The sequence below is a fragment of the Myxine glutinosa genome, chromosome 9 (genome assembly GCF_964187855.1).
Source record: "Myxine glutinosa chromosome 9, kmMyxGlut1.1, whole genome shotgun sequence".
In the NCBI taxonomy this organism is placed as follows: Eukaryota; Metazoa; Chordata; class Myxini; order Myxiniformes; family Myxinidae; genus Myxine; species Myxine glutinosa.
In genome coordinates, this window is record NC_136269.1 from 13464398 (window position 1) to 13608576 (window position 144179).

The 144179-nt window shown below is 44.6% G+C and overlaps 2 protein-coding genes and 1 long non-coding RNA gene across 7 annotated transcripts; 1 reads left to right on the plus strand and 2 right to left on the minus strand.

Moving 5' to 3' along the window:
* Positions 1 to 15084: 15084 nt before the first annotated feature.
* On the plus strand, positions 15085 to 18039 carry LOC137435637 (uncharacterized). Of its 2 annotated transcripts, none has more exons than XR_010986125.2 (3): positions 15085 to 15199; positions 17401 to 17549; positions 17920 to 18039. It is a non-coding gene; the product is annotated as an uncharacterized LOC137435637 (long non-coding RNA). The 2 variants fall into 2 exon arrangements; XR_013624500.1 differs by lacking the exon at positions 17920 to 18039 and adding an exon at positions 17702 to 17812.
* On the minus strand, positions 15085 to 106719 carry TATDN3 (TatD DNase domain containing 3). Of its 4 annotated transcripts, XM_068129572.2 has the most exons (11): positions 106558 to 106719; positions 66545 to 66577; positions 66362 to 66435; positions 65981 to 66062; positions 61286 to 61348; positions 39383 to 39492; positions 34201 to 34256; positions 22270 to 22382; positions 21158 to 21238; positions 16729 to 16769; positions 15085 to 15841 (listed from the first exon to the last, which is right to left on the minus strand). In XM_068129572.2, the coding sequence occupies exons 1-11, from the start codon at positions 106606 to 106608 to the stop codon at positions 15664 to 15666; spliced, it is 882 nt and encodes a 293-aa protein (XP_067985673.1). In that variant the 5' UTR covers positions 106609 to 106719; the 3' UTR covers positions 15085 to 15663. The 4 variants fall into 4 exon arrangements, with proteins under 4 accessions (XP_067985673.1, XP_067985676.1, XP_067985677.1 ...); XM_068129575.2 differs by lacking the exon at positions 15085 to 15841 and having other exon boundaries at positions 16521 to 16769; positions 106558 to 106708; XM_068129576.2 differs by lacking the exons at positions 15085 to 15841; positions 16729 to 16769 and adding an exon at positions 17471 to 17537 and having other exon boundaries at positions 106558 to 106708.
* A 519-nt stretch (positions 106720 to 107238) lies between these two features.
* Positions 107239 to 113622, minus strand: LOC137435635 (uncharacterized). Its single transcript, XM_068129570.2, has 4 exons — positions 113356 to 113622; positions 111955 to 112216; positions 109221 to 109328; positions 107239 to 108520 (listed from the first exon to the last, which is right to left on the minus strand). Exons 2-4 carry the CDS (start codon positions 112135 to 112137, stop codon positions 108341 to 108343), a joined length of 471 nt encoding a protein of 156 aa, XP_067985671.1. The 5' UTR covers positions 112138 to 112216; positions 113356 to 113622; the 3' UTR covers positions 107239 to 108340.
* Between the last annotated feature and the right edge of the window lie 30557 nt (positions 113623 to 144179).

Below are 144179 nucleotides of genomic sequence, written 5' to 3' on the forward strand. Positions count from 1 at the left end.
ATTGAGGGTGGATGAGTAAATGATGAATGAGTATAGTTGGAGGGGATGTGAATGAGTGAAGATGGATGATTGAGGGCGGATGAGTGATGGTGAATGAGTGGAGGGGTGGAGGGGCGAAGGGGTGGAGGGGATGTGAATGAGTGAAGGTGGATGATTGAGGGTGAATGAGTGAAATATGAATGAGTGGACGTGGAGGGGATGTGAATGAGTGAAGATGGATGAGTGATGGTGAATGAATAGATTTGGAGGGGATGTGAATGAGTGAAGATGGATGATTGAGGGTGGATGAGATTGAGGATGGATGAGTGGAGGTGGAGGGGATGTGAATGAGTGAAGATGGAGGATTTAGGGCGTATGAGTGATGGTGAATGGGTGGAGTTGGAGGGGAGGGGAGGTGGATGATTGAGGACCCAATGAGTGTGGAGGAGGGAGTGGAGGTGAATGAGTGGAGGAGTTGAAGTGAGGGTGGACGAGTGGAGGTGAATGAGTGAGTGTGAAGAAATGAGGTTGGATGGTTGACATCGGCTTATTGGAGCTGTGGGCCCAACGATGGAGGTTCCAGTTCTCTGGCCCCAAATCAAAGTTTGTAATTTTTCCCTCAAGAGAATAGTCCAGGATACATCAATATCAGTTGGTGGAACCATCCTCAGAGGAGCTTCTGAAGTGGCGTTCCTGGGTGTTGTTTTTGACAAGGGACTTTCGTGGAGCTCCCACACCAAGAAGGTTGCTCGTGGAGCTCCCACACCAAGAAGGTTGCTCGTGGAGCTCCCACACCAAGAAGGTTGCTCGTGGAGCTCCCACACCAAGAAGGTTGCTCGTGGAGCTCCCACACCAAGAAGGTTGCAGTCAAATGCACCAAGGGCCTAAATCTAATTGGATGTCTCACTGGCACTTCCTGGGGAGCTCACCCACCAGGGAAGTCTTTTTCTCATGCACAAAGCCCTTATCCACCCCCATCTTGACTGTGGTCGCCAGGTTTTTCAGAAATGTCAAAAAAGAATTGCAAAAAACTCGAAGCCATTCAGGCCAAAGCTCTGTGTGTCTATGTCGGTGCTTTTGTGAGTCCACCTGTCTCTGCCTTTTTGGTGGACGCCGGTGAGATGCCTCTATCCCTCCGCTGGGAAGGGTCTCGGCTTAAATTGTGGGCTAAATCCATATCCTCTGGGGCCAATCACCCAGTCCCAGGTGTTTCTGCAGACTGTTGGGAGTTCGAGGCACGGAGCAAAAATCGGAATTCCGCTCCCTTCGGGATGGCCTGTAGGTGCGCAGCTTGAGAAATGGGTCTGGACCCCTTACCTATTAAGTCCATCCAGAAAGTTCCAATCTGGCCCCCTGGACTCTTACCATGCCTCAAATCCACCTGGATTTAGGGGGGAAAGTCGACAAGGATAACCTTTCAGCATCCAGGTGAGGCACGAGAGTCTCGACAGGAGGGATGCAGATTTGACCTGGTTCTCGAGGTGCTGCACCTGATCAACATAGATAGTTGGAGAGGATCTGTGATCAATCTGTGCTGGATCCCCGCTCAGGTGGGCATCAGGTGAAACGAGGCCTGCAATCTTGCAGCCAAGTGTGCGATCATATCCAAATGCGTCACCCAAATCCCTTTGGGACCGTCAACTTGTGAATGTGGCCAGGGCCAAGATCGTTAAAAAATGGTAATCCCAGTGGACACCACCACGAAGGGTAGGTTTCTGTTTCAGGGTGAATCCGGAGGTGACTCCCCCTGTTAGGCACCCACGGTTATCCCGCAGAGACCAGGTGGCCCACTCCAGGCTAAGACTTGGGCACTGTCACCTTAATTCGTATCTTCACGTGATGGGGTGTCACCCTACCGGGACCTGCGACACCTGTAGGAAACCTGAAGATCTAACCCACATGATGGACCCAGGTTGCTCCTATTTAAAATCATCATCATTTGAAAAATCGTTTTCTTTTCATCACAGTTATGTCCAGCAGCACAAACAACCATAAGGTGGGTGTGGTGCCATAATGGGTGTGCTCCAATAACATGGGTGTGGTGCAATTAAATCAAAATTGTCTCTTTTTCATACATTTTCGTGCAATAGGTGTGGCCATCCAGGTGCGTGGTGTGTCTGGAGCCTTGCGGCTCTGGAAACGCCATAAAACTGAACAGAAGAAGAAGAAGAGGTTGGATGATTAGAGAGTGAAGGTGAGTGGTTGTGATAGGTGATGGTGGTGGATCTGGAGCATCTACTGTATCATAAGCGTGCGAAGATGTAAATGCTGGGGGAGAGACCATAATTGTGGTGGCCTCACAGGGGCTATAGGTCCCACGTGACTCAGGAATGTTTACTAATCTGAATGTCTGGAGAGGGTTCTTTGGCCGATGGACTCACCTTGTCGTGGTTTGTTACTGTGGACCGTCCGAGGATACCAGGTGAACTCCTCAACCCGCATGGTCATCCATTTAGCCACAGGGTCCTTGGGAATGCGACTCCGCCCAAGAGGTCTTTCCTTCAGTTTCCGACAACGTATAGAATTCCAACAGGTCGTGTCACCTGCTGCAGGATCGTCCATCTAATGAAGGAGCCGAGCGTGAACCTCGATGAACACCTGCGTTTCTGAACCCTCCACTGGGAGCTTTTCGCGCCAATTTTATAACGGCCGTGGTCTTAGTAGCGTCACTACCTGAGTCAAAACGATAGGAGAACAAGTACAAAAAGTTTTAATTAAAACAAAAGCCGCGTCGATGTTACACAATGCCTCGATGCAGCTGTGCCTATAACGTCGATGTTATAGGCACAGGACATTCCTATTGATTCGATTACTTGATGTTATTTTTGTGCAAAGTGAAAATATATCTCGGCAATTTCCCGTGTGTGGCGACGAATTTTTAATATATCTCGGCATTTTCCCGTCTGTTATTTCGGGCGGTGTATGACTGACCATGCCGCGATTTAAAAAAAATATATTGTTGCGGATATGAGGACTGTATTTTTTTTATTGTGTGTATTGGATTGTGGTAAACTGCTGTGTACCATTGGTTGGATATGGCCCCTCTTGCCTCCAGAGTTGTATAAAGGTAAAAAGGGCGTCTTGGTAATTAGTCCATAAAGCATACACGTCAGCCAATAATAGAATACCCCTGTTCGATAGCTTATATCTTATTATGTGTCTTAGGGTAAGGCTGTGTCTCCCATTAACTTAAATACTCCATTGTACCAAGTGAAATAAGAGTAGATCCCCTTTCAGTTCATTTCAATGGCCAACTGCATTTTGGGCGGTTTTCTTCAACCACCATTGGCCACGAGGCAGGGTTGGGGAAGAAAGGCGTGTCTCCACCTCGTCATAGAGGGGAGGAGTGAGCCAGCCCCGAACAACCAACTAAGCACGAGGGGTTTGGTTTGAGAGGGCGGAGGAAGAGCGTTTGGGGGAGGTTCGCAAAGGTTGAGGGGCGGGGCCTATATAACCCGCCGGCGGGGCGTTCCCCAAGGAGTTGAGACAAGGAGGGAGGAAAAGAAAGAGCTGGGTCGTCAGAGAGTTGCGCTTTTACTGAGTCCAAAGAAAGAGCTGGGTCGTCAGAGAGTTGCGCTTTTACCGAGTCCAAAGAAAGAGCTGGGTCGTCAGAGAGTTGCGCTTTTGCTGAGTCCAAAGAAAGAGCTGGGTCGTCAGAGAGTTACGCTTTTACTGAGTCCAAAGAAAGAGCTGGGTCGCCAGAGCAGATGCGCTTTTACTGAGACAAGCAGCTCCGACCCGTGACTCCGCGCACACGACAGGCTCGGTGGCATCAGCGGCCGTCGAGGTCCAGCCCGACGTCCCGTGCGGGATCAAGCTCCAGCCACCTTCGTGCCGTCCTCCCCCCTCCAGCCACACACCTCCTTCCAGCAATCCACTCTGCAATTCCCCGCGTGAGTCAGTGTCTTTGTTTGTTCTGTCCTGGGTAGGTAATTAAGCTTGTATAAGGAATTCACTGTGTCACCTGCGTCTCATGTCCCTGTAAATAATCGTGACTGCTCCTTTTTGCTTGTGTGTAAATAATAATAAACCCCGTTACTCTTCTGTACGTCTTCTTCCTCTTTGCATTCGGTCGCTTTAGAGTTTTCCCGATTGAGTAGCTGTGGTGCGATACGGCCAACGTTGGGTGAATCGGGTTTAGTGGGGAACAACTGTTCGGCCGCGGTTACACCACCGCTCGGTCAAAATAACATCTAATCCGCGGACCGTAACAATATATATATATCGGCATTTTCCCGTCTGTTATTTCGGGCGGTGTATGACTGACCATGCCGCGATTTAAAAAAAAAAAATCTCAATGGACTTGAAGTTACAGGCCTTTGAGAATTCATTTCGTTCTATAAAGGGCAACTTTCATCGGATTTTCTTCACGTTTTTTTTCAACCGAGTCCGAGTCTAAAACTATGTTAGCGACTGTGAAAAATGAAATGATATATCGAATTTGATTTGAAATAAAACTGTGTGAGAGAGGAAGACACCACGCGCCTACAAAACAGGCCTCAAAGCTATGCGAGTTAATAAAATGGTGGATATTTGTTTATATGAAGGCTCTCCCAGAATGGGTGGAGCTATGGTTCCCAGAATGGGTGGAGCTTTGAGGTTTTGTCTTCTCTGCAAGAACAAGAAGAACAAGAAGAACAAGAAGAAGAAGAACAAGAAGAAGAAGAAGAACAACAACAGCAGAGGGCACTCTATGAGCAGCGTCTGCGACGCGGCTAAAAAAATAGGGAAAAATACATCCATAAATATTTTTTCCCCTATTTGTCTGCATATGAAAACATATTTTAAATAGCGAGTTTTGGAACAAACGAATGTGATGGGAATGCGACCAAACTTGGCACAAATGATATTTGGTGCGTTACAACTCACGTTTGTTCATGGCAATAAAAAAACATCGGGGTCTAATGGGGTCTACCGGGGGTCAAAGTAGATCCAGGATCCAGAAAAGAACAAATGATATTGAATGAATTACAGTGGATCTAGATACAGACAAACCCTCAGAAAAGAATGAATGATGTTTGAATGAATTACAGTAGATCTAGATAGAGAAAACCAAACCTCAGAAAAGAATGAATGATGTTCGAATGAATTACAGTGGATCTAGATACAGACAAACAAATCCTCAGAAAAAAAACAACCGAATGATATAGAATGAATTACAGTGGATATAGATGCAAACAAACCTCAGAAAAGAATGAATGATGTTTGAATGAACTACAGTACATCTAGATAGAGAAAACCAAACCTCAGAAAAGCATGAATGATGTTAGAATGAATTAGAGTAGATCGAGATAGACAAACAAATCCTCAGAAAAAAACTGAATGATATTGAATGAATTACAGTGGATCTATATGCAAACAAACCTCAGAAAAGAATGAATGATTTTGAATGAACTACAGTAGATCGAGATAGAGAAAACCAAACCTCAGAAAAGAATGAATGACGTTAGAATGAATTACAGTGGGTCCAGATACAGACAAACAAATCCTCAGAAAAAAACGAATGATATAGAATGAATTACAGTGGATCTCGATGCAAACAAACCTCAGAAAATAATGAATGATATTGAATGAATTACATTGGATCTAGATACAGACAAACCCTCAGAAAAGAATGAATGACATTAGAATGAATTATGGTGGATCTAGATACAGACAAACCCTCAAAAAAGAATGAATGATATTGAATGAATTACAATGGATCTAGATAGACAAACAAATCCTCAGAAGAAAAAAAAACGAATGATATAGAATGAATTACAGTGGATATAGATGCAAACAAACCTCAGAAAAGAATGAATGATTTTGAATTAACTACAGTAGATCTAGATAGAGAAAACCAAACCTCAGAAAAGAATGAATGATGTTAGAATGAATTACAGTAGATCTAGATACAGACAAACAAATCCTCAGAAAAAAACGAATGATATAGAATGAATTACAGTGGATCTCGATGCAAACAAACCTCAGAAAATAATGAATGATATTGAATGAATTACATTGGATCAAGATACAGACAACCCCTCAGAAAATAATGAATGATATTGAATGAATTACATTGGATCTAGATACAGACAAACCCTCAGAAAATAATGAATGATATTGAATGAATTACATTGGATCTAGATACAGACAAACCCTCAGAAAATAATGAATGATATTGAATGAATTACATTGGATCTAGATACAGACAAACCCTCAGAAAATAATGAATGATATTGAATGAATTACATTGGATCTAGATACAGACAAACCCTCAGAAAATAATGAATGATATTGAATGAATTACATTGGATCTAGATACAGACAAACCCTCAGAAAATAATGAATGATATTGAATGAATTACATTGGATCTAGATACAGACAAACCCTCAGAAAATAATGAATGATATTGAATGAATTACAGTAGATTTAGATGCAGACAAACCCTCAGAAAATAATGAATGATATTGAATGAATTACAGTGGATCTCGATGCAAACAAACCTCAGAAAATAATGAATGATGTTAGAATGAATTACAGTAGATTTAGATGCAGACAAACCCTCAGAAAATAATGAATGATATTGAATGAATTACATTGGATCTAGATACAGACAAACCCTCAGAAAAGAATGAATGATGTTCGAATGAATTACAGTAGATGTCGATGCAGACAAACCCTCAGAAAATAATGGATGATATTGAATGAATTACATTGGATCTAGATACAGACAAACCCTCAGAAAATAATGAATGATATTGAATGAATTACAGTGGATCTCGATGCAAACAAACCTCAGAAAATAATGAATGATGTTAGAATGAATTACAGTAGATTTAGATGCAGACAAACAAACCCTCAAACAGGTGCAGCTAACTTTATATCATCTACATTCGAGGTATAAAATCAACTCCAGGTTAAATTAGACAAAATATTAAGGTTAAAATCGACAACCTTGTTGCACCGTGCCCCTGCCTACCTGAGGAACCATGCGGGGCAAGGTCATAGGCCTTTCACACACCTCAAAACGAGAATATGGAGAAGACAAATTTATAATTTTGTCAAAAGGTTAAAGGTCAGCGTCACCTAAAATCAATTTTCACCCAATTGACCTGAAATTTAAATTTACCATTTGAGGTTTGTCATCAAATTTTCAACAAAGCTTTATTATGATGATACGGAGAAGACAAATTAATAATTTTATCAAAAGGTCAAAAGGTTAAAGGTCAGCGCCACAAAAAATTGTCAATTTTCATCCGATTGACCTGAAATTTAAAAAATGTGCATATTGGGTCACGTAATTGGTTCACCAATCAAAAGCTAGAGACCGATTACTTCTTTTTTTTACATCAAAAGGTCAAAGGTCAAGGTTGCATAAAATCGCAAAATTTTCACCCAATTGACCTGAAATTTAAAGAATTTGCATATTGGATCACTGAGTTGGTTCACTAATCAAAAGGTAGAAGCTAATTTTTTTTTCATCAATAGTTCAAAAGTCAAGGCTGCATAAAAATCGTTAATTTAATTTTCATTTTGTATTTTTTGTAACCGTTTTCGTCACGTATGGTTTACATAAGAAGAAGAAGACGTCTCATACAAATGGACACGGACAGGCTTTGCATTTTCAATGCTTTTCTAGTTCGGGTTAAATAGACATATTTGATCAAATTTCAAGTGTATCCGAGGGATATCGATTACGTTGGATCCGAGAAGAAACAAACTACATTGAAGTTGGTCTACAGGTGGACTCAAACACTCAATGGCACACCTATTCAGGTTACAATTTAGCCTCTCCTATACCTTTAAGAACAGGTGAGGTTATTGATGTGGAGGCTTTTTTCAAAAGTCATAGTTTGTAGGGTTATCCTTTATGGTATGGAATAAGCGATGGGAAAGTGATCGATAGACCATAGACTTAGCTTCATCACAGGATATTCTAATAACCTTGTAGGCCTTGGTTTCCATGGTATCAAGCCAAGCAAGATGTGAGGCAGGGGCACCATTCCAGAGTGGAGAGCAGTACTCCAAGCTGTGGATGAAGGCCTTGTAGGTGGATAGGAGCTAAGGTGTGCTAAGGAAGGACGTTGTACGATGAGGATGCCCAGTCGGCGAATTGCTTTGGACATCACAGATATGGTCGCTAGTCTCTGTTCTTTTCACCACATCTTCCAGATGTCTTCCAGGTTTTCAGATTAGACAAAGGTCCGAAGGTTACTTGTATAATTTGAAATATCTGAATTTGGTGCAGTGCAGGGCTGTGCATATTACACATGCATGATGGCCCAAATAGCTTCTTCCTGAGGGCATCTATTTATTACGAGCAAATACAACTCATTGCTTTGCTGACGCGAATACTAAGAGAGGGAAGGTAGAGCAAAAGAGGGCATGGAAAAAGGGGGGTGGGAGGGAGAGAGGTCGGGGAGAGAAAGAGGGAAGAGAGGAGGAGAGCGAGGAAGGGGTAGGGGAGAGGGACAACTCGCTCACACTTTATTGTACCAAAACTATTACCTGTTCCAAGGCAAGACATTTTTGGAGGACAAAACAAAATGGCGGATTAAGACCACGCAGGCTGACCAAAGATGAAGCCCGTTTTTGTATTAATTAAATAAGCCGGTTAATTATCTTCAAAAGGACTGTTTAAATTTAGCCAAACACCCAGTTTTCATTTCTGCACTCTCTTGGAGTTCCCTTAGTGTGCATGCAAGGTTTCGGGCCACTAGGTTTCATGGTTTTGGAGTTATGAAGGAGACACACTGACACACATAGCGACATTTATTATAGATGTATGAGTGAGGGGGATGGGGGAAGCAGTGTTAACTGGAGGTAATTAAAGAGCGAGTAAAGGAAGAGAAGGGAGGACAGTATGATAACTGAATTTAAGGAAGTGTGGGAAGAAGTGAGAATAAAAACAAGTTTAAGAAGAGGCAGGGATGGCTAAGATGGGACAAGACGACATATTTTTGCATGTAATAAATAGATGGAACCAAAGTAAAATCAAACCACTGGTTTATGTTGATGATTCACTGCTTTTCAACTTTCTAGGAAAGGGATTCAGCTGTCTAACCAATCCTCGTCATCAAAACCAAGCAACGTAAACAGATTATTGCTGCAACACTGATGAACTCATTTAGGTTAAAAAAAAAATACAGAACTGAAAATGGTTATTTCACATAAACGGAAATCACAGCATTTATTAACATCGACAAACATCTTTCTATATTCAGCAACGTTTGTCTGGGATGGTGCGTTTGGTGTGAAATTATATAATACTAGCAGAAGTACCCGGCGTTGCCGGGCGGGGGAGGGGAGGGGAAGGGGGGAGGAGAGAGGAAGGGGAGGAGAGAGGAAGGGGAGGAGAGGAGGAGGGAATGGGGGGAGAGAGGGGGGGAGGAGGAGGGCGAGGGGGAGGGAAGGGAGGGGGAGGGAAGGGAGGGGGAGGGGGGAGGGGGAGGGGAGGGAGGGGGGAAGGGGAGGGGTGGAAGGGGAGCAGTCAGAAGTTGAAGCTCTTTTATGGAGAATTTATCTTAAAGGGGAGGGGAGGGGAGGAGGGGGATGGGGAGTGGGAGGGGAGGGGGGGAGTGGGAGGGGAGGGGGGCAGGGTGAGGGGAGGGGGGAGAGGGGGCGAAGGGGAGGGAAGGGGGGAAGGGGAGGGGGGAAGGTGGGGAGAGGGGGAAGGGGAGCAGTCAGAAGTGGAAGCTCTTTTACAGAGAATTTATATCTTAAAGGGGGAGGGAGTGGGGAGGGGTAAGGGGAGGGGGGAAGGGTGGGGAGGGGAGGGGGAGGGGGAGGGGGAGGGGAGGGGGAGGGGGAGGGGGAGGGGAGGGGGAGGGGGAGGGGGAAGGGAGGGGGGAGGCAGGAGAGGAATGGGAGTGTCTCACGATTCTGAGTGAATGTGGCTCACGTTTCTGAGTTAAGTGCGATGCCGATCAGAAAGAAGAAGAAGCCATACTACCAAATTCGTACACTTCTGGAATTGTTTGATTTATTTGTATTAAAATTACTGGTAATTGTTTTGTATTTATTTATGCGAATGTGTACTTGTATGTAACTGGCATTTATTTAAAAAGGCTCCGGCACTATCGAGCGATATATATATATATATTTTAACTCCAAAAAAACGAACTTTTTTTTTCAATTTTTTTTTTTTTTTGCCGAAAACACTCCCAGGCACTCACTGATGAACCTCTGAATGCTTGGTGAAGATCCGTTCAGCCACCTCTGAATAAAACGCGGACGCACACACAGACAACTCGCGTTTATATATATATATAAATCGGGATTTAAATTTCATTCATAAATTGATCCAGACGTCTATTCTCCTTCAAACATTCAAACCGACAGAGGTAGTTATTTATCACAGCATCTGTAGAAGTTTCACCCTTTTACTCAACTCCGTTTCACTGTTATTTGGTGGAGCAAAAAGTCAACTGAGCTTTATAGATATTTAGATACATGTACATACATGCATACATGCTAATTATATACACACATACGTGCTAATATTAGACCTTACTACAGAGGTAAACGAACAGGAGCTTTACTCTGCGCACATTGCCCATCACGTGCAGTGAATTTCACCTCCCTGTGCCTTGTATTTGTTTTTTTTGTTTTTTTAAACGCTTCTGTACACCACCCTTGAGGCTTGATTTTCAAGCCACCGTCTACAATTCCAATAGATTTCGAGTTTGTTTTATCCTCAAACATAAACTGTGGTGAACACACATTCATGTTAAAAGATTGGCCTATACAAGCTACCTTTATGATGGGGACAGACATCTGTACAAACACACAAATGCATAAACTGACTTTTATATATGGTAGATATACGTACATGCTAATTATATACATACATGCTAATTATATACATACATGCTAAATACATATACATGCTAAATACATACATACATGGTAATTATATTCACACATCCTAATTATATACATACATGCTAATTATATACATACATGCTAAATATATACGCTAATTATAAATATATTATAAATGCTAATTATATACATATATTCTAATTATAGACATACATACTACATATATATTTATACATACATACTATATATATATATACATACTATATATATATATATATATACATACTATATATATATATATACATACTATATATATATATATACATACTATATATATATATATATATACATATACATATATATACATACTATATATATATATATATATATATACATACTATATATATATATATACATACTATATATATATATATATACATACTATATATATATATATATATATATATATATATATACATACTATATATATATATATATATATATATATATACATACTATATATATATATATACATACTATATATATATATATACATACTATATATAAATATATATACATACTATATATACACAAAGAATTAAGTTAAGCACCCCCCCCCGTTTTTTTACAACCTCGCACATTACAAGTTTGTTGTCGTCAAAACAGTGTAATATACCCATGATATTGCTATATTTTCTGGAGAAGTGATATTATGGTCACATAAAAACATAACAATCATGCCGTTTTCAATATTTTATTCTGAATAATTTAAGGTGAAATTTTTTGGGAATTTTAGGCATATTTTCACCTCAATTTAAGTATGGAGCTATAGGTCCATCACGGACAGTGTGGATGACGTTTATGTTTTCTAACGTACAGTCATTGTTCTGAGAAGACCTCTAGCGATCTTTGCGTCAATAACGTGTGTAGGACCCACGTGATCGGATCACTGACTCAACCAATCACTTTTTTTCACTTTGATCACTCAATTTCATCAATGGATAATTGCTAATGTCATACCAATCATTATTTGATCTCACATACCTTAGAATATATGCCAATGTATACATATACACAAAGAATATATATTAGGGGGTGCTTACCTTAATTCGTTGTGTAGGGGTGCTTAACTTAATTCTTTGTGTATATATATATATATATATATATATACATACTATATATATATATATATATATACATATATATACATACTATATATATATATATATACATACTATATATATATATATACATACTATATATATATACATACTATATATATATATATATACATACTATATATATACATACTATATATATATATATATATACATACTATATATATACATACTATATATATATATATATATACATACTATATATATACATACTATATATATATATATATATACATACTATATATACATACTATATATATATACATACTATATATATACTATATATACATACTATATATATATACATACTATATATATATATATATATATATATACATACTATATATATATATATATACATACTATATATATATATATATATATATACATACTATATATATATATATATACATACTATATATATATATATATATACAATATATATATATATATATATATACATACTATATATATATATATATATACATACTATATATATATATATATATACATACTATATATATATATATATACATACTATATATATATATATACATACTATATATATATATATATACATACTATATATATATATATATACATACTATATATATATATATATATACATACTATATATATATATATATACATACTATATATATATATATATACATACTATATATATATATATATACATACTATATATATATATATATATACATACTATATATATATATATATACATACTATATATATATATATATACATACTATATATATGTATGTATGTATGTATGTATGTATGTATGTATGTATGTATGTATATATATATATATATATATATATATATATATATATATATATATATATATATATATATCCACTCATTTTTCCTGGATCTGGACTGGACACTTCAGAGGTGAGTGTGCATACCTCGATAGTCCATCTCCTGCCAGCACAATAATTTCCATACCATAACAAAAAAAAGGAGAAAACATTATTGGTGATGCACATGTGTTGCCTGGTGTTGGTTTAGCAGTTAGGGTGCAGGTTGGGATCCGACGATCCTGGGTTTGAATCCCAGTCGATCGCTGAATTAACGCCGAGGGGGAGGGGGGAGGGGGGGGGGTTGACTCAGCCTCACCCTTCCGAGGTCTGCAAATTGAGTACCAGTTGGTGGCAGGAAGGGGATCCGACCAGAAAACATTGCTTGAAAAAAAAAAGGGGACCAGGGTGCCCGAGGAAGATCAACCCCTGCTCTGTGTGGAAAAATGGCCTCTAAAGGTGGTTCTTCCCGTTTCTTCTTCACTCCTTTTTGCATCGTGATAATACATAGGGCTGCCAAAGATAATCTTTAACCTTCCCCCCCACCCCCCCCCCCCCCCCCCTACCCCATAAACGTAACAATACATGTATGTGGTTTTCTTTTTTAAAGAAAGAAAGAAGGCGCATGCAAGCAGAAAGTAAAACTAGATCTACTCCACAAAATTGAGCAAATAAGCAAGAGCAGACCCGGTCTCAGGTGAATGTTCACCCGCTTCGCAGCAGAGGCTTCCTCAGGCCAATAGTCCACGAGCCTCAGCACGTACTGGGTTTTTATTCAACGCTTCCGGTCACGTGTCAGTGCTTGAAGTCAGATGGAGGAATTTTTTTTTATTTTTGCAAACCTCAAGCAAAACAGACATCAAAGCACATCATTGATGGGTTGCTCTGCTCTTTTTGTGTTATTACTTACACGTCATCAGGTGTTGTATGTGTGTGCGCTTGTTGTGTTTCTGGCACACAGTGTCCAGGCGTGTCTGGCTACTTCCGTTTGGTCTGTTTTGGTTCTTTCAGGGAAGGATCAGTATCCCTTTACTCTCCCCATTTTAAAGCAGGAGTCCTCTAACTAATCTGATTTATTTAATTGTATCGGCTTTGTAAGATGACAGTCCAGGCCCAAGGTGCCAAGATCGGTGCTGCACTGCGTTTGTGGAAGATTGGGTTGCAGGAATTACTAGAACGGTATTCAGTAGGGAGCATACCTCCACCTGGTTGGCCATATCACTCAATGGTGAAGAATCACTTTTAAAATTCTATTAGCCGGATCCAAATCCGGATCTTCACCAAAATCTAATCATTTCGTCAGTGTCACATAAACTATATCTCTGCCAAATTTCGTCCGAATCCGTCCACAACTTTTTGAGATATCTTGTTCACAAACAGACAGACAAACAAACGGACAGACAGACAGACATGCAGTAAAAATGCAGTAATATGTTTGTTTGGGTTGCTTTCCAGCCGACCGACGTCTTTCGGTAGCCATCAGGCTTACGGTGAACCTCCATCAGGCTTACGGTGAACCGCCATCAGGCTTACGGTGAACCGCCATAAGGCTTACGGTGAACCTCCATCAGGCTTACGGTGAACTGTCATCAGGCTTACGGTGAACCTCCATCAGGCTTACGGTGAACCTCCATCAGGCTTACGGTGAACCGTCATCAGGCTTACGGTGAACCGTCATCAGGCTTACGGTGAACCGGCATCAGGCTTACGGTGAATCTCCATAAGGCTTACGGTGAACCTCCATCAGGCTTACGGTGAACCGTCATCAGGCTTACGGTGAACCTCCATCAGGCTTACGGTGAACCTCCATCAGGCTTATGGTGAACCTCCATCAGGCTTGCGCTTGACAGTAGGAATGGTGTTCACTGCCTGATGTGCAGAATTAGAATTGTGCCAAATGAAAGGCTTTGAATTTAGACCAAAAGGTTAAATTTTTGTCTCATCTGACCACAACTTTTCTCCACATGCTTGCAGTATCATTTTGATGCTTTTTTGCAAACTCCATACAAGCTTTTAGATGTCTTTTTCAGTAATGGCTTCTTTCTTGCCACCTGTCCGTAGAGGCCAGCTCTGTGAATGGAACGAGATATTGTTGATTGACGAACACTGATCCCATCTCGAACATAGAGCCTTGAAGATCTTTCAGTCGTTGTTGGATTTGCAATAACATCCCGAACCAGTTTCCTGCTTGTCTGCCTGCTGAGTTTGGATGGGCGACCTCATCTGGGTAGAGTCTGGGTGGTATGATACGTCTTCCTCTTCTTAGTGATGGATTTCACCGACTCAAAGGGATAATGAGTGACATTGAAATCTTCTTATAATCTTCTCCTGAAAGGTGCTTCTCCACCACTTTACGTCTGATTTCATTGGAAAACTCCTTCATCTTCATGTTTGCCTTGTTGGTTGACTAAGTGAGTTGCACCTTAAAACCACTTAAATACCTGGGGGGAGCTTAATTTTTAAGGTAAGCCACTGATTACATACAAGTAACACTTGTTTTGTAACTTTTCAAACAAATAATTTACTGCTGTAGTGATTTAGGGTTAATTAGGCAAAGGGCTTGAACACTTATGTAACTGAGAATCATCTGATTTTGTCTGTTAATCTAACTTATTCACATTTGATCTGCATTTTTAGCTTTGTCACTTTGGAGTAGTTTGTGAAGACTCTTTATGTATTAAGTTTGATTTTGAAGGCATAATGAAACAAGGTCAGGTGGCATCAATATGTGAAAGGTTTGGAGGGGGGTGAATACTTTTCCAGGCTTCTGTAATAAACAACATATTTGGGACATGTGGAAAATGGATATTGGACGAACACACAAACATGGTCTAAAACGAGGACGATAGAGAGGGGTGGGGCGTTTAGTGAGAGGTCAATTAATGATGAGTAAGTAATGGCGAATACATGAGATGGTGGTGAGACAGGAAAGCAATTGCAAACATGAGAAAGGACAATGGAGTGAAGTTGAGCAGAAAGCCAGTACTTTGAAGTATGACGCAAGGTTGCTGGATTTGTTCATCCTGGTAGGATTGAAGCAGGGGCAGACAAACCTAAAGAGCAATGGTGCAACATCAGATGAGAAGCGATAGGTAACTCAGAAACCACAGATCTATTTAAAGTGAGGGAAGGATAGTTGCATCCCACATTCTCAATAAGCAATGCCAATGATTTGCAACGTTTTGAACTCTACAGCGTTCCAAAGTGGGACAGAGGGGGCAGCAGACCATAAGAAAAACAATACTCGGTTCTGCTACAAATGAGAACTTTGTTCGGTTTAAGTTCAAAGTTGTGGAGGAAAAACGTTTGACGGTGTAAGTTCAGAGGCGTTGAGGAATAACTTTGCTTGAAGGAAAATACTGTCTGCGACAAAAAGTCAGCCTGATGCAACAAGATGCCACAGGACACTAAAGTATTCTGTCAGAAATAATACCACTTACACCTCCCCGATTCACCGCAGCTTTTACCTTCAAAGAAAATACTTCAAATCCCATAGACTTCAGAAATTGAATAAACATCCTGATGAAGCCCTCAGGAAACTCGTCATTCACCTTACATAAACCCCAAAAGCTGTTTGACAAATCCTACTTTATATTTTATTTTCTAGGCAGACACTGACATTATCACCATAAATGATTGGGAGCTTTGAAGTGTATTATAATTACTAACAACGGTACCCGCCCTATGGGCGGGGCTTCAATTGGGAGGCCCAAATGAAAAGGTAAAACATCGTCAATTGAAGGTTTTTTTTATTTTAAACGATTCATATAAACATCCGTTAAATCATATCAAACAGTATTTGTAGAATTTCAATAAAAGCCAAATCACTGTTCATATCGGTAAATATTATTACATCGTGTTTGGAAAAACTGGAAAATTGGAAAAAAAATTGAAAAACAATATAGCCTATTTTACTCCAGGGGGTCCCAGGAATACCCACCCAAAATTTCGTTGCGATCGGTTCAGCCGTTTTTGCGGTACCTGGGAACAGACAGACAGACATACAGACGTCCAGACATTTGGTGAATTATAGTAAGATATATATATATATCAGACAAGTCCATTTTATAGTCCGCCAACCTATAGTTTTTGCTGGGCCTCCACTTGCCTTTGTCAGGAGCAATTTGCTTCTTGTTTACCTCCTCCCAGATATACCTGGGGGAAGGTGGGCCTATTCTGTCAACCAATCACAAAGCTGTGTTGCGAGACCTTGTGACCATTGACCAGTGACAAGCTTGTGTTGCAAGTGTTTTGTAACTGTTCGAGAGGTGCTGTGCATTGTGTTTGTGTTATCCTTGTCGCCTGTGTCGCTTACGTCCCACCTTGTCTTTGTCCTCCTCCCAGCATCGGTGTCTCTCTGGTGTTTGTGAATGAGAGGTCCGGACACCTGTGATAAGGCCACAGTTTCCTCTGCCAAAGGTGACACCGGGCCACGTTCCCCTATGGGACAATGTGAATGTTCTGGTGTCATCCCCAAATCGTGCCAGGAAACGAATTACGAGAGGCATGGCACACTGGCCAAACGAGGTCACTCATGGTAGAGTCTCCTCTGTCAAAGGTGACACCTTTCCCCACACACACATACCTACATAAAATGAGTTTTGCCATACAGGTATAATGACAAGCGCTCCTGAGGGAGTTTGTGGAGTTGGCCACACCTTGCCGGGGTGGGGTCCGTCTACGTACTGATGTGATGAGAACCATCCAGCAATGTACTCTGCACCAGCATGACTACAACATCGCGCACACCTGTGCACGCAGGTAAACCAATGAGCATGGCAAGAGATGCGTTCTGTACACGCACAGCCATTGGCAACATCTCTCACCCTCCATTTTATATTGACTTTTTGTTTGTTCCTGCTTGGAGTTTATTTATTCACTTGTGTATGCCACCATCTCTACCTGTCCTGCAGTTGCCACAAGGCCTGGGGCACGAAGTTTATTCACAACAGATCAGTGTTCATCGTCAAGGGCTCCAGTCTGTGCCATCATCATCATCATCATCATCATCATCATAAGATTGGTTGGGTGAAATTTATTTATTATTGCTTTGCTTTGTGTTTATTGTTTTTATTATAATTAAAACCGTTTGTAATCTTCAGTGTGGAGGAATTCCCTTTTCTGGCAACAGGGCTGCTTGAGAACAATAACATCCATTACGAGAGCAGGAGGACAGAGCACGAAAGAAAGCCCACACTCTCGTCTTTAACATCAACCAATCAGCTCATTTATTCGGGAACACAGCACACGTGGAGATTGAAGAGGTCAAAAAACCGATGCGACACAATGTGAAGTACACACACACACATATACATACATACATACATACACACACACACACACACACACACACACACATATATATATATATACACACACACACACACACACACACACACACACACACACACACACACACACACACACACACACACACACACACACACACACACACACACACACACACACACACACCTCTTTTCTACCTGATATTTTATACGCCCATTAGAACACCCCAAATCCGCCTCTTTCAACCCGCAACTTCTTTCCTGCAATTCCTAGTTGTGTTCATTTGCTTTATACCGTGTACCCCTCCCTCCTCCCCCTTCCACAGATCTCCCAATGTCCCAGTTCTCTTCTGTTGTTGTGCTTGTGTGCTTCCCTCTCTCTCTCCCCCTCTTGTCTCCCGCTCCCTTCATTGTATGTTTTATGTGTCCGTGCAGGTTTTCATGTTCAATGTGTTCGCTCTTACACGAGCCTCGATTCTGTATCCCCCAAAAAATGTAAAAAAAAAATATATATATATCTCGTAACTCCATAACTTTGATCCAGTGCATTGTATTAATCGATGAAACAAACGTCCTGATTAAACTCCTCTCACACAGAAATCTATTACCCCTCTTGTTCCCCATTCTTTGTGAATACCAAATCGATCTTCGCCAAGATGTCGTGTCCCACTTTTGTACTCGACCATGTTGTGGGTAATCCGGCTTCATTTCCCGGTCACAATATTCCACGAGAAGGCCCTGTGCTGCTCTTTGTGGCAAGCACGACGGGATATTTGTAGAACATGGAGGTATTTATATCCCAAACACAGCAATCCATGGCTATTTTTAATAACAAGGTCAGCTATTGTTCACCTCTTGAGTAAAGCAATCTTTGCAAAAACACCATTTTACGAGTACATCATGAACAATACCATTCAGACATGCATGGTTCCATCTTCGGAAAATGTAGTTCGTCGAAGAGAAGAGAGTTCAAAAACGTCCGAATTATATATTAAAGTAATGGCTTCCCCAGGTACATGAGAGCCTCGTGATGGCTTAACGGTTAAGGTAGCTGGCTTAAGATCACATGGTCCTGAGCCATTTGAGTATCCCGAGTCGAAGTGGCGACTCATCCAGGATCGTGCCCAATAGCCTCGGAAACTGCTTTGGCAGCCCGATGCATCATCACAATAAAATAAAAAATGCTTTACAAAAACAAAATGCATCATTCAGCTCGTCCGGCCAATCCCGGCAGCTCAAAGGCAAGATTTTCATACGACCTTTGACCTTTCATACGACCTTTCAGGGTGGGAAAATAATTAACAGTTTATCTTGAGCCTGGAAAAGAGTCTGAGTGCATTTTGTGTTGTAACCTCCGCAACATGCTCAGTCGGCAGACCCTTGAGCTTGGCGATGTGTTCACAAGAAATGATGAGGTTTCGAGGCTCGTTGCGCACCTGCACATGGTACACAAACAGTAATAATAATCTCTTTTCAACGACGATGGAAAGAGATTTTTTTTTAAAGTCATTACTGTGAGAATTTAGCATGCAATTCCGCAATCAGAAAGACGATCAAACTGTCTCGGTGTGTTTCGAAAATAGCATATGTAGAAATGCTATTTTCATATTATTAATTCGGCCGTGGGAGACGGGCTTTTGCAATCACTTGTCGTTAAATTTGCTTATTATGAGAACGAGCGTGACTGTGCGTGCTCCGCGCACCTCACCACACGTCGTTTCAGAGGGATAGGCATCTTTAACCATTTTGGTGTCTTTTGGGTCTTTTGGAACCTCTGGGCCTTTAAGGGTATTTTAAGTCTTTGGGTTGTTTTGGGTCTTCAGGGCCATTTGGGTCTTCGAGGCCATCTGGGTCTTCAGGGTCTTTTGGATCCTCAGGGCCTTTAAGGGTATTTTAGGTCTTCTGGGGCTTTTGGATCTTTTGGGTATTTTGGGTCTTCAGGGCTCTTGGTGGTCTTAAAGGGCTTGGGGGATTTAAAGGGTCATCAAAGGTCTGAGGGGTCTCAGCAGTCTAAAGGGTCAAAAGGTATATTCCAACAGTACGTAATTATGAGTTCATGGACTGTGTTTTGGGTGTTAATTATATTTGAAGAAGAAGACGTTTTGGTCGCTTATAAACAAACAACCATATACGTTTGCTCTATTATTATGAGAATATTGAGAGCAATAATTAATAATTGGGTCCAAATGTCGAAGCACAATGAGTAAAAACAGGTCTTGTCTGCCCGTCTGCTGCTGCGCAGCAGGAGACGGCCGTGTTTTGTAATCAGTTCCATGTTTCTTTATTTATTTACTATTTGAGCTTCATTGTGTCTGTCCAGGCTATAAATAATTGTTTTACCATTTGAGCTTTTGTCAACAAATTTCCAACAAACTTTTATTATGGGAATATGAAGAACACAAATTTAAAAAATTTAGATTTTTTTTTGTCGGTTGTTTTTGTCAACTTTAGTTTGAGTACAAAGCGGATGTGAACGGGCTTTGCACTTTGAAATGCTTTCTAGTTCGGATAAGGAATTGAACACCATGGAAGACAACATCACACAGCTCAAACGTCTGCACGTCCGTCTTTTTGGTTATGAGAAACATCTTACATTCTGTCTCACATTTACTTTGCTCTCCATGATTGAGAATTTGTTTATTTATCGATTAATTCAGTTTTGCTCGTCATAATTTTCAAGAATATTTCACGATAAACATTTCATAGTGCAGATGATGCTCAACAGCCGCCCTTTGCTGGATATTGAGATTTTGCAACATGAACTACAACAATCCAACAGCCATAAATATCACATCCCAGTTGCTGAGCCGAGTCCTTGTGATATTTACCGCACCCACCTAAGGTGGATGAAGGTTTTGTTTTCATCCCTGTCTGTCTGTTTGTTTGTGAACAAGATATCTCAAAAAAGTCGTCGACGGATTTGGACGAAATTTAGTGGACAGGTTGTGTGTGTGACAAGGACAAAATGATTAGATTTTGGTGAAGATCAGAATCCAGATCTGGCCCATCAGTGGGACACAAAACATAAACTGTTGAGCCTGGTGGAGGTATGCGCTCTACCGGGAGCCATTCTAGTCGTACCTGTTTCTCTGGTCCCAGTGCCGGGGCATCGGTTTCCAAAAGCAGATGCTCGATTGGCAGCTGTTTGACCAACTTTTGTTTCTGCAAAGAAATAGACTTTCACAGTTAGAAACAGTTTAATGTAACTCCATTAAATGGACCATTCACCGACATATTGTGATTTAAATTCAAGTTATTAGGTGTTGTTTCATGAGCTCTTCTGCAGAGTGGATAAATGTACATCATCTCAAGAGAGGTCACCACAAAATAAATTACGAAAAGTTATCTTACAACAGCAGAGATGCTTGCACACATTTATGACATCATCAATCAATCAATCAATTCGGTTTTATTAGAATAAAAGAAAAAAGAAAAAAATGTACATGACTGTAGCCCAAGGACTAATAATGTCAAGTTTACAATATAAATAATTTCACATCGTAACAAATACATTATACAGACAGAAAAATAAATCAATTATCTATTTGCATTGGTTAATCAATAAAAACAGAAGAAATACATTTAAAAGCTTGAAATGCTTCGGTCAATATATGAATGTCAATAATTACCTTCGAAATAACAAAATATTTGTATTAAATAGCCCACACTGACTTAAAAATGGTATAATATATAACATTACAAAAATTAAATATTCAATCAATTAATCAAAGTATTTCAAATTATGCATCTTATTTCAATAATGCATTAAAAATGTATTTACTTTGTGTTAACTTACACATGCTGGTAATAAAAATTAACATCTTTCGAGATTATTACAGAAATTCGGAAAATCAACAAAACAAAACCAAGGAAATTAATTTAAAAGATTAAAATACATTAATCATGCTCCCCAAATTATGCATTTTAGTTCAATAATACAGGAAAATATATTTACTTTGTATTAAATTACACATGCTGTTAATAAAAGTTAAAATCTTTCGAAATTATTGAAGAAATGCAGAAAAACAAAACAAACAGAAAAAAATTCATTTAAAAGATTAAAATACATTAATCATGTTTCAACTAGACGTTTAACAGTTTCACTAGAGCAGGGCCATAATCAAATTAATCAAGTCATTTTGATTTCCACGTAATCAAAAGGGTGATGGCTCCCTGTGAACAAAGTCTCGCACCTGCTCACTGCGAACCACAGATGGCGGGACTGAGAAGAAGTATCCGGCTCGTATACCCTCCATGGCGACCGACACCCGCCCGTCAAAAGCGTGGAGGAGGACACGATCTGCCCCTGAATCGTGTATCGGGAAGACTTTGCAGGTCAATTAATTGGTCCTTTTACAAGTACCCTCAGCAAAAAATGATCTAAAGCTATGCGTGAGTGAGTCGGAACTCTGTCAGAAATGCAGTCAGAAACTGGGATATCATCGGTGGAGAAACAATAAAGGTGTAATGCACCAGCAAACCACAAGTACCAAAAAGGGTGCAATTTCACCCAATGATAAGGGGAAGAAAAAAAAAATTAATGCAAAAGAATGCAGCGATGCTCCTCCAAAAAGTATGTAAACAAGGCAGGGATGGTCACAAGAAATGATTTTGGGTTGTTTTTTTTGTATACAAGATCGAAGCTCGTGTAAGAGCTAGCACATTAAACACACATTAGCACATAAAACACAAAAAAACATAAATGGACACATAAAACATAATAAAGGGAGGAGGAGACAGGATGGGGAGAGAGAGGGAAGCACACAAGCACAACAGTATAGAACAGGGACATCGGGACATCTGTGAAAGGGAGAGGGCTGGGGGTGGGGGGGGGAATGGGAGAGGTATAAAACAAAGTGACACGACGAGGAATTTCAGGAATGAAGTCGGAGTTTGAAAGAGGTGGATATGGGGTGTATTAACGGGGGTAGAAAAGATCAAGGTTTTTGATGGGGGAAGATAAGAGATGGTGGTGAACTGCTGTTTTAAAGACCTGGAGGGAGGTGTGGGATTGAAGGGAGTGAGGGAGTTTGTCGCAGAGGCGGGAGAAAAGCGGAATAAAAGAGTGAAGGTGAGCAGTGAGTCTTGATTTTGGCAGTTTCACCATAAAAGGGTTGCTGGCAGATCTTGTGCGACCTGAAGGAATATTTGGAGGACAGAGCACAGACAGAGCTGGGGGAGCTAGGCCAGAGAGGAGTCGGTAGAAGACAGAAAGACCACCTACCTGCCTGTGGTGAGTGAGTGAAAGGCCCTCGGAGTTAGCTTCATCGCAGGAGATTCCAATGATTCTGTAAGCTTTGGTTTCTTCAGCGTGAAGCCGAGCTAGGTGTAAGGCAGGAGCACCAGCCCAGAGGGGAGAGCAGTATTCCATCAAGCTGTGGATGAAAGCCTTGTATGTGATGAGCTAAGAAGTGCCAAGGAAGGACTTCGCACGACGGAGGATGCCCAGTCGGCGACTGGCTTTGGAGGCAGCTTAGAAATGTGGTTTTCCCAGGTAAGATCATTGCTGATAGTGAGACCCAAAAGCTTGGGTGACAGAACTTCTTCGAGAGGATTGTTGAGAAAGTAGATGGGAGGGTTTTCCAGACGGTCTTTTCGGAAAGACAAAGTGAGAGTGTGGGATTTGTCAGGATTGAAAGACAAGTTCCACTTGTTTGACCAGTTTGTGATTTTGACCAGATGATCATGGGAAACCGTCCCTAAATCTTTATTTGAATAATGGTTGTACCTATAAAAGACACTAAGTGTGTGTATTTACATGTATGTGTGCGTGTGTGCTGTTGGTTGTTATCTCCATATGTGGGTTTCAGAAGGTGGAACTGAGTCCTCCCAGGTCTCAAAGTATCCACCTCCATTTCAGTAAGGGATCATAATTTATGGACCAGTTTGTGAAGTTTTCTTGGTCTCGAAGTTTTGTTCCGAGGGCTGTTTTGAGGATCGTCACCGAGCATCGGACAACTTACAACTGCAGTTTGTTTGTCGCAATATTCCCATGAATGGTTTTTAAGATCTCTGTAAGGTTCTTTTTTATCATTCCTGTTGCTCCAATAATCACTGGGCTATTTTGGTGCTCTTCAGCTTCAAGGATCTTTTCACTTCATTCTTGAGGGCTTGGTATTTGGTCATTTTCTGGATTTCTGCGTTGTTTAGGCCAAAATCGCTGGAGACCGACACCTAAATTAGCAATGCCTTCTTTTCTTTTATGTACCTCAGTTCTATATCCGGACGCATTGCTTTCTTTTCTATGGTCAGGCTTGATGGGATCATTAGGTCATACGTGAACATTACTGCCTTGTTTTCAGTGAATGCTTTTCGTTCATGTTTCCATAAGGTTTCTGTAACTGGGATAATTGAGACTTTCCCAGATGTGCTATTGGATTACTTGACATACTTTGCTGTGTCTTTGGATGTACTGCTGCTCTGACACGAGTTTTTTTTATTTATTACATCCCAATAGCAGGTGGCTTGTACTTTGTTTTTATCCTGTAAAACCTACGCTTGTCCGATTGACTCAGTCCCACCATTTTCTTATAGCCATTGATGTAGTGTCCTTGATCTTGGGCATTTATACTGATTCATTCTCCATCCCAGTTGAGCTGACTTCCAAAGAGCCTTCTTTGTCTACTCCTAATCTGGCCAAATCTTATTATACTTTCCTGCTCTTTTATCGTTTTCCCAGTTGTCAGTGTATATTTGTTGATATTTCATTTTATTTTTATCTTTCTTCTTTTTTGCAATTATTGGGGCTGTACTCATTTTGGTTTCTGGTGTGACATCTTCCATTCACACCAATCTTTGGAATTTTTTTGTTGGGTGGGTTAGGGATACCTTCTCTGGTTTGTTGTCTTTGTTTACAAATTGGATTCGGTAGTCTGTTGCACTTTTCCATGTGTTCAGCCAATCCTGCAGTTATGTGCACTTGGTTGAGCTCCATCAGACTCCATCTTGGCAGGTACATTCTTGGGATGCATTGATTTTTGTAAAACATTTTGTGGATGGTGAGGAGTTTCCTTGTTTTGATATCCAGTTTCCACTCTATCACAATTGATTTTTTTGTTCTAAGTACTGTGATACAGTCACGTGAAAAAGTAAGTACACCCCATGTAAAGTTTTGACTTTTTTAACATATTTCAACATACAGCTATTTGATCTTCATTTCAACAATATTGATAGATAAAGGTGATATAATATAACAAATATCATGAAACATTTACATTTTGTAGTCCATTGTATAATTTAAATAAACATAAATGAAAATTTCAGATGTGGAAAAAGTAAGTACACCCCTACATTTATCACTACTTCAAATACCTAAAATTAGAATGAGGGGCACCAGCTTAGGTGCAAATGATTAGAACATCGTTCGAGAGGATCTTGGAGGAACCTGTCTTATTTAAACCTCAGACACTTAGTTTGGTTTGCTCTTTGTTGTTGGTGTGCGGCGTCACCATGCCTAGATCAAAAGAGCTCTCTGAGGCCTTCAGAAAGAAGGTTATAGATGCCTGCGAGTCTGGGAAGGGATTTAAAAATATCTCCAAACAATTTGAAATCAATCATTTGACTGCCAGGAAGATCATTTACAAGTGGAGAAGATTCCAAACAACTGCCAACTTGTTCAGGCCAGGCCGCCCCAGCAAGTTCAGCCCGAAAGCAGACCGCAAGATGCTGAAAGAAGTCTCTAAGAACCCCAGAATGTCATCACGGGACCTACAGGTAGCTCTTGCCACTGTTGATGTCAAAGTGCACGAGTCTACCATTAGAAAGAGGCTGCACACATTTGATCTACATGGGAGGTGTGCCAGGAGGAAACCTTTGCTGTCCAGAAAGAACATCAGGGCAAGACGAAAGTTTGCCATTGAACACCTAGGCAAAGACCAGCACTTCTGGAACAATGTGCTCTGGACAGATGAGTCAAAGGTAGAGCTATTTGGCCACAGTACCAGAAGACATGTTTGGCGAAAACCAAAGACAGCATTTGACCACAATAACCTGATACCAACTGTAAAGCATGGTGGTGGAAATGTTATGGTTTGGGGCAGCTTTGCTGCATCAGGGCCTGGGCAGCTCACCATCATAGAATCCACTTTGAATTCTTCATTGTACCAGAAGGTGCTTGAGGATAATGTGAGGCCATCTGTCGGAAAGTGGAAGCTCAACTGAAAGTGGACCTTGCAACATGACAATGACCCTAAACATACCAGTAAATCCACCAAGGAATGGCTGAAAAGAAAGAAATGGAGGGTTCTGAAATGGCCAAGTCAAAGCCCGGATCTAAATCCCATCGAGATGTTGTGGGGGGATTTGAAACAAGCTGTGCATGCAAGAAACCCCTCAAACATCGCACAGCTGAAAGAATTCTGCATGGAGGAGTGGGCAAAAATTTCTCCCAGTCAATGTCAGAGACTGGCAGACAGTTATAAGAAACGCCTACTTGAGGTTGTTTCTGCCAAAGGGGGCAATACCACCTATTAGAGCCAAGGGTGTACTTACTTTTTCCACATGCGAAATTTGCATTTATGTATATTTAAATTATACAATGGACTACAAAATGTAAATGTTTCATGATATTTGTTATATTATATCACCTTTATCTATCAATATTGTTGAAATGAAGATCAAATAGTTGTATGTTGAAATATGTTGAAAAAGTCAAAACTTTACATGGGGTGTACTTACATTTTCACGTGACTGTATACTTCATTATTTTGATATTTTTAAATACAATAATTTATATTGCCTTTCATATTTCTCTTTAGCCTTTTTTGTGTTGACATAATAATAATAATAATAATAATTCATTTATTTTGTATAGCGCTTTTCAAGAAGCCCAAAGGCGCATTGACAGAGTGGAAAACATAATGCATAACAATACATGAAAACAACAATTGCAAAAAGACAAGAATCAATAGGGAAATATTTAAAGCAAAAGGAGGGAGAAGGAGAAGAGATAGTCAGGGGTTAAATGCTGTGGGTTGAATGTTGAATGCAGTGTTGAACAGGTGGGTCTTTAGTGATGTTTTGAATGTGGTGAGTGAGGAGGAGTCTCTGATGGTGTGAGGTAGTGAGTTCCAGAGGGTGGGAGCAGCGATGGAGAAGGCCCTGTCCCCCCAAGATCTGAATTTGGTCCGGATGGAGGGGGTCAGGAGGTTGGTACCAGCAGAGCAGAGGTTGCGGGTGGGAGTGTGTCTGGAGAGGTCAGCCAGGTAGGATGGGGCCAGGTTATGGAGGGCTTTGGACATCTATATTATATTCTCCGTAGGTGATTCTGTCTGTCTGTCTGTGATACATCTGTCCGGGGGAGTGGCTACACCCGATCTGCGAGGGGCTTAAAAAAGAAATATCCACCATTTTGTTTACTCGCATAGCTTTGAGGCCTCTTTTGTTAGGCCAGCGGTGTCTTGCTCTCTCTCACAGTTTTATTTCAATTCTAATTCGATATCTCATTTCATTTTTCACATTTGCTAACATGGTTTTAAACTCGGTTGAAAAAAACGGGAATAAAATTCAATGAAAGTTACCGTTCATATAGTGGGGCGGCTTAGCCCAAATATTCAAAAGAATTGTGCATTTTGTGATACAAGCACCAAATTTGGCACACTAGTAGACTATCATATTATGAAAAGATCTGGATATTGGGCCATCTCAGATTCAGAGATTTGATTTTTGCAAGATTTGCAGATTTTGCAAGCTGAGATTGCAACGCCAGGGACGGCCGACTCCTTCCTACGAGCTGCCCACGTCACCCGCACAAGAAGAGCTCATCAAATCACTGCAGCGGCACTGCACATCCTGCAACACCGTGCGTATGAACGCCACTGTATGACATATGCTGATGATGCAGAAGACCTGCCTGAGTTCGAAGACTGGTGTCACCAGAGAGGAGAAGACATTCCCAACTTTCAGTACTGGGCAACTGTGCTGGAACTAGAGATGTTGGTACTGGTCTACGTGCGTTCTCTGCGGCAGGCTTCATTCACGACGTACCTCGATGCCCTGACGGAACTGGTCCCATGGTTCCATGCCTTAGACCACACACACTATGCCAGGTGGGTCCCTGTTCACCTGAGGGACACGGTTGCACTCCCAATGAAGCACCCAGATGTAGCCAGAGAATTCAGGGCTGGCAACTTCACTGTACAGAAGACGAAGAAGGTGTTCTCTTCGATCCCAATCGAATCGAAATCTTGCAAAAATCAAATCTCTGAATCTGAGATGGCCCAATATCCAGATCTTTTCATAATATGATAGTCTACTAGTGTACCAAATTTGGTGCTTGTATCACAAAATGCACAACAGGTTTGCTATGCTGCTACACTAATAGAACAAAATGCATTTTCAATGGCCTGTAACATCAAGGCCATTCCTTGAGTCTCCCTCACGGCTTTATCTCGACTAATTCACCATCACAGTCGCTGGGATGGTTCAAGTCTCAATTTCAGCTGAAGTTGAGAAAATCGGCGACATGTATTCCAACAGCCGTTTTGAATGTGTCGACTGTTATGTCGGCACGGGGAAGGAGAGAGGGGAATGAGAGAGGAGAAGGAGAAAGGAGAGAACGTTCCCAGGACTTCGTTATTTATATTATTACTTGGTAAAAATACCGCGAGTGAATAGTGAAGTTTAGGATCGAACCGAAGTCTAATTATATATTTTTCCATATCCCTGGGGTGTACATACAGACTTTGTTTTAAGCGAGTCAACTCTTTTCCAACCATGGAATTAAACAATACAGTACTTCAAAATGTACATAATAATGTAAACTAACTATGGAATACAATATTTATTGTAACGTTTGGTTTTAATCTATTTTTACTTTGCAAAGCGAAAAGTTATCAATACATTCAAGTTTTAAAATAAAGAAGAGTCATGGGCTCTATAGGCCTACGATCGGCCTCTGCACACTCTATGTCTGTATGATCGGATGTGCATTTTAAGGCTCAAACAACACGTCTTCGATCATGAATTACTTTTTGAACAACTCAAGCAAAGGAAACGAGGTAATGCCTGTTTCGTTCAGAGCGATTATACACTGCCCAAAGAAAATGTGTTTCATAGCTACAGGAACTAAAATCGTGAGATCTTTATTTTTAAATTTTTTTTGTTTTCGCATGAGTTTCCATGTGTGTGTGACCCACTCCCCAGTGTGTGTGTGTGTGTGTGTGTGTGTGTCTGTGAATAAGAGAGACAGAATTGTGAGGAACAGAAATTTAAAAACGAGGTGTGTGTGTGTGTGTGTGTGTGTGTGTGTGTGTGTGTGTGTGTGTGTGTGTGTGTGTGTGAGAGAGAGAGGGAGATAGAGGGAGAGAGAGGGAGAGAGAGGGAGGGAGAGGGAGAGAGAGGGAGAGAGAGGGAGAGAGAGAGGGAGAGAGAGAGAGAGGGAGAGAGAGGGAGAGAGAGAGGGAGAGAGAGAATTGTGAGGAACAGAAATGAAAAAACGAGGTGTGTGTGTGTGGTTAAAGTTCTTGCTTTAGGTGGATGCTTGCTGCCAATTTTTCATTGTTTGGTGCAAAGAGTTTTCAATCATCCATGTAAAGTAGATGTCACCTTTTTTGTCTCTTTGGACATTCCTTATTTGATGTCAGGGTGTATCCATGTCTTTGCTCATCAATGAGGTTGCTCAGTGGGTCGAGGGCCAGGCAAAACAGGAAGGATAAAAGGCCGTCTCCCTGGAAGATTCCTCGATGTGTCGTCCCTCCTGGTATTTCAATCCTTCCTTTGGAATGCGGTAATATCAAGGTGCTATTCCAAAGCTCCATTGCTTTCTCTATCGGTTTGATTATTTTGGGGGTTGATCTTATACATTGTATGCAATGTATCCATTAATGGGGGACACTCTCAAAAGTTTTTTTTGTCGTCTATCGATGCTGTGGATAATTTTGTACATATTGTATCGCACATTTTCGAGTATGGCCTTGTTTAGTCGGTGGTATATCGTTCTATAGCATCCTCTTTTACATTCCTTCTGTTCTGCCGCTCGGCCTCCTTCTTGTGTTAGGTGATGGGTATATAATTTCTGTGATGATTCCTGTCAGGGGTTTGTACATTGTTGGCAGACATGCTATTGGTCTATACTTGAGGTAATTGGTCTCTTCAGACTTTGGGATGAGGAAGGTGTTGCCGACTGTGAGCCACTCATCCAAAGTCCCCTCCCCTTGGATTAGATTGTTGAATGCTCGAGCATAGTGATTGTGGAGAGCATTCAGTTGCTTTAACCAGAAGTTTGGAATTCCATCTAGGCCTGGGCTTTTAAAGTTTGGCATTTTTGCTTGTTGTTTTTATTTTTTCTTCAATAAATATCACTGGAGGCATTTCCTTTAGATGTTTTTTTTTTCTTCCAAGTTTTGGATCCAATCCACCTCCTTGTTGTGTTATTTTGGGTCCTTATATATTCATTTCCAGAAATTTTCAAGTTTATCTTTCTCAGGGGGATTTGACACGTTTTGCTTTTGTGTCCCTGGTTCGTGGTAGAATCTTTGAGTTATTTTCAAAGATGCGGTTCTGTTTTATCCCTTTGTTGACTTTGTCAGCTTTTTTTTTTAACCTTCTTGCAATCATTGCTATTTTGAGTTTCCTTTCAACAGCCATAATATCTCTAGGTGTTCATTTCCAATTTTGTATTTTTTTTTTATTCTCCTCATTAGCTTTGGGCTTCAATTTCCCCTTATAAATTGCTGTATTTGTCCCATTTCTTTTCTCAGTTGCTTCATTTGTGCCTCTGGCCTCTGTTTCCATGATGGTGCCTGATATCTGTCTATATGGGCTGATTTGCTCTTCTTGCGGGGTTGTTTTTGTGGGGGTTTTTTCTGGTATGAGCAGTGCTGCTGCAAAGCCTGTGATGTTCAGTTTCTTTATTGGAGATGATTTTGGGACCAATCCATTGGGTGCTTTGTCAGTTCGCCCAACCAGCATTTTTCTCTGTCGGTTGTTTTCTATCTTGTATAGTTGTGGTATTTCCCCGAATGGTGTCACTCTCATCTCCACTATTTTGTTTGCCAGCTCTTCCTCCAGTCTTCGCTGGTCCTAATTATGTTCATCCTCCTTCTCTCCTTCACCTCTCTGTTCCCCTCCATCCTTCTGCCTGTTATCATCTGACATTCTCGATTTCATTCCCACCAACTGTATAGGTGTTTTCACTCGGTCCACAACTGGAAGTCTGGTCTGTTCCCCTTCCCCATTCTGGTGGTTCTGTGTCTCCTCCCCCTCTGTCTCACATCACCTTCACCGATGGGTCCCAATGGTGCTCCGCATTCCAAACCCTTGCTTCATCGTGCAGCCCCTCCCTGTGATCCATTGCTGCCATTCATTGTGGCCACTTTTCCACCATCCCTCCTCTGTGCACCCCATGGCGAGTGTTCAGCTCCCATTCTCTTCATATATTTGTTGTCGTTGATGTGCCATTGATGCAACTCTTTCAAATTTGTTCGATGGCACAGTCTCTGCCCTGGTGGTCAATGTGGTCTTCTTCAGCTGATCCATGAATTTAGCTTCCATACCAGCCATCCCTCAGCTCCACCAGCCATCCCCCACTGTTCATGTCTTGAATACACTTTACAGTAGTAAATGGCCTCCTCCTCTGTGCTCCAACATTTGATTTTTTTTATTTTCCTCTTGATGAGCTTCGTTTTCGAGACAGGTAGCACCTCCACAGCCTCTTGGATTGGTGCAAGTCGCTGTCCCCTTGTGAGTTGGTCTTTCTTCTCCCTCGACGAGGTGCAGGCTTCATTCTTTGCAGCGAGCATTCCACCTGCTCAGTACCACCGCACAGACTGAGTATATGGGGTCTGTGTCCCATAATTCCTTTTATTTTCCTATATTTCCAACACACGTTTCATTTGGTGAAGACTTTTCCCTTCCCCCAGCCCTTCCCCACCCCCTTTCTCACCCGCCCAGCTTCGTTGAAGACTTTTCCCCTTAAACTGCCCTTCCCCCACCCACCCTAGGTTCATGAGAATAAGTTTCTCACCTCCGGGAATTATGATCTTTTGAGGCTGCTCACAGCATGTCCAATACGCGCCCCTGCCCCAGTGCCCCACCCTCCCTCAGTTCATCGGGAGAAGTTTCTCATCTCAGGAATTATTAATCGTTCGAGGCTGCTTGCAGTACGTCCGATACGGTGAAACCCGCAAGGCCTCGTTCAGGGTTGAAAATTTTCAAGCCTGTTGCATCCGTTGGCGAGGCGTTTTCCCTCCCAGCCATATATTCATCATATCCTCCAGAGCCACGTTCCGCTTTTTTTTTCTTTTCTTGTATACAAGATCGAGGCTCGTGAAAGAGATAAAGAGCTTTAGAGAGTCATCTTCAGAGCATGCAGGTCTTCAATCCACAATTGCCTCCAATTGGATTTCATCTCCAATGTTTGACTAGCCTCTGTGTCCTCAAATTACCAGCCACATTGTCCTCGACTCTCCCATTGACTGCCCGGGCTCCATACGGTCCTCCGGTGACACGAACAGACTCGGAGCATCGACTCAGGAGCACATAGGCCTGCAATCCACCAGCGCCTCATATCTGGCCTCACCTCCACACCCCAATGTGTGTATAGAGCAAAGATGGAGTCATCAGTATCGATGAACCTGGATAGGATTTGGGTTTCAACTGCTACTCCACTGCCATCAAACCACATCCAGGCTCAACCAAGTGAGCCTTACAGAAAATTTTCTGCAATAATTCACTTCTGCTAGACAGATATATAAAGAAAGAGAAATAAAGAGTAAAAAATACAAAAGCAAACAAGTCAGGAGACGACGATGGTTCACGAGCGAGGACGAGGATTCAATGACAAAGGACGGACTATAACCGAAACAGACCCGGACAGGCCAGGCCCGGAAATATCAAAACGAAGGTTACTGACCTTGAAATGAGATAGAAAATAATGTATAATCAGTTATGAGGTTAGTTAGCGACACAATACCGAAAATTCGGTGAAAAATGAAATGAAAAAAATATATATATGAAAAAATTAAAATAGAAAAATATGAAAAATGAAAAATCGAGCTCCGTGGGGCTGGACACATGACATTGGCCTAACCAAATACCAAAACCCCTGTCAGATTCCACCAAGCCCCTCGGAGAAGATGTAGCTTGAACTCGATTACCCCCTAAAAAGACATCTTTTTCGGGCGTGGCTCCGCCCACAATGGGCGCAATGCGCCCACTCTCGGCAGGACACAACCAGATAATGATATCAACCTCCCACCCAAGTTTCATCAAGATCGGATGATACCATCGGATAGTTATGCTGCGGACAGACAGACACACACATGACGAATATGGTGGTCACTTGATAACTCGTGAACCAAATAAAAAGCAAGAATTAGAACGAATAAAGAAAAATAGGGGCAATACCTCTGGGCGCTCAACTGGTAGAATAAAGCAGTACACTACACCGACTAAAGGTATTTTAAACAGTACCACGGTATTTTAAACCAATTTAAATGGTTGCTCGAAGACAGGACAGCATGTGCAATCATACCAACATAATTATAAGACTTTAAACAAACAAACAAAAAAAAATACCTATTTTGGAATTTTTCTAATGCCTTGAACAAACATTGGCACATCATGGGTGGTGAAGGTTGTCGTCAAGTTTAATATTGAAGTTGTGCATGGCATCTCTGAGAAAAAAGCAAATACCTATTTTGTGGGGCAACTCCCCCCCCCCACCAATAGACTCCCTGAGACCCCCAATTTTTAATGCCGTGAACATATTTTAGTCACAACATACCAAATATTATTTGTGCCAAGTTTGGGCACAATCCCTTCAGCGGCATTGGAAAAGAAGTTGCGAGCGTTTACAGACTGACGGACGGACGAAGCGCCATCACATACGTTCCAGGTGAGCTAAAAATGTGAAAAAGTAAAAATAAATGTTCGAGGAACAAAGATGTAGGGAAGGACCCGGATAGATCGATTTCAGCAGTTACTCTCCAGGCACAAACACAGCAATAGGTACAAGCTATCAGAGGTGTGTCGACCTTCTCTCCACACATTCCCATAACCTTCTTTATCTCTCCTTCTGTTCCTTTTCTGAATTTTCATTTTTTCACTTAAGCCACCAACCCTTTCCCCATTCCCACCACCCCCTTATGTATGTAATACATAGATGGCCATTTTTCTATTCTCACCTTGATCCTTCAGGAGTTGAATTGTCGGCCTGCCTGCAGACCGAGAATGCACATTTCTGATGGAGAGATAAACAAGAATATTTCGAAATAATACCTAATAACAAGGAGTATTGTATAACTAATACCATTGTACTCCACTTTATGGTGCTGCGAAAACTCAAAAGTTAGACTTGGTGCATTGTGAAAGGATGACTTCATTTTTACAGTGACTCAATTAGTAGAGGAGCTTGTATGTAATTACATGTAAGACAAGAACATTAAGAAACAGAGAACACTTTATGCAATTCTCAAAGTTATGACGAAACAATAGACAAATCAACAGAGTAATACGGGATTTGAAGCTGGGCTTTCGGTTCAGGAGTAAGGTGTTTAGGTGGCAATGCAAATGTTTCAATCCAGCCTGCCCCTCATGTGGTAACCGGAAAGTGAACCTCGATGTAGCGGTAACAATCCTCTGGTACGTCATGTGACACGACTCCAGCACTCGTTAAGTAACGTGTTTTGCAATGCTGGGATTTCCACAGCTGCTGGTGCCAAAGATGCTCGGTTTCATTGGCACACACATTGGCACTGCTGCTGACGGCACAAATCTCACTTCCCCCCACCCCCCGATTGCTTTTCCCTCGCCTTCCTTTCCCTCTCCACTTTCATTCCAAGCTTGAAGCCTCATTGAATGCTCACACGTTTTATTAGATCATTACCAAACCAATAAATGAGATAAAATATTAACAACATAACTGGAACGACACTCCGTACAGCACACACCTCCACCAGGCTGAACAGCTTACGTTTTTTTTATCCACTGATAATCCGGATCTGAATTTGGACCTGAATCTAAATCCAGTCGGCTGGTTCTTCTCATCTACGCAACTCGTCCACCAAGTTTGTCAAAACGTTTAGGCCCCATCGTTTTTGGCCCTATCTCTCAATGGAGAAGAATCATTAAAAAATTCCACGATCTGGATCCGTATCCAGATCTTCACCAAAATCTAATCAATTTGTCCTCGTCACACTCTCAAGCTGTCCACCACATTTCATGCAATTCCGTCCATGACTTTTTGAGATATCCTGCTCACAGACAAACAGACAGACAGACAAGGGTGAAAACATAACCTGTGTCCACCTTTGGTGGCAGGGGTAACTAGAGCAATGCGACTGTCGCCAATATGCCTCCGCATCGTCCCACAACGGGTAGATGCCCTCGTTCACTGTCCTAAAAATAATCAAGTTTGATTTAAATCCCTGCAGCTGTTTTCAAGTATCACATTTTCACCAGCCATGACAGGTTTCACATCGACCGGTGAAGCAGTTTCGGAGAAGGGATTTTTTTAAAATATCGGCTTTCAAGCCTTAATATGGCTGCCACACCATGTAACATATGACCTTTAAAATGTACACTCTGCATATGTATGGGTAGAGGATCACGTTTGTGAAGTTTCGTGTTGATCGGAGAAAGTTCGTTTTTATATCCAAAATGGCTGCCAAACCACGTGACCTACGACATCATTTTCAAACTATATGCAACAATGGTGTTAGATATTTGTAAAATTTCGCATCGATAGGGTAAGCGGTTTCAGAGATATAATTATTTAATATTTTCCTTCAATCCAATATGGTTTCCACACCATGTGACCAATGACGTTTTCGTGGTCATCATTTAATCGCTATGCGGAGCCAATGACATGTATAAAGTTTCGAGTCAATCAATTTGGTGGTTTGGGAAAGGATGTTTTAAAAAGATTTTAGGTCAAGTCCAATATGGCTGCCAAACCATGTGACCTATTATGTCATAAGTTTCGTATTTCAATACAAATGTGTCATAGATCATGTGCATGCAATTTCAGAATTTTAGGATAAGGCATTCTATTAAAACATTTTTGGCTGGTATATCACTTCACCTATGATGTCGTCATTATCATGCTTTTGTTCCCCATTGAGAGTACTTGACAATGTGCCAAGTTTCAAATTTTTCCATTCAGCGGTTTCCGAGAAATAATTTTTTAATTATTTGCGTTGAATCCAAGATGGCTGCCATAGCACGTGACTTATGACGTCACAATTATCATAAAAACATTCTGCATGGGTGTCACTCCTACCCTGAAAGTTTAGTCTCAATCGGACATATGGTTGCTGAGAAAAACGAGGTTTAGCCCGTACGGACGGACGGACAGACAACCCGAAAACATAATACCTCCGACCACCTTCGGGGGCGGAGGCATAAAAGTAAAAACAGGTTGACCTGCCCACTATTCCCCAAAAAGACGACCAGCTGGGCCTCTGAACAGTTCAACAAAACTCATGTTAAGGTCAGGATCACCGATGTCTGTCGTACGTAAGATTTATGGACATGCTCCTCCGTGAGCTTTAGATCAGTGTTAAAAACGAAAAAGCCATAATAACAGCTTACACGCAACTTCAGCGATTCTTTTTTTTTCTTTTTTTTTTAATCCTCCAAAGCAAGGCGTGGTGGGGATGGTGCAATGTAAATTCACTCCATGTAAAAAAAAACATTTGGACAAGGATTAATCATTCTTATAACCATCTGCTACGCCGTTGGAGCATGACGCAACAGCTTCCTGCGATGACGCAAGAATGCAGTCACAGGCAGAATACGAGCCAAAAGAACAATTCTCATGGGAAAAGTCAGGAACAGGAAGAGATAAACTTCAAAAGTATTTTTTTATTTTGGTCAAAATTGGGCTAAGGGAACGTGAGGGGAGACAACAAAGAGGTCACAAGGAAGAATGTGGGAATCAAGAGTCAGAAGAGTTTGGCAAAGAGGTTTGGGGGGTTGTGGGGGGAAAGGATGAAGTGGAAAAATGTATTTGAGAAAGGAAAGGCAAGGGGGATTTTTTTTTATTTTTTTTTGGTATACAGAGTCGAGGCTCGTGAAAGAGCTAACATTTATCAAACAAACAAATCAAACAAACAAGCAAGCAAACAAAGTATATAAAAAGGGGAGCGGTCGACAAGATGGGGAGAGAAGGGGAGGAAGCACACAAACACAACATTTGAGAGCAGGGACATCGGGAGATGTGTGGGAGGGAGAGGACTTGGGGGGAAGCAGGATCGGTATAAAATGCAAGGACACCAAGGACTTCCAGGAAAGAAGTTGGTATTTCAAAAAAGTGGATTTGGGGTGAAATTAGCGGGGGTAGAAAAGATCAAGGCTTTGGATTGGGGAGGATAAGAGATGGTGGTGAACAGCTGTTTTAAAGACCTGGAGGGTGGAGTGGGATTGAAGAGAGTGAGGGAGTTTGTTCCAGAGGCGGGAGAAAAGAGGAATGAAGGAGTGAAGGTGAGCAGAGTCTTGATTTTGGCAGTTTAACCATAAGAGGGTTGCAGGCAGATCTTGTGCGACCTGTAGGAATATTTGGGGGACAGAGCCCAGAGAGGGCTGGGGGAGCAAGGCCGGAGAGGAGTCGGTAGAAGACGGAAAGACCACCAACCTGCCTGCGGTGAGTGAGTGAAAGGCCCGCGGAGATAGCGTCATCGCGGGAGATTCCAATGATTCTGAACGCTTTGGTTTCAACAGCATGAAGACGAGCTAGGTGTGAGGCAGGAGCACCAGCCCAGAGGGGAGAGCAGTATTCCATTGAGCTGCAGATGCGGATGATGCGGATGATGTTAAATAAACTTGTAGCGGCATAATTTTGCTTTTCATGTGCTAATATGTAAATATGCTTGACCGCGGGTTGATCTTGGGTTTTCAGTACTGGGTGCAAACGGAAGTGACGATGGAGTTTGGGTTGGTCACATGGATTGATAAAGGATTGACACGGATTCCTAATGCTTCGGATGTCTTTTCCTTAAACGCTAGAATCTCAAAATGTGTAATCACAAAGTTGCCATGTTTAATGGTCCAATCATTTCAAATTTAAGTACGGAATTTATCCAAGATTTTTTTATGTCTCCGCTGAAGAAGTCGCCGGAGGTATTATGTTTTCAGGTTGTCCGTCCGTCCGTCCGTGATAGGTTTTCGTTGTCACGACAACTTGAGAACGGCTGAAGGGATCCAAGTCAAACTTGGTGCATGTATGCATAATGAGGTAAAGATTAGCTGATTAGATTTTGGGGTCACGAGGTCAAAGGTCAGAGGTCATGTTAAGTTAAAATCCTGTTCCCACGATAACTTGTGAACCAGTGATGGGATATTGACTAAACTTGGCATAAGTATACATCATGATGCAAAGATGAAATGATTAGATTTTGGGGTCACGAGGTCAAAGGTCAGAGGTCATGTTAAGTTAAAATCCTGTTCCCACGATAACTTGTGAACCAGTGATGGGATATTGACTAAACTTGGCATAAGTATATATCATGATGCAAAGATGAAATGATTAGATTTTGGAAGGAGGGTATGCAAAGGATGCAAAGTGCAAAGATGCAAAGGGATGCAAAGGAAGGAGGGTATGGAGAGTGCAAAAAGAGTGGAGAAAAAGGGAATGGAGATTCGGAGGAAGTAGAAGAGGGGGGGGGATTTGGAATGTTGGGGTGGAAGGACGACAAATATTCCACCAATTTTGAATACTAGGACGTGCCCGTACGTGGGTGCCCGTACGTGCGTGCAAAAAAACATGCGTGCAAACAACAACAAAAAAAAACTTTGAAACCACGTGGCAGTAACGACCACAGAACCCCCCCCTCTATTTACATGAAATGGTTTGGTCCATTCGCAACGACCACAGAACCCCCCCCCTCTATTTACATGAAATGGTTTGGTCCATTCGCAAAGCCAAAGCGAACGGCGAACGGCTAAATCGCCATAGCTCGGTAACTACTTGTCCGATTAATATGAAACCTTGAAAAGGCACATCCTCGGGTCCCCAGCAATATACCTGGCAAGTTTCAAGTATATCGGACCCGTGGTTGTCGAGAAACAGCGGTCACAGACACACAGACACACATACAGAGATTACTGGAATTATAGATAGATGTAATAAGACATGATAAATAGATGACCCCAAACTCCAAAACCTTCCAGATTTGTACAATCGATGCGCACCTGTTGGTGTCAGGCGTCCAATAGAAAACCTATCTGAAGGTGCAGAAATACAAACCAGCTGTTATGGGTACCTCCCCTCCAACCAATCCAACTCCAATCCAACCCCCATCCCACACCCTCCCCCCACCCCCGACCTCTTACCCACCGACTCGGGATACATTAAAAATGCAAACTCACACTGGGAGGTTCAACCGCTTTGCAAGCTCAAGTTGCTGGCACAACACATCTCTCTGCTGGTTCCTTTTCTCCTCCGAGTCAGCGACGTGTGGAGTGAAGTCGAGCCCCACCTGACAGCACAATACAACACACAAAATAATCATTAGACTCTGCCATCACACGTGGCTCCAAGGTCTGAATGATGTATCAAAACTCGAATATGGCCATTGCAATGCGTTACAGATGCAGGCCTCATAAACTGTGGGCGATAAGCACACCAAAGGCATATTTAAATGCTTAGCAGATTGCGTCTGTTTGCACAGGCTCCAAATCAGCATTCGTCCAACGATGAAGGATGCCATATCTATCGGATTATAATGTTACAAATTCACGAATAAGCGATTATCGGTGCAAGTACACAGAGGCGTTCAAAATGCTCATGGAACGAGATAACCACAATAGTCAAGAAGACTTTACTTTTCAATACACAGGTTGATATAACTCAGAAGAAAAATACTTTATCAATACCATTTGTTTGTATCCTGGGAAATGGCATTTTCTTGGGCATTTGTGAGCATCACGTTCTGAGAACATTGAATATTGATCGATTTGAATACTGATCGATATCCCTCATAAATATTGATCGAAAAATCCCAACTTCATATCGACACATCAAGCCCTCTCAGCACAGCAGCGGACAGATGAGATGGCATGCTACTTCGGCACAAAATCTACCAATCCATTCAATTAATCTACCAATCCATTCAATCAATGAAACAAACCATTCAATCAATTAACCAATCCATTCAATCAATCTACCAATCGATTCAATCAATCGACCAAACCATTCAATCAATCTACAAATCCAATCAATCTACCAATCCATTCAATCAATTAACCAATCCATTCAATCAATCTACCAATCCATTCAATCAATCGACCAATCCATTCAATCAATCTACCAATCCATTCAACAATCTACCAATCCATTCAATCTACCAATCCATTCAACCAATCTACCAATCCATTCAATCAATTAACCAATCCATTCAATCAATGTAACAATCCATTCAATCAATGTAACAAACCATTCAATCAATCTACCAATCCATTCAACCAATCTACCAATCCATTCAATCAATTAACCAATCCATTCAATCAATCTACCAATCCATTCAATCAATCTACCAATCCATTCAATCAATCTACCAATCCATTCAATCAATGAAACAAACCATTCAATCAATGTAACAATCCATTCAATCAATCTACCAATCCATTCAATTAATCTACCAAACCATTCAATCAATCTACCAATCCATTCAATCAATTAACCAATCCATTCAATCAATCTACCAATCCATTCAATCAATCGACCAATCCATTCAATCAATTAACCAATCCATTCAATCAATCTACCAATCCATTCAATCAATCAACCAATCCATTCAATCAATCTACCAATCCATTCAATCAATCGACCAATCCATTCAATCAATTAACCAATCCATTCAATCAATCTACCAATCCATTCAATCAATCAACCAATCCATTCAATCAACTACCAATCCATTCAATCAATCTACCAATCCATTCAATCAATCTACCAATCCATTCAATCAATTAACCAATCCATTCAATCAATCTACCAATCCATTCAACCAATCCATTCAATCAATCTACCAATCCATTCAATCAATCTACCAATCCATTCAATCAATCTACCAATCCATTCAATCAATCTACCAATCCATTCAATCAATCTACCAATCCATTCAACCAATCTACCAATCCATTCACCCAATCTACCAATCCATTCAATCAATCTACCAATCCATTCAATCGATCTACCAATCCATTCAATCAATCTACAAATCCATTCAATTAATCTACCAAACCATTCAATCAATTAACCAATCCATTCAATCAATCTACCAATCCATTCAACCAATCTACCAATCCATTCAATCAATCTACCAATCCATTCAATCAATTATCCAATCCATTCAATCAATCTACCAATCCATTCAACCAATCTACCAATCCATTCAATCAATCTACCAATCCATTCAATCAATCTACCAATCCATTCAATCAATCTACCAATCCATTCAATCAATGTACCAATCCATTCAACCAATCTACCAATCCATTCACCCAATCTACCAATCCATTCAATCAATCTACCAATCCATTCAATCAATCTACCAATCCATTCAATCAATGTAACAAACCATTCAATCAATCTACAAATCTATTCAATTAATCGACCAAACCATTCAATCAATGAAACAAACCATTCAATCAATTAACCAATCCATTCAATCAATCTACCAATCCATTCAATCAATCGACCAAACCATTCAATCAATCTACAAATCCAATCAATCTACCAATCCATTCAATCAATTAACCAATCCATTCAATCAATCTACCAATCCATTCAATCAATCGACCAATCCATTCAATCAATCTACCAATCCATTCAACAATCTACCAATCCATTCAATCAATCTACCAATCCATTCAACCAATCTACCAATCCATTCAATCAATTAACCAATCCATTCAATCAATGTAACAATCCATTCAATCAATGTAACAAACCATTCAATCAATCTACCAATCCATTCAACCAATCTACCAATCCATTCAATCAATTAACGAATCCATTCAATCAATCTACCAATCCATTCAACCAATCTACCAATCCATTCAATCAATCTACCAATCCATTCAATCAATCTACCAATCCATTCAATCAATCTACCAATCCATTCAATCAATGAAACAAACCATTCAATCAATGTAACAATCCATTCAATCAATCTACCAATCCATTCAATTAATCTACCAAACCATTCAATCAATCTACCAATCCATTCAATCAATTAACCAATCCATTCAATCAATCTACCAATCCATTCAATCAATCGACCAATCCATTCAATCAATTAACCAATCCATTCAATCAATCTACAAATCCATTCAATCAATCAACCAATCCATTCAATCAATCTACCAATCCATTCAATCAATCGACCAATCCATTCAATCAATTAACCAATCCATTCAATCAACTACCAATCCATTCAATCAATCAACCACTCCATTCAATCAACTACCAATCCATTCAATCAATCTACCAATCCATTCAATCAATCTACCAATCCATTCAATCAATTAACCAATCCATTCAATCAATCTACCAATACATTCAACCAATCTACCAATCCATTCAATCAATCTACCAATCCATTCAATCAATCTACCAATCCATTCAATCAATCTACCAATCCATTCAATCAAGCTACCAATCCATTCAATCAATCTACCAATCCATTCAACCAATCTACCAATCCATTCACCCAATCTACCAATCCATTCAATCAATCTACCAATCCATTCAATCGATCTACCAATCCATTCAATCAATCTACAAATCCATTCAATTAATCTACCAAACCATTCAATCAATTAACCAATCCATTCAATCAATCTACCAATCCATTCAACCAATCTACCAATCCATTCAATCAATCTACCAATCCATTCAATCAATTATCCAATCCATTCATTCAATCTACCAATCCATTCAACCAATCTACCAATCCATTCAATCAATCTACCAATCCATTAAATCAATCTACCAATCCATTCAATCAATCTACCAATCCATTCAATCAATGTACCAATCCATTCAACCAATCTACCAATCCATTCACCCAATCTACCAATCCATTCAATCAATCTACCAATCCATTCAATCAATGTAACAAACCATTCAATCAATCTACAAATCTATTCAATGAATCGACCAAACCATTCAATCAATTAACCAATCCATTCAATCAATCTACCAATCCATTCAATTAATCTACCAATCCATTCAATCAATCTACAAATCCATTCAATTAATCTACCAAACCATTCAATCAATTAACCAATCCATTCAATCAATCTACCAATCCATTCCATCAAGCTACCAATCCATTCAACCAAGCTACCAATCCATTCAATTAATCTACCAAACCATTCAATCAATCTACAAATCCATTCAATTAATCTACCAAACCATTCTAACCAATCCATTCAATCAATCAACCAATCCATTCAACCAATCTACCAATCCATTCAACCAATCCATTCAATCAATTAACCAATCCATTCAATCAATTAACCAATACATTCCATTAATCTACCAAGCCATTCAATCAATTAACCAATCCATTCAATCAATCTACCAATCCATTCAATTAATCTACCAAACCATTCAATCAATCTACAAATCCATTCAATCAATCTAACAATCCATTCAATCAATTAACCAATCCATTCAATCAATGTAACAAACCATTCAATTAATCTACCAAACCATTCAATCAATTAACCAATCAATTCAATCAATCTACCAATCCATTCAACCAATCCATTCAATCAATTAACCAATCCATTCAATCAATTAACCAATACATTCCATTAATCTACCAAGCCATTCAATCAATTAACCAATCCATTCAATCAATCTACCAAACCATTCAATCAATCTACAAATCCATTCAATCAATCTAACAATCCATTCAATCAATTAACCAATCCATTCAATCAATCTACCAATCCATTCAACCAATCTACCAATCCATTCAATCAATCTACCAAACCATTCAATCAATTAACCAATCCATTCAATCAATCTACCAATCCATTCAATCAATTAACCAATCCATTCAATCAATCTACCAATCCATTCAATCAATCTACCAATCCATTCAACCAATCTACCAATCCATTCAATTTACCAATCCATTCAATCAATCTACCAATCCATTCAATCAATCTACCAATCCATTCAATCAATGTAACAAACCATTCAATCAATCTACCAATCCATTCAATCAATCTACCAATCCATTCAATCAATGTAACAAACCATTCAATCAATCTACCAATCCATTCAATCAATCTACCAATCTATTCAATCAATCTACCAATCCATTCAACCAATCTACCAATCCATTCACCCAATCTACCAATCCATTCAATCAACCAATCCATTCAATCAATGTAACAAACCATTCAATCAATCTACCAATCCATTCAATCAATCTACCAATCCATTCAATCAATGTAACAAACCATTCAATCAATCTACCAATCCATTCAATCAATCTACCAATCTATTCAATTAATCTACCAATCCATTCAACCAATCTACCAATCCATTCACCCAATCTACCAATCCATTCAATCAATCTACCAATCCATTCAATCAATCTACCAATCCATTCAATCAATGTAACAATCCATTCAATCAATGTAACAATCCATTCAATCAATGTAACAAACCATTCAATCAATCTACCAATCCATTCAACCAATCTACCAATCCATTCAATCAATGTAACAAACCATTCAATCAATCTACCAATCCATTCAACCAATCTACCAATCCATTCAATCAATTAACCAATCCATTCAATCAATCTACCAATCCATTCAACCAATCTACCAATCCATTCAATCAATCTACCAATCCATTCAATCAATCTACCAATCCATTCAATCAATGAAACAAACCATTCAATCAATGTAACAATCCATTCAATCAATCTACCAATCCATTCAATTAATCTACCAAACCATTCAATCAATCTACCAATCCATTCAATCAATTAACCAATCCATTCAATCAATCTACCAATCCATTCAATCAATCGACCAATCCATTCAATCAATTAACCAATCCATTCAATCAATCTACCAATCCATTCAATCAATCAACCAATCCATTCAATCAATCTACCAATCCATTCAATCAATCGACCAATCCATTCAATCAATTAACCAATCCATTCAATCAATCTACCAATCCATTCAATCAATCAACCAATCCATTCAATCAACTACCAATCCATTCAATCAATCTACCAATCCATTCAATCAATCTACCAATCCATTCAATCAATTAACCAATCCATTCAATCAATCTACCAATCCATTCAACCAATCCATTCAATCAATCTACCAATCCATTCAATCAATCTACCAATCCATTCAATCAATCTACCAATCCATTCAATCAATCTACCAATCCATTCAATCAATCTACCAATCCATTCAACCAATCTACCAATCCATTCACCCAATCTACCAATCCATTCAATCAATCTACCAATCCATTCAATCAATCTACAAATCCATTCAATTAATCTACCAAACCATTCAATCAATTAACCAATCCATTCAATCAATCTACCAATCCATTCAACCAATCTACCAATCCATTCAATCAATCTACCAATCCATTCAATCAATTATCCAATCCATTCAATCAATCTACCAATCCATTCAACCAATCTACCAATCCATTCAATCAATCTACCAATCCATTCAATCAATCTACCAATCCATTCAATCAATCTACCAATCCATTCAATCAATGTACCAATCCATTCAACCAATCTACCAATCCATTCACCCAATCTACCAATCCATTCAATCAATCTACCAATCCATTCAATCAATCTACCAATCCATTCAATCAATGTAACAAACCATTCAATCAATCTACAAATCTATTCAATTAATCGACCAAACCATTCAATCAATGAAACAAACCATTCAATCAATTAACCAATCCATTCAATCAATCTACCAATCCATTCAATCAATCGACCAAACCATTCAATCAATCTACAAATCCAATCAATCTACCAATCCATTCAATCAATTAACCAATCCATTCAATCAATCTACCAATCCATTCAATCAATCGACCAATCCATTCAATCAATCTACCAATCCATTCAACAATCTACCAATCCATTCAATCAATCTACCAATCCATTCAACCAATCTACCAATCCATTCAATCAATTAACCAATCCATTCAATCAATGTAACAATCCATTCAATCAATGTAACAAACCATTCAATCAATCTACCAATCCATTCAACCAATCTACCAATCCATTCAATCAATTAACGAATCCATTCAATCAATCTACCAATCCATTCAACCAATCTACCAATCCATTCAATCAATCTACCAATCCATTCAATCAATCTACCAATCCATTCAATCAATCTACCAATCCATTCAATCAATGAAACAAACCATTCAATCAATGTAACAATCCATTCAATCAATCTACCAATCCATTCAATTAATCTACCAAACCATTCAATCAATCTACCAATCCATTCAATCAATTAACCAATCCATTCAATCAATCTACCAATCCATTCAATCAATCGACCAATCCATTCAATCAATTAACCAATCCATTCAATCAATCTACAAATCCATTCAATCAATCAACCAATCCATTCAATCAATCTACCAATCCATTCAATCAATCGACCAATCCATTCAATCAATTAACCAATCCATTCAATCAACTACCAATCCATTCAATCAATCAACCACTCCATTCAATCAACTACCAATCCATTCAATCAATCTACCAATCCATTCAATCAATCTACCAATCCATTCAATCAATTAACCAATCCATTCAATCAATCTACCAATACATTCAACCAATCTACCAATCCATTCAATCAATCTACCAATCCATTCAATCAATCTACCAATCCATTCAATCAATCTACCAATCCATTCAATCAAGCTACCAATCCATTCAATCAATCTACCAATCCATTCAACCAATCTACCAATCCATTCACCCAATCTACCAATCCATTCAATCAATCTACCAATCCATTCAATCGATCTACCAATCCATTCAATCAATCTACAAATCCATTCAATTAATCTACCAAACCATTCAATCAATTAACCAATCCATTCAATCAATCTACCAATCCATTCAACCAATCTACCAATCCATTCAATCAATCTACCAATCCATTCAATCAATTATCCAATCCATTCAATCAATCTACCAATCCATTCAACCAATCTACCAATCCATTCAATCAATCTACCAATCCATTAAATCAATCTACCAATCCATTCAATCAATCTACCAATCCATTCAATCAATGTACCAATCCATTCAACCAATCTACCAATCCATTCACCCAATCTACCAATCCATTCAATCAATCTACCAATCCATTCAATCAATGTAACAAACCATTCAATCAATCTACAAATCTATTCAATGAATCGACCAAACCATTCAATCAATTAACCAATCCATTCAATCAATCTACCAATCCATTCAATTAATCTACCAATCCATTCAATCAATCTACAAATCCATTCAATTAATCTACCAAACCATTCAATCAATTAACCAATCCATTCAATCAATCTACCAATCCATTCCATCAAGCTACCAATCCATTCAACCAAGCTACCAATCCATTCAATTAATCTACCAAACCATTCAATCAATCTACAAATCCATTCAATTAATCTACCAAACCATTCTAACCAATCCATTCAATCAATCAACCAATCCATTCAACCAATCTACCAATCCATTCAACCAATCCATTCAATCAATTAACCAATCCATTCAATCAATTAACCAATACATTCCATTAATCTACCAAGCCATTCAATCAATTAACCAATCCATTCAATCAATCTACCAATCCATTCAATTAATCTACCAAACCATTCAATCAATCTACAAATCCATTCAATCAATCTAACAATCCATTCAATCAATTAACCAATCCATTCAATCAATGTAACAAACCATTCAATTAATCTACCAAACCATTCAATCAATTAACCAATCAATTCAATCAATCTACCAATCCATTCAACCAATCCATTCAATCAATTAACCAATCCATTCAATCAATTAACCAATACATTCCATTAATCTACCAAGCCATTCAATCAATTAACCAATCCATTCAATCAATCTACCAAACCATTCAATCAATTAACCAATCCATTCAATCAATCTACCAATCCATTCAACCAATCTACCAATCCATTCAATCAATCTACCAAACCATTCAATCAATTAACCAATCCATTCAATCAATCTACCAATCCATTCAATCAATTAACCAATCCATTCAATCAATCTACCAATCCATTCAATCAATCTACCAATCCATTCAACCAATCTACCAATCCATTCAATTTACCAATCCATTCAATCAATCTACCAATCCATTCAATCAATCTACCAATCCATTCAATCAATGTAACAAACCATTCAATCAATCTACCAATCCATTCAATCAATCTACCAATCCATTCAATCAATGTAACAAACCATTCAATCAATCTACCAATCCATTCAATCAATCTACCAATCTATTCAATCAATCTACCAATCCATTCAACCAATCTACCAATCCATTCACCCAATCTACCAATCCATTCAATCAACCAATCCATTCAATCAATGTAACAAACCATTCAATCAATCTACCAATCCATTCAATCAATCTACCAATCCATTCAATCAATGTAACAAACCATTCAATCAATCTACCAATCCATTCAATCAATCTACCAATCTATTCAATTAATCTACCAATCCATTCAACCAATCTACCAATCCATTCACCCAATCTACCAATCCATTCAATCAATCTACCAATCCATTCAATCAATCTACCAATCCATTCAATCAATGTAACAATCCATTCAATCAATGTAACAAACCATTCAATCAATGTAACAAACCATTCAATCAATCTACCAATCCATTCAATCAATCTACCAATCCATTCAATCAATCTACCAATCCATTCAATCAATCTACCAATCCATTCAATCAATCAACCAATCCATTCAATCAATGTAACAATCCATTCAATCAATCTACCAATCCATTCAATCAATCTACCAATCCATTCAATCAATCAACCAATCCATTCAATCAATCAACCAATCCATTCAACCAATCTACCAATCCATTCACCCAATCTACCAATCCATTCAATCAATCTACCAATCCATTCAATCAATGTAACAATCCATTCAATCAATGTAACAAACCATTCAATCAATCTACCAATCCATTCAATCAATCTACCAATCCATTCAATCAATCTACCAATCCATTCAATCAATCTACCAATCCATTCAATCAATCTACCAATCCATTCAATCAATCAATCTTGCCCCTCTGCTCTTCCCGTGCTTTGTCCCTCCCCTGGGTCTCTGCAGGGCTCACACGGTGCACCATGAACCCTCTTTGGTGAAACTACCAAAATCTAGGCCCTAGGATCACTACTCACTTCCACAAATTTTTTCCCACCTGTGGAATGACCTTATTCTTCAACCTTATTCTTCCCTCCAGGTCTTCAAAATAACTGTCCACCACCATCGCAGATCATCCCTGATCCAGAAGCATGACCTTTAATACCCTCGTTAACCCCCTCTCCGTCCCACCTCCCCTCAACCCCATCCCATCCCACCCAAAACCCCTTCTCCAACGAATTTTCTTGTTTTTCCTCCTTGGAGTTTCGTTCTCCATGGATGCGTGTTTTGCGTCCAGTTTTTGTCTGTTACGTCCTGATCCGTTCAGTGTACGTACTCGCTCTTTCATGAGCCTCGACTATAGTCCAGTAGCCACCATTCACAATCACTATTGTGGACCCGGAAATTGTTGGTACTGTAAGGTATTTTTTGATCGATTCATGAACTATATTGTTTTCCTAGATGCGTAATCAATGAGATTCCAGATTGGTATCTTTGGGCAACTCTCCGAATTTGCATAAATCCAAGATGGCTGCCGCCCGATATGGGTTAAATCGAAAAATGGACATAACTTTTGATTGGAACATGCCAGAAGGATGATTCCATTGTCTAGGTGGGGTTTTTTGAGTGTGGCAGATTCATTTCTCATGTTAAAACAAAGTTTTGATAAAGCTTAGCAACAAAAATACAATATGGTTATCGTGTGATGGGGAGAACATGGAAAACGGAAATAACGTATGACTGGAACATGCTGGAAGGAGGATTCTGGCATCCATTTGTTTGAGAAATCTAATGCGGGTTTCACTGCCATATATTTCATTGTTGATTGAAATAATATAGAGTGCTATTGCAATGAATTGACATGTTCATTTCCGACAAACGGTGCACAGCAATAAATTACAAATGAATGTGCACAACCAGCAATAGAAAAGTTACATGAGAAGCCAATGATGGACTGAGCACATCATTAGATGCACATCATGTTATCAATCGGGCTTGATTCCTCCTTGTCTTCTTCCTCCTCTTCCTCCCCATGCTCTTGTTCTCCTGTGTTGGTCTTGGTTAGAGGGTTGCGACACTCATCGGAAGCAGAGCAGTGGCCGTAACGGGAGCTGGGTAGATTAGCCTTGAAGCAGCTGCTGTTGGCCTGCACGCATGCCTTCCCCTCAGCTCTGCACTGGCAACTAACAACATCCGTCAACTCTGGAGGTGCTGGAGGTTCTGTGGTGGTGACTGGATATGGCACACCACTCATGATTTCCCAGCAAAAGCTGGTGGTCTGAAGGTGAGAGGCACTTTGCTTGTCTGCTGCCATCCAGGGCATCATCTGCAGATGAACCCTCAGCATATGATACCAGAGGTTTTCATCCGTTGGAGGCAGTGCTTTCATTTGAGGAGGCTTGCCCATCTTCATCAAGTAAATTGCGTTCATCACGGCATTCATACTCATGCTGTTGGGCAGACCAGAAGAACTCTGTTCCTGTCGCATGCAACTCTGCTTCTGTCATAGTCTCCTCACCCAGAAAGTTGTTCAGTTTGGGAAAGTCTGCAGCCATGAGTTTTTCCAACACGGTGACTTTCACCTTTGATATACGGATAGGAAACAGTGTCACAACCGGTCAGCGCTTGCATGCCAAGAAGCTGCCTCGACTTCTCTCCTAGCTTCTTCGCAATTTGGGTGAAGCTGAGCATGCTTCCAGCCCACCTCTCCATTAGAACTAGGCTTGCGATGCTGTACTTCCATACAAAGTAGATGAGAATGACAAACGCATCTGTGTTGTTACATATTTATGTGAATTACTATTCCGGGCTTTGCTTATCAATGTGTAGTCGATTAAAGGTTGTTGTGATTAAAGGGTCAGGAGCCCTTCTGAGAAAAAGGAGACCGGAAACGGAAGAAGAAAAGACACGAGGTCCTGGAGACGCGACGATTCTTCTTCTTCCTCGCCAAGCTCGGACGCGAGCAGTATCGATTGAGCAACGTAAGAGAATCGGCGTTTCAAAGCCCGTCTGGCGAGAGGAGTTACCGGGACGTGTAACTACCCTTTGACACGTCAAGTCACTGTGGGTTCGTGCACGGAACCAAGCAGCTGGCACGGTTCGCCTCGCCGTCTACAAGGCCGCGTACGGGTCGCACCTGGGGCCGCGCGCGCTGGGCAAGCCGCGTGTTGCTTTGCCTGCTTTACATTATCCGCTTTGCTTGGCCAGGAGGTGCGCGCTGCAGCCGTTGTTCCCGGTACGGGACGTGCCCGGTGAAAGCACATCAGGAAGGGTCCGTTCAACCGCCCACGGGCGGAGATCGAACTACAGGAGTACGGAGACATTGTGAGAGACATTGACCACGGAGGGAGTCGGGAGTGGGGCTCACGTGAGGCATGTACAAGATGGCCATCTTAAAGTTAATGTAGATGAGGTTACATCTTTGCACTATTGATTGCTGATTGTTGATGGTTGATTGCTCGGGGAATATATCATTGATTATTCCGGATCCTTGGTGTGGGGTTTTTTTCTTGGTTGGAATTCATATTGATTGCGTTACGAAAGCGCATACATAATAAATCTTTCTGGCGGAGTTCCTTTCACGGTCCGGGGGTCACCGAGACCAGGTAGTCACCGGGAGGACCACGTAACAGTTGTCACTGAGGATATGAACGACATGCTTTCCTTCACGATCAGCCTTCAGAACGTAGGTCTCCATGAGGACGTCAGCCTCTTCACGGTGAGAAGCCCCTCGTCCTCACCAATCGTCAACGTCTTTGTCCTGAGGTCACATGTGCAGAGCAGGCGTGAGTCTTCTTTTATTGACTTTGCTCTTCATGATGACATCTCTAGCAGGAAGAGGAGAAGTCAGTGTCAGGTTGTAGGTCATGCTTGAAGCAGTACCGTCTCGTCAGGCCCTCTCATGATCTTTATGGGAGATACCGCAATACCGGTCAAAGGTAACGAGCACAGTAGCAATCTTGCTGTATTGCATGAGTCGTCTGCTCATACTTGCAGCTATAGTTGAGACGGTACCTTTGCAGGGCCAAAAATGTGGGATAGAAGCTGCTGTGCATCCACAATCACTACATCTGGCTCCCTTGGCTTGCATGTGATGGGGAGTTACCTGACAAGATTCGACTTGTTGCCTATGCGGAGGAAGCCATGCTCATCTAAAACCGCTGGTGGTACTCCGCACAGGTCGTAGGAGAAGATAGATAAACGGTTGATGTTTCACTTCTGGCCAAGGACTAACAGGCGGCTGAACAGAGCTTCAATGTCATTTGCCGTCTTAGACCCGATCTTGTCACCCTTTTTCAGGACTTCAAGTGTTTTCATTTTCTTCATGATAAGGTTGTGAAAACCTTCTGGGAGGGATTCTTTGAAACTGTGTGTCATGGCTTGTCTGATCACCAAAGCGTCAGCAACATTGATCGACTCATCAGCAACCTTGCCATTTACAATGTTGAACAGCTCTGTTGACTGTCGATAGGAGATGCAAGTGCTTTAACAGCTCATCTGCCATCCCTTTTCAATCATCACTATCCAGCTTTCGTCATTTTGTGCCCTCTTCTTTATGTATGTGCCTTGAGGTAGATGCAGCCTTCTCCTCCTCAGCCTGGTACATGGCATCGAAGGCATGGGTGACTCTCTGGTAGAGGGGGTACGGCACAATCCAGCAAGCCACATGCTCGGCAGAGAGCATCAGCCCAACGAGGCCACCCTTTGACTTCCCATAGTGAATATAGGTTTGGTCCCCGAATTGATCCAGGGAGATCTGACTTGGTGAAGATCCGAATTCGGATCTGGATCCAAGAATTGTTTTTGTGATTCTTCACCACTGAGATAGGGCAAAAAACGACATATAGCAAGATATCTCAAAAAGTTGTGGACGGATTTGGATGAAATTTGGTGGAGAGGTTGGGTATGTGACAAGGACAAAATTATTAGATTTAGGTGCAGGTCCGAATCCGGATCCGGATCCGAGAATTTTTTTAAAGTGATTCTTCACGATTGGGAGATATGGCTAAAACCGAGAATAACACGAAATCTCAAAAAGTTTGGGACGGATTCGGACGAAACTTCGTGGACAAGTTGGATGTTCAACAAGGACGAATGGAGTCAATTTTGGTGAAGATCCGAATCCGAATCCAGATATGAGAGTTCATTTTAATCGTTTAAATGATTTTTCACCATCGAGTGGCCACGGTGTGTGTACCCTGGTTAGAATAGGTACACCGTATCCCTGCGTGTCGTAAGAGGCGACTAAGAGGGTTGGCGTCAGGAAGGGCATCCGGCCATAAAAACATTGCCTCAAAAAGAACCATGACAATTACAACTACATATGGGCAGGGTACAGCCCGAAGTGGAGATTGGTTTCTGAGGTTTGGGACATGGAATGTAGGGACAATGACAGGGAGATCAGGAGAAGTGGTGGAAGTATTGGTCAGAAGAAGATTGGACATATGTTGTGTGCAACAGACGAGATGGAAGGGAAGTGGTGTGAGAATGGTGAAGGGTAGGCAGGGACAGAAATACAAGTTTGTGTGGCAAGGGTGCCCGGAGGGCGTGAATGGTGTTGGTGTCCTGTTTTCTGAGGAGTTTGTAGACAGTGTGGTGAGTGTGACTAGAGTGAGTGATAGGTTGATGATGGTGAAAATGATGATTGGAAAGCTCTTGGTGAACGTCATCTCGGGATATGCTCCGCAGGTTGGTCGGAGCGATGAAGAGAAGGACAAGTTCTGGTGTGTGATAGAGAAGCTCATGGAAAACGTGAAAGATGAGGAAGTTGTTGTGGAAAGATGAGGAAAGATGAGGATGAGGTGGAGTATGAATGGTTTTGAGGGAGTTCATGGGGGTTATGGATATGGTGTGAGAAATGGAGAAGGTGAAAGGATTTTGGAGTTTGCTGATGGAGCTGATTTGTTGATTTGTAATACTCAGTTCCAGAAAGGGGATAATAAGCTTGTTACATACATATCAGGTGGGTCGACGACAACTGTTGACTACCTGATGGTGCGTAGGCGAGATAGGGGGCACCTCCGGGACACAAAGGAGATCCCGGGGGAGGAGGCTGTTTCACAGCACCACTTGGTTGTCTGCGACATAAGGGTGAAAGGTGCGAGGAGAGCTCGGCGGGTGAAGTACCAACCGAGAATGAAGGTGTGGAGGTTGAAAGAGGTGACAGTAAGGGAGGCATTAAAAGAGAGCCTGAGTAAGGTAGAGGATGATGTGGTTGAGCTTAAACGTGGTTGGATGTCAATGAAAGATAGTCTGTTGGGAGCCGTTGGTGAGGTATGTGGATGGACAAAAGGACCAGCGAGGCACTCGGAAACATGGTGGTGGGATGACAAAGTTGGAAAGAGGATTGACGAGAAGAGGAAGAAGTTCAAGGAGTGGCAGAAGGCGAAGGGTACGGGAGCAGAAAAAGCAGAGCATGAAAGTTATAAGGCAGCCAAGAAGGCTGCAAAGAAAGAGGTAGCAAAGGCGCAGGAGACATGCAGGAAAATGTTCGGAGAACGCTTGGATTCGGAAGAGGGTCAGAGAGTGGTATTCAGGATTGCAAAGCAGATAGCGAAAGAGGTGTGATGTGATGGGGGTGAGTTGCTTGAAGGATGAAGTGGGACAAATCGTTGTGGACCCAGATGGAATTAAAGGAAGATCGAAAAGATATATGGAAATGCTGTTGAATACAGAGAATGAATGGGATGGCAACATAGAGAGTAACCCAGTTTTAGGACTGGCAGAGAAGATAACTGAGAAGGAAGTTGAGGAACCGATAAAAGCAATGAAGAGTAGAAAAGCGGGAGGGCCGACGGGAGTTGCGTGAGATATGTTGAAGGCAGCAGGAAGTTGGGGTGTGAAGAGAATGACAGAGATCTGTAATCTGGTGGTGAAAGAAGGCCGCATTCCAGTGGATTGGGAGCTGAGTACCCTCGTCCCTCTATACAAGGGGAAAGGTGACCCTCTGGAGTGTGGCTCATACCGAGCGATAAAGTTATTGGAGCATGGAATGAAGGTATTGGAAAGGGTGTTGGAGAGGAGGATAAGGAAGAAGGTGAAGATCGACGAAATGCAGTTTGGATTCATGCCAGGAAGAGGAATGACAGACGCGCTCTTTATTGTGAGGCAGTTGCAGGAGAAGTACATGGAGAAGAGGGAGAGGTTGTTTCTTGGGTTTGTTGATCTGGAGAAAGCATTCGATAGGGTTCCACGCGAAGTATTGACATGGGCATTGAGGAAGTTAGAAGTGGAGGAATGGTTGATCAGAGTTGTGATGGCAATGTACAAAAGAGCGCGCACAGCTGTAAGGACGAAGGACGGGAACAGTGGTTAGTTTGAGGTGAAGGTGGGAGTGCATCAGGGGTCCACTACTATTTGTAGCTGTGATGGAGGTGCTGGCTCAGAACGTAAAGGAGGGTTTACTGTGGGAGTTGTTGTATGCAGATGATCTGGTGTTGATTGCGGAAAGTATGGATGGACTGAAGGAAAAGATGAACAAGTGGAAGGAATGTATGGAGACAAAAGGTCTGAAGGTGAATATCGGAAAGACGAAGGTGATGGCAAGTGGTAAAGCATGTGGTGAGGTGGAAAGAACTGGGACGTGGCCATGTGCTGTGTGCAGGAAGGGTGTCGGAGTGAACTCCATTCAATGTACAATGTGCGCTGAGTGGGTTCATCAAAAATGTAGTGGTCTGAGAGGGTCATTAACCAGTGTGGCAGCTGCATTCAAATGCAAGGTGTGCACAGAGGGAGCTGCAGATGGAGGAAATGTTGAGTTGGATCTTGGAGACGGCGTGAAGCTGGAAGGTGTGAAAACATTTTGCTACCTCAGAGACATGCTGAATGGAGAAGGTGGATCAGACTCGGCAACGGTTGCTGGAGTGAGATGTGCATGGAAGCAGTTTCGGGAAATGAGTGGTGTGCTGATGAGGAGGGGAGTGTCGTTGAAGCTGAAGGGAAAGGTGTATGCTGCATGTGTGAGAAGTGTTATGATTTATGGGAGCGAGACATGGGTCATGAATGTAGAGCAGCAACGAAGGCTGGAAAGGGTGGAAATGCGAATGGTTCGGTGGATGTGCGGAGTGTCGTTGAGAGAGAGGAAGACAAATGATGAATTGCGAAAGATGATGGGAATAGAGCCTGTGATTGATGCTGTGAAGAGGAACAGGTTGAGATGGTTTGGTCATGTGTTGAGGAAGGATGAAAGTGACTGGTTGGGAAGAGTGATGGAAATGAATGTAGAAGGAAGTAGAGGACGGGGAAGACTGAGAAAGACTTGGCTAAAGATGGTGGAAGAAGAAATGCAGGCAAGGGGGTTAACAAGGAGAGATGCAGAAAATAGGGCAAAATGGAGAAGATTGTCATGGGGACCGCAAGGCTAACCCCCGCTCTAGCAGGGAAAATGGCCTTGAAATGCATGTTGTTGTTGTTGTTGTTGTTGAGTGGCCAGAAACGGCCAAAAACGATATATAGCTTGATATTTCAAAACGTTGTGGACGACTTGTACCAAAACCTGGTGGATGAGTTGAGTGAGAGACAAGAACAAGCTCATTCGATTTTGCTTCAGGTCCGAAACCAGATCAGGCCCATCAGTGGATACAAAACGCAACCTATTCAGCATGGCAGGGGTATGCTCTCTACCTAGCGCTGGTCAAGTTTTACATGTTTTTGTACAAAAGCTATTTTGGATATCTACTGTGAAAAACTAAGAAGTGCTGACATTTCACGACTTACCCTTCCTCAGAGGACTTGCTCCCTTTTTATTAGCTCAGACTTTAATATAATTTACTAAGAAGGATTACCGAATGAATTGGAGAATTACATCAACAAATATTTACTTTTGGTATTCCCCAAATGCAGTCTGGACCTGAGTTGCTGTTTTGTCATGGTTTACACCAATCATAATACAAACAATTATTTTGCACAAATGTATTAGTAATATATGTGATTATGAATGATCGTTTTAAGGCCATTTTTCCCCGTTGTCCTTGCGGGCCCCATGACAATCATGGTTCCCTTTTTGAGGCAATGTTTTTATGGCCGGATATAAAATGGCCGCCCTTCCTGACGCCAACCCTTGGTCGCCTCTTACGATGCGCAGGGATACGGTGTACCTATTCTAAGTCGGGGTACACACCGTGATCATTCATCCCAGCAAGCTGGTACTCAATTTGCCGACCTCGGAAGGATGACAGTCTGAGTCAACCCCCCTGGCGTTAATTCAGCGATCGACCGGGATTCGAACCCAGGATCCTAGGATCCCAAGCAGGCACCTTAACCGCGAAGCCAACACCAGGCTGTGATTATACATTTCATGTATACATGATTATACATGATTATACATACATGATTATACATTTCATAAAAAAATTGAAGTTGAAGATTTAAGTTGAAAAAATATATTTTTTATTTTTTTATTTGAAGAAATACCCTTAGGACATACCGACGGGAGAGATATGTGCATTCCAGAAGTTTGGTACGATTTCACAAAAGTTTGAGAAAGTAGTTCAGTGACAACACAGGACAGGACAGACGCTGCACAAATATATATACGTATACATTATTATATAGATACACATATTATATGTGACATATATTAGTGTATATTATATACACGCATATACTTTATATAAAATACACACATATTATACATGACATGTTGTACTGCATGTTATGTGCACACATGTTGTACAGTTACACACAGTTGTACACACACACACACAACCAGTGATAATTGGAGCAACAGGAATGATAAAGAAGAACCTCACTGAGATTTTAAGAACCATCCCCGGGAATATTACCACAAATGGACTTATTACCACAAATGGACTACAACTGGAGGCAATCTGGGGTTCGGTGACGATTCTTGAAAAGTGAACATGCTACAAAACTCTGAAAAAGTTGAACAGCTTAGTCCATGAACCGTGATCCCTTACTGAAGAGGAGGTGGATACTTTAGGTCCTGTGAGGACTCCGTTCCACCTTCTGAAACCCGCAAATGGAGATAACGACACACACACACACACACACACACACACACACACACACACACACACACACACACACACACACACACACACACACACACACACACACACACACCCCCCTTCCACGCAGAAGGCGCTCTGCCTCTGAAGCAAGGAGGACGGTCGGTGAAGGAGACCGATTCATGGCTAGAACACAAACATACAAATGATAATGGGCAGAAGGACGAAGAGGTAACAGAAGGACAGGGGAGAGGAGGAGGGGGAGGATGGCAAGGAACAACGTGATCTGGGAGAGGAGTTGGCTAATAAAATAGAGGAGGTGCGATTGATACCAACTGAAGAAAGACCATGACTAATTCAACTACATAATAATGAACACACAAAAGCACTAATCAGCAGAACAAACAAATCTTTAAAAATTATACCGAAATCAGCCACACTGAAAGAAATAAACATAATGAATTTTGCAGCAGCACTGTTCATTCAGAAAAAAGTAACAACAAAACAACGAAAGAACAGAACAGGTTCAACAAATAAAAAACATAAGCATCACCATGGAAGCAACTACTGGAGAGACGGAGGGATATACTTAGAAAGGAGACAGGCCAAATACAGCAATTCCAAAGAGGAAATCAAAGCCCAAAACTAAAGAGGAGAATCCAGAAAATAAAATACAAATATAAAATTGAAGACAAAGACCTAGAGGTAATGGTATCTGAAAACAAACTGAAAATCGAAATGATAGCAAGGAAAATAAATTCAAAAAACTACGAAGATAACATGAGGAGAAAACAAGGCCAGATGTTTGAAAATAATAACGTACACTGTGATTCGATAGCGAAGGATTTCTTTAAAGGCTGTTGCATAAACAACCCAAAGGAAATCCTCAAATAAGGATACCTCAAGGTTGAAGAAACCCTCAGGAGCCGATGCTATGCTGGGAAACCAATCAGATTAGAGATACGAGGAGGCGTCCAAAAGCAAGAACAGGTAATGAGCACTTAATTTTAAATGGCGCTTGTTTTATGTCGCATGGGGAACACGTGCTTTCAGATGAAGGAGAAATAAAATGATTTTTGCGTAAAATTCATAAGATTCTCATTGAGCATTTTTTTTGTAAATGTGTTAATTTGTGCAGTAAATGTTTGGAAACTTTCCGAGAATGGTGAAAGTGTGGAATTACAAAAGTGAAATATGAGTGCGAAAGTACAACTAAAATATTCTGGATGTCATGAAAGAGTGAAATATTTGTCCAATCACTGTGCGGCCGCTGAGAGTATGTTTCATAATGTACAATCATTTCTCAATTACGGAAGTATTGTTCTATCAACCTCTGGCATTTGCGGCACGTTCATGACATCTTGCATGGTGATAATCATCCTCTTCTTAACCAACTTCCATGAAGAGCACCTTTTGGAAACTCAAAGGCTGGTGTTTACGACTGGGGGTGAGGGATGCTCCCTTGAGTTGAAGGAAAGTTTTAAGGAAAAACTTAAGGAATATTCATGTATGTAATCCTTAAGGGGAAACGTCAGGACACAGTTAAGTAAATCCTCAAGCCTTTCCTGAAGTAAGGGTGCTTTATGCAACCGGGCCAATGACCTTGAGAGGAAAACTTTTTTCCTAACTCACCAAAAATTACAGCGAACCTTATTGGTAAAATACATAACAGCATGCCACCTCGGTTTTCTTATGTCAAACAAAATACTATTCAGATATTATGTGGCAAATCATAACGCTTTCAAATCAAATGAAGAATTTTAAAATTGAAAGTGCTACGAAGATAATTATTTTATTATGTTCAAATTGATAGACTTCTGATGGGAGAAATAATGCAAATACATAAACTTTCCATCTCCAAAAGATCCTTTGCCCAAATGAAAGCCACACGTCGGAAACCAGATCAAAATGGCGGCTACTATGACAAAAACGTTCCCTTTAACCCTGGTGTTGGGCTAGCGGCTAGGGTGCCGGCTTAGGATCCTAGGATCCTGGGTTCGAATCCCGGTCAATCGCTGAATTAACGCCAGGGGGGTTGACTCAGCCTGTCATCCTTCCGAGGTCGGCTAATTGAGTACCAGTTCACTGGTAATTCCCTGCTTGTCGTTAAAGGTGGCAAAAAGGGTTGGCGTTAGGAAGGGCATCCGGCCGTAAAACATTGCTTCAAAAAGGGGACCGAAAAACAACAACAACCACAGTTCCCGAAAAAGGCCAATCCCCGCTTGCGGGGGAAAATGGCCTCTAAAGGTGGTTTTTTTTTAATACAGGGGAAGGCAACCTAAGGCCCAATAACCAAATTCGACCCACAGAGAGATTCCGTCTGGCCCGCATAGACGCATTCGGTTCGGACTTCAGACCCAAGTAACAATCGGCTTTCACTTCCTTTGTATTACGATCGCATTGCCACACACAAAAATACAGGCACACAGCTCGAACTGGCACACCAACATGAAAACCATACCATTCCATGTTTCCATGTTTAAACTGTGTACAAACCTCACTTTTGGCAATTAACCAGAAATTAAAAATAAACTCTTCTAACCTTTTCATGACTACTCGATTTTATCGTTCTAGCCCGCACTCGCACATCCCTATAACGATCTGGCCTACCACTAGAAAAAGGTTGCCGACCACTGCCTTAATGCACCCACTTCTTCAAAAAATAAAACACAAAACAGAAAAAAAATAGATTATCAAATATCAGAAAATGGCATCTTCTTAAATGACAGCAACATACTATTTTATGACACTTTTCCTTCAAAATGCATCATTGAGCGGAAAGCATATAACCGAGTAGCCAAGTTCTGATACCTCCCCGATAGCCAGTAGTTTGTGCTGGTTTTCTTCTATCACCGCGAGGGCATCCTGCAGGTCCTGAAAGGCACGTGTCGATCCATCATCATGAGATCATTATTTGTTTTGGGATACGAGCACAGACTGAAGCAACGTAACACGCTTGCCATATACACTCTTGCCATCAGTTAGGTCATCTGATCAAGATCGGATTATTTAGACTTCAGTGAAACGTTAGACTGGCTGAATGCGCAAGCGCAGTCCAAGATCCGCCCCTTGCCCAATCGAGGTAGTGACATGCAACCGACCAAGCCAATGTTAGATGAGTAGTGGGCATACGTCAAATGACGTATAGTATGATGAGAGATTGCTGAAGGAACAGTCATGTCATGTTTTTTGTTTTTTTTACATCAATTTGATTAAGGATTGAAACATTATATTGTGACGTTAACCTTCCACGTGTGGAAATAATGCTGTACCCCACAAATTTTGCGGAAATTCACCTGGGGGTTCGGAAACACACACACACCTGGAGGAACAAACAAAGAAACTCGCATCTCTACATCTTGTTAGACGTCGCCTCTGGATAACTCCAAGTGGACGGCGTGTCTCGAGAGACCACGGATGCCATCTACAACCCTTAACTCGGGCCGGACATTCATATTCTTAGTATGCCGGTGAGTTAAGTGTGGCAGACGGAGAACTGTGCAAGCGACTATGCGCCGGTTAAATTAATTGGCTGAGCAAACCAACGCTGTGTGCCAGCCACATTATATGGCCTACCATTACAACTCGAGTCTCGGACCAATTGAGTCTTCCTCACTGGAATGTGGCAAAACAGTTCAGTGGATGCGATCATTGACAATCTGGAGTTAGCAATTCATGACGGACACAACTAGCTATAAATCGTTATTGGAATGCTGCACATAGTTGGGAAGAATATTGTGTCGACAATAAAGAACCAACAAGTATCTTTTGAAAGAGTAAAATGTTGTAATGTACTGGTATGACAGCCAAAATCAAAGTTTCTGCTTCTTCATTCAGCGAGCCATCACCTTGTCATGGTGTCCCATATTCTGACTGATCCTTGCTGAGCCGTACATTTCCCGTGGTATACACTTATACCACTCTGTTTCAATGTCCTTTCCATGTGTCTGTAATTACTTTACTGCTTTCACATTCATTCCTTTTCTGTTTCTCCACCTCGTCCTCTCTGCTACATTGCTGGTGTGTTGACCAACCTCTCAACCCCCTGTTGTTCAGCTCTCCCATGAGCCTTGATCTCTTCATTTTAGAACAGGGGTTCTTAACCTTTCTAGTGTCGCGCCCCCTTTAGCAATTGTTGCTTGTCTCCACACCCCCCTCCACCTACATCTGACGAAGCCGCTCGTTGGGGAGAGCGCGAGAGGGGTTTCCCCTCTCGCAGGGGGGGGGGGGGTTTGGGGATCCCCTCGCAGGGGGTCCCCCCCAGGAAATTTTTGAATTCTAGGTGCTCTGTGGTGCATTCTGAGGGGTTTGTTCGTCGATATTGAAGCCAGCCAGGGCTGGGCCCTGGGCCCTGGCTATTGACTTCGATTCCAGTTAATAATCTGTCGAAAGAAAAAAAGAAGTGTTAGTTGAGACTGAAACAAACTAGGAATTATATAAGGCGCTATCTTTTCGGTTAATTAATTTTTTTCAGTAGGGGGATTATAATTTCCGTTTGGGGTTATTTAGACGTTTATACTGCCGGCCCGCGCCCCCTCTGAAAATTGCTCACGCCCCCCTTGGGGGGCGCGCCCCACAGGTTAAGAACCGCTGTTTTAGAAAATGCAGAATTTCTCATCTTTTGCTGGTTATCTTTGTCCCTGTATTGATGGATTTTTGTGTTTTGAAACAACAGGTAATTTCTTGCCGTTGCCAAAGGTGAGAACTATTATTTTGGAGGTGCTCCTAATCGAACGTTTTGATGCGAAATGCCAACAGATAAATCATCAAATATAACAGATGTTCTTATGTGTCATTGACAAGCGGATACCGAAAAATCAGGAAATACAAATATAAATAAACATCCGTGTGCCCAACAACCAAAACCTCTGATGCAAGAAAGTACACACTTTCCCAAATCATAGCATGTACTGCACAAACTAGATTGGAACGTTCCCTTTCACAGGGTTTGCAAAGCAAACGTTTAAAATTAATGCAGGACAACTTGGGGAGTACAGACACAAACAGCAACGGTTATCTTGGCGTCAAACAGTTCACTGGCAAAACGACAATTCAGACATTAATTCCAAAAACGAAAGTTTGTTTTTAGTGAAAATTTGGTTAACCTTCTGGATATCGGATTTGTCACAGTTTTTTTTTTTGAGATCGGGGATGATATGCTGGTATTTGAAGTCGATCAATAAATACTTGCACAACAGAAGTTAGCAACATTTTCAATGGCAAAACCATCAATGAGGGGAAATGCAAGGATATATATATATATATATATATATATATAAGGATATATATATATATATATAAGGATATATATATATATATATATAAGGATATATATATATATATATATATATAAGGATATATATATATATAAGGATATATATATATATATATATATATATAAGGATATATATATATATAAGGATATATATATATATATATAAGGATATATATATATATATATATATATATAAGGATATATATATATATATATATATATATATATATATAAGGATATATATATATATATATATATATCAGGATATATATATAAGGATATATATATATATATATATATATCAGGATATATATATATATATATATATATATCAGGATATATATATATATATATATATATATATATAAGGATATATATATATATATATATATATAAGGATATATATATATATATATATATATAAGGATATATATATATATATATATATATATCAGGATATATATATATATATATATATAAGGATATATATATATATATATATAAGGATATATATATATATATATATATAAGGATATATATATATATATATATATATATAAGGATATATATATATATATATATATAAGGATATATATATATATATATAAGGATATATATATATATATATATATATATATATATATATAAGGATATATATATATATATATATATATATATATATATATATATATATATATATATATATATATATATATATATATATATAGCACACACCCATTGCTGACAGTATATATAATCAAGCACACGGCCATGCAATCTCCATAGACAAACATTGGCAGCAGAATGGACCATACTGAAGAGCTCAGTGACTTTCAACGTGGCATCGTCATAGGATGCCACCTTTCCAACAAGTCAGTTCATCAAATTTCTGCCCTGCTCGAGATGCCCCGGTCAACTGTAAGTGCTGTTATTGTGAAGTGGAAACGTCTAGGAGCAACAACAGCTCAGCCGCGAAGTGGTAGGCCACACATGCTCACAGAACGGGACAGCCGAGGGCTGAAGCACGTGGCACGTAAAATCGTCCGTCCTCGGTTGCAACACTCACTACCGAGTATCCAAACTGCCTCTGGAAGCAACGTCAGGACAACTGTTCGTCGGGAGCTTCATGAAATGGGTTTCCATGGCCGAGCAGCCGCACACAAGCCTAAGATCACCATGCGCAACGCCAAGTGTCGGCTGGAGTGGTGTAAAGCTCGCTGCCATTGGACTCTGGAGCAGTGGAAACGCGTTCTCTGGAGTGATCAATCGCGCTTCACCATCTGGCAGTCCGACGGACAAATCTGGGTTTGGCAGATGCCAGGAGAACGCTACCTGCCCGAATGCATAGTGCCAACTGTAGAGTTTGGTGGAGGAGGAATAATGGTCCGGGGCTGTTTTTCATGGTTCAGGCTCGGCCCCTTCGTTCCAGTGAAGGGAAATCTCAACGCTACAGCATACGATGACATTCTAGACGATTATGTGCTTCCAACTTTGTGGCAACAGTTTGGGGAAGGCCCTTTCCCGTTTCAACATGACAATGCCCCCGTGCACAAAATGAGGTCCATGCAGAAATGGTTTGTCGAGATCGGTGTGGAAGACCTTGACTCGCCCGCACAGAGCCCTGACCTCAACCCCATCAAACACCTTTGGGATTAATTGCAACGCGACTGTGAGCCAGGCCTAATCTCCCAACATCAGTGTCCGACCTAATGCTCTTGTGGCTTAATGGGAAGCAAATCCCCACAGCAATGTTCCAGCATCTAGTGGAAAGCCTTCCCTGAAGAGTGGAGGCTGTTATAGCAGCAAAGGGGGGACCAACTCTATATTAATGCCCATGATTTTGGAATGAGATGTTCAACGAGAACATGTGGGTGTGATGTTCAGGTGTCCACATACTTTTGGCCATGTAGTGTAAATATATGTAGTGTATATAAATAAATAAATAAATATATATATATGCGTGTGTGTGTGTGTGTGTGTGTGTGTGTGTGTGTGTGTGTGTGTAGCATTTCACAGTGTGGGGGGGGGGGGGGGGGGAGGGAGAGGAGGCGGCAGGGTGGGTGGAGGTGATACTGTGTAAGAAGGCAGAGGAATTTCAATGTAACAAATCATGGATTCTATTTTAATCACCAAATGTATGATGACTATCTGATGATAATTCCCATCATGTCCCCCATGTCATCATGAAAGTCTTCGGATTCCTCTTTATGATACTTACAGGTTGGACTTACCAGCGGGTCAGCACTGCGTAACTTTCCCTCAGAGCCCTGCACCGGATGAACGCCGAGACATGGGTAGACAAATCGAGGATACCTGTCACATGACACGATGCACGCAAAGCATAACTCACACTCACGCATTGTGGCAAAGAATTGCACATGACGGAAAAGATTTGTGGGTACAGCTGCAACAACAAGATGAAAAATGCTGCTTTTATTCCCTTTTCTTTAATCATCACATGATAACACTTCTGCTTTTGCTAATCAAAAAATAACTAATGCAACATTGTTTGCATTTTTTTTGGGCTTGCATTTTTACTCTTCTTTTTTAAACTACTTTGATCGAAGCTCATGCAATGGTACAACAAGCATTCAAAAACGACGTCCGTTTACCTTTCCGAAAGCTCCAGCATCCTAGAAAACTCTCCAAAGTGTTCGGTTACACCAACCAATGCCTGGATTCCAACCTGGAAGATAATACTCTGGAGTCTAGATTCTAGAACGTTTTGTACTGAGAAATTGTTACGACGATCAAACTATTGCATTGCAATTTGAAAATGATTATAAAAGTCGAACCTTCTTTGCTTCTTTTATAACTTCATCGACATCCTGGAGGAAACAAGTAAGAGCTTTACATACATACTGCATCTATTAATAAAGCTCCATAAACAATACTGACATTAAAAGGAAAAGGAAATAAACATGGATGGCAACATAACTTTATAGATACCAATCTGCAATAAAAAAAACAGTTCCAATAACGAATAACCAGTGGAAAAAGATAACTAAGGTACAGATATGATATTTGGTCCATCACATGACCAAAGCACTCCCTCCAAATGTATGCAAATCTTACTATAATGCAGCTATCGCGTATGTATGTACGTGAGTGTAAATGTATATATGTATGTAGGTAGCCGAAATACCGCCCCCTGGTGGTCTGTGTGCTCGTCCAGAAGTAGCTCGGAAACTGAAGCTAGAATTCAATCATAAAGATATATATGCATACAAAATAATTTAATTTCAAACTAATTAAATAATGCAACTACCACCGAAAATATTGAAATGAGCTGTTTGAGAAAAACAATACTTTAGTGCCAGTCAGACAGGTCCTTCAGCTAGTAGTACCACATATACCAACCTCAAGTAGGGAATTCAGCCAGGGTGGCAACAGACAATGGCTTACTAATTTGAAAATAAAACTTTTTAAAATAAAATTTTAAACATGGACAGGCCAATCGGCTTTCTTTATGTCTATATACCGATGCAATGCATTTTGAGAAGCTGTACTACCTGCTAGCACTGCATCATTAAATAAATATTAAATAATATACATACCGTCATGTCTGAAGCTCCCGTTAAAACAGGAACCTCAGCACCGAGTTAGACTCGGGAGATGGACCGAACGATCTTTTATTAGTTATTGCACTGCGTTAATTTAATTAATTCTAACTTTACTATTCACCAAGGAGCTTCAATTGGGCCAAAATAATGGCGGCACATGGACACGGAAACAGATATCTCTGAAACACGTTTTCTTACCTTTTAAAGGATTTATTTGTCAAGTAAACAGGGAAAAGGGTAACAAAACGCCAGAAACAAAAACAGAATGAACCATGCGAGTCAAATGGACACAAAGAGGTAAATGGAAATATTCAAACTTATGTACAATGATTGGAAATAAAACAATTCCTAACCCACTAAGCACCACAGATCACACTCATGCAACAAAACAAATGTAGGTGAGACGACTCTTATCTGATGTGCAGGGTGGTCACCAGACTCAAAATAGACTGTTTCAGGAACTAGTTGCAAGATGATAGCTCCCAAGAGCCAAAATGAGCACAATGAAAATGGCATTTGGTGTGGAATGTAAGCAATGATCCACCTCTTCAACCAGGCCTTGTTGACCCATTTGTCCTTGGGGGTACCCTTCGTCCTCTTCCTCCACGATCCACCAACACAGGTTGAACCCAGTTTGGGTCAATCAGAAAGACAATGCCACATTGAGTTTGCCTGTCCTCCTTCCACACAAAGCTTTTGCGATATCCTCTCTCAACAATAAGGTCTCTTCTTCCTGATCCCTCCTTCCACAAGCTTGGTGTCTCATTATCCTCCTCCTGAGCGGAGTCCTCTGCTCTGGCCATCCTGCCCATGGGGGCGGCGCCTACAAAAATAATTGCAGGATGGCACTTCCGTCTCCAGAACACATTATGCCACCATTGCTGACACACACTGGCCAGACAGATGTGTCTCTCTCATAAAAAAAGTTCTCGCCTTCTAGCCCCGCTTACCACGAGGTGTTCACATCCACATATTAAGGTCCTCCCTGTCTATAAATTGCATATGCTGCCTCCTCAGCATCACGTGTAACAAACAACCTAACCTGACAGGTCCCTGTTACATGTCAATCTAACAGCTACTTGAAACACATGGATCATACTACACTTATCATGGTTTAGCTATGGATCCTTCCCCCCACGTAACAATATCATCCAGTGCTACAAACTACTGAGGCTGGCAGGATAGTTCTGGAGATAGTATATTCTATTAGGAGTTGTCGAGACTAGCTTTAATTCCCATACACAGCATAACCCACCATTCTGCTTCACGGCCAGGGCGTTACATCATGAGTATGTCACCCTTTGGAGACGTTAATCCAACTGGTTCTCTAGTATTTGCTCATGGATGTTAAAATCCCACAGTACCTTTCAAAAAAGGAATAGGCCATCATGTACTGGCACCCTGACCAAGATCCAAATTCCTGCCCTGGTTGAATGCTGCTTCGGCTGGAGCATGATGTGAGGACTGTTCTGCGGACATCATTCTTACCTGGAAACATTCATGGCCGGTCATACGAACACCTAAAGCCCCCAACCCCTCCATCTCCCCAAAAGGGTAAGGGAACAACAACAACATCCATAAAGTACAAATATCAATAAACACATTTACTGATAGTTCATGCTTGTTAAATGCAACTTTGTTCACTCTTGTGTATTTAAAACACCTTTTTTCCAAGCTAAAAAGTACTAAAGATAAGAGAAGTCCAGGGATTGATTCAACAAGCTCGACAAACTTTCAAAAGCGAAGACACAAATTATCATGGAGTGTTAGAGGCTTTGATTGAAGGAGACTTATGAGAATGAGCACATGTACAAACAGGTTCCTGAATCACAATCGATGTGAGATGGTGTATATGGTATTTAAAGGAGTGAAATCAATTACCTCGATTCTACAATCGTGTAGCTCTTGGTTTACATCACATCAAGGTCTCTACCCTGAGCCAAAGTCCTTTACGAAGTTGCTGCGACACAAACAAAATCGTGGCTTTGGTGTTTGCGGCCATATTGTCTTCGCACTACGCTCCCTTTGCTAGCAGGTAAACATATCTGGTGCATTGCATAACCACATACTTTACAAGCTGATGATCCGTCTGCTGGTGACAAACTAGTGCACAGTTTCCATTTTCATATGGCTGAGCTAATGCAACAGATGCAATGACTCAAACACGTTGCGACAAGCAAAGCGAGGCACAAGGGGGTTTTGGACGACATTGTTCTCACATAGTCCTTGAACACGAATCAACAACAAATTAGTTACAGCCATTACTAGTTTTTCCTTTAGACAGGTACACTCACCGGCCACCACCTAATTGTTCAATGCTCATCATTCTTTATTATAAACCAGCAGACATATGCATCAAGGATGGGTGATTGGATGGGACGGTGTTTGATAGGATGGGAGAGACATATAACAACTAGAACAACACTCAGTAGAGAGCAAACCTCCGCCAGGCTGACAGTCTATGTTTTGCATCCCACTGATAGGCCGGATCTTCATTCGGACCTGAACCAAAATCGAATCGGCTTTTCTCGTCACCTAACCAACTCGTCCCCCAAGTTTAGTCAAAACTCGTCCACAACTTTTTTAAGTATCATGTTATTTATCACGTTTCGCCCGATTTCTCAATGGTGAAGAATCACTTAAAAATTAAATAATTCTTGTATCCGAATCCATATTCAGATCTTCACCAAAATCGAACCTATTAGTCATTGTTACACACCCAACATGTCCACTAAGTTTCGTCCAAATCTGTCCACACCTTTTTGAGATATCCTGCTATCTATCGGTTTTAGCGCTATCACTCAATGGTGAAGAATCACGAAAAATTCCAGTAGCCACGTCCGGATTCGAATTCGAATCTTCACCAAAATTTAACCAATTCTTCCTTGTCACATATGCAACCACTCCACCAAATTTCATCCCAATCCGTCCATAAATTTTTGAGATATCTTGTTCACAGACAAACAGATGAAAAAAATCGGTCAGAGACCGAGGAATTGCCGGAATATACTTTTTTTTTTAATCGGCCATTTTGGACAAATATGGCGGCCGAACCACGTGACCGATTACGTCATCATTATTTGTTTACTATCATCTATTTTGTCATCATTATGTAAACTAATAATTCCTAGATTATGCTCAATAAATTTCATCTTGATCGGATGAAGTTTTGTACTTGTCGAATTATGATGTCATAATGGATGCACCTATGACATCATCATTAACATATTTAATTCCCCATGGAGAGTTCTTTACAATGAGCCATGTCTCAATTTTTTCTATTCAGCGCTTTCCGAGATATAGAGGTGCAAAGTTTTTCGGTTTTTCCAAGATGGCGGCCGAACCACGTGACCGATGACGTCATCAATTGGGCACAGTCTATTCCAGGGCATGACAAATATGTGTGTAAAGTTTGGTGATTCTACGTGCAACGGTGTAGACATAGTGCTGCGCACAGACAAACAGACAGACAAAAAAATCGGTCAGAGACCGAGGACTTGCCGGAATTTACTTTTTTATCGGCCATTTAGGACACATATGGCGGCCGAACCACGTGACCGATGATGTCATCATTAACATATTTTATTCCCCATGGAGAGTTCTTTACAATGAGCCATGTCTCAATTTTTTCTATTCAGCACTTTCGGAGATATGGAGGTGCAAAGTCTTTCGGTTTTTCCAAGATGGCGGCCAAACCACGTGACCTATGACGTCATCATTAACATATGTTATTCCACATGGAGAGTTCTTTACAATGAGCCATGTCTCAATTTTTTCTATTCAGCACTTTCAGAGATATGGAGGTGCAAAGTCTTTCGGTTTTTCCAAGATGGCGGCCAAACCACGTGACTGATGACGTCATCATTAACATATTTTATTCCCCATGGAGAGTTATTACAATGAGCCGTCTCAATTTTTTCTGTTCAGCACTTTCGGAGATATAGAGGTGCAAAATTTGTCAAAGATGGCAGCCGAACCACGTGACCGATGACGTCATCAATTGGGCACAGTATATTAGAGGGCAAGACAAATACGTGTGAAAAGTTTGGCGATTCTACGTGCAACGGTGTAGACGTAGTGCTGCAAACAGACAAACAGAGAAACGAACAGATCAACATACTTGCCGGAAAACCGGCAAGTAACAAAGACAAACAGACCAACCGATCAACATACTTGCCGGAATCTTTTCCGGCAAATAACAAACAGGGGTAAAAACATAATCTCCATCCACCTGCGGTGGCGGAGGTAACAACAATCCTGTGATACTTGGGGTTGAAGCGCCACCCACCAGGATGCCATGACGTCATCAGGCCTGGTTGATACTGTCACGCGAATCCCTCCGGTTAACACCAGGGACCACGGCCGGCGTGGTCATAGCTCGTGGTGTAGCTGACGGCGGCCACCCGGCGGTGCCCCGTTCTGGCTTCTTCCAAAGTCATTGTAAGGGAAGGGGATTTAATTAGTGTGCGCTAAAGGGCCTATCTAAGTGTTTATATGGTGTGCATTGCCATAAGGGACAAAGGTTTGATTAACAGGTGTGACACACAAGGGCTGGGAAGGAGAAAATAATAAAAGGGTTTATTGTAATAAGGATCGGGACAGGGAAACGCGACGATAAATCTAATTCCTAAATTGGGATCCCACACACCAGACTCAACAACAGGACACAGGGATGAATGAACAAAAGAAATTGTCGTGTAATTGTGAATGTAGGGTGCGGTCTTATCTGTCCGTCGTCTTGCAGTGTATCGTCCAATGCTGCTCCAAACTCCGGTGCGGAGTAAACCCTCCATCCGCCTCGCACGCTTCGCTAGGCCCGAGCCAACGCCCTCGCCGTTTGCACACGAGGTCCCGCCCGTTCACAGCACCGAGCCTCGCTCCCGCACCACGCAGATGGTGAACCAACGCCCACCAGGACCTCTCAAGACCAAGAAGAAGCGCAAGAGCTTCAAGCACAGAGAGATGTCGTGCAGCGCAAGACAGCCAGAGACATGCAGCGCAAGAGGCAGAGAGTGCAAGGGCTAGAGCTCCTGAAATGTCGTGCAGCGCACTTTTATAACCTGGGCGGTGACGTCAGCCTTGGCGCGCCACCAACCAGTGCCTTCCACCGAACCTTCCAGCTCCTTACCTCCAATCACACGTTACCTGTGGCGTGGTCATAGCTCGTGGTGTAGCTGACGGCGGCCACCCGGCGGTGCCCCGTTCTGGCTTCTTCCAAAGTCGTTGTAAGGGAAGGGGATTTAATTACTGTGTGCGCTAAAGGGCCTATCTAAGTGTTTATAGGGTGTGCATTGCCGTAAGGGACAAAGGTTTGATTAACAGGTGTGACACACAAGGGCTGTTATCTCTAATCCCACCAACTACCTAGCACACGAACATCCTGGTGTGTTCACAGGTATACTCCTTAACCGACAAACCGGACTAAACACACAGAACTTATTACAGGGCAGATTCCTATCGTGACAGACAAAGCATGTTACCTATTCAGATCTACCGGACTCCAGATATTGCTCTACCCCACCGCCATAACAATACCTTGGAAAAAGTGCACTAGCGGCTTGACGGAATGGAAGAAAAGGAGTTGGAATGGAAGCAAATTTAGATGCCGTAAACAGAAATTTACGACAATCATTCCTACGATGCTGGATGATGTGCAAAGTAGAGCGCGTGGAGATACGAAACCAGACAGACATATACCAGCATATTATTGATTTAGATTATAATTGCTGTGTATGATAGTGAGGGTATATCCATCTAATTTATAGTCTCGTGAAATGATGACATTGAAAAACGTCATTAAAATTCTACTAAAATTCAGCAAATCTCTGTGTATATATGTGCAGGTAGTGGACAAACAATGGAAACACCAATGTAAAGTCATTTAATAGGGCGTTGAGCCACCACGTGTGGTCAGTACGGCCTGTATGCGCCGTGGCATAAGGTTTACTAACATATGGAAATCTGCAGGAGGGATGCGACACCATTCTTCCACGAGAAAATCAATTAACTCAAACGTGTTGGATGGAGGTGGAAAACACCGTCTACGGTGTCGTTTCAGAATATCCCATAAATGATTGATTGGGTTCAGATCTGGTGACTGAGAAGGCCATGACATATGGATAACATCAGTGTGATGCTCATCAAACCATTGGGCGACCACGTGCTATGTGGATGAGGGCATGAGGGGGGTTTCCTCTTGCAGCCATGCTAGCCATATTATGGGAAACCAGGCCTGTGCAGCATCTTTATACATGACCCTAAGCATGCAGCAATGTTATTTACTGAATTAACAGATTTACCACACCTCTGTGGAAGCCATTGCTTGGTATCTCATTTACCCAGGTGTTTCCATTTTTTTTGTCCACTACCTGTATGTCTATGTATAAACATTTGAACCTTGTGGAATCGAAAAATTATTGGCCGATTGCCCTCAAATTTTGCCCAGGGTCACATCATAGACTTAAAATAAATCTCCTTTCCCCTTCCCCCTCCCTCCCCCCAAAACCCTCCCGATGAAGGTGGGGAGATGACTTGCAGTTTTCGTCCATACATGGTAACCACTGTCCCCTACCAGATTGGGGGGGAAGGGGGGTGTGGAGGCGGGGGGGGGGGGGGGGGAGGGGGGAGGGGTATCGAGGGTAGGGAAATGATGACATACATGGATAGCATAGTGCAGGTGATTCACTGATACTATATTTAAATCCCAGAGGGATCGGGTATTACTCGTGCTATAAAGTAAGAATTACCGATTTGTTCACCAGAGCTGAGATAATGGCCTAAAACTAGAGGTACGCACACTCCACTCTAAGCTGTCTAGCCTGGGTTTCATTCACAAACCAGTTATAAACTGTCAGTCCAGTGCATCACAGGCAGGGTGATTCATCAATGTGTGTGTCGTCCCTTGGATGGACGTGGTGTCCCTCACCCTTTACCAGCATTCGTTGGTGGACATTAAAGATCCCATCGTGTCTTTCGCAAAGAGTAGGCGAGTTATCGCCGGCACCATGGCCAAATAGCAAATTCCTGCCCTAAATTGTCATCAGGTCACATCAGACCTGGCCAGCCAGTTTGTGAAGACTCGGGCCAAGCTTCCCCCGGCCGACCCCACAAGAAAGGTGGGACAATGCTGGCCGTTAATGAAGAAGATCCATTTGTTCACCATCGTCTCCGACATTTTTGGCGGATCTGAATCACACTTGGCATGAATACTCAGGTTCCCCATGCGGTTGTCCTAAGTGGTCGACGACATGATCCCATGGATGTTTTCATAAGAAAGATTCAACCGCTCAATGAATGCCATGACGGTGTAGTGCACAGTTGTATAAATTTTCTCATAGTAGCAAAGAGTTTAAACAGCAGCATCGAATGGAAGAAAAGTGTCACCCGAGTTCAGCAAGGAACAAAGCCATAGAAAAGGCAAAGATTTAAAGCAAAATATATATTTTTAAGTATGCAACATTTATATGGTAATGTTTATGGGTTTTATTCGTAATGAACGTGTTTAATGTGACAATTTGGCCTCTGCACTGCCTTCAATCGATACTTGAAAATATTCATGGCTCTGGTTGTTGTATACATTCTTTACGACTCTTAGGTGGTGTAATACGTTAACACTTGTATACTGATGATTTGGTATGGAATGGATTGTATATTATATACGACTCTGTTTGTTGAGGCAAGATGTTTATTTTAAACTAGCCGAAACCCGTGGAACATCCACGGAAGGGAGGATGTGGTGTATGGATAGAGTGTACCATTATGGATGGCATGGGGGATTTGCTTGTCCGAGTAAGAGTTAGGAAGAAAGATGAGAATGAAGAGTGCGTATATGAACAACGATCGCCGACACCGGCACAAATGCATGCTCTGGATTGTCCACTCAGTGGACGGCTTGCTTTCGCCTTCGCCTGTCCAATCGGCGGACGGCTTGCTTCGCCTTCGCCCAGCAGACGCCAATACGATGGCGTCGTAAGATGGCGTCATATCGGCAGTTAATCGGATGCTTTTGGGCCCCAAAGTCGGCTAATTCAGATTTTTCGAGTATGGTTGTACGTGATAAACAAAGAGCGCGGTTCGTAGATCGTAAATCCATTAGTGCCGTGGGCATCGGGTCACTGGGTGCGGCGTAAAAGGGATGACAAAGTCGAGTCCTTACGCTATTATTATATAGATGTTGAATGGAAAACAAAGGTGACAAGTTATAATATTGTTACAGCCGCAGGTGTGTTCCAGTTGCCCGGTTCAAGTCCTGCGGATCATGTCAAAACGACGGCAACCGCCAGCCAAGTTTACAGCTCCAAGCAAGTTCCCGGGCCTGTTTGTCATATTATACTGCTCATGGGGCCACAAAATTAACCAGGTCCACACCGATAGACGCCTGTGACAAATCCAATTCGGCTGAGCAAACCATTAGGTCATGAGCGCGGTATGGAGTGGTTTGAACCGGTTTACCACCAACCACCAACCAGCCTGAACCACCAAACGAAGCAGCCAGGACAAGCAGTGTGTTTTATAACAAGCAAATGGCTCAGGAGAAGGAAACAAGAATGAAACAATCGCAATAATATATAATGCAACCGACTGGTAATAGAACAATCTTCTTACCACTCCTGGTATATGTGCCCTCAGTACCAAACGGATGATCAGTAAATTCCTTAATTATGCTAATCTCAAAGGCCTTCAGGCCTTTAAGGAGATAGACATGGGCTTTGACAGGACTGAAGAGACTTGTTCGTGCAAACCTGGAGGTATCGTTGTGCAGGACTTCCGTGGCAGTACAGTTCCATGGCAGGGTGAACTGCTCCACCATGGCAGGGTGAATTAGCTCCATCACCTCTGTGCTGAGAAGAGGGAATACCTCTGTTCTGGCGGAGCGAGGTTTGGTTCACCAGGAGCAGGCAAGAATCCCACTTTCCTCTGCACCGGTTCCAGGGAACTCTGAGCTGATTTCTGTGAAGCTCTCGTTTTCTCTCGGCACACTGCCTTATATTGCTTCAGACCAGTAGGCGGCTCAACCAGGTGTAACGTCTGCACGTCGAGACGTAACGCCAAAAAACCACAAGTGTAATGGTTCCTCCACGAGCCCCCTCTCCTCCCCTCCCCATGGTGAATCAACCGCCATTAACCACGGGTTAACGGCATCTATTTATTTTCTTGCCCGGCTTATATTTATCTATTCATTTGCACAACATTAGCTCCATGAGAGTTCTTGGTGTAAAGTCCTTACTCTTCAAACTTCCCAATTGGAAAAATGAATCACATGGATTCAAGTCCAGCGGCACCTGTCTGTAAAGTTGAGAGGAATGATGCAATGTTAAAAAATGTCGTGGAGAAACTCAAGAATAACTCTCTCAGTACGAGTAGTAGAAGAATCCCGCACAAACCATCGCGCATTTGTGTCCAAGTCCTCAACCCATGATTCAAACTTGGTAAAAGTTCGATTTGAAGCATGGCAACATAGTGGCCTGAACTAACAGTCTCTTCTATGAAGACAGGACCAGTAGGACCATGTGTTTCTTTATGTAGGTGCCATGTCAAAAACTGTGCCAAATAGTTATTTAATCACAAGGTTCTCCTGATGTATGATTTGATGTTATGGGAATAACAATCATTGCTTTGCAATCTCCAAATAAATGACACATAAGTGACAAATAAGTGAATAAAACAAATAAATAACAAACAAAAATATTGGCACCCTTGCACTTTTTTCAAATAATGCACCATTTCTTCCAGAAAATTGTTGAAATTAAAGAATATTTTCTTATCCACATATGTATTTATTTGGTTTGCAGTGGAACAAAACAAAAAAAAAAAGCTGAAAAAAATAATTAATCTTAGCTTATTCCACACAGAAATCCAAAAATGGCTCGGACCATATTATTGGCACCTTTTAGAAGTCGTTAGAAATAATTAGATTTCAAGCAGGTGATTTTCCTTTACTTGGGAATTATACTCATCTATGGTGAGTTGCAGGTGCCTGTAATATAAAAATCACTCATTCAACCAGTTTGAACAGAGAAATGGAGTCATTCTGCTGTTTTGTGTCACTGTGTGCACTGCAATGAGCATGGAGAAAAGAAAGAAAACCAGAGAATTGTCTGAGGAGGTCCGACACAAGATTGTAGCCAAGCATGGACAATCTCAAATCTATAGGTCCATCTCCAGAGACCTTGATGTTCCTGTGTCCACCATACGCAATGTTATCAGGAACTTTAAGGCCCATGGCACTGTAGCCAACCTCCCTGGACGTGGCCACAAGAAAAAACTTTCTTGAAGACTAGCAGAAGTACCCGGTATTGCCGGGCGGGGGAGGGGAGGGGGAAGAGGAGGGGAGGGGAACGGGGGAGAGGGGAGGAGAGGGGGGGGAAGTACCCGGCATTCCGTGTATAAACGTGAGGGAGAAGAGGGGGGAGGGGGAGGGGAGAAGAGGGGGGAGGGGGAGGGGGAGGGGGAGGGGGAGGGGGAGGGATGGGAGAGGAGAGGGGTGGGAGGGGGAGGGGGAGGGTGAGGGGGAGGGGGAGGGGAGGGATGGGAGAGGAGAGGGGTGGGGGAGGGGAGGAGGGAGGGGGAGGGGGAGGGGAGGGATGGGAGAGGAGAGGGGTGGGGGAGGGGAGGGGGGAGGGGGAGGGGGAGGGGGAGTGGGAGGGAAGGGGGGAGGGGGAGGGGAAGGGGGGAGGAGGTGGGAGGGGGAGGGGGAAGGGGGGGAAGGGGAAGGGGTAGGGGGGAGGGGAAGGGGGAGGGGAAAAGGGAGGGGAAAAAAGGAGGGGGAGGGGGAAAAGGGAGGGGGAGGGGGAAAATAGAGGGGAGGGGGAAAAGGGAGGGGGAGGGGGAAAAGGGAGGGGGGAAAGGGAGGGGGAGGGGAGGGGGAGGGGAGAAGGGGAGGGGGTAGGTTGGAGGGGGAAGGGAGGGGGAGGAGAGGGGGGAGGGGGAATGGGAGGGCCAGTCAACAATGACGTTGCAGTTCTCATGGTCGGAGAGCAGCACAACAATCGCGACATTGTCCTGAATCTTCGCAACAGCACGAAGCGGATTTGGAGACTCACCGATCCTGTGACGCCCTCCAGTACCGGCGTTGCCGGGTGGGGGAAGGGAGACCCGTACATTCCCAACCCATACATTCGCCCTCTCGACTCGAGCTCACTCGGACAAAAGCCTCGCACAAATTACACCGTGAAGGCCCAATGGCCATGTCTATGCCACAAATCAAGTACGTGAGCGAGTCGGGCGCACTGAATTGAAAATATATAGAACGCTCATACTCCATGAAAAGTGAAGCCAACTGGCGGCGGGGATGGAATAACTCACATTATTTCAACCTGAGAGGTGTTTCACCTCGCTCCGGTGGATTTACCTGCCGATGCGCTTATTACTTGGATTTGTCCCAATGGAGCAAGGTGATTAAGAGGTCAAAGGATACCAGAGTCAACGACTCTGAAGTTCAGCTGCATCTTAGCTCAGCCACAGCTAAATACAACACAAACTATACATGAATAGGCTAACAACGGCACGTTAACATTTTTTTTTTTTCTTTACTTTAAACACTTATCGCAGACTCATGCGGCACACTCAATTGATTGTGCTTATTCGGAACATCACGTGATCGCTCTGAGCGAATCAGCGCGCTGCTCTGCCACCGGTCAGAATCCGTGTATAATATTCCTCGCTGAAAAAAAATCTATGTGAAACATGCTACTATCTATGCTAAATCATGCTAAATGCTAATCATGCTAAAATCTATGCTACTTGCTGTGAGTTTATGGCGGCAAGGAACATCACGTGATCGCGTCACGAACATCATTCGTGATCACGTCATCACGTGATCGTGATCGTCATCAATGAGCGCGAATGAGCGAATCAGCGCGCTGCTCTGCCACCGATTCAGATTCCGTGTATAATATTCCTCGCTGAAAAAAAATATGGATCGAAAGATGAAAGAAAAAAAAACCTATGTGGTGTGAATGGCAATGTTCCTCGCTGAAATGTGAAAAAACACAATCGCTTTTCGCTCTGAAATACGTGCGAACGTGTAACTGAGTTAATGGTGGCAAGGAACATCACGTGATCGCTCTGAGCGAATCAGCGCGCTGCTCTGCCACCGGTCAGATTCCGTGCATAATATTCCTCGCTGAAATGCGCTGAGGTAAAAATATGGTAAAAAAATATTATGAAATAAATTTTTAGGTCGGCCATGTTCTTCCCAGGCTCAATGGCCATGCCTGTGCCAAATATCAAGTACGTGAGCCTCTCAGTTTAGGAGTCTATCGGTAACATTACACACACACACACACACACACATACACAAACTGTGTTTTATATACACAAAGAATTAAGTTAAGCACCCCCCCAGTTTTTTTACAACCTCGCACATTACAAGTTTGTTGTCGTCAAAACAGTGTAATATACCCATGATATTGCTATATTTTCTGGAGAAGTGATATTATGGTCACATAAAAACATAACAATCATGCCGTTTTCAATATTTTATTCTGAATAATTTAAGGTGAAATTGTTTGGGAATTTTAGGCATATTTTCACCTCAATTTAAGTATGGAGCTATAGGTCCATCACGGACAGTGTGGATGACGTTTATGTTTTCTAACGTACAGTCATTGTTCTGAGAAGACCTCTAGCGATCTTTGCGTCAATAACGTGTGTAGGACCCACGTGATCGGATCACTGACTCAACCAATCACTTTTTTTCACTTTGATCACTCAATTTCATCAATGGATAATTGCTAATGTCATACCAATCATTATTTGATCTCACATACCTTAGAATATATGCCAATGTATACATATACACAAAGAATATATATTAGGGGGTGCTTACCTTAATTCGTTGTGTAGGGGTGCTTAACTTAATTCTTTGTGTATATATATAGATTGCAGCGGAGGATTGTTCGAATGGTGTCGAAAGCTCCTCGATCAACTGCCAAACTGATTCAATCTGACCTTCAGACACAAGGTACGACAGTTTCAACTCCCACCATCTGTCGCCAACTCAATGAAAGGGGTTTCTATGGTAGGAGACCCAGGAGGACCCCACTGCTGAGAGAGACATAAGAAAGCCTGACTGGAGTTTTCTAAAACACACCTGAACAAGCCAAAATCTTTCTGGGAGAATGTCCTATGGCCAGATGAGACCAAATTAGAGCTTTCAGGTAACGCACATAATCTCTATGTTTACAGAAAACAAAATGAAGCCTTTAAAGAAAAGAATACCTTCCCCACAGTCAAACATGAAAGAAGTTCAGTGATGTTTTGGGGTTGCTGTGCTGCCTCTGGCAATGGCTGCATTGAATGTGTGCATGGCATCATGAAATCAGGAGATTATCAAGGCATTTTGGAGTGCAATTTTCAACCCAGTGTCAGAAAACTGGATCTCTGTAGAAGGTCAAGGGTCTTGCAGCAGGACATTGACCCCAAACACACTTCAAAAAGCACCCAGGGATGGTTCAAGACAAAATGCTGGACTGTTCTGAAGTGGCCAGCAATGAGTCCAGATCTAAATCCCATTGAACACCTGTGGGGAGATGTGAAAACAGCAGTTGGGAGAAGGTACCCTTCAAATCTGGGAGAAATTGAGCAGTTTGCACAAGAAGAGTGGGCCAAACTACCAGTAGAGAGGTGGAGGAAGCTCTTTCATGGATATCGGAAGTGCTTGACGGAAGTTATTTTGTCCAAAGGCAACTACCAAATATTAAGTCTAGGGTGTCAATAATTTTGTCAATGTCATTTCTTTTTATTTTCTAATTTAAAAGGATATATTAAGGTCTGAATCAATAAAAAAAAAGGTTCTGTAATATTAACAGTGAAATAAAGAATTCTGGAGATGAAATACTTTGGTCAATTTCAACTTATTTTTAGAAAACATTGTGAGTTATTTGAAAAAAGTGCAAGGGTGCTAATATTTTTGGCCACGACTGTACACTGGTGTTGGCAGCAGAGAAGGAACCACAGGACTGCTCAAACCGGATGGTTTTCAAAGAATCATCAAATGTATCAAATGGTTTAATCAATTATTCATTCAGCGTTTAATGAACCCTAAACTGGGCATGAGAAAACCTCCCACCATGAAATAAAGGTCAACTAAGTGAATTGTATTTTTGATGTATTTGTAGAACACGTTTGAATTTTTAGTTATCATAAGGCAAAGCAGGGAAAAATGGCCTCTAAAGGTGGTTCTATAAGGCAAAAAAAAAAAGCAGTCCTTTTATTTCTTTGTTAATTGTCCACTACTTTCTCAGACCAGAAACTTTTCAGTGCAACATCATTTGTGCTATCACCATGCCAAAAAACGACCACAGCGTGCTCTTAAATGGAGGAGGGAAAGAGTGAGAGTGAGAGTGTGAGGGAGAGCGAGAGTGTGAGGGAGAGGGAGAGTGTGAGGGAGAGGGAGAGTGTGGGGGAGAGCGAGAGTGTGGGGGAGAGCGAGAGTGTGGGGGAGAGCGAGAGTGTGGGGGAGAGCGAGAGCGTGGGGGAGAGCGAGAGCGTGGGGGAGAGCGAGAGCGTGGGGGAGAGCGAGAGCGTGGGGGAGAGCGAGAGCGTGGGGGAGAGCGAGAGTGTGGGGGAGAGCGAGAGTGTGGGGGAGAGCGAGAGTGTGGGGGAGAGCGAGAGTGTGAGGGAGAGGGAGAGTGTGGGGACAGCGAGAGTGTGGGGGAGAGCGAGAGTGTGGGGGAGAGCGAGAGTGTGGGGGAGAGCCAGAGTGTGGGGGAGAGCCAGAGTGTGGGGGAGAGCCAGAGTGTGGGGGAGAGCCAGAGTGTGGGGGAGAGCCAGAGTGTGGGGGAGAGCCAGAGTGTGGGGGAGGGCCAGAGTGTGGGGGAGGGCCAGAGTGTGGGGGAGGGCCAGAGTGTGGGGGAGGGCCAGAGTGTGGGGGAGGGCCAGAGTGTGGGGGAGGGCCAGAGTGTGGGGGAGGGCCAGAGTGTGGGGGAGGACCAGAGTGTGGAGGAGGGCCAGAGTGTGGAGGAGGGCCAGAGTGTGGAGGAGGGCCAGAGTGTGGAGGAGGGCCAGAGTGTGGAGGAGGGCCAGAGTGTGGAGGAGGGCCAGAGTGTGGAGGAGGGCCAGAGTGTGGAGGAGGACCAGAGTGTGGAGGAGGGCCAGAGTGTGGAGGAGGGCCAGAGTGTGGAGGAGGGCCAGAGTGTGGGGGAGGGCCAGAGTGTGGGGGCGAGAGCCAGAGTGGGGGCGAGAGCCAGAGTGGGGGCGAGAGACAGAGTGGGGGAGAGAGACAGAGTGGGGGAGAGACAGAGTGGGGGAGAGACAGAGTGGGGGAGAGACAGAGTGGGGGAGAGACAGAGTGGGGGAGAGACAGAGTGGGGGAGAGACAGAGTGGGGGAGAGACAGAGTGGGGGAGAGACAGAGTGGGGGAGAGACAGAGTGGGGGAGAGAGAGGGAGGGGGAGAGAGAAAATCCTAACAGCAGAGATGATGGATAAAAGAGAGAGATCAAAACCTGGGAAAATAAGGCATGGACAAAAAAAAAAAAAAACCACCTTTAGAGGCCATTTTTCCCCGCAAGCGGGGGTTGGCCTTTTTCGGGAACTGTGGTTGTTGTTGTTTTTCGGTCCCCTTTTTGAAGCAATGTTTTACGGCCGGATGCCCTTCCTGACGCCATCCCTTTTTGCCGCCTTTAACGACAAGCAGGGAATTACCAGCGAACTGGTACTCAATTTGCCGACCTCGGAAGGATGACAGGCTGAGTCAACCCCCCTGGCGTTAATTCAGCGATTGACCGGGATTCGAACCCAGGATCCTAGGATCCTAAGCCGGCACCCTAGCTGCTAGCCCAACACCAGGGACTAAGGGATGGACAAGATGGATATTAAATGAAATTCTCAGGAAGAGAAAACTAGAAATTTGGAAGGAGTAGGGATTGAAATGGGGTTAATGAGGGTAGAAAAGATCATGGTTTTGGATTGGGGATGGTCTGAGTGGCGGTGAACAGTTGTCTTGAAGACCTGGAGGGAAGAATGAGATTAACGAAAATGTGGAAGTCCATTCCACAGATGGGAAAAAGGAGAACAAATGAGTGAAGGTGAGCAGTAATCCTGGATTTAGGTAGTTTAACCAGAAGTGCGTTGATGGTGGACCATGTATCCCTGTAGAGACCTGGGGGAGTGAGAGGGACAAAGCATGTAAAGAGCAGAAGGGGCAAGACCAGAAAGGAAGCGGAAGAAGACAGAGACCACCGACCTGTCTTGGTGACTTGCTGGAGGTTCTCCTGGAGAGCAGAACTCCTCATATTCAGAATCATCACTAAGTACGAGCAGAGAGGTTATGCGAGAGTGTCACAAAACACTCGATATAACTGACAAAACTCAAAACATTTTTCAATCTTGATTTGTTTTTAATTCCTTCGACATTTTTAATGCTATATAAAGAAAACAAAATACACCTCAGACAAGAGGTAACAAAATAATTATACTTTTATGGAATAAATAAATAAAAACGTTTTGCAATTCAGGTACAGTATGTACAAGCAGGATAACGACAGGTTTTTTTTATTTTATTTAAAGTACATCCGATACACTTAGCCCATTTGGTCTTCACACTCACAACGTCCTGGTAATACAAATCTTTCTTCAGAATGTTCCCACCACCACGCAACATGGCGGATTTGAAGGAATCGTCGTCTTGAAACCATTTCTCACGTAGCTGAGACTTCAGACGTCGGAAGAAATAAAAGTTACTCGGGGCTAAATCTGGTCTATTGGATAGCAAATTCTACTGTTTAATTTCACAATGGCGAATGATGGCCTGTGCAACTTTGGCCCGGTCAACCGGCACATCGTCGTGCAGCAGAAAACACCATAGGTCACATCCTCAGGTATTTTCCACGAATGGCTTCCTGCAGCCAGGCCAGCAAGTCAGGTAATATTGACCAACTAGCCGAAACCCGTGGAACATCCACGGAAGGGAGGATGTGGTGTATGGATAGAGTGTACCATTATGGATGGCATAGGGGATTTGCTTGTCCGAGTAAGAGTTAGGAAGAAAGATGAGAATGAAGAGTGCGTATATGAACAACGTATTTATTGCAATCTACTTAAATGACAACGCTACGATATACTTTTGAAAAATGAATGGATTCGTAATAGGAATCGGCATAGCACCACTCTGGGATTGTCCACTCAGTGGACGGCTTGCTGTCGCCTTCGACTGTCCAATCAGCGGACGGCTTGCTTCGCCTTCACCCAGCAGACGCCAATACGATGGCGTCGTAAGATGGCGTCGTATCGGCAGTTAATCGGATGCTTTTGGGCCCCAACGTCGGCTAATTCAGATTTTTCGAGTATGGCTGTACGTGATAAACAAAGAGTGCGGTTCGTAGATCGTAAATCCATTAGTGCCGTGGGCATTGGGTCACTGGGGTGCGGCGTAAAAGGGGATAACAAAGTCGAGTCCTTACGCTATTATTATATAGATTATCGTAGATTTTGCAGCATGTAATCGATTAGCAACACCCCTTTTGTATCGCGGAAGATGCTGGCCATACTATTTCCGGCAGAAGACTGGGTGCATAACTTCATCCAGGGGTGGAGCTGCCCGGTGATTCCACACACACCGATTCAGTCTTGGTCTTCGGGTCCGAGTAGCGAACCCACGTCATATCACCAGTAACCAGACATGACAAAAACCTCTACAGGATCAGCATTATATAAAAGCCCTATTGTATTTATTTCTCTGTCACACAGGAAGTGAGCTCACGTTCACGGAAGTGACATCGCATCCGTCACCGAAAGGGAGCACATGCAATATCAGTGTTAGCGTCATTCGCCATTTTGTTTCCACCCAGGAAACGTGAATCAATGCCGTCGTCTGAAACTTCGACTGCACGCATCTGAATTTAGGTTGATTGCATGATCATTCCGGTTGTTTTCACAATTATAATGATAGAATGGAGATGTTAGTCATTTATATTTGAGGTAAAAATATATACAGGTGAGTAATTTTACTCACCGTCATTTTAAATTTCGTTTTTACCTTTATAATAAAAAATTTATTTCGAAAATAATTATACTTTATCCACGAAAATAAGCAAAAGTAAATCCACAAGCCTGTGAGTTTTATTATTTACAACTGTGCTGTGTTTGTGGTGATGAGGAGGTGGGGTGGAGGTCGACGGGTGGGCGCTCTTGGCTTTACACTAGTACGTATACATTGCCTATAGAAAGTCTACATCACCTTTAAAATTTATCACCTTTTGTTACCTTATATCCTGGAATTAAATTACATTAAATCAGACTTTTTCCACCTTTATTTATACATTATAAACCACAACTTCCGAGTAAAAAGCAAATTCTACAAATTTCAGAAAATTAACATTACAAAACTAGATTATCTTGGTTGAAAAGTGTCCACCCCCTTATAATAGCAATTGTAGATGAGCTCAGGTGTGACCAATCACCTTCAAAAATCACACACCAAGTTAATCGGCCTCCACCTGTGTTAAATTGTCATGATTCTGATTATTTCAGAATAAAATCAGCTGTTCCTGTCGGTTTTCTCTGCTGGGTAGTGCATTTCACAGTATAGACTCAACCATGAGCACCAAGGAGCTTTCAAAAGACATCTGGTATAAAGTTGTGAAAAGGCACAGATTAGGGGATGGGTATAAAATTATTTCAAAGGCCTTGAATATCCTTTGGAGCACAGTCAAGAAATCATGAAGAAGTGGAAGGTGTAGGGTACCAACAAAACCCTACCTAGATCAGGCTGTCCCTCCAAACTGGATGACCAATCAAGGAGGAGACTAATCAGAGAGGCCACCAAGAGGCCAATGGCAACTTTGAAAGGCCTTTATGGCAAAGACTGGTCACTGTGTGCATGTGACAACAATATCCCAAGCACTTCACAAGTCTGGCAAGAAGGAAGCCATTACTCAAAAAAGCCCACCTTGAGGTATGTTTGAGGTATGCGAAAAAAAAAAAAACACCAGAGATTCTGAACCCACGTGGCAAAACGTTTTGTGGTCTGACAAAACAGCCATTCCATGTCAAATCATCAAAGAATCTGCCGTCATCTCTCAGATTTTTGTAAAACTTTGGGAACCAATTGGGACCCATGAAAAACGGCAAGAACTCAAATATTTTTGCTAACAGCCTCTTAATTAGTGAGATACAGACTAACGAACTTTGGACTAATTAGCGCGACGTCGCGAATTCAAATGGCCATATCTCTAAAAGTATAACACCTAGAGAGCTGGTTTTGGTGTCATTTTAAAGGTATTTTCATGCCCTATGAATTTGTCTGGGCAACATTTTCCTACCTCCAACCACAAAAAAGTTATCACAAAATATAAACTTCAATTGTGAATCCCCAAAAAATGTATCCTTCAAATTTCCTCAAATTCATCCCAGAGGTACCTTATGATGTCAAGAAGCTTCCACATAAATTTTGTGATGGGCACTCCAATAGTTTCTGATATGAGCAATAATGTACATGTACGTACGTATGGCATATAGGTTCGAAAATCAGCATTTGTAATGTATTATACAATCAATAAGTGAGTTCAAGTACACAGTGTTCACTAACCTGACTTAGGTTCACTAACCAGTGTCACCGATTTTCTTGGTTTTGGATTTCACATATTTATCTGCAGCAAGTCTCTTTTTTGGAATAGGTGATTCTCCAATCAATCCCAAAGACTCATTCAGTGTATTCAGTTCCATTTCAGGAGAATGAAATTCAAACTCCCCTGAACTGCCTGGTATTGGTGATTCACCTCCACCATCATTGTCCTCACTACTGCTAATAGCGCTGCTGGTCACTGGTAATGGAATTTCACTCTGAGTCTCTACCACACCTGGTTGTCTTTTTGCCAGTTTCTTACGACACTGGGTACAGATTTTCTGTGCACTTTGCAGTTTGAGGCTTGGATGAGCGGCTATGGCTTTTTGGCTAACAGCTCTCAAGCCAGACGACTTTGGTTTTTCATGAGCTCCAAAGGGATTGCAGCAGGATTTCTGCTTCAAGATGAACTTTTCCTTGGCAGTCGTCATTTTTCTGCAGCTCCTTCAGAAGTGAACTGCCAATTTCTGTTGGTGGCAGGCCTAAGCATTACACTAAGCCAACTTGGACTTTCCCTGGGGATCTTAGACTGTGAAAGTTGCATCACCTCGACTTACCCACATGGGAAATCCCAGTTGGAATTCCCCAGATGAGAATTCCCCTCAGGCCCAGTTGAAAGTGAAAGTATATGATACTTCAAAGCAATTGATGGTTGTTCCCTGTGTTCCCTGTCATGGCTAGGTTAGAATGATTGTATAATACATTACAAATGCTGATTTTCGAACCTATATGCCATACGTACATGTACATTATTGCTCATATCTCAGAAACTATTGGAGTGCCCATCACAAAACTTATGTGGAAGCTTCTTGACATCATAAGGTACATCTGGGATGAATTTGAGGAAATTTGAAGGATACACTTATTTTGGATTCACGATTGAAGTTTATATTTTGTGATAACTTTTTTGTGATTGGAGGTAGGAAAATGTTGCCCAGACAAATTTATAGGGCATGAAAATACCTTTAAAATGACACCAAAACCAGCTCTCTAGGCGTTATACTTTTAGAGATATGGCCATTTGAATTCGCGACATCGCGCTAATTAGTCCAAAGTTCGTTAACCTGTATCTCACTAATTAAGAGGCTGTTAGCAAAAATATTTGAGTTCTAGCTGTTTTCCATGGGTCCCAATTGGTTCCCAAAGTTTTACAAAAATCTGAGAGATGACGGCAGATTCTTTGATGATTTGACATGGAATGACCCAAAACATAGATGGAACTTTTTGGCTTAAAATGCAAAATGTTACATTTGGCACAAACCCAACACAGCACATCAACCAAAGAACACCATCCCTACTATGAAGCATGGTGTTATGCATGTTATGCAGCATCATGTTATGGGGATGTTTTTCATCAACAGGGAATGGGGTACCTGTCAGGATAGAAGGGAAAATGGATGGAGGAAAATACAGAGAAATCCTAAAAGAAAACCTGCTGCCCTCTGCAAGAAAGCTGAATTTAGGACGGAAGTTCACCTTTTAGCATGACAACGACCCGAAGCACACAGCCAAAGCTTCACTGGAGCGGCTAAGGAACAAAAAGATAAATGTCCTTGAGTGGCCCAGTCAGGGCCCCGACCTAAATCCAATCGAAAATCTGTGGTATGACTTGAAGATTGCTGTCCATTAACACTCCCCACGCAACTTGACTGAGCTTGAACAGTTTTGTACAGAAGAATGGGCAAATATTGCCCAATCAAGGTGTGCCAAGTTGGTAGAGACCTATTCCAACAGACTCACACCTGTAATTTCTGTCAAAGGTGCTTCCACAAAGTATTAACTCAGGCTGGTGGACACTTATGTATCCAACGAAGATATTCCAGTTCTGTATTATTAATTAATTTTATGAAATTTGTCGAATTTGCTTTTCACTCGGAAGTTGTGGGTTACGATGTGTTAATAAAGGTGCAAAAAGTCTAATTGAAAGCAAATTCCAGGATGTAAGGTAACAAAAGGTGAAAATTTTGAAAGGGGTGTAGACTTTCTGTAGACTGTGTATGTACGAGTATTTGTGTATATTTGTATGTTTTTATGTGTGTATATGAAATGCCAAACTTTTTGAACCCCCTTTGTTACATTTGTAAAACCTTCAATCTTTTCCTATTTTGGATTGAAGATCGAATTAGTCACCATCATGGAATTAAGTTTAAATGCATGTTTTTCGAGTGTTTACGTCTTTCAAAGTGAAGAAAAACAAACTTTAAAACCTCAGAATACATTGAAAATTTGCAAGCTATTAGACTTTTAACAGATGAAGATAAAAAATACACAGTTTTCCCCCCTCAAGTGAATTTTCCCCTCTCCCATCCCATCCCTCACATCCACACACTGTCAAATGACCACCGAACACCACGACTCCAACCTTTGAAAGTCTGAATTCTTTTACGTTTTTGCATCAAAATTTCACTCTTAGTAACTTCTACACTTCCTTAGCATATTATTAAGTGGTAAAATTAAACAAAAATAAATGAAGAGTTAATTAATCAAATGGTTCATAAGTAGAGTTGTACTTTAATTTAATAGGAAGTGAAGAACTGTTGTGCATCAATGAATATTCTATTTAAGCGTTCATCTTGTATTCTCTATGAACTTTATGAGCGACCATCTTTCATCTGGTTGTTGTTTGCAAAGATTGCATCATCCAGTGACGTGTGTCTAAAGCAAACTATTGCATCATACGAAAATGCCACGTTACAAGACTGTGCAATACCGAGAGGAGACAATAACCTGGTGGTAAAATCGATTCACAAGGTATGATCTGATCGACGTTTAAACTGTAAGAAACCTGTAATTCTTTTTTCTAAATATGGAAGGCTTAAAGAAATATGGAATTGTACAGAATAAAAGATAATCTTCAGTTCAGATTAAAAATTTAAAAAACGTGATATTAACGGAGAAGGTAAAACAACCAATTTGATGAACAACAATATAATTATCGTTATCTTTAAGGAAGATGCAAATTTAGTGTTTTTAGCTTATCTGTTGAAAAAGATTCGAGGGTCAAACTTATTTAGAACAACCGCAAACGTTCTGGACTACATTTAGGTGAGTTACACAAACTGAGTAAATGGGGCAAAATAAAATACTGTTACGTCGGTGGGGTAGTGATATGTAGAGCCAGATAGATCTGAATAGGTAACGTGCTTCGTCTGTCGCGGTAAGGAATCTGCCCTGTAATAAGTTTCATGTGTAGGCGTTTTATCGGGTAAGAGTATACCTGTGAACATACCAGGATGTTCGGGTGTTAAGTAGCATAGGGATTAAAAGATAACACCCCTGTGTGTCACACCTGGTAGCCAAACCTTTGTCCCTTTTGGCAATGCACTGATTTATACACTTAGTTAGGCTCTTTATTGCAACACTAAATAACTTCCTTCCCTGACATGACTTTGGAAGACGAACAGGCAAGGGGGCCGGCTCGGGGTGCCGCCGCCTGGACCGCGGCCAGCTTCATCTCCGCTGGGCCCTGCGTAGCACGCTACACGCACGAGTTATGCCCATGCTACACGCACGAGCTATAACCACGCCCAGGAGGACTGTGATTGGTTGGTGCGGAAGGCGCGAGGAGGGTCGGTAAACGGCGGGAGGCTGCGAGGCTCTGGTTGGGTGCTGCGCCGAGGCTGACGTCACCGCCAGAGGTTATAAAAAGAGCGCGCCGATCTCTGCGCACAGATTCCTGGCCCTGGCAGTCCCGGTGCGATCCCAAGTTGAGGAGAGTCCTGTCCTTGGTTGAGTGAGGACCTTGATTCGAGAGTCCTGTCCCTGGTGGAGTGAGGAGCTTTATTGAGAGTCCTGTCCCTGGTGGAGTGAGGAGCTTTATTCAGATTCCTGGCCCTGGCAGTCCCGGTGCAATCCCAAGTTGAGCAGATTCCTGACCCTGGCAGTCCCGGTGCGATCCCGAGTTGAGCGAAGTCCTGTCCCTGGTCGAGTGGAGAGTTACAGCTTCAGCAGCTTTAGTCCCGGCCGGCAGCCCGAGTCAAGTCCGATCCCGAGTTGAGTCGAGTCCGAGCCCGAGTGGAGTTCGCTTGCTTCGTGCAGCCCTGCATTGGACCTTCGGTGCACGGACCTCATGGGGGTCGACGAGGAGCCTGGAGTGGGCGCTGGCCCGGGCCTTCGCGGTGCTGGAGCGAGGGGCCTCTTGGTGTGCAGCCGAGATTGAAGACGACAAGACCAGATAAGACCGAGCTCCACATTTCACAATTACATAACGGACGTGTTATTTTGGTTATTCTTTTCCCTCGTCTGTATTTGAAGTCAGTGTGTGGGATCCCAATCTAGGATTTAGTACATTTTGTTATCGGCACGTGCTTTTCCTGGCCTTGCCTTTATTTGTAATAAACCCTTATCTTATTTTCCATTCCCTGTTAAACCTGTGTTCGCTTGAGATCATTAATTCCCCGCAGGATCGAAGCCGCGGTCGGTGCGCTCCAGGTAAGCTTTTACCACAGCTCCCACTTTCCCTCTTCCTCCCACGTCTATAGTCAAGTCCGTGTTTGGCCGTCGCCTCAATTAAAGCTGTTTTCGGTCCATCCACGAGCCTCTGGTATCAACTGGAGGCTACGCACGACAATACTACACAGGAGACTCCAGTTCAGCCAAACAACATTCCGCTTAACAACGTTCGGCCGGATTCAATTTTGCATTTCACTCAACTCTGTGTGGAACATGAACATTAACAGACTACACAGGCCCTGTCCTGCTCGTGCATTGACTTGCTTGTGTTCTAAACACTTCCGCCATGCCGAATGCTTTTCCACTGGTGACTGTCGTGCTTTAGGGGTAAGCCTTAGTGCCATCCACCTCCACATCCATCTCAACTATTTGTGCTGAACAGCAAATGTCGTTTATTATTTTTATGTTCCTCCCAGGTTGTCAATTTTTGTTTTAAGCAGACAGTGTTTGTACCATGAATAATTATAGTAGGTAACGAAAAGCTCCAGATTATTTCATAGGAGCTATTGTTAGAGTCGCCCGGTCATCCCAGTCGCCTGGTCCGAGCCTGAGGAGGCACGTCAAAGTGACCGCAACGATCAACCGTTTCGGCGATCCACACTGCTGGATCTCACATCTAAAAGCCGTGTTATCCTGCAGATTGGGGAATCTGAACCAGGTCATTACACCAATCGGCACCACCTGTCTGGATCTAATTAGGCCGAACAACCCAAGACACGTGATGCGGTCTTCTATGCGAGGTGGAGAACCGCCACCACATTAATCCCTCAACAGGTCTCTTGTAATCACCAAATGAAGCGAACACCAACAGCGAGAATTCACCTCTGAAACCAGGTGTATTTAACAATGCCCAATCAAGGGCCAAGGGGAGGAAAACAGAAAGAAGCAATGCACGTATGTAATAATATAATAATGACACGTCAGGAGACGACGATGGTTCACGAGCGAGCGGTATTCAATGACAAAAGACGGACTATAACCGAAACAGGCCCGGACAGGCCAGGTCCGGAAATGTCAAAACAAAGGTTACTGACCTTGAAATGATGGTTAGTTAGCTACACAATAAAGAAAATTCGGTGAAAAATGAAATGAAAAAAAAAAAAATGAAAATGAAAAATCGAGCTCCGTGGGGCTAGACACATGACATTGGCCTAACCAAATATCGAAACCCCTATCAGATTCCACCAAACCCCTCGGAGAAGATGTAGCTCGAACTTGATTACCCCCTAAAAAGACAGCTTTTTCGGGTGTGGCTCCGCCCACAATGGGCGCAATGCACCCACTCTAGGCAGGACACAACTAGATCATGATATCAACCTCCCACCCAAGTTTCATTAAGATTGGATGATATCATCGGGTAGTTATGCTGCAGACAGACAAACACACACACAGACAGACAGACGCACACACATGACGAATATAGTGGTCACTTGATAACTCGTGAACCAATAACCCCTTTTGACCCGCAAAATGATATGCACCCACTATGCCAAACAAACAAACGAGATATCCTTTAAAATAACTATTTCCTAAAGGCCTCAGACACTCCATGATAGAAAGAGCAAGTGGGAATGACTGAACAATAGAGAGTTCGGACAAATCTGTGCGGAGCTTGGCAGGGGGGATCAGGTCCCGTGCAACTCGGCAGGAGGCTGGGCAATCTCTTGTGCCACTGGATGCAAAGAGAGAGAGAGAGAGAAGCGTGGCTTCGGCCTCGGCGAGGTGAGACTCAGGCATTCAGGATGATCGATCCAGCACAGCCTACCTCCACTCAGATCAGGGCAATCGCCTCCCCTTTCCGTGTCACCCCCCACTTTTTGCCCTCAGGCCCATGCATCACCGACAATGTGCCATGCCCCTTCAACATTGAACGCTGTCCAGTCTGGTTGGTAGGATGAGCCTGTCTGTGACCTTTCTCACTGAACTGCTCATAACCGCCTAACAGTCTTGACATTTTACCTGACATTAGAGGGCAGAAGGGTAAAAGTGGGGTCAAAAGGTTTGATAACTCTAAACACATACATTGGGAAAGGGAGACCTCATTTACGAGACATAAGCAACGTATATCTACTCGTAATATCACAATTAATTACTTTATGCTTATGCTAGACATTCACTTTAAGGAAATAACTGCTCTATTCTAGAAGCACTATTATCCAGAGGAGCCATTTCCACAACATCACCCCCACGTTCCTCCTTCAGAATCTCCATATTCTGCACAAAAAAGGGGGAGCAATATTGGGAATGACTCCATTATCACACAAGACTACTCCCCACCCAAGTCTGATATCCCACCTGTACAAAAAATTCAAAACAGTATTCAATCCTAATCGAATGTGTCGCTCCGCTGATACTACTCATTCATCCACTAATGCACGTAACTTAACAGTACTTTTCACAAGAACAATTTTCAATTTTCACAAGAAAATGTGGACAGGCTGTGTGTGAAAAGACACACACAAGACATTCACAAGGGTGAATTTATTAGAATTTGGTGAAGGTCCGGATCCAGATACAGCTACGTGAATTTCAAAATGATTCTTCACCATTGAGAGGTAGGGCCAAAAACGATATATTAATATGGCATGATATCTCAAACAGTTATCGACAGGTTCGGACGAAACATGGTGGATAAGTCGGTTAGGTGACAAGAACAGACCGATTAGATTTTGGTTCAGGTCCGAATCCAGATCCGGCCCATCAGTGGGATACAAAATGTAAACCGTTCAGTCTGGTGGAGGTATGCGCTCTACAGAGTGCTGTTCTAGTTTATTTTGAAACCCGATGGGCAGAAGATCTGACGGAGGCGCTGTTGATAACTCCACGTCTGCTCAAGATGATGATCAACAGGGAAAGAAACGAGCATCTCCAACACGGCAAATACAGGACCACAAATGACCATCTGCGGACAATGTACAATGCTTCTCTAGCCATGAATTCCCTGATTAGTAGGAACCAACCACTAACACTGCCTTGGCTTCCCACTACATCACACTTTTCGGGGAGGAATTAGTGAACCCCAAAATTAAATAAAACTAGAATAACATTCTTCGACGTCACGGCGTCATAATAATTGACCTCGATCCCAAAATCAAATAAATTCATCTTTGCATCATTAAGACATACTTGTACCAACTGTGGTCAGAATTCCATCACTGGTTCACACGTTATTCGTGGTAATATATTTTTTACCGAACATGACCTCTGGCCTTTGACCTCATGACCCCAAAATCTAATCAGGTCACCCTCACCTCATTGTACCGCCACCAAGTTTGACTAAGATCCCTTCAGCCGTTCTTAAATTATCACTAACGAAATGATTGTAACTTAACATGACCTTTGACCTTTGGCCTCTTGACGCCAAAACCTAATCAGTTTATCTTTGCATATTGTACATACTTGTACCAAGTTTGGTCAGAATCCCATCACTGGTTAACAAGTTATTGCGGTAACGAAAAACCTATCACGGACGGATGGACGGATGGACAGCTAGACGGAAAACCTGAAAACATAATGCCTCCGGCGGCTTCGTTGGTGGAAGCATAAATTTTTTGCAAAATGTCCCTCCACACCTCCTCCCCACAGCTCCAAATAGCAAAATAGCTGTATACAAATATATTCAATTAGGTATACACTATTATACGAGTAACATGGAATTTGATCACCCGTTAAATATAAAAACATTTAACAACTTTCACCCTAAATATTCCCCCAACTTAAAAAGTCTTCATAATAATTGAATTTGCATTTTGTACGTTTCTAATACTCTATCAAATAAAATATTTTCATATCCATCCAATTTTCGACAAAAACATGAACTATTTTGTGTCACACGAAATGAATTTGGTTGAGTGTTAGCAGGTTATGTCATAAATGAGGTACAAAAGTACTTCTAACCACTTAAACAGCAATTGTATCCAAATATACCATTTTGTAACAAGCATGGTTTCCATATAGGCCATTTACCATTTGTTTCTGTGGATTTTCATGAACCAATGATTTAAAATGTATGATCACAGAGTGAATGTGGGGATAAGGTTATACTTTAAGTTGGACAGCCAAGTCACAGTTGGACAGCCAAGAAATCGAGAAAATGACCAAATACCAGGACCTCAAGAATGAAGTGAAAAGATCCTGGAAGCTGAAGAGCGCAAAAATTGTACCAGTGATAATTGGGGTAACGGGAATGATAAAGAAGAACCTCACAGATATCTTAAAAACCATCCCTGGGAACATTACCACAAATGAACTACAGTTGGAGGCTGTATGGAGCTCAGTGAAAATCCTGAGAAAGATCCCTTGGAACAAAAGTCTGAGAATTACGCAACTTCACAATTTCGCCCATGAATCGCAATCTTTCACCGAAACGGGTGTGGATACTTCCGAGTCCTGGGAAGACTCCGTTCACCCTCTAAAATCCAAATTATGGAGATAACAACCTACGATACACAAACTTTATTCCAATTCTTTCCTTTTATCAAACTGCGAAAATGATGAGTGACGTCGAGACACTTTTGAAACGTTTCATCGTTGATAGTTACGAAGGTTTGGAACGAAAGACAGAAAGAGTAAATTTTTACTAATCCACCCCAACTTCCCATTGTAAACATAATTCAGCACATTAATGAATAAGAAGCCAAACAATGATTCCCCAAAAAAGTATACAGTTGTGGCCAAAAATATTGGCACCCATGAACTTTTTTCAAATAACGCACCATTTCTTCCAGATAATTGTTGAATTTTAAAAATATTTTTGTATCCACATATGGATTTCTTTGGTTTGCAGTGGAACAAAACAAAAAAAGCTGAAAAAAATTACTAAATCTTGCATAAATACACAGAAATCCTACAATAGACCGGACAATATTATTGGCACATTTTAGAAGTTGTTAGAAATAAACATATTTCAACCAGGTGATTCTCCTTTACTTTGGGAATGAACCAAGTTCCCAATGAGTCCAGATCTAAATCCCATCGAACACCTGTGGGGACATCTGAAAACAGCAGTTGGGAGAAGGTACCCATCAAATCTGGGAGAACTGGAGCAGTTTGCACAAGAAGAGTGGGACAAACTGCCAGTAGAGAGGTGTAGGAAGCTCATTCATGGCTACAGGAAGCGCTTGACTGGAGTTATTTTGTCCAAATTCTGTGCTCCCAAATATTAAGTTGAGGGTGTCAATAATTTTGTCAATGCCATTTCTTTTTATTTTCTGATTTAAAAGGATTTGTTAAGTTCTGAATCAAAAACAAAGGTTCTGTAATAAACAGTGAAATGAACAACTGTGGAGACAAAATACTTTCGCGAATTTCAACTCATTTTTGGTGAAAATTGTGAGATTTGAAAAAAGTGCAAGGGTGCCAATATTTTTGGCCACGACTGTACATGCTTTGGTTCACTCACACGCACGCACACGTAACAAACAGCTCACGCACATATAAAACAATGGTGATGATTAACCTCCCGGTATGCATTGCCAACGGCATACGGAGGTAGCACCTTCTTTTTTTTCTTTTCTTTTTTTTCCCAGGTAGCACCTTTCACCATTTTGAGCTTGAAATGTACATCATGTTCACTTACTCTACTTATTCTCGAACATTCTCAGTGGAAAATAATGTAAAATTGCACTCGAAACGTTTTACATACCTACTGCATATACATGTACCCCGGCTGTTCATTTGATGTTTTATTCATTTGTTGGAGTTTCCATGTAAAGGGAAATAAAGCTGATTGCCAAGCCAGACAGGATGATGCTCAGGTAACACACTTGACACTGAGCTGTGTATTCCAGGTTCGATTCCCAACATGACAACATAAACTGCAGGATTGGTGCTTACAAGGTAGGGTGCTGCATCCGTCCCTCAAATGGATGTTAAGCAGGATGTCCTATCTGTTCGCAGAAGTTGGTGAATGGGCTGGCAGGACAGCCTAGAGGTACTTGCACTCACCTCTGAGCTACACTACAGGGCCAAAAGTATGCAGACACCCCTTCTAATTAGTGGATTTGTCCGTTTCAGCCACATCCATTGCTGACAGGTATATATAATGAAGCACACAGCCATGAAATCTCTACAGACAAACATTATCAGTAGAATCACCCGTACTGAAGAGCTCAGCGATTTTCAACGTAGCACCGTTAAAGGATGCCCCCTTTCCAACAAGTCAGTTCGTCAAATTTCTGCCCCGCTAGAGTTGCCCCGGTCAACTGAAAGTGCTGTTATTGTGAAGTGGAAACGTCTAGGAACAACAACAGCTCAGTCGTGAAGTGGTAGGCCACACCAGCTCACAGAACGGGACTGCCGAGTGCTGAAGCACGTAGCGCGTAAAAATTGTCTGTCCTCGGTTGCAACACTCACTACCGAGATCCAAACTGCCTCTGGAAGCAATTTCAGCACAACAACTGTTTGTTGGGAGCTTCATGAAATGGGTTTCTATGGCTGAGCAACCGCACACAAGCCTAAGATCACCATGTGCAATGCCAAGCATCGGCTGGAGTGGTGTAAAGCTCGCCGACATTGGACTCTGGAGCAGTGGAAACGCGTCCTCTGGAGTGATGAATCACGCTTCACCATCTAGCAGTCCGACGGACAAATCTGGGTTTGGCGGATACCAGGAAAACGCTACCTGCCCGAATGCATAGTGCCAACTGTAAAGTTTGGTGGAAGAGGAATAATGGTCTGGGGCTGTTTTTCATGGTTCTGGCTCGGCCCCTTAGTTCTTGTGAAGGGAAATCTTAACACTACAGCATACAATGACATTCTAGACGAATGTGTGCTTCCAACTTTGTGGCAACAGTTTGGGGAATGCCCTTTCCTGCTTCAGCATGACAATGCCCCCATGCACAAAGCAAAGTCCATACAGAAATGGTTTGTCAAGATCGGTGTGGAAGAACTTGACCGGCCTGCACAGAGCCCTGACCTCAACCCCATCGAACACCTTTGGGATGAATTGGAATGCCAACTGCGAGCAAGGCCTAATCGCCCAACATCAGTGCCCAACCTCACGAATGCTCTTGTGGCTGAATGGAAGCAAATCCCCGCAGCAATGTTCCAATATCTAGTTAGTCTGTGGGCTGAGTAGGGTTTACATGCACCCCCCCCACAACTTAACTTCCCGGGTATGTCCATGTACCCCCCCCCCCCCCCCACCCTAGGGGTTAGGAAAAACCATGTTAACAGAAAAAAAAACTCATTCCCAAGGTACCTCCCACGCATATTTTGATGTTACCCCCCCTGTGTCAGTGATTTCCGAAAATTAGGGGTAGGTGAAATTCAAATGGCCATAACTTTTTACCTAGTCATCCTATGGTTGCATATGACCCCTCAAAATGTTTGTCCTGGGACACTCTTTACAATGATGTGTTATATGCAAATGAGATCACTAATGAGGTCACCAGAGGTCAAACTATGACGGAATGAGTTTTTTTTCTGTTAACATGGTTTTTCCTAACCCCTAGGGTGGGGGGTACATGGACATACCCGGGAAGTTAAGTTGTGGGGGGGGTGCATGTAAACCCTACTCAGCCCACGGACTAAGTGGAAAGCCTTCCTAGAAGAGCAGAGGCTGTTATAGCAGCAATGGGGGGGACCAACTCCATATTGATCTCCATGATTTTGGAATGAGATGTTCGACAAGCACATACGGGTGTGATGTTTGGGTGTCCACATACTTTTGGCCATGCAGTGTATCTAGCCCGGGTTTGAATCTCAACCCAGTCATAAACTGTCATCCTCATGTCTCACAGGTAAGGTGCAGCATCAATGTGTGTGACATCCCTTGGATTGACATCAAACCGAAAGACCCCTCTACTAGCATTAGTCAGTCGATATTAAAGATCCCATGTTGTCCTTCACAAAGAGTAGGTGAGTTATCGATGACATTACCATTTCCTGCTGTAAACTACAGGCGTGCACCGAGGATGTCGTGGCACAGCCGTGCTCCCAACAATGATAACAAGCCAAGGAGAAGGAGATAGGAGAGTCGTTGCTTGCAGGGGTTGAGGATGTACTCGTATCAATATAGGCGATATCTAATAATCTATCTATAATTCCAGTAATCTCTGTATGTCTGTGTGTATGTCTGTGTGTATGTCTGTGTGTATGTCTGTTTGTCTGTGACCGCTGTTTCTCGACAACCACGGGTCCGATATACTTGAAACTTGCCAGGTATATTGCTGGGGACCCGAGGATGTGCCTTTTCAAGGTTTCATATTAATCGGAGAAGTAGTTACCGAGCTATGTCCAAAAAACGATTCAACCAATCAGAGAGCAGCGAGCTATCACGTGTGCCGAACGTGGCGAACAGACTCTGCCTCGGACGGCACATTTGAGAGCGTATTCATTTATTTCACGTTGGCAAACTATGTTGGCGTTAAACTATGTTTTAAAACTAATTAAAACTAATTTGCGATTCATCGTAACTGTGATATGCGACCTTCCGGACAGTCAAATGAGGACGTCACGTCCGGACTTACGGATAGTCATAGTGACGACGTGAACGTGGCGAGCAGACGCTGTAAGGTACGATCGATTGTAGTACACGTTTATAATAACTCTGCCGATACAGGCCCGATTAACTGCAGCGCCATCCGAGCTGCGGCGTCGGGACGATACATTCATTGTACGGTCACATCACGCACTTACGGGCATGCCCATGGGCCCATGGGCACGCCCATGCATGCATGGGCGAAGACATTTTTTTTTTTTTTTTTGGCAAGGAACGGGCACCCACGTACGGGCACGTCCTAGTAATAATAAAAGGGTGTGTGTGTGTGTGTGCGTGTGCGTGTGCGTGTGCGTGTGTGTGTGCGTGTGTGTGTGTGTGTGTATGTGTGTGTGTGTGTGTGTGTGTGTGTGTGTGTGTGTGTGTGTGTGTGTGTGTGTGTGTGTGTGTGTGTGTGTGTGTGTGTGTGTGTGTGTGTGTGTGTGTCCTCCATAACTCCAAAACCATAAAATCTAGCAGCCCCAAACTTTGCATGCAAACTTATCAAACTCCAAGGGAGTGCATAAATGAAAACTGTGTGTTTGGATGTGTTTAAAAACCCTTTTGAAGATGGTTGACGGCCTTATTTGATGAAAACAAAAACAGGCGTTATACCTGGTCAGTCCGCTATCCCTCACAGGGGTCTTGTTCTTTTCGGCCTACTCGAAAAACGCCTTTCCTTGGAACAGGCCGCAACAGTTTCTGCACTATCAAATGCTCAAAATGTTTTGTTTTTTTTCCTTTCCTCACTCACATCATCGAATGTCTGATCTTCATACCTACGAATAGCTGTATACATTGCTTTTGTAGGTGCTATAGTTACCAAATTAAGAGCTTCGAATGATTTTATGCATTCTTCGATGCAATTTTCCACAATGGCCTCTCAGACGAATTTAAGTACACAATCGAAGTTCTGATATTTTAAAAGGGAGCGGGAAATCTACATAGGATGTTCATCGTGTGATAATATGAATAAGATATGTATGTAATATAGTATGTAATAACAACATCAATCTACATATGAAGATAAGAGATGAAATCTACACCAAATCTTATCTTCCCCCAATCCAAAACCTTGATCTCTCCTACCCCCGTTAATTCACACCAGATTCCACTTCTTTAGAAATACTGACTTCTTTTCTTCCTGGACGTTCTAGCAGTGTCCATGCGTTTTATGCCTCTACCACCTCCCCCCCCCCCCCCCCATCACCCTGTCTTCCCAGGCCCTCTCCCGACCACAGATCTTCCATTGTCCCTGCTCTCTGCAGTTGTACTTGTGGTTTTCTTTTTGGTTTTTTTTGCGATTGATGTTAGCTCTTACACGAGCCTCGATCTTGTATACAAAAAAATAATAATAATAATAATAATATTGGATTATGGATTACAAAAAATAACAGCTCCTTTGTGCACCGCTGTTATGTCTGGATGTACAAAGAGCAAAAAAAGCAAGCTGTTCCTTATCAACCAATGTATGTAAGCCACGGCGATAGTCACGAACGGTGTAATTAACTTTTCAATCAGGCAATCTCTTTTATTATTAGAAATGAAAGACTCCTGTGCCTTGTGCACAGTGCGGTGCCTTGTGTGGTGCCTCACCTGCTAAAAATGTTTTATTTTCACCCTTTCTGTACGATCTACCTTAATTATATTAATATACCAATGAAAATATACATTTATAAAAACCAACGTCGAGTGCTTAAACCACTTGGCTTCCATGGTGATACGGCGGCTCGCTACTCCATGGGGACATCCCAGGAGTAATAAGGCAAAATAAATTGGAGGATTGAACCAACGGGACAAGCATGACATCCGAGAGGTATGTACAATCACTCGAAGCCATCTCGCCTAGGTTTGAAGAAACTGTCATCAGGCAGGGTGATTGCCTGATTGTCATCTGGTTTGAAGAAACTGTCATCATGCCTGATTCACAGGCAGGGTGATTCATCAATGTCTGCGCTGTCCCTCAGATGGACGTTAAACTAGGCGTCACATGTGCCGGATTTTCAACCCTTCCCCCCCCCCCCCCTCCCTCTCCTTCTCCCACCCCTCTCCTCCCACCCCTCTCCTCTCCTTCTCCCACCCTTCTCCTTCTCCCACCCTTCTCCTTCTCCCACCCTTCTCCTTCTCCCACCCTTCTCCTTCTCCCACCCTTCTCCTTCTCCCACCCTTCTCCTTCTCCCACCCTTCTCCTTCTCCCACCCCTCTCCTTCTCCCACCCCTCTCCTTCTCCCACCCCTCTCCTTCTCCCACCCCTCTCCTTCTCCCACCCCTCTCCTCTCCTTCTCCCACCCCTCTCCTTCTCCCACCCCTCTCCTTCTCCCACCCCTCTCCTTCTCCCACCCCTTTCCTTCTCCCACCCCACTCCTTCTCCCACCCCTCTCCTTCTCCCACCCCTCTCCTTCTCCCTCCCCTCTCCTTCTCCCTCCCCTCTCCTTCTCCTTCTCCCTCCCCTCCCCCTTCCTTCCTCTCCCCCACCTTCCACCCCAGGGCTTGGGAGGGGGAGTGGTTGATGACTTCGGGCTTTGATGGGGAAATGGTTGATGATTTTGGGCTTGGGAGGGGGAGTGGTTGATGACTTGGGGTTTGTTTGTGAGGGGGAGTGGTTGATGACTTCGGGCTTGGATGGGGAAGTGGTTGATGACTTGGGGTTTGGGAGGGGTTGTGGTTGATGACTTGGGGTTTGGGAGGGGTTGTGGTTGATGACTTGGGGTTTGGGAGGGGTAGTGCCAGTGGTTGATGACTTGGGGTTTGGGAGGGGTAGTGCCAGTGGTTGATGACTTGGAGTTTGGGAGGGGGGAGTGGTTAATAACTTGAGGTTTGGGAGGGGGAATGGTTGATAACTTGGGGTTTGGGAGGGGTAGTGGTTGATAACTTGGGGTTTGGGAGGGGGAGTGGTTGATGACTTGGCGGTTGGGAGGGGAGTGGTTGATGACTTGGGGTTTGGGAGGGGTAGTGGTTGATAACTTGGGGTTTGGGAGGGGGAGTGGTTGATGACTTGGCGGTTGGGAGGGGAGTGGTTGATGACTTGGGGTTTGGGAGGGGGAGTGGTTGATGACTTGGCGGTTGGGGGGGGAGTGGTTGATGACTTGGCGGTTGGGAGGGGAGTGGTTGATGACTTGGCGGTTGGGAGGGGAGTGGTTGATGACTTGGGGTTTGGGAGGGGGAGTGGTTGATGACTTGGCGGTTGGGAGGGGAGTGGTTGATGACTTGGCGGTTGGGATGGGAGTGGTTGATGACTTGGCGGTTGGGAGGGGAGTGGTTGATGACTTGGCGGTTGGGAGGGGAGTGGTTGATGACTTGGCGGTTGGGAGGGGAGTGGTTGATGACTTGGCGGTTGGGAAGGGAGTGGTTGATGACTTGGGGTTTGGAAGGGGGAGTGGTTGATGACTTGGGGTTTGGGAGGGGTAGTGGTTGATGACTTGGGGTTTGGGAGGGGGAGTGGTTGATGACTTGGGGTTTGGGAGGGGTAGTGGTTGATGACTTGGGGTTTGGGAAGGGGAGAGGTTGATGACTTGGGGTTTGGGAGGGGTAGTGGTTGATGACTTGGGGTTTGGGAAGGGAGTGGTTGATGACTTGGTGGTTGGGAAGGGAGTGGTTGATGACTTGGGGTTTGGGAGGGGGAGTGGTTGATGACTTGGGGTTTGGGAGGGGAGTGGTTGATGACTTGGCGGTTGGGAAGGGAGTGGTTGATGACTTGGGGTTTGGGAGGGGGAGTGGTTGATGACTTGGGGTTTGGGAGAGGGAGTGGTTGATGACTTGGGGTTTAGGAGGGGGAGTGGTTGATGACTTGGGGTTTGGGAGGGGGAGTGGTTGATGACTTGGTGGTTGGGAAGGGAGTGGTTGATGACTTGGGGTTTGGGAGGGGGAGTGGTTGATGACTTGGGGTTTGGGAGGGGTAGTGGTTGATGACTTGGGGTTTGGGAGGGGGAGTGGTTGATGACTTGGGGTTTGGGAGGGGTAGTGGTTGATGACTTGGGGTTTGGGAGGGGTAGTGGTTGATGACTTGGGGTTTGGGAGGGGGAGTGGTTGATGACTTGGGGTTTGGGAGGGGTAGTGGTTGATGACGGGGTTTGGGAAGGGAGTGGTTGATGACTTGGGGTTTGGGAGGGGAGTGGTTGATGACTTGGCGGTTGGGAAGGGAGTGGTTGATGACTTGGGGATTGGGAGGGGGAGTGGTTGATGACTTGGGGTTTGGGAGAGGGAGTGGTTGATGACTTGGGGTTTGGGAGGGGGAGTGGTTGATGACTTGGGGTTTGGGAGGGGGAGTGGTTGATGACTTGGCGGTTGGGAAGGGAGTGGTTGATGACTTGGGGTTTGGGAGGGGGAGTGGTTGATGACTTGGGGTTTGGGAGGGGGAGTGGTTGATGACTTGGGGTTTGGGAGAGGGAGTGGTTGATGACTTGGGGTTTAGGAGGGGGAGTGGTTGATGACTTGGGGTTTGGGAGGGGGAGTGGTTGATGACTTGGGGTTTGGGAGGGGGAGTGGTTGATGACTTGGCGGTTGGGAAGGGAGTGGTTGATGACTTGGGGTTTGGGAGGGGGAGTGGTTGATGACTTGGGGTTTGGGAGGGGTAGTGGTTGATGACTTGGGGTTTGGGAGGAGTCGTGCCAGTGGTTGATGACTTGGAGTTTGGGAGGGGGAGTGGTTAATAACGAGGTTTGGGAGGGGGAGTGGTTAATAACTTGAGGTTTGGGAGGGGAGTGGTTAATGACTTGAGGTTTGGGAGGGGGAGTGGTTGATGACTTGGGGTTTGGGAGGGGGAGTGGTTAATAACTTGAGGTTTGGGAGGGGGAGTGGTTGATAACTTGGGGTTTGGGAGGGGGAGTGGTTGATGACTTGGGGTTTGGGAGGGGGAGTGGTTAATAACTTGGGGTTTGGGAGGGGGAGTGGTTGATGACTTGGCGGTTGGGAAGGGAGTGGTTGATGACTTGGAGTTTGGGAAGGGAGTGGTTGATGACTTGGGGTTTGGGAGGGGGAGTGGTTGATGACTTGGGGTTTGGGAGAGGGAGTGGTTGATGACTTGGGGTTTGGGAGGGGGAGTGGTTGATGACTTGGGGTTTGGGAGGGGGAGTGGTTGATGACTTGGCGGTTGGGAAGGGAGTGGTTGATGACTTGGGGTTTGGGAGGGGGAGTGGTTGATGACTTGGGGTTTGGGAGGGGTAGTGGTTGATGACTTGGGGTTTGGGAGGGGGAGTGGTTGATGACTTGGGGTTTGGGAGGGGGAGTGGTTGATGACTTGGGGTTAGGGGTAGTGGTTGATGACTTGGGGTTTGGGAGGGGTAGTGGTTGATGACGGGGTTTGGGAGGGGGAGTGGTTGATGACGGGGTTTGGGAGGGGTAGTGGTTGATGACTTGGGGTTTGGGAAGGGAGTGGTTGATGACTTGGGGTTTGGGAGGGGAGTGGTTGATGACTTGGCGGTTGGGAAGGGAGTGGTTGATGACTTGGGGTTTGGGAGGGGGAGTGGTTGATGACTTGGGGTTTGGGAGAGGGAGTGGTTGATGACTTGGGGTTTGGGAGGGGGAGTGGTTGATGACTTGGGGTTTGGGAGGGGGAGTGGTTGATGACTTGGTGGTTGGGAAGGGAGTGGTTGATGACTTGGGGTTTGGGAGGGGGAGTGGTTGATGACTTGGGGTTTGGGAGGGGGAGTGGTTGATGACTTGGGGTTTGGGAGGGGGAGTGGTTGATGACTTGGGGTTTGGGAGGGGGAGTGGTTGATGACTTGGGGTTTGGGAAGGGGGAGTGGTTGATGACTTGGGGTTTGGGAGGGGTAGTGGTTGATGACTTGGGGTTTGGGAGGGGTAGTGGTTGATGACTTGGGGTTTGGGAGGGGTAGTGCCAGTGGTTGATGACTTGGAGTTTGGGAAGGGGAGTGGTTAATAACGAGGTTTGGGAGGGGGAGTGGTTGATGACGGGGTTTGGGAGGGGGAGTGGTTAATAACTTGAGGTTTGGGAGGGGGAGTGGTTGATAACTTGGGGTTTGGGAGGGGGAGTGGTTGATGACTTGGGGTTTGGGAGGGGGAGTGGTTAATAACTTGGGGTTTGGGAGGGGGAGTGGTTGATGACTTGGAGCTTGGGAGGGAAAGATGATGACTTGATGTCACATTTATGTTACGCGACTCCCTGCTGGTGAATTGTAAAAGCCAATGGGAAAACCTGTTGGTATATTGAACCTCTTGTCTCGATATTTCAAAGTCTTTAATGGTTTCATCGTGTGCGTGCCTCATGCTGAATATAACTAACACACACACAGCCAAAACACACTCACACTGTGGCAACAAAATCACGGCCATGCCTCAAATGACGACCAAGCTTCATCTTCCAGTGAAAAGGAATCAGAGCGAATGAAAAACCCATTATCTCGCTCAGTTTGCTCATAAACGACGGATCCAAATGTACCCGGTCAACTGGTGGAGTGGAATTCCATCAAGGGCCTATAGGTATAAATGTAGGCCCAGTTTACGGGACTCCACGATATGTGCAGTAAAAGTTTCATTTACACTCAGGTATATATACATGATAACAAGCTCTATTTTAGATAGCAAACAACACCTGCGGAGATGTTACCAACACACCGCCTCAAACTGCAGCCTAATCACAAACGAACAACGCGACGCCAACTTCTTCTGGCAAAAAAGGTCGGCGACGCTGGAATGAAAAATATAAATCTTCATCGCAAACACCTCAACACAACCGACCGATTACCGCAACTCGTGCCTTTCCTGTATGTACGATGTAGTAGCGTACTCACTTCGTTGAACTCTGGAGCCGCGATATGACAGTGACAATCTACGTGGGCCATTGCGTTTAATAAAGCTACAAACGGCAAAATAACTCCTTTTTGTCCGAATTTTATTTGACAATACGCTGAGAGTTAACATAGAATGAAATGCACTTTGTTAGAGATGTTTTAAATTAAAAAAAAAAAATCGCAAATCGCTTTGGGGGGAGGCGGGGTCACTTTAGTACAGACGCGACCTACACCGCCATGGTGATGATATGCTGCACTATTACACAACCGCTAGGGGCGCTCACGTTTTCACAATACATTATTTATTTATTACATAAAGGTTTTTTTGGGGGGTTTTTTGTATACTGAATCGAGGCTCGTGAAAGAGCTAACGTTATACTAAAACCTAAAAGATGTATTTTGATATACAAAAAAAAACCTTACTTTCGATTTCAGTGCACTTCCAACCAATTTCCATTCCTTGAGGGACTACAATGATTATCAAAATCAATGGAAGAGAATGTTAAATTGGTTTCGTTTCCAAGGATTCCAAGTGGGAGGGCCATAACTTAGTAACCCCAATGCCTCCCAATACACGAGTGAAGGCAAACACGAGATCACAAGGAAAGTAGCATTGTACTTTTCAAGAAGCAGCCGTGATGTCGGCCTACTTGCTGCTTCAACAGTGACGCAACAACAGGCCGTGGTGAACCAGGCAGCCAAAACCACCTTGACTTTTATTCACAGCTTATGGCGTAGACAATGAATGTGTAAGCACTGTAGCATTCTGTAACAGCTCATGATGCAAAAATGGCAGCGTGTAGCAGCTGGAAAATAACGGTTTAAAAAAAACTGAATAACACCATGGATAAACGTTCCATACTCTGCCAATACAATATCTCGAGAGAGAAACTTGCGGGGAATAGTACGTTTGTAATTATACAATTGCATCGTTTGAGTGTGTGGGTTATTTCTCAGATTACAATGAGGGGAAGTATCATAAAGATTACAGAATGCATATATACTTCAATATAAGCATTTGTTTTGCATTCATCAAATCATCCACCCCTTGGAGCGCATTGCAAGGCCTACAATGGTGGGGATTTATGACCACAAACAAGTTCATGTGCCGAGAAAGAACAAGACAATCGATGTACACGGGACAACACAAGCACAAAATGGCGGCGAGGTGGTGGACGCTTTGATTTTTGGTCATTCTATATACTCTGCACATATAAACCATTCTGTCCCCAGCTGCGGCTTACGAGAAACATTTATTTTCCTTACAAAAACTAAGGAAGGTATATATACTAAATAGGCCAAAAGAGGCCCGCCAGCATCCACAAATGGAATGATTCGAGGAAGATGTTCACCGCACCTCGTCGGTCGCTTTCATTCGTCACATTCATCGCATTTACTCAACGAGTCCGGTGCAATATCCTTACTCCATCTCCGATGAAGAAAGAACGGTAGGAGCAGCGGAGAGGAGGAGAGAGGGCATGGAAGAAATGTAAACGCCTGAGGCCTGGTAGAGGCCTAGGGCGTTAGCCACTTTGCAAGTGCAAGACGGAGCACCTCGTAACGTTTGCTGATCAAATGAAAGGAAAAATTCGATCCCGACATGTCAGGAGGAAAGGAGTGAAAAACGCCGAATAAGTGAAGTCGCACAAGGCTAGGGAAACAGCACGAGCGATAGGAGGGCCTTCTTCTTGTCCTTCTTCTTCTACTTCTTCTTCTTCAACCGCGCTCCACCTCGGAAGGTCTTGCAAACCGTGGCCGATCGATCCCAAAGAGCACAATGTCATCACTGCTGTGAGCAGGCCCTCTGTTCCGGACTTCCGCAAGGCTTGTTGGAGCCGGGAGCCTGGACGATGATGCTCGGTCGCCGCGTGTTGAGAAGCTCGACGAGCCTTTGCCGCTCGAGCCGCATGGCTTCAAAACGAGCCTTCAGCTCAGCATTGCGACTTTCCAACATGGCCGACTCCTGCGCGGGCAACACGAACATGGGATAAACAGCTTGAAGGAAGATTTCACATTTTAAAAACGAATCACTGGTAATATCACATGATTAGCAAAGTCATCGCTTACGTCGGTTATGGTACCATTTAGCCACCAGATCACAATTTCATCAAATGTCTTACAAAACATGTGTCATTGGCCAGGAATCGCCGTACAATTTGAGCGTTATGTTCAACCAAAAGTAATTTATAGCAACAATTTAATTTTAATTTATCAACCCAAAAAAATTTCGGAGTATTCTCCACTTATAGTTCACAAGCACGAGTTTCCGGCATTACCCACTGATGTTCTAATCCTGTTGGCACTTTGAAGAAATAAATTAGAGGTTTTTTTTCTATTTTTTGTGGGTACCTAAAGCACCAACACCCAATAAGGAAAATATATGTTTAATATTATAATATTACACACACACACTAATCGGGGATAAATTCAATATTACCGTTTACATACCTACAAAGGCTCAGGCACCATGGAGTGATTTCTAAAAATCCCAAAAACAAAAAAAACGTCTTTTTTCAAAAAATTTAAAAAAAAATTTTTTTGCCCCAAACATTCCCAGGCACTCACTGATAAACCTCTGAAAGTTTGACGAAGATCCGTTCGGCCATCTCTGAGAAATATGGCAACGCACAGACCAACGTCTCTCGTAATAGAGATTAACGCACCTCGAGCAAAGACTGTGACCTCTCTTTCCTCTTGCTCCGACATTTTGCAGCCGCGATCTTGTTCCTTTCCCTTCGTCGCCTTTTTCGTTCTTCTTCATCAGAAGAAACCTGCAGAGATGAAACTGCGTTGAGTCTTTTTCCCAAAAAAAAAGCCCCCCAAAAACCATCACAACGTTCAAGATACAGTTTAAAGTGAATGAATCCAGAAAATCGACCGTATAGTTCAATAAGGGACCTGCAGGTATTCACCCTCACCTCTGAGCTGCCTCGACGAGGTTTGAATCCAGACACAGGTATAAACCAGCACTCTGGTGTTTCACACTCAGGACGAAGCCTCAATGCATGTTCCGTCCCTCAAAAGAACGTTAAGCCGGAGGACCGTCTACCAGTACCGGTCGTCGGTGGATGTTAAAGATCCCAGTCTAAAGTCTTTAGCGGAGAGTAGGTGAGTTACCACCGGCACTCTGAACAAATTTCAAATTCCTGCCCAAATCACCTTTCGACCATTGCCAGGCCTGGCCAGCCTGTTCTGGAAAGACGGGCCAGAACCGTCCACCCGGCCAAACCCACAAAAAGGTTGGAATAATTGGTAGCGTGAAAAAAAAAGAGGAAAATTATGTCATGTAAATGTTTTTTTTCCCCCAAAAGCTACATAATCCATCCGTGAGGGGAGTTTCCAGCAAAATGATGCAATTATGTTGGAAATGTTATGCCTCCTATTCCCATGGAGATGTATTCAAGAAACTTGCTAATCCATAATGTTTGAGACAGAGCTCCAAGCCAGGTGTTGGCTTCACGGTTATGGTGGCTGGCTTGAGATCCTATAGTGTCCTGAGTTTGAGGTCCATCCCTTTAATTAACACCAGGTTGGTTGACTCAGCCTGTCATCCTTCCCAGGTCGGCAAAATGAGTACCAGGTGACTGGTAAGAGAGATTGCATCAGCGGCAGCTGCGCCCCAAGAAAATGATGCAACCAGCAGCCGCAGGCCATACACGGACCACCGCCACGCAGAGGTCTGACCACCACCACACAGAGGTCTGACCACCACCAATCAGTGGTCTGACCACCACCACGCAAAGGTCTGACCACCACCACGCAAAGGTCTGACCACCACCACGCAAAGGTCTGACAACCACCACCACGCAAAGGTCTGACCACCACCATGCAGAGGTCTGACCACCACCACGCAGAGGTCTGACCACCACCATGCAGAGGCCTGACCACCACCACGCAGAGGTCACACCACCACCACGCAGAGGTCTGACCACCACCACGCAGAGGTCTGACCACCACCATGCAGAGGTCTCACTACCACCATGCAGAGGTCTGACTACCACCATGCAGAGGTCTGACCAACACCACGCAGAGGTCTGACCACCACCATGCAGAGGTCTGACCACCACCATGCAGAGGTCTGACCACCACCACGCAGAGGTCTGACCACCACCACGCAGACGTCTGACCACCACCACGCAGAGGTCTGACCACCACCACGTAGAGGTCTGACTGCAGACTGACAAGTCTTAGTACAAAAAACCTGTAACCTGTGTGTAAAGTGTACTGTTGCGCACCTTTTGACACGAGTAAAGGTAGACCTTTTGCACAATGACCCAAGCTTAAATAAATCCTCTTGTATCTATTACACCACCTTGGTGTTTGCTTAATGGCTACAGGTGGGTAGCTTCAGATCTTAGGGTCCTGAGTTTGAGCCCCTGTCACCCCTTTAATTAACACCAGGTGGGTTGACTCAGCCTGTCATCCTTCCCAGGTCGGCAAAATGAGCATCAGCTGACCGGTTACTGGTTGGCATTTTGATGCCCAAGTTGTACACACAGGCGGTGTGTAGTCTCAGAGTCGCTGGTTCGCACACCTACTGGAAGTAAAGACCAATTTAACCACAAACTATTCAGTCAATTCCGTCCAAAGTATAATTACCTTTTCGCCCATTTCCTTCACCTGGAAACCTCAATAGACTTCACAATTACTGATCATTATGCTGTCAAAGGACATTCCCAGCAAACTCCCGAAATATTCCACACTCCATTGGGAACGAATTCCCTTTCAACAGCCCGGTGGAACAACCGTACTACAAAAACAGGTACATATCTATGGACCTTTCCGCACCTGTTACGTTGCGATAAGATTATTCTCTTAAATCTTACAACATGTGAGCGGTTTAGTTATTTATTTATTTCATCATAGCTTTCTAGAAATTTCCATACTCCTCTCTGGAAGCTTCTTTTTTTTTTTCCCAAGTGACAGAAAGTCCAAAAGCTTCCGTATGAATTGTAGGGATGCTCACATGGTCCTCCTCAGGTGCTCAAGGTGTACACGTCATTGGAACGCAGTAACATGGAGTACGGCACTCATCTAAAGCCTATGTCTCCCGCAACTCGACTCAGCCTCCCACCACGTGGTGAGGTACACGTGGTGGGAGGGCATGAGTTAACACAGTTATCCCGAAATGACATGAGTTAACACATGAGTTAACACATGTTAACACATACCCTATTAACATGAAATACAATACTTATTTAAAGAGTCAAAAGAGCAGATTTAACTTTTTCCCACGCATTGTAAAAATATCAAAGCTTTGATAGAACTCAGACCTCCAGGTAAAGGGTATGAGAGCGCCATTAGGTGGGAGAGTGAAGAGGAAGAGCAGAGAATGAGGAAGAGCAGAGAATGAGGAAGAGCAGAGAATGAGGAAGAGCAGGTGGGGAATGAGCTCACATTCGTGTCTGCTCCGGATGAGAAGGTGGGCGCAGCACCGGGACTGACAGGTGAGTAGCAGACACTGGCCGCCTTGCCAAGGGGCGCGGGTTCTCCGCTTGGAGAGGAGACTCCGGGCGAGGTCCACATCCCTAGACCCACCAGGTCGCAGAAGGGCAATGATCGCGGCGGTTGGATCATCATGGCGCCTCCAGGATGGTGGAGAAAGGGGATGGAACCGACCGCGACAGCCAGGGTTGCAGTCGAACGGGATCCCGCGGTACTGTGGGCGGACAAGGATTGGAGTGGTCAGATGGTGGTCAGATGGTGGTGGGATGGTGGTGGGATGGTGGTGGGATGGTGGTGGGATGGTGGTGAGATGGTGGTGGGATGGTGGTGGGATGGTTGTGAATGGTGGTGGGGTGGTGGTGGGATGGTGGTGGGATGGTGGTGGGGGTGGTGGGATGGTGGTGGGGGTGGTGGTGGGAGTGGTGGGATGGTGGTGGGATGGTGGTGGTGGTGGTGGGGGTGGTGGGATGGTGGGATGGTAGTGGGGGTGGTGGGATGGTGGTGGGGGTGGTGGGATGGTGGTAGGCGTGGTGGTAGGGGTGGTGGGGTGGGGGTGCGGGTGGTGCGGGTGGTGGGATCGTGGTGGGATCGTGGTGCGGGTGGTAGTGGTTGTGGTAGGGGTGGTGGGATGGTGGTGGGATGGTGGCGTGGGTGGCGGTGGGATAGTGGTGGAGGTGGTGGGATGGTGGTGCGGGTGGTGGTGGGATAGTGGTGTGGGTGGTGGGATGGTGGTGGGGGGATGGTGGTACGGGTAGTGGTGGGATGGTGGTGCAGGTGGTGGTGGGATGGTGGTAGGAGTGGTGGGATGGTGGTGGGATGGTGGTAGGGGTGGTGGGATAGTGGTGGGATGGTGGTGGGATGGTGGTTGGATGGTGGTGCCGGTGGTGGTGCGGGTGGTGCGGGTGGTGGTGGGATAGTGGTGCCGGTGGTGGAGGTGGTGGGGGTGGTGCGGGTGGTGGGGGTGGTGGGGTGGTGGGGGTTCGAGAGAGACGTAGGATGATATGATGCAGGAACAAGGGCTATTCGCACACCGTGTTTAGTCGCACCCGTTTAATTCGCACATAATCATGAACGACCTCGATTGATAACAAAACCATTCGGTGTGAAGTTATTTGGTGCCGAATGAAATAACGATACAAGATGGAAATAACGATGGATGGGCCAATCAAAGAGCGCGAACATCGATCGCCGAGCACGAGGACACGGCGCGTGTGTATTTATAGCTCAGGCGCGCGCCCGTCGTACCGGAGAGAAATCTCCATGGAAATCCCAGCACGGGCGGTCGGGGTTCGGAGCGTGCGGAGCCGTGCTTTCGCGCTGGTACGACGACATAAGCACAGACACGCGGCTTACCTGGTTGTGGTTGCGGTGATGGGGTGCGACGACGTCGAAGGTTCGGAGGCTGATGCTGGTAGTGAGGGTGAATCCCCTGCAGGTCCTGGTCCTGGTGCTGGTGCTGGTGCTGGTCCTGGTCCTGGTCCTGGTCCTGGTCCTGGTCCTGGTGCTGGTAGTGCTACCTGAGCTGGTGCTGGTGAGCCGCCCAAGTCAGCACCTCCGCGTGCTGCCGTTGTGTTCTATGTGACGAGAGACAGCGCGAGCCGCTTGCATCACCCGCTTTATAAGCTCAGCCCATCGCAATTGACGTCACCAGCGGCTGGCTGCGGGAAGCGGGATTCCCTCCCTTGCCCCGCCCTCTGCGGTCGCTCTCAACCGAGGCATCCCGACCGTGAACCCATTCATTGTTTCTTTACCTTTAATCCCATCCACCCCTAGTACCTCCTTAATCCCTCGTCCCCCACCCGTGACACCCTGTCGGTCTCTCCCCAAAGGCATTAATAACATCAGCAGCCACAACAACAACAACAACAACAACAACAACAACAACAGACAACAAAAGCGTTGATATGGATATTTGGGTTAAAGGAAAATGTGCTACCTCTACCTGTACAAACCGTGACGTTAATTGGGAATTAAGTGATCACCTGCACAAATGATAACGATGTGGGAATGGAATGAGGCAGAGACTACAATGGTCGACCCCGAGACCCCGAGACCCCGAGACCCGGAGACCCGGCGACCCCGAGACTCCTCACCCGCACTCCACAGGAGGAATCTCCATGTAATATCCTCGATGGATGGAGCATGGATTGATGGACTGATGGATTGATGGACTGATGGATTGATGGACTGATGGATTGATGGACTGATGGATTGATGGACTGATGGATTGATGGACTTATGGATTGATGGACTGATGGACTGATGGATTGATGGACTGATGGATTGATGGACTGATGGATTGATGGACGGATGGATTGATGGACTGATGGATTGATGGACTGATGGATTGATGGACTGATGGATTGATGGACTGATGGATTGATTACTATTGCTCCTGTTTTTTGGGATATTGAAACAAAACCAGAGAGACTAATCACCACTCTTGTACACAGGGATCCTCCTTGTCCTGTCATTTGTGTCCAACGGTCCGATTAAACGTGTCACGTGTCGACCATCGATTCGACGTCGTAATAAATAATGTTTGAACTCGCAATCACCGCCACGTTCGATTAAGGGTACAAACCCCATAATAATGGTCCCACTCACTGTACTGATTCATAGAGTGGGGAAGGAGTGGGAATTCCGTACGTCGTGCTCCATAATTGTCTCTCTATATTTAACGTAAGAGCCGTCGGTGCGTTTCCGGTGTTCCCCGACAATGTGAGGCAACGCAGTGAATGTGGGAGAAGGGTTGAACCCCACCAGCTTAACCCACCCCGTCTCCTGGGTTGTTGCTAAAAGCAAACGGCAACAAGGGCACTCCCGCTCGTGTCTATGGCAACTCGGCACAACGGCTTTCCGCTTTTAACGCACTGACGTCACACAAAGCGCACCACTAACGGTGGCCATGACAACGCGTGCTGTGTTTGCCTCGCGCGCCTGGCTGGCCTCCAGACGCTCAGCGCGGAATTCCCCCCGCCCCGCTCAAGAGGGCCTTGTTCCGCCCCACTTTGCCACTAGCTCCACCCCTCACGCCGGCGGCCTTGGCCCTGATCCGCGCAGCGCGGCAAGGGCTCCGCCCCCACCGTCCGTTTCCATGGCGCTGCCAAACAAACGTCACCACCGGAACCTCGTGTCATTATCACGTGATCCGTAAACAGCGCCGCCGTCGCCAGGGAGATTTCATGACGTTGTATCGGGGATTCCTGTCCCTCCCCCGCACCCCCGCCCCTTGGAGTCCCGGGGATGCCACGATAAAGAAACGGAAGAAGAGGGAGGACAAATAAATAGAGATTACAAGGATGTAAACAAAGATAAAAACACCGAGACGGACGACGACTGCAGTGTTTGCACCAACAAAGAGACAGACAGCGTGGAGACAGACACATGATAAAATGGACACGGAACACGTGAGTTTGTGAAATTCGACCTCGATAATTGATATAACGTTACCCTTGCCATAATATAAGGGTTTTATAAGAACCTCGCTATTGTAAATACCGCACCCCTACCCCTACCCCTGCCTCACCGTTACGCCCAGCCCTACACTACCGTTACCCCCAGCCCTACACTACCGTTACCCCCAGCCCTAAACTACCGTTACCCCCAGCCCGACCCCACCCTTATCCCCACCCCTACACAACCATTTCCCCCACCCCTACACTACCGTTACCCCCACCCCTACACTACCGTTACCCGCAGCCCTACCCTACTCTTACCCCACCCCTACACTACCGTTACTTCCACCCCTATCCCACCCTTAACCCTCACCCTTACCCTCACCACTACACTACCGTAACTCATCCACTCCTACCCCTCGCCAACGTTACCCCTACCCTACCGTTACCCCCAACCCCTACCCCCACCCACCGTTACCCCACCCCTACCTCCAATCTTACCCCGCCCTTACCCTCACCCATAACCAATCCTTACTCCCACCCCTACCCAACCCTTACCTCCACCCCTAACGCACCCTTACCACCTTCCCTTATGCTCACCACTACCTCCACTCCTTCCCCCACCCCTACCCACCCCTACCCACCCTTACTCTCACCCCTACTTCCACTCCTACCCACACCCCTACCCCACCCTTGCCCTCATCCCTCCCCCCTGGTTAACGACAGTTACCTTGAATACATCGTTGGATTATTCGCTGTTTCAATGCGTTTGTTCATCGACCCAGTATCGACCATCGACCCTAGTTGGCCACACCCTCGCTCATTTCTCAGACTGTTTTGATGTTCAGCCAAAGTTGGGCTTATACCTACATGGCTACATACATATACCTACATGACTACATACATATACCTACATGACTACATACATATACCTACATACATATACCTACATGGCGACATACATATACCTACATGGCTACATATACATACACCTACATGGCGACATACATATACCTACATGGCTACATACATATACCTACATGGCTACATACATATACCTACATGGCTACATACATATACCTACATGGCTACATAGATATACCTACATGGCTACATACCTACACCTACATGGCTACATACCTACACATACATGGCTACATACATATACCTACATGGCTACATACATATACCTACATGGCTACATACATATACCTACATGGCTACATACCTACACCTACATGGCTACATACATATACCTACATGGCTACATACATATACCTACATGGCTACATACATATACCTACATGGCTACATACCTACACCTACATGGCTACATACATATACCTACATGACTACATACATATACCAACATGGCTACATACCTACACCTACATGGCTACATACATATACCTACATGGCTACATACATATACCTACATGGCTACATACATATACCTACATGGCTACATACATATACCTACATGGCTACATATATATACCTACATGGCTACATACATATACCTACATGGCTACATACATATACCTACATGACTACATATATATATGATATAGCCTTTGCCGACATAGGCTGAACAAACAAGACTCAAACATCGCGTTGAGTCATGAAGTCTCAATATGCTTTTAACACCTCCTTGTAAACTCTCAAGTCTACGAAGAGGTGATGGTGAAGGCACGTGACTACCTGGTGCAGGTAGCGGGACGCTTCCCACGAACTAACGCCTGGATCGAGTTCATTCGAGGTCTCGCGCGTCGCATTCCTGGAGATTTCATCATCATCGGGGATTTGACCACGTGACATCGGAACGAACATCATTAGTGTGGGTCAAGGGACCACGTGACGTCGATCTCAATTGGTCCAGGACGAGCGGCACCCAAACGGTTTGGAGTTCAAATTTCATCAAAACTAAATAAATAAACTCAACGTGACTCAAACTGAAAACCACGTGGTCTACTTGAACTCCATTGTTTGAGCTCCGGCCCGAAGTGACGACGAACGAACGTTACCATTTGTAGGCAAAATGAAATTCCGTTTCATAAACACAAACTTTTCATCACAACGAGTGTTCGCCGAGTCCTTCAAATTACAAGGAACTATCGCAGGAGCCATTAGGCCTATCTTGTTCCACCCTGCCTGACCCACCATACCTGGCCCACCCCTACCTCACAATATCTGCATTGCCCACCCTGCCTTTCCCACCATATCTGACCCACCATACCTGGCCCACCCCTACCTCACAATATCTGCATTGCCCACCCTGCCTGACCCACCATACCTGGGCCACCCCTACCTCACAATACCTGCATTGCCCACCCTGCCTTTCCCACCATATCTGACCCACCATACCTGGCCCACCCCTACCTCACAATATCTGCATTGCCCACCCTGCCTTTCCCACCATATCTGACCCACCATACCTGGCCCACCCCTACCTCACAATATCTGCATTGCCCACCCTGCCTTTCCCACCATACCTAGCCCACCCCTACCTCACAATATCTGCATTGCCCACCCTGCCTTTCCCACCATATCTGACCCACCATACCTGGCCCACACCTACCTCACAATACTTGCATTGCCCATCCTGCCTGACCCACCATACCTGACCCACCCTGCCTACCTCACAATACGTGCCCCACCATACCTTTCCCACCTTGCCTAGCCCACCATACCTAGCCCACCTTGCCTAGCCCACCATACCAGGCCTACCATACCTGGCCTACCTTGTCCAGCCCACCATACCAGGTGCAATTTTCCTGGTCCATTAGCTTTTTCCCACCATACCTGCCTAGCCCATCACGCCTGCGTTTCGGATAGGTGCACGGTGCACCTGTAATTATTTGTGCTATGTTGTGTAGGTTGTTTCGACAACGAAACTGAACTTGATTTTGGAAATGAAAACATCCCCAGAGGAGAAATGAAGAAGAGGAAGAGGGATGAGAGGTGAGGGAGGGGAAAATAATGGGATGTAAGGAGGGGAGAGTGAGGGTCTGAGGTGCGAGGTGTTTATGCTTTTACATAAAGGGGTCTGGTGGACCCTCCTCATCAAAACCTTCTCGAATCGATATGAAGGTCAGCACACCTGGGGTGGCAGCATAGCTCACAGGTATAGCCATGCGTATTCACTTTGAGCTGTCCATTCCGGGTTCGATTCCTGGCCTGACTATAATGTCCCCGAAGTGATATATGCAGGTAGGTGGTTGCATGAAGGAGTACCCCATCCACCTAATGGATTCCGAGCTGTTTAAGCCAGGGGACTTTGTTGGTGAACATTAAATATCCCACGGTGTCCTTCGTGAGGAGTCGACGAGTTATCGCCGGCACTATGAACAAATTCAAAATGTCCGTGTGTCCATCAAGGTCTCGAGTATTCCGTGTTAAAACCACCACAATTCATGGTATTTAAATACCGGGACGTGTTAGTGTGTCATCATTCAAAATGATGATCTGCTTCATACTGATTAGCAACCACACAAACATGATTCATGTATGTGCTTCTCGTCAACCTTCAGACGCACATTAGACTTAGTTATGAAAGTAAAGGTCAAGGATCATGCAGGTGTATTCATATTTATTAAGTGTAATAAACAAAGTTTTGGTGAATTGATAAAACCAGCACGAGTTATACTGTGGGGTTCATAAAGACATACATTTGTCTTTTATTGTGGGGTGCTGGGCACACACACGTTAAACAAAGGTAGGCCACAACGCTTTGGGTTTAACTTGAGCTCTTTATTGGTTGCTCACTCATCAGCACTGACTTGCTCGGGGCTGCGAGCCCGCGTGTATATCCGGAGGCCACCCCTCACCTGGGGCGTGGCCGACACCCACTGGTGCTCGGAATTATGTCACTGCGCCAGCGAGTCATCGTGTCCGCCACACGCGCCCCCCCCCCCCCCCCCCAGAATTCCCGCGCACCTGAAGGGTCAGTTTGCGGGGCAAACGGATGACCCGGCCGAAGCGCCCTCTGGCGGCTGGCGGCGGCTAGGATGCCGGGATGCCATCTGGGATGCCTCTGGCGGCATCTGGGATGGGTGCAGGGCAGGGGGGTGGCGTGACGGCGGGGTTGGGCGGTGCCGGGGGCCCGTCCGCCGGGGGGTGGCCCCGACGCAGGGGCATGGCCGCTGGCGGGGGGTGGTCCAAGTCGAGGTGGGCCGGCTTGAGGCGGTCCACGGAGACGCGGTCAGGAGTACCGCCGATGTCGAGGGTGAAATGCTTCGCCCCGGTCTCCAGCACGCAGAAGGGCCCGTCGTACGGGGGCCGCAGCGGTGTCCGGTGGGCATCGTGGCGGACTAACACGTACTCCGCCGTGCGAAGCTCCGGGGGGACGTGCGTTGGCGGGCAACCGTGGTGCGCCGTCGGCACCGGGGCGAACCTCCGGGCGGTCTCCTGCAGGGCGGAGCGCTGCTGCGCCGCGCACCATGGTGCCGTGGAGTCGGGGAGGAACTCGCCCGGCACCCGCAGCGGTTGTCCGAAGACCAACTCCGCCGCGGATGCGCGCAGGTCGTCCTTGGGCGCCGTCCTGAGGCCCAGCAGGACCCAGGGGAGCCTGTCGACCCAGCCGCCGTCGCGGAGGCTGGCCCGGAGCGCGGCCTTCATGGCGCGATGGAAGCACTCGCACAGGCCGTTGGCCTGTAGGTGGTAGGCCGTGGTGCGGTGCAGCTGGACGCCAAGCCCCCGCGCTACCGCCCCCAGAGCTCTGAGGTGAACTGGGGCCGCGGTCGGACGAGATGTCCGAGGGGGCGCCGAACCGGGCAACCCAAGTGGCGATGAACGCCTGCGCGACGTCCACCGCCGTCGTTGCTGCCAAAGGCACGGCCTCCGGCCACCGGGTGGTGCGGTCCACCATTGTGAGGATGTGGGTAAAACCCCGCGAGGGGGGCAGAGGTCCCACCAAGTCCACGTGAACGTGGTCGAACCGACGTTCGGGCACCGTAAACGGGGCCAGCGGGGCCTGGGTGTGGCGGTGAACCTTCGCGCGCTGGCACGCGAGGCACGTCCTGGCCCAATCGCGGACGGCCTTCCGGAGGCCATGCCAGACGAACTTGTCGGCGACCAGCTTTTGGGAGGCCTTCGTGCCCGGGTGGGACAGGCCGTGGATGGCGTCAAAAACCCGCCGGCGGGCACGATGGGGGCGAGGCCGGCCGAGGGAGACGTCGCACAAGAGGGCCGCGCCCGCGCCGTCGAACGGTACCTCGGTGACACGGAGGCCTGTGACGGCGGTCCGAAAAGCCTGGACGGCGGGGTCGGCGGACTGGTCCGCCGCCATCTGGGCATAGTCGATCCCGAGGTGGACCGCGTGGGCGATGGACCGGGAAAGGCAATCCGCCACTGGGTTGTCCTTCCCCGCGACATGCCGGATGTCCGTCGTGTACTCGGACACGGCCGAGAGGTGACGCTGCTGCCGGGCCGACCACGGCTCGGCGACCTTGGCCATAGTGAAAACCAGGGGCTTGTGGTCGACGAAGGCCATGAACGGGCGGCCCTCGAGCAGATGGCGGAAGTGCCGGACCGCCAGGTGGAGCCCGAGCAGCTCGTGGTCGAAGGTACTGTACCGGGTTCGTGCGGGCGGAGCTGCCGGCTAAAAAACGCCAGCGGCTGCCAAGCTCCCTTCACCCATTGCTCGTGCACCGCGCCCACCGCGTAATCCGACGCGTCGGTGGTGAGGGCGATCGGTGCATCGGGCGCCGGGTGCGCGAGCATGGTGGCGTTAGCCAAGGCGAGCTTCGCGCCCGCGAACGCCGCGTCCACCGGCTCGGTCCAGGCAACGTCGCCTTTGCCCGGCTTCCCCCGGAGGGCCTCGTGCAGGGGGCGCAGGAGCTGGGCGATGCGGGGCAGGAACCGGTGATAAAAGTTCACCATGCCCAGGAACTCCTGGAGCCCCTTGATCGTGCGGGGGCGTGGAAAACCCCTGACCGCCTACACCTTGGCCGGTAAGGGGATGGCCCCGTGCCTGGTGACGCGGTGCCCCAAAAAGTCGATTTCGGTGACGCCGAACCGGCACTTGGCGGGGTTGATGATCAGGCCATGTCGGCCCAGGCGTTCGAAGAGCGTGCGGAGATGGCGGAGGTGCTCCTCACGGGACGCGCTTGCGACGAGGATGTCATCCAGGTAGACGTACACGAAGTCCAAGTCGCGCAAGACGCTGTCCATAAGCCGCTGGAATGCCTGGGCCGCATTCTTCAACCCGAAGGGCATCCGCAGAAACTCGAAGAGGCCGAATGGTGTGATGATGGCCGTCTTCGGTATGTCCTCCGGCCTGACGGGGACCTGGTGGTATCTGCGGATGAGGTCCACCTTGGAGAAGAGGGACATTTTCGCCAACTGGGCAGAAAAGTCCTGGATGTGAGGGACCGGGTAGCGGTCGGGGGTGGTAGCATCGTTGAGGCGGCGGTAGTCTCTGCACGGCCGCCACCCGCCGCTGGGCTTGGGCACAATGTGCAGCGGCGATGCCCATGCGCTGTTGGAGCGCCGGACGATGCCCAGTCGCTCCAGCATGGCGAACTCCCCCTGCGCCACGGCGAGCTTCGCCGGGTCGAGGCGGCACGCCCGGGCGTAGACTGGTGGCCCGACGGTGGGGATGTGATGCTCCACCGCGTACTTGACAGCCACCGCCAAGAAAGTGGGCCGCGTGAGGGCCGGGAAACTGGTGAGGAGGCGGGTGAACTCGTCCGCTGCCGGAAGCGTGCAGACCAACCTCGCCGGGACCGAACCGCTCAGCAAGCCACTTGGCGAGCCGCTCGGTGAGCCGCCCAGGGAGCTGCTCAACGAACTGCTCAGCGCGCAAGCAAGCGAGCTGAAGGTTTCAGCTTGGACAAGGCGTCTGTGCCTCACGTCCACCAGCAGCCCATGCGCACAGAGGAAGTCCGCTCCGAGTAGGCCCATGGGGACACTAGCAGTAACGAACGTCCACTCAAAGCGCTGCCCCCCGAACCGCAGTGAGAGACAATGCTTTCCGAACGTGCAGATGGACGTGCCGTTGGCGGCAAGCAAAGCGGGGCCCCGGCCCTCAGCTTGCTTGTCGGACGCGGAGGCAGGGAGGATGCTCACCTGTGCTCCCGTGTCGCACAGGAAGCGACGACCTGAGGAGGTGTCTGTTATGAACAGAAGGCTGCCCGTATGGCCGACGCTCATGGCAGGAAGCGAGCGCCGGCCTGGCCATTTCCCGACCTGCCAAAAGTACAAGGCGGGCGGCAGGACCTGGCCTTGTGGCCAAACCTGGTATGGAACTGGCACCAGGTCTGGCCCGGTGGTGGTTGTCGCGCCGGTCGTGACGACGGTGGTGGGCGGGGCATGGCGGCGGCCACGCGCGGATCCGCCAAACCTACGCCGTGTTCGGGAGGATCCGAACGCCATGCCACGTGGCGATCCACCAAACCTACGCCGTATTCGGGAGGGTCCGAACGCCATGCTACGTGGCGATCCGAACCACTCACGCCGTGCGCGGCGCCAGGATCCACGACGGCCGTGCTATATGCCGGCCGTGCGTCGTGGGCTGCGAAAAACTTGTCCGCCTCTTTGGCCAGGGCGCGCGGTTCCGTAATGGTCGAACCGGCGAGCGTGAGCCGCACCTGTACAGGTAGCTGGTGGAGGAAGAGCGCACGGAAGAGGAAATCCGCGTGGCCGTCGCCGAGCAGGGACAGCATGTAATCCATGCGGGCGGACGGTCGTGTGTCGCCGAGTACGGGAAGGTCCAAAAGACGGTCCGCGCGGTCGGCCTCTGTGAGGCCAAATGTGTCGAGGAGAAGCCGCTTGAGCGCCGCGTACTTGCTCTCGTCCGGCGGTTGCCGGAGGAAGGACATGACTCGAGCGGCCGTGCCGGACCCGAGGGCAGCAACCACGTAAAGGTACCTCGTGTCGTCCGCCGTGACGCCCCGGAGCTGGAACTGGGCCTGGGCCTGTAGAAACCAGGCGTCGGCTTGCGTTTCCCAGAACTCCGGGAGCTTGATCGCTACAGCGTTGATGGCCATGGCACGTTCGAGGAACAGCAGCGGCTGAACCAGTGGGGTCACCAGTGGGGTCACCAGTGTGGGGTGCTGGGCACACACACGTTAAACAAAGGTAGGCCACAACGCTTTGGGTTTAACTTGAGCTCTTTATTGGTTGCTCACTCATCAGCACTGACTTGCTCGGGGCTGCGAGCCCGCGTGTATATCCGGAGGCCACGCCTCACCTGGGGCGTGGCCGACACCCACTGGTGCTCGGAATTATGTCACTGCGCCAGCGAGTCATCGTGTCCGCCACATTATGATGATTTGAAACTTGACTTGCGCAGGTTTAGTTTCATCGAACGTTTTTTCGTTCAACAGAAAAGACTTCTTCTTCTTCGTCTTCTTCTTCTTCTCTTCGTTGTCTTCTGCCTTTTCCTCTTCCTATTCTTCTTCTTCTGCCTCTTGTTATTCGTCTTCTTTTTCTTCTTCGTCTTCGACGTTTTCTTCTTCTTCTTCGACTTTTCTTCTTCTTCCTCTTCTTATTCGTCTTCTTTTTCTTCGTATTTTTCTTCCTTTTCCTCTTCATCTTCTTCTTCCTATTGTTATTCGTCTTCTTTTTCTTTTTCTTCCTCCTCTTCTTTTGCTTCTTCTTCTTCTTCTCATTCGTCTTCTTCTTCTTGTTCGTCTTTTTCTTCTTCTTCTTCGTCTTCTGATTCTCCGTCTTCTTTTTCCTTTCCTCTTCTTCTTCTTCTGCCTCTTCTTCTTCTTCTTCTTCTTCTTCTTCTAATTCTTCGTCTACCTTTCTTTGTCCTCTTCTTCTTCCTCCTTTTCGTCTGCTTCTTCCCTTTCCCTTCTTCTTCTTCGTCTCCTCTTCTACTTAACCGCCACATATTCCCAAGTTATTGTCAGGTTGGGTGGTGGAAGCTTAGCCGAAGTCTTTCACGAACCGGCTGGCCAGGCCTGACGCTGGACTAAGGTTTGGGCATCAGTTTGTAATTAGTTTAGGATGCCGACAAAAGCTCGCCTACTCTTCGTGAAAAACACCGTGGGATCTTTAACATCCACCAATGCTGGCAGATGAGACGCCCGGCTTAACGTCCATCCTAGGGATGAATCACGCACATTGATTAATCATCCTCCATGTGAAACACCAGGATGGCAGTTTATAGCTGTGAGCAATGAAATCACAAAGAATATTCAATGATTGTACTGTTGTGGAAATGACTTGTAGTGGGTAACATTGGTCAGCATCGTTTAGTTATCTCATTCGTAGAAGTCTGAGAATAAGTGTAAGGAAATTTAATCGTGATATTAGATTTGCGTCGCTTTATGAGGAGATCGAGGTCCGCCCTCCCCAATGTTTTTCGAAAAACCACCATCCCTTTGAACCCTTCTTTAATGTTCTACCCTCTGTAATGTCTCTTATGTGCTTTTTAGTGTTTGGGTGGGCTACCTGCCCATATTTTAGGTGGGAAAAGTCACCTCCACCATCCGGACCGGTCACAACACCATGACCATCTTGGTGCAGTTTGGCGTAGCGTTAGCCCCACCCTCACCCTCTTTGAGCCAATGGTGAGTGAGCGGGGAGGGGGGCAATGCGTCACGGAGGAAGGGAGGGGCCACAGACTTTAAAAGCACAGGTAGCCAGGGGGAGGCATGAAATGCTTGAGACCCATCCTGTGAAGGGCTGCGTTACATCTGCGGAGCTGCACACTGGAGCCGCAGCCCCAACCAGCCAACCACGCTGCCCGGGTCTGCTGCAGGGCTGCGCCTGGGCTGCCGCCCTGCAACGGTTCCTGCTGTGTCCCGCCGGGCAAGCCGGGGTTTTCTGTCTCGTCACCTCTATCTGTCGTCTATCTCATCTGATATGACTAGGGCCTCAGTGTCAATAATTAAGGAATCTTCCGGATAGTTTGTTGGCTTCGTGGATGTGGTATCGGTAGGGGGTAAGGAATTTTGGCTGCATCATAATTGTTATTTCTTCCTCTGTATTCCCGTCCCCTGTGCAACCTTTATTATTGAATCTACCTGGTCTCGGGATGAACTTGGGCAGTCGTGATCCCTGTTGCAATTTTTCACATCCATTATAGGACTAATTGGTTATGGACGACCAGCCCTCTATAAAAAGGATCATGTCGTGTGCTTTGTGACTCTGCTCGGTTGTAATTAGAGATCAGGCACATGGCAAGAAAAAGAACGAATGAGTGAGTGGAAATGAGTGTAGATGAGCTGTGTGTCTGGATTAATTGCAGGAGTTTCAATTAGAAGGGGGTTGCTGGTAGACCACGTGCACCCTGCAGAAACCTTAGGGAGGGTTGGGTTGGGGTGGGTGGGGAGATAGTGCATGAGCACCACCATTGTATGTTAGTTTGGGGGGTTGATATATCAGGGGGTATGCAGGTGTCTTCTGATACCTCAAGGAGATGGATGCCCCTGCCTTGAATAATCCCAGATCACCTGTGGGCAAGGTGTAGGGCCTGTCAGTCCCCCTTACCAGGGTAATAGTCCGCACTGTCCGCAGCCATGCGGTTGAAAAGGCAGATGGCTCTGAACATCTGGTGGATGAGGGTCCAGTCAACCCCAACATCACGGGTGGAAGAGGGAGAATTCCCCAATGGCCAGCAGAGAGACGGAGAGGAGTGGCGACCCCCCCGTCTATACCACACACTTACTTGTGTGTACAAGTCAGAGAAAGGCAATATGATGGCAAACACGCGATCATTGCCCGAGGAGACTCGACATCATTGGGGGGTTGCCACTTGGTGTCGGTGTGAGTGTGGTTTCGCTCGCCTCTTAGTGTCCCTGCCACCTTAGCCGTGTTTGTTGCCGCTTCTTGAATTAAACTTGGTTTCTGCTACTAGAAATTTCATGGTGTTTCCAATTCATCCTCTTACCTGTTGGCATAGTGGCAGCGCCATGTGAACCTGCAATCTTTGATCGATGAGATGGATTATTTCTGCTTTTTCTCTGAATTTCTGGAGAACTCACCACTCCCTAGATGGTGGCAAATCAGGCTCCCTAACAATGGAGTCTCACAAAGCATGAAACTACCGCATATCTTTCAAGAGCTGGTGGCAAAATCTTCTGTACACTCTTTCCCTAGATTCAAACTTTTCATATTTCCTCATCGACGGCCTCCCATGGGAAAATAAGACCCACCAGTGACTCCTCCGGTTCCATGCAGACGACAGAGATGATGTTCCTGCAGCTGTGTGATGCACTTCAAAAAAAAAGGTGGTACATTTGAACCTTATGCTGGGTCAAATAGCCAACTATTGTCCCATCATCTTCAGGAACTCCATTGTGAAGACCGCTACGGTACATCTCTGGCCTCCATTTCGCAATATATTCGACTCCATTTCGGATTTCAGACACCTGGGGCTCCATTTCAAAGATCTGGACTTAATCATGCCTTCTTTTGATGACTGCTGAGAGGATGTTTTCAAAAAGCTTATCATCTTTGTAGAGGACATCATGCTCCGTAAGGATGGGTCCATAACCCATCATGGAGAACCCCCAACCATGGACGAAGAGCTAACTCCTACCTGAAACGGCATTGGAGACGGCGGCAGGGATTTTCGAAGCTCCACACGGTCTCCACGTTTTTCGAAGTTAAGTCTGTTCACAATTGTATTTTGTCGAAACTGTATTTATCTTTCGGTGTGTGAAGTTATTGTGTGCAACTTTGGTTGTTTCTCGGTGTTTATCTTTCATAAATTGATCGTCTGTTTGCCGTGTCGTGTCTTGAGGCCTTGTACAGTGTGCACTGTACAACCTTGAGGCTTTGTTTTTCTCTCAGCGGTCCGTCGTTTGTGATCCAATAACTTTCGTTCTCTGTATTCCCAGGCTTTTCACCCATAGCCTACTTCCTTGTGTAAATCTCAACTCAAAAAAAAAAAAAAAAAAATTTTTTTTTTTCCTTCTCTGTTCTCATTCGTTTATTCATTCTTATTCGTTCGTTCGTTCTTCGACCACGTGTTTCTCCCCCATTTCCCCAGATAGTTTTCACTCATTAACCTTCAATGTTTACACTTTCCCCTCAAGTTATGTATTCCGTCATATTTTATAACACCTTTTTCTTCTTCTTCTTTAAAAGGCTGCTTTCGACTTGCTCACCAAATCAATTCATCCCAAAAAAAATATCCATCTCCTATAGTGCCTTTTTTCTACATTCCCTAAACTCTCCTGCACTCCATCCTCCATCCAGCGTCCTTAAACGTATTTTTAACTCGAAGATCACAAGAAACTCATTTTGCAATAAATGTTCGTTTCCCATAAATCGTACACTTTCAAAAATCCAATCTCACCCCTCCCCTCCAAATCTTCCCCATAACCCCTCCCCTCCAAATCTTCCCCATCACCCCTCCCCTCCAAATCTTCCCCATCACCCATCCCTTTCAAATCTCCCCCCTTGCCCCCTCCCTCCTAAACTACCCCCTCACCCCTCCCCGCCAAGACGCCCCCTCGCCCCTCCCCTCCTAGACTCCTGCCTCACCCCTCCCCTCCAAATCTCCCCCATATCCCATCCCTTTCAAATCCCTCCCCTTGCCCCTTCCCTCCCAAACTCCCCCCTCACCCCTCCCCTTCAAATCTCCCCACCCTCATTGCTTCTCAATTTCCCCCCTCTCACTCCCCCTCCTCAAAGCATCCTCCCCGCTTCTTCCCCCTTCAAACTCTCACCTCCATCTCCCCCAACCTTCTGCCTCGCTCTTCCCCCTCCTCAAATAACACCTCATTGTGGCTCACCCAATCACCATCAAACCTTTTGTCCGCCCCATCCTTCCCTTTCTCCGAGCTATTCTGAAATCTCTGACACACCTTCAACAGCTCTCCCTACCTCTTCCACCTCTTCCACATCTTACCCTACCCCTCCTCCCCCCTGTTCTGTATCTGATGCTCCCCCTTCCTCTTCATTAACGGTATGGACCTCAAACATCCGGGGCCTTCGTTCAAACTTAACTGATCTCTCCATACAGGTTGCTTCTGTCAAACCAGACGTGATCTGCTTAACAGAAACTTTCCTCCTTTATGATGTCTCTGATTCCATAGTATCTCTCCCGGGCTACTCCCTCCTCCGGTATGATAGACCTGAGCCTCGTCCTGGAGGCGGGGTTGCTATCTTTATCAAAAACTCTCTTCCTCACTCGCCCTGCACTGCACTCTCTCCACCTCACCCCCAGGAATACCTCTGGCTACGGCTTCCCCTTCGCTCCCACCTCTTGTTCATATGTGTGTTGTACCGTCCACCAAACAGTGATGACTCCATCTACATCTCGCTGTCTGATGATATGGACCAACTTCTATCTACTCATCCCAACTCTCTCTTCCTCATATGTGGTGATTTCAACTGTCATCATGCCAGTTGGCTGGGTGTGGGTACCTCTCTCACCAGCCATGGCTCCTCAGCAAAGGACTTCTGCGACTCACTGGGACTGACACAATCTGTCAATTTCCCGACCCGGATCTCAGTCAACGGAACATCTTCTCTTCTGGACTTGGTTATGACTAACTTCCCTGAAAATGTCTGCTGCTCTTCTTCTGCTCCGATCGGATCATCTGATCATGTCCTTGTTAAAGTGGACATCTCTCTGACCATCCTCAGGGAGCCTGCTCAGCGTCGACGAGTCTGGCATTTCACTCAGGCCAACTGGCACGGTCTTCAAGCAGCCATCAATCATCTGGACTGGTCTCCCATCTCTACCACCTCTGACATCAACTCATCCTGGGAATTCTTCCAAAGTAAATTGCTCTCTCTCATGCACAGATTTATCCCATCTCGTCTTCAGTTGTCATACCCTTCCTCCCGTCCATGGTACACGGAATCTTGTGGTGAGGCTGTTGCCCAGAAACAACTTGCCTTCGTCTCCTGGAAAGCAAATCCAACGGAAGGAAATCTCATTTCCTTTCACAAAGCCCGAAACAAGTGTGTGTCCACCCTCAGGAGAGCCAGGAAACAATATCTCTCCGTTCTCAAGACCGAACTCTCTTATCTGTCTCCCTCTTCCAAATCCTGGTGGCGTCTGGTCAAATCCGTTTCTGGTGTTTGTTCCCCCTCCATCCCCTCCCTTACCTCAAACGGCTACACAGCTGACTCCGCATGTGAAAAAGCTGAATGCCTCAACTCTGTGTTTGCCTCTAAATCTTGTGTCCCAAACCCATCCCTCTCTGTACCCACCATACCCAGTCGTACCCTGCTGCTCCTGGACTCCGTGTCCTTTCCTCCTGACAAGGTGGAAAAGCTTCTGTCAACCCTCGACTCTGATTCTGCAACTGGACCCGACGGCATCAGCCCACGGGTCCTAAAATCCTGCTCTGCTGCTCTATCTCACCCTCTCTCTGTTCTCTTCACCCTCTCTTTTGCTCAAGGTCAACTGCCATCTGCTTGGAAATCAGCCAACATCACCGCTTTGCACAAAAAAGGTGCAAAAACAGATCCTAGCAACTACAGACCAATCAGCCTTCTCCCAATTATCAGCAAAGTCATGGAATCCATCATTGCTTCGGATATGAAATCTTTCCTCTTCTCCAATGGCTTGATCTCTGATCATCAATTTGGTTTCAGACCAGGTCACTCTACTCTGGACATGCTGCTTCTGCTGTCTCAACAATGGATGGAGGTCCTCAATGCCAAACAGGAAATTAGAGCTGTCTCCCTCGACATATCACGTGCCTTCGACACGGTCTGGCACCCCGCTCTGCTCACCAAACTCTCCTCCTTTGGTATCCATGGAAATCTCCACGCATGGCTGGCGGACTTCCTCTCTAGTCGTCGTCAACGTGTGGCCCTGAATGGGTTTCTCTCATCTCCTCTTCCTGTTCAGGCTGGAGTTCCCCAAGGCAGTGTTCTGGGCCCCGTGCTTTTTCTGGTCTTCATCAATGATCTCTCTGACTCTCTCGAAAATCCTCTCTATCTCTTTGCTGATGACTCCACTCTCTGCCGCTCCATTCCTCTTCCCTCAGATCGGCAGTCTGCTGCCTCCTCACTCTCTGAAGACCTGGACAAAATCACAGACTGGTCAAACAAGTGGAACATGTCTTTCAATCCTGACAAATCTCACACTCTTACTATGTCTCTCCGAAAAGATCGACTGGACAACCCTCCCATCTACTTTCTCAACAATCCTCTCCAAGAAGTTCTGTCGCTCAAGATTTTGGGTCTCACTATCTGCCATGATCTTTCTTGGGAAAACCACATTTCCAAGCTGGCCTCCAAAGCCAGTCGCCGACTGGGCATCCTCCGTCGTGCGAAGTCCTTCCTCGGCACACCTGAGCTCCTCACCACATACAAGGCTTTCATCCGCAGCTCAATGGAATACTGTTCTCCCCTATGGGCCGGTGCTCCTGCCTCACACCTAGCTCGGCTTCACGCTGTTGAAACCAAAGCTTTCAGAATTATTGGAATCTCCCGCGATGAAGCTATCTCTGAGGGCCTTTCACTCACTCACCGCAGGCAGGTAGGTGGTCTTTCTGTCTTCTACCGACTCCTCTCCGGCCTTGCACCCCCAGCTCTCTCTGTGCTCTGTCCCCCAAATATTCCTACAGGTCGCACAAGATCTGCCAGCAACCCTCTGATGGTTAAACTGCCGAAATCTCGGCTCTCTGCTCACCTTCACTCTTTCATTCCTCTTTTCTCCCGCCTCTGGAACAAACTCCCTCACTCCCTTCAATCCCACTCCTCCCTCCAGGTCTTTAAAACAGCTGTTCACCACCATCTCTTATCTTCCCCCATCCAAAACCTTGATCTTTTCTACCCCCGCTAATTCACCCCAGATCCACCTTGTTTGAAATTCCAACTTCTTTCCTGGAAGTCCTGGCAGTGTCCATATGTTTTATACCTCTCCCACCGCCCCCTTCCCACGCCCCCCCCCCCCCCCCAAAGCCCTCGCCCTCTCTCAGATCTCTCGATGTCTCCATGTCTCTCGGTCCCTGCTCTCAAATGTTGTGTTTGTGTCCTTCCCCCTCTCTCCCCATCTTGTCTACCGCTCCCTGTTATATGTTTTATGTGTCGGTTTGTCTTTCTGTGTGATTAATGTTCGCTCTTTCACGAGCCTCGACCTTGTATACAAAAAAAAAAAAAAAAAAAAAAAAAAAAAAAAACGTATCCATCTGGAGTTACCTCAGCTTATTAAGCAACAGCATGGAACGGAGCTACGGTCGTGCACCTTGGTATCTATTAAGCCAAGGATCTCTGGCTCTAGACTCTCTGCTTTCATACATCCAAGGATTATGCGTTCCATCAGCAGTGATTTCAACAAGTCATCCACTTGGCGTGGCTCTCGGCATTCTGCTGTGTCGAGCAAGTCATGTCTACCGTGAAAAGCTACCAGTCGACCGTTTGAGCATTTCTTAAGTATACGTTTCTTCACCAGTCCGACCATCAATTTATGGCAAGTATTCGTCACGTGGAGGTCACTGACCGTTCAGACAGTGAAGAAGACAACTGTACTGTCCCCTCTATGCGTAACTGTGCATAATTAGACAGCCAGCCAAATCCCATTCATGAATGACACGGAAGTCAGGGAGTACCCTCCAGCTCCAGTATTTTTATTTATTGAAGCCACACAGATGTGTAGTCGATGGACAATGAGTAAAAAGGCAATGATTTTGAGGACGTAACAATTAAGATTGTGAGGGATTGACTCAAATACAAGTAATAGAAGGTTCAGAGACATCACTTCCTCTTAGGTCACACCCTGTTACACCACTTCCTGCTACATTAACACAAATGGCAGCTGGTGGCAGCGACACACAAAAGTGCACAAAATTTGTGTATAAGGGGCAGAATATGCCAGCAGAGGACTCCACAGAAGAATGTACAATACACACGCATCAAGGGCAGAACACTCCCTGCCTGGTGTCCGTAAGATGCTATTATTAACTAAAAACAAAACCTCAAAGGTTACTAAACCATCCTTCGGTAAGGACGTCCTAAACCGTCCTTCGTCGGAGGAGTATGACCTCCGAGATGGGTCCCAGGAATGTCTTGGTGGTAGCTTGAGCAGTGATCTTGACTTCTACCTTGTGCACCTTCCCATGCATGGCTGCTTGTGAAGGCAAAAGTGACCAGTGCTATAAGCCACTCATTGCGAGCAACTTGCTTGTCTTTCAAGAGTACAACGTCTCCTTTTTGAAGGTTTTGGTGGCTTTATTCCACTTTCTAACCCTAACAACTCAGTGAGCGTCCAATCAATTTAGATTCAGACCAGGCCACTCCACTCTGGACATGCTGCTTCTGCTGTTTCAACAATGGATGGAGGTCCTCAATGCCAAATAGGAAATCAGAGCTGTCTCCCTTGACATATCTCGTTCCTTCGATACAGTCTAGTATCACACAATGCTGACCAAACTCTCCTCTTATGGTATCCATGGAAATCACCATGCATGGCTTGTGGACTTCCCCTCCTGTCGTAGTCAATGTGTGGCTCAAAATGGAATTCTCTCATCTCCTTTTCCTGACTAGGCTGCAGTTCCCCAAGGCAGTGTTTTAGGCCCTGTGCTTTTCTGGTCTTCATTAATAAATCTGTCCGACTATCTGGAAAATCCTCTCCATCTCTCTATCTTTTTGCTGATGACTCCACTCTCTGCCACTCCACCCCTCAACCTCCGATCAGCAGGCACCGCTTCACTCTCTGCAGACCTGGATAAAATCACAAACTGGTCAAAGAAGTGGAACATGTCTTTCAATGCTGACAAATCTCACACTCTCACTATGTCTCTCCAAAAGGACCTTCTGGACAACCCTCCCATATACTTTCTCAACAATCCTCTCGATGAAGTTCTGTCACTCAAGCTTTTGGGTCTCACTATCTGCCATGATCTTTCCTGTGAAAACCACATTTCCAAGCTGGCCTCAAAAGCCAGTCGCCGACTGGGCATCCTCCGTCGTGCAAAGTCCTTTCTCGGCACTTCTGAGCTCCTCACCACATACAAAGCTTTCAACTGCATCTTGATGGAGTACTGCTCTCCCCCTGGGCTGGTGCTCCTGCCTCACACCTCACTAGGCTTCACGCTGCAGAAACCAAAGCTTTCAGAATCATGGGTATCTCCTGCGATGAAGCTGATTCTGAGGGCTTTTCACTCTCCCACCGCAGGCAGGTTGGTGGTCTTTCTGTCTTCGGCCGACTCTTCTCCAGCCTAGCTCCACCCAATCTGTGCTCTGTCCCCCAAATATTTCTGCAGGACGCACAACTTATGCCAGAAACCCTCTTCTGGTGAAACTGCTAAAATCAAGACTCTCTGCTCACCTTCACTTTTTCATTCCTCTTTTTTCCACCTCTGGAACAAACTCCCTCACTGTCTTCAATCCCTCTCCTCCCTCCAGATCTTCAAAACAGCTGTTCACCATCATCTCTTTTCTTCCCCCATCCAAAATCTTGATTTTTTTCTACCCCCGTCAATCCACCCTAATCCATCATTTTCAATCTCCGATTTCTTTCCTGAAAGTCCTAGTAATGTCTATCTTGTTTATCCCGTGTACCCTGCCCCAACCATCTCTCTTCCACAGATCTTCTGATGTCCCTGTTCTCTACTGTTGTGGCCCTTCTCTTTCTCTCCCCCTCTTGTCTCCCTCTCCTTTTATTATATGTTCGATGTGTTCGCACTTACACAAGCCTCAACTTGGTATACAAAAAAAATTAAAAGACCAAACTGACCGAGCAGCAGTCCACTGCACTCAAAACTCGGCAATCCTTCCAGAGGCCTGGAAGGATACACCAAACCCATGGGCCAATGAGATGAGGCAGAAAAAAATCTTCAGCCTTAAACCCCAGCACATCCAACAAAACCATCCGACAAAATATCTCACTTGATGGTACAACCCGCAAAGAAAGAGGCCGGGAAGAGGCAGGAAAGGAAAGACGAACTAAAACGCAGGACTCACAGGACAAAACGATGAGAGAAACAAATAGACAAGATGGGAAAATTTACAAGACGGATAGTCTAACACGGATAGTAGCCGGGCTTGTTTAATACTTTAGTTTAAGAGGATAGTATGTCCTGGGCAGGGATACCAGTTACCAGTTAGAAAATGATGTACTGTCGCGGCCAAAAATATTGGCACCCTTGCACTTTTTTCAAATAAGGCACCATTTCTCCCAGAAAATTGTTGAAATTAAAACATATTTTGGTATCCACATTTGTATGTCTTTGGTTTACAGTGGAACAAAACCAAACAAACTGAAAAAATTACTAAATCTTAGCTAATTCCACAAATAAATCTAAAAATGGCCCACACAATATTATTGGCACCTTTTAGAAGTTGTTAGAAATAATTAGATTTTAGAAGCAGGTGATTCTCCTTTACTTTGAAATTGACCTCACCTGTGGTGAGTTTCAGGTGCCTGTAATACTAAAAATCACTCATTCAATCAGTTTGAATGGAGAAAAGGAGTCATTCTGCTGTTTAGTGTCACTGTGTGTACCATAATGAGCATGGAGAAAAAGAAAGAAAACCAGAGAATTGTCTGACAAGGTCAGACACAAGATTGTAGCCAAGCATGGACAATCTCAAGGCTACAAGTCCATCTCCAGAGACCTTGATGTTCCTGTGTCCACCGTACGCAATGTTATCAGGAAGTTTAAGGCCCACAGCCCTGTAGCCAACCTCCCTGGACGTGACCGCAAGAGAAAACTTGATTGCAGATTGCAGCGAAGGATTGTTCGAATGGTGGAGAAAGCACCTCGATCAACTGCCAAACAGATTCAAGCTCACCTTCAGACACAAGGTATGACAGTTTCAACTCCCATCATCCGTCGCCAACTCAATGAAAGGGGGTTCTATGGTGGGAGACCCAGGAGGACCCCACTACTGAGAGAGACGCATAAGACAGCCTGACTGGAGTTTGCCAAAACACACATGAACAAGCCAAATCCGTCTGGGAGAATGTCCTGTGGACGATGAGACCAAATTAGAGCTTTTGGGTAAAGCACATCATCTCTATGTTTACAGAAAACAAAATGAAGCTTTCAAAGATAAGAACACCTTCCCTAAACTCAAACATGGAGGAGGTTCAGTGATGTCTTGGGGTTGCTGTGCTGCCTCTGGCACTGGGTGCCTTGAATGTGTACATGGCATCATGAAATCATGAGATTACCAAGGTATTTTGGAGCGCAATGTTCAACCTAGTGTCAGAAAGCTGGGTCTCCGTCGGAGGTTATGGGTCTTGCAGCAGGACAATGACCCGAAAGACACTTCAAAAAGCACCCAGGAATGGTTCAAGACAAAACGCTGGACTGCTCTGAAGTGGCCTGCAATGAATCCAGATCTAAATCCCATTGAACATCTGTGGGGAGATCTGAAAACAGCAGTTGGGAGAAGGCACTCTTCAAATCTGGGAGAACTGGAGCAGCTTGCACAAGAAGAGTGGCCAAACTTCTGCGACTGCGACTTCTGCGACTCACTGGGACTGACACAATCTGTCAATTTCCCGACCCGGATCTCAGTCAACGGAGCATCTTCTCTTCTGGACTTGGTTATGACTAACTTCCCTGAAAATGTCTGCTGCTCTTCTTCTGCTCCAATCGGCTCATCTGATCATGTGCTTGTTAAAGTGGACATCTCTCTGACCATTCTCAGAGAGCCTGCTCAGCGTCGACGAGTCTGGCATTTCACTCAGGCCAACTGGCACGAGTGGCACGGTCTTCAAGCAGCCATCAATCATCTGGACTGGTCTCCCATCTCTACCGCCTCTGACATCAACTCATCCTGGGAATTCTTCCAAAGTAAATTGCTCTCTCTCATGCAAAGATTTATCCCATCTCGTCTTCAGTTGTCATACCCTTCCTCCCGTCCATGGTACACGGAATCTTGTGGTGAGGCTGTTGCCCAGAAACAACTTGCTTTCGTCTCCTGGAAAGCAAATCCAACGGAAGGAAATCTCATTTCCTTTCACAAAGCCCGAAACAAGTGTGTGTCCACCCTCAGGAGAGCCAGGAAACATTATCTCTCCGTTCTCAAGACCAAACTCTCTTATCTGTCTCCCTCTTCCAAATCCTGGTGGCGTCTGGTCAAATCTGTTTCTGGTGTTTGTTCCCCCTCCATCCCCTCCCTCACCTCAAACGGCTACACGGCTGACTCCACACGTGAAAAAGGTGAATGCCTCAACTCTGTGTTTGCCTCTAAATCTTGTGTCCCCAAACCATCCCTCTCGTACCCACCATACCCAGTCGTACCCAGCTGCTCCTGGACTCTGTGTCCTTTCCTCCTGACAAGGTGGAAAAGTTTCTGTCAACCCTCGAGTCTGATTCTGCAACTGGACCTGACGGCATCAGCCCACGGGTCCTAAAATCCTGTTCTTCCGCTCTTTCACTCCCTCTCTCTGTTCTCTTCACCCTCTCTTTTGCTCAAGGTCATCTGCCATCTGCTTGGAAATCAGCCAACATCACCGCTTTGCACAAAAACGTGCAAAAACAGATCCTAGCAACTACAGACCAATCAGCCTTCTCCCAATTATCAGCAATGTCATGGAATCCATTATTGCTTCAGATATGAAATCTTTCCTCTTCTCCAAAGGCTTGATCTCTGATCATCAATTTGGTTTCAGACCTGGTCACTCTACTCTGGACATGCTGCTTCTGCTTTCTCAAAAATGGATGGAGGTCCTCAATGCCAAACAGGAAATTACAGCTGTCTCCCTTGACATATCACGTGCCTTCGATACGGTCTGGCACACCGCTCTGCTCACCAAACTCTCCTCCTTTGGTATCCATGGAAATCTCCACGCATGGCTGGCAGACTTCCTCTCTAGTCGTAGTCAACGTGTGGCCCTGAATGGGTTTCTCTCATCTCCTCTTCCTGTTCAGGCTGGAGTTCCCCAAAGCAGTGTTCTGGGCCCTGTGCTTTTTCTGGTCTTCATCAATGATCTCTCTGACTCTCTTGAAAATCCTCTCTATCTCTTTGCTGATGACTCTACTCTCTGTCGCTCCATTCCTCATCCTTCAGATTGGCAGTCTGCAGCCTCCTCACTCTCTGCAGACCTGGCCAAAATCACAGACTGGGCAAACAAGTGGAACATGTCTTTCAATCCTGACAAATCTCACACTCTTACGATGTCTCTTTGAAAAGACCGACTGGACAACCCTCCCATCCACTTTCTGAATAATCCTCTCCAAGAAGTTCTGTCACTCAAGCTTTTGGGTCTCACTCTCTGCCATGATCTTTCCTGGGAAAACCACATTTCAAATCTGGCCTCCAAAGCCGACTGGGCATCCTCCGTTGTGCGAAGTCCTTCCTTGGCACACCTGAGCTCCTCACCACATACAAGGCTTTCATCCGCAGCTCAATGGAATACTGCTCTCCCCTCTGGGCTGGTGCTCCTGCCTCACACCTAGCTCGTCTTCACGCTGTTGAAACCAAAGCGTTCAGAATCATTGGAATCTCCTCTGTCTCCCTGTAAACTAAACTAAACGCGATGAAGCTAAACTCCAAGGGCCTTTCACTCACTCCCCGCAGGCAGGTTGGTGGTCTTTCCCTCCTCTACCGAATCCTCTCTGGCCTTGCCCCCCCGCCCCCCCAGGTCTCTCTGGGCTCTGTCCGCCAAATATTCCTACAGATCGCACAAGATCTGCCTGCAACCCTCTTATGGTTAAACTGCCAAAATCAAGACTTTCTGCTCACCTTCACTCCTCTTTTTTCCCGCCTCTGGAACAAACTCCCTCACTCTCTTCAATCCCACTCCACCCTCCAGGTCTTTAAAACAGCTGGTCACCACCATCTTTTATCTTCCCCCATCCAAAACCTTGATCTTTTCTACCCCCGCTAATTTCACCCCAAATCCACCTTTTTGAAATACCAACTTCTGTCCTGGAAGTCCTTGGTGTCCTTGTGTTTTATACTTCTCCCACCCCCCACCCCCTTCCCACGCCTCCTCCCCCCATGCCCTCTCCCTCCCACACATCTCCCTGCTCTCAAATGTTGTGTTTGTGTGCTTGCCCTTCTCTCCCCATCTTGTCTTCCGCTCCCTCTTTTTATATATTTTGTTTGTCTGGTTGATTTGTTTGTGAAATAAATGTCAGCTCTTTCACGAGCCTCGATTCAGTATACAAAAAAAACAAAAAAAAAACTGCCAGTAGAGAGGTGTAGTCAGCTCATTCATGGCTACAGGAAGCGCTTGACTGCAGTTATTTTGTCCAAAGGCTGTGCTGCCAAATATTAAGTCGAGGGCATCAATAATTTTGTCAATGCCATTTCTTTCTTTTTTTTAAGGATATATTAAGTTCTGAATCAAAAACAAAGGTTCTGTTACATTACCAGTGAAATAAAGAATTGTGTTGACCAAATACTTTTGTCAATTTCAACTTATTTTTCGAGAAAATTGTGAGTTATTTGAAAAAAGTGGAAGGGTGCCAATATTTTTGGCCATGACTAAGTATTTAAAAAACGTTTTCAATAAATTCCACATTCCTGTGCCAACTTCAGTCGAACGTCAGGCATTTACAGCATGTTTGTGAAGGACTTGGACAAAAAACGTACCCAGTCTGAATGTTGCTATATCCAGTCAATGACGAAACTGCAAATGGGGAATGCGCAAATGTCATGGAGGGAAACCTTTACGTCGTTTCCTCATTCTGCTTTAAAATCAATATCTCTAGATTTTAACTCCAAACAGCATCATTCATCATTCCAATCACAAATTAATATTGTCGTATTATTATATCAAAATTATGTTAAATCACAATTGTATTGAGATATTAACAAACCACCAAACCGTTGTCATATGTTCACTTCCGGATTTGGGAGCAAGGTCCGCGTCGATCACATTTCAAAATCATAATTGCATTGAGGAATTTCTGAAACCTCCTACTTACAACACCCGCTGGGACCCCAAATCGTTCCATAGAAGGTTATTATATTTCCTTTTGGGAAAATATGCACTGTTATGGTTACTAAATGCATCCACCTGTCATGTGACCAGATCCTCAGCTGTGATTGGTGAACGTTTGTGAGGGACATACATACATACATACATACATGCATGCATACACCGGATGGACAGACAAATGCTGTTCCAGACGGCATTGGCCTACTGGCTACGCTGTGAAAACGAACGCAAAAAGGCTAACAAGCTGATCGAGGCAGAAAAACACGGCAAGCATTTCCGACTCTTGAAGCCATACGAGCCATAGTTACAGACAACCAGGCCTGTGCAGCATTCTTATACATGACCCTAGGCATGCTGGGTCAGATAATTTTAAAAGCAAATTTCACGGGGCGACAAGGGTTAAGAAAAGTGGTGATTTGGATAATATATATTTATTACAGGGTTTCTGAGAACCGAGAACGACCAATACAGAGACAAATCATCTGAACAATCGTTAAAAAATGCTGTCTTCAGCAAAGACTTTCTTTACTTGTCCAGAACAAATCTTGTCCAGAACACTGTAGCGGCGCTCTTTCTTCTGTAAAAACAAAATTTCCACTTCAGGTCGTGGATCAAAGTGTGTCGTCCCAGAACTGTTGAGTGTGATGTGCATCCGACTGTTAATAGCTTCTCTCGAGTAGCTCGACTGTTTGGGGCCCTTCAGGATAGTGTGACACGAAACAGCACATTCAGGTCCATTACTGTGAGGAGTCAGTGGTAGGTAAGCTTATACCATCCCTAAAAACACATTTCCAGGCACATAGATCTTCATCAGATGGTACAGTTTCCCAGTGCCTTCTCCAACATCACATGGTACAGGAAGGTTTCCACAAGAGAAAGTGTCCGATGACTTCATCACAGAATTGTGTGACAGAGGTCTCCACAAAAGGCCCCTCCACCACATCTCGTGTTGAGTCAATCATCAGTTTACCATGTTGTTCCGATCCTCGGCGAGTATAATTTCAGACCTGACACTTGATAGAGAACGCTTCTTTTTCACAAGCAAATTGTGAACCATTCTTCTTTTGCAGTCATCAACTTCTTGTTCAGTGTTCTTCTTCAGTGTTTTGTCTTTGCCATCCGGGAATGGATCGGACTCCATCAAAGAGTATCTGCTTTTGCAACTTCAACATCGCAGACAGTTGCCATTGATTTCTGACGATCCTTCTGAAGTTTTTCAAGTTAACCATACTCACACACCAAGTTAACCGGACTCTGCCATCTTCTTCACCTCATCAGTCCGAACTGCCGAACCTCTGTAGAATTTGTTCACCAGTGCTTGATTTCAATCACCGATGCTTCTACATCAGCATATACCAGGTCAGATCTACGTGCAACACACCTTACACAAAGTACATCTCTCTCCAGATACGCTCTCAGTTTGGCACAGAGTCCACCTTTTTTCAGTGTGAGCACTTTCGCCATCCGTTGTAAGCCCAGTTAACTTCTCCTTTGCTATTTCGTCGATCCCAAGGCTTTTCAAATTGACGAGAACAGCATCTAGCAAATCTTCAGCAGTACACTTGTGAGAATCACTTTCACCCACAGTCTTTGTCTTTACTCACATAACGAGCAATAATAAATTTGTTGTCGATTGAGTACTTAACCAGAGGCATCAACTTGTAGTGACAAACAATCAGCATCATTCAGCTCTTGTGTTGCAGTTTCCATCATCACATCAGCAACAGTCAGTATCAACCATTTCACGATAGATACACAACATGACCAGAAGTATGTGGACACCCGAACATCGAACATCTCATTCCAAAATCATCGGCATTAATATGGAGCTGGTCTCCCCTTTGCTGCTATAACAGCCTCCACTCTTCTGGGAAGGCTTTCCACTAGATGTTGGAACATTGCTGCAGGGATTTGCTTCCATTCAGCCACAAGAGCATTAGTGAGGTCGGGCACTGATGATGGGCGATTAGGCCTGGCTCGCAGTTGGCGTTCCAATTCATCCCAAACGTATTCGATGGGGTTGAGGTCAGGACTCTGTGCAGGCCAGTCAAGTTCTTTCACACCGATCTCGACAAACCATTTCTGTATGAACCTCGCTTTGTGCACAGGTAAGGAAAGGGCCTTCCACAAACTGTTGCCACAAAGTTGGAAGCACACAATTGTCTAGAATGTCATCGTATGCTGTAGCGTTAAGATTTCCCTTCACTGGAACTGAGGGGCCGAGCCCGAACCATGAAAAACAGCCCCAGCCCATTATTCCTCCTCCACCAAAATTTAGAGTTGGCACTATGCATTCAGGCAGGTAGCATTCTCCTGGCATCCACCAAACCGTCAGACTGCCAGATGGTGAAGCGTGCTTCATCACTCCAGAGAACGTGTTTCCACTGTTCCAGAGTCCAATGGTAGGGAGCTTTACACCACTCCAGCCGACGCTTGGCATTGTGGATGATCTTCGGCTTGTGTGTGGCTGCTCGGCCATTGAAACCCATTTCATGAAGCTCCCGATGGACAGTTGTTGTGCTGACGTTGCTTACAGACGCAGTTTGGAACTCGGTAATGAGTGTTGCAACCGAGGACAGACGACTTTTACATGCTACATGCTTCAGCACTCAGCGGTCCCGTTCTGTGAGCTTGTGTGTCCTTCCACTTCGTGGCTGAGCTGTTGTTGCTCCTAGACGTTTCCACTTCACAAAAGCAGCACTTACAGTTGACCGGGGCAGCTCTAGCAGGGCAGTAATTTGACGAACTGTCTTGTTGGAAAGGTGGCATCCCATGATGGTGCCATGTTGAAAGTCACTGAGCTCTTCAGTACGGCCCATTCTGCTGCCAATGTTTGTCTGTTGAGATTGCATGGCTGTGTGCTTGATTATATATAACTGTCAGCAATGGATGTGGCTGAAACACTCGAATCCATTCATTAGAATGGGTGTCCGCATACTTTTGGTCATGTAGAGCAGGTGCCGGTGGATTATAGGTTACGAAAGATGAATCCAATCAATGTTCACCGTACCTTGACATTTGGATGTCAGCATGTATTTTCTATACATAAACACACACACACACACACACACACACACACACACACACACACACACACACACACACACACACACACACACACACACACACACACACACATGTATATATATATGTATATATATATATATATATATTTTTTTTTTAATACTGAATCGAGGCTCGTGAAAGAGCTGACAACCGCGAGGGAAAGACAGCACAGGGGGAAACATTCATTAAAACACATTCAACAAAAAGACATCCAGGAACACAGTACAGCGGAACCACGAGGGAAAGACAGTACAGGGGGACCGCGAGGGAAAGACAGTACAGGGGGAAACATTCATTAAAACACATTCAACAAAAAGACATCCAGGAACACAGTACAGGGGGACCACGAGGGAAAGACAGTACAGGGGGACCGCGAGGGAAAGACAGTACAGGGGGACCGCGAGGGAAAGACAGTACAGAGGGGCCGCGAGGGAAAGACAGCACAGGGGGACCGCGAGGGAAAGACAGTACAGGGGGACCGCGAGGGAAAGACAGTACAGGGGGACCGCGAGGGAAAGACAGTACAGGGGGACCGCGAGGGAAAGACAGTACAGGGGGACCGCGAGGGAAAGACAGTACAGGGGGACCGCGAGGGAAAGACAGTACAGGGGGAAACATTCATTAAAACACATTCAACAAAAAGCCATCCAGGAACACAGCACAGGGGGACCGCGAGGGAAAGACAGTACAGGGGGACCGCGAGGGAAAGACAGTACAGGGGGACCGTGAGAGAAAGACAGTACAGGGGGCCCGCGAGGGAAAGACAGTACAGGGGGGCCGCGAGGGAAAGACAGTACAGGGGGAAACATTCATTAAAACACATTCAACAAAAAGACATCCAGGAACACAGCACAGGGGGACCGCGAGGGAAAGACAGCACAGGGGGACCGCGAGGGAAAGACAGTACAGGGGGACCGCGAGGGAAAGACAGTACAGGGGGACCGCGAGGGAAAGACAGTACAGGTGGACCGTGAGGGAAAGACAGTACAGGGGGACAGCGAGGGAAGGCAGTACAGGAGGGCCGCGAGGGAAAGACAGTACAGGGGGAAACATTCATTAAAACACATTCAACAAAAAGACATCCAGGAACACAGTACAGGGGGACCGCAAGGGAAAGACAGTACAGGGGGACCGTGAGGGAAAGACAGTACAGGGGGACCGCGAGGGAAAGACAGCACAGGGGGACCGCGAGGGAAAGACAGCACAGGGGGACCGTGAGGGAAAGACAGCACAGGGGGAAACATTCATTAAAACACATTCAACAAAAAGACATCCAGGAACACAGTACAGCGGGACCACGAGGGAAAGACAGTACAGGGGGACCGCGAGGGAAAGACAGTACAGGGGGAAACGTTCATTAAAACACATTCAACAAAAAGACATCCAGGAACACAGTACAGGGGGACCGCGAGGGAAAGACAGTACAGGGGGACCGCGAGGGAAAGACAGTACAGGGGGACCGCGAGGGAAAGACAGTACAGGGGGACCGCGAGGGAAAGACAGCACAGGGGGGCCGTGAGGGAAAGACAGCACAGGGGGACCGCGAGGGAAAGACAGTACAGGGGGACCGCGAGGGAAAGACAGTACAGGGGGACCGCGAGGGAAAGACAGTACAGGGGGACCGCGAGGGAAAGACAGTACAGGGGGACCGCGAGGGAAAGACAGTACAGGGGGACCGCGAGGGAAAGGCAGTACAGGGGGAAACATTCATTAAAACACATTCAACAAAAAGCCATCCAGGAACACAGCACAGGGGGACCACGAGGGAAAGACAGTACAGGGGGACCGCGAGGGAAAGACAGTACAGGGGGACCGTGAGGGAAAGACAGTACAGGGGGACCGTGAGGGAAAGACAGTACAGGGGGACCGCGAGGGAAAGACAGTACAGGGGGACCGCGAGGGAAAGACAGTACAGGGGGAAACATTCATTAAAACACATTCAACAA

Bases quoted from the DNA above. Each gene is read 5' to 3' on its own strand.
- TATDN3 (XM_068129572.2), bottom strand. From the start codon at position 106,608: ATGGCCCACGTAGATTGTCACTGTCATATCGCGGCTCCAGAGTTCAAC. The intron at 66,436-66,544 runs GTTCGACTTTTA...ATTATCTTCCAG, and splicing joins TTATAAAAGAAGCAAAGAAG to GTTGGAATCCAGGCATTGGT. The intron at 39,493-61,285 runs GTATCAGAACTT...TTGTGCTGTCAG, and splicing joins AACTACTGGCTATCGGGGAG to GTGGGGCTCGACTTCACTCC.
- LOC137435635 (XM_068129570.2), bottom strand. From the start codon at position 112,137: ATGATGATCCAACCGCCGCGATCATTGCCCTTCTGCGACCTGGTGGGT. The intron at 109,329-111,954 runs GTGAGCTCATTC...TCATCTCTGCAG, and splicing joins CATCCGGAGCAGACACGAAT to GTTTCTTCTGATGAAGAAGA. The intron at 108,521-109,220 runs GTGCGTTAATCT...TTGCCCGCGCAG, and splicing joins GGTCACAGTCTTTGCTCGAG to GAGTCGGCCATGTTGGAAAG.